Source organism: Dromiciops gliroides, chromosome 6, assembly GCF_019393635.1.
Source record: "Dromiciops gliroides isolate mDroGli1 chromosome 6, mDroGli1.pri, whole genome shotgun sequence".
NCBI classification, from domain to species: Eukaryota; Metazoa; Chordata; class Mammalia; order Microbiotheria; family Microbiotheriidae; genus Dromiciops; species Dromiciops gliroides.
Window position 1 is genome coordinate 171,257,704 of NC_057866.1, and position 129,207 is coordinate 171,386,910.

General features: G+C 36.4%; 1 protein-coding gene across 1 annotated transcript; it reads left to right on the forward strand.

The window, feature by feature from the left end:
• Nucleotides 1-15,981: 15,981 nt before the first annotated feature.
• On the forward strand, nucleotides 15,982-107,115 carry GUCY1A1 (guanylate cyclase 1 soluble subunit alpha 1). Its single transcript, XM_043973383.1, is given in 10 exon segments — nucleotides 15,982-16,486; nucleotides 54,773-55,069; nucleotides 55,071-55,146; nucleotides 66,585-66,646; nucleotides 73,180-73,238; nucleotides 74,348-75,057; nucleotides 84,033-84,518; nucleotides 88,504-88,647; nucleotides 92,010-92,164; nucleotides 104,674-107,115. Coding segments are annotated over 9 exon segments (2,070 nt in total). The 5' UTR covers nucleotides 15,982-16,486; nucleotides 54,773-54,893; the 3' UTR covers nucleotides 104,876-107,115.
• Nucleotides 107,116-129,207: the final 22,092 nt, after the last annotated feature.

A 129,207-nucleotide genomic window follows, 5' to 3' on the forward strand; every position in this document is an offset into this window, starting at 1 on the left:
CAGATCTAAAAGTGAATTAGTCTCTCTGATCTTGCAGCTAGATTGGCCCCTGACATTTTTGTGGACAAATTTGGGAGGAGAGAATTAGAGAACTGTGCAAGAGACACCCCTATATTATAAGAGAATGTCTTTCCAATCAGGTCAAAAAGAATTTCTTGAGTCAATAAGCATTTATTAAGCACTTCCCATGTGCCAAGAACTTGCTAAATATTGTGGATATAAACAAAGAGAACAAAAACAGTTCCAGTCCCTAGGCAGCTCACAATCTAGGGAGGCAATATGCAAACAATTGTGTACGCAAAAGATACATACAAAATGACTTGTAGGCGATCTCAAAGGGAAGGCACTAACATTTAGGGAGACCAGGAAAATATGTTAACATAAGGGAAGATTTTCACTGTGACTTGGGGGAAGCCAGACAAGCCAGGAATCAGAGATTAGAAGAGAAAGAATTCCAGGCATGAGGGATAGCAAGTGAAAATGAATGGAGATAGGAGAAGCAGTGTATTGTGCAGGGAACAAAAATAATGCCAATGTCACTGGATTGCAGGTGAGGGAAGTACAGTATAAGAAGACTGGAAAAGTAAGGAAGGGCAAAGTTATAAAGACATTGAAAGAGAATTTTGTATTTGATTTTGGAATGTAATAGGATAGCAGTGGTTTTTATTAGAGTGTGTGTATATGTGTGTATATGTGGTGTATGACAGAGAGAGACAGAGAGATGAAGAGAGGGAAGGAGTGAGGGAAAGAGAGAAAGAGAGAGAGACAGAGAGAGAGAGACAGAGAGAGAGACAGAGAGAGAGACAGAGAGAGAGACAGAGAGAGAGACAGAGAGAGAGACAGAGAGAGACAGAGAGAGAGAGAGAGACAGAGAGAGAGAGAGAGAGAGAGAGAGAGAGAGAGAGAGAGAGAGAGTCAGATTTTGCACTTTAGGGTGATCTATGTGGTGGCAGAATGGAAGATAGAATATAGTGAAGAGAGACTTGAGGAAGGAGACCAATCAGAAGGCTATTGCAATGGTACAGTTTTGATATCATAAGGGACTATACCAGGATACTGGCTTTGTCAGAAGAGAGAAGGGATGTATATGAAATATATTAAGATAAAAATCAACATGACTTAGAAACATTGCTTATGGGGGAGAGGTGATGAGGGAGTAATTGAAGATAAGATCCAGGTTTTAAGCCTTGTTGGCTAGGGAAAAGATGACACCCTTCACAATTATACGGAAATTTGTAAGATGGGATGGTTTTGAGTGGAAGATAATGAGTTTAATTTTGAATATGTGGAGTTTAAGATGTTTATGTTATATCCAATTTAAGATGTCCAATTAGGCAGTTGAAGATATGTGGCTAGAGATAAAGATAGAAGTTAAGGTGGGATAAGTTGATCTGAAAATCATCTCCAAATAGATGATAATTTAATATGTGGGAACTCAAGACATAACCAAGGGAAACAATATAGAAGGAGAAGAAAATAGGACTCAGGACAATACCTTGGAGAACAAGTATTTTGGTTAGCAGGCATGACCTGGATAAAGATTCCCTGAAAGAGTCTGAGATGGAATGGTAAAAAAAGGTGTGGGGAAAAGTGGAAGAGAACAGTATCAATAAACCCTAGGGAGAAGATAGTATCAAGGAAAGGATGAAGGTGAGGTAGTAGCAGTGATAGAGGGGGCAATCCAGTGTAGATGCCAGGATGGAATGGGATCATTTGTTCATACAGAGGGATTTGCTTTGGTAGGGAGAAGTGTCACCTCCTCATGTGAGACATGAATGAAGGAGAAGATAATGAAAGAAGGAATCTTAGTGATGTAAGATGAAGAGAAAGGAGAAAAGGGAAATCTCAGTACATGTCCTCATTTTTTTAGTGAAATATGAGTTAAAACTCTTATTTGAGAGGATGGGAGGAGAGGTAGCTATAGGAGGTTTGTGGAGGGATAAAAATGTTTGCATAAGTTAGTTGCAGGAAGGGCTTGCTACAGTAAAGGCCCAGTTAATCTTAGGTAACATAAATTTATAGGGTAACTAGTAAGCACGAGTTCATAAATTTCTATAGTTTAAACCTGAAGCAATAAGTAGAAGAAAAAACAATAATTTATGAGAATAATCCAAGGCCATGGTTTGGCAGGGCAGTATTGGCAAGAAGATAAAGAGGCAAGGGACACAAGAGAAGAGGATAGTATAAAGTTCAATCATTTTAGCAAGGTATCACAATAGGGAAATAAGAACGGCTTGAGTATTACTCTCCTAAAACATTACAGTTGTCCCTTCCAATATCATGGCTTTCCCCATCACAATTTTGATATATCATGGGTTGTCATAAGAAATTAAATGGGAAATTTGCAGAAGCCACAGATGACATACAAAAGCCATCAGATGACACAAAAGGTTAGAAACTCACAAATGCAAAAAATCTATATATAGTGTTGTATAACATCAACATACATTATCTTTTAATACCATAATAATGCAGAATTCTTCTCTAGTACAAAGAGAGGGCCAACAATTTTTATGTGAATTTTCCAGATTGTGGAGATGCCATGCCCTTTACCTCCATGATATGAAAGGGATAACTGTATATCATTTTTTTTTAATTTGGGCTTCCTCTCAGTAGTTCATAGATATAAAGCTAAAAGAGACCTTAAGAGATCCTCTAATCCAATGCCCTCATTTTACAATTGAGAAAAGTGAAACCAAGTTGCAGGGTCTGGATTTGAACTCAGATATTATCACTCATTCCTTTTCACTGCACTCCAATGTACCCTGCAGATCATCAGATTTTCTAGGAATTCCAGTCTTTTTGACGGACCTGGACTCATAAAAAGTAAAGCATGTTGCCCATGGTCACACAGCTTAAATATGCCAGAGTCAGTATTTGAATCCAAGTCTCCCAGACTCCATGTTTGACCTTTTTTCCACCATGTCAGTCTGTCTCTCATTGGGATGGGTTTAAAAACCATTTTTATAATGGAAGTACATAGAACTATGAATAATCATTCACAAGGTCTTTGGGGAGGGTTAAAGGTTTACCTTACATGTGTTTTCTTATTTTATTTTTTTCCTCTGGCTTATATATTTAAATACTTCTACTTGTTAGTGGATGTTAAAATAACAGTTATCTTAAATTAATGAATAGGTGACTATCTAGAGGTGAAATCAATGAAAATATATAACAACATTCATCTGATACATACAAATGATATGCATTATAGTTACTTTGTGTAGGGGTCAAATTTAATATGGGAAGAGTTAATTGGGTAGCTCCCCATAATATTGGGGTTCAGAAAAATAATGAGGGACCTCAAGATCCAAAGTTTCCTCCCTTCCAAACTGCCTTTTTTAATTATTTCTCCTAGGCCAATAAGAAAGAAGATTAACAGCCTCTTTTCCACAAACAAATCAGGTTTTATTAATGGGAATAAAATACACAGCAAAGGTGAAATTAATTAAGCCAATGACAAGGGAATACGGAAAGAGAAAAATGGATAAGCAAAGACTGACACAATCTGCAAACTTGCTTCCAGCTCAGCTAATTCGAAGAGCTGGACTCATTTTTATTAACTCATCAGCTGGGGTCTGTAGTTTCAATAGGAAACAGCTGTGTAGTCCCTCTGCTGTCCACTCTCAGAAGCTCACCAACAGGAAAGAAAAGCTCCCCTCAGTGAGCATTCCCTTTTCTACTTTTACTCTTCCTCCCCCAAAAGGGAGGTCCTTCAAGCTGAATGTCAGAGAGTAGTTTCCCTGCTGACATCAGCAGCATATGTCCCTCAGTGCAGGACAGATGTGGCCCATATCCAATCATCCCAAGTAGGTACCTAGCCGGTTTCCCAAACAATACTAGTTCATTCAGGTGGGACCCCTGGACGTCTGCCAAATTCCATTATTTTATCACATTTGCCTCATGGGCCAGAAAAGTAAGAGACAATAAAAGGTATTTCTCTGACATTTAACTGGCTGTGAGACTATAAGACTATAAGAAAGTGACTTAACTTATCTTCCTTAATTTTTCCATTTATAAAATGGACATGATATTTACAGCACCTATCTCCCAGAGTATTGTGAAGAAAATGCTCTGTATATTTTAAAGAAATATATTATTATTAGTGACAGTAATATACAAAAGATAAATCTTTCCTATAAATGACTCTAATTACTATGACTCTTATATAACCTGAATTAATTTGTAGGTTCACATTTCTTTTTTCTCAGTGCCTTGGTGTCTAGAAACTTTGAGTAGAGTACAGAAGTTTCACATGGACAACATAAATGGCTTGACCAATAAAGAATTAAGATACCTGGCAAAATTACCCTAGGATGCTACAATGTCAGTGCCCTAGTATCTATAAGCAACAGGCAGCTAGGTGGTTCAGTGGATAAGAATGCTGGGCCTGGAGTTAGGAAGACCTGAGTCCAAATTCAGTCTCAGATACTTACTAGTTGTGTGACCCTGAGCAAATTACTTAATTTCTTGTTTGCTTTTGTGTCCTTATCTGTAAAACAGGGATCTACTAGCATCTATCTCCCAAGGTTGTTATGAGACAAAATAAGATAATAATTGTAAAGCCCGGTGCTTGGCTATATATAGTAAGCTATACAAATGTTAGTTGTTGTCAGTAATAGTGATAGTGTTAGCATTAGAAGATTTTTTTCATACTGGAGATTTAGGAAGATCCTGTGCAAACACATGGCACTTCTTGTATGTTTCCTAGAAATTACTATTAATTGCTCCCCAGGGTAATGGAGAAAGCAAAAGAAAATCATCTTTTTTTTCCCTTTCTGCTCTCATAATAATAAGAAAAGGAACCAAAAAGAGAAGTCCCAAAGAGAGAGCCAGCTGTGTTGGTCTCACAGCTCACTTGATGTAGATAATGTAGGGAGGTATGCTTTTCCAACAAGGGTCTCTTTTTAACTTTCAAACAACAATTATCTTGGAGACAGCTCTAGTTCCTGAAGTCTAATCAGAGGAGTTCTGACGGCAAGGTGCCATTTCCTCAATCTACTCTCCAGGGGAAGGTGGCCTGCAGATTGATCCAAATATAAGATGATACCCAGTAATCTCATCAAGTTAACTGGGTAACATATTAAATTGGCCTGTAGTTTCCCTGTTCAAATGCCTTTCATAGACAATAAGTGCATTAGAAAGCTACTCTCACACATATATACTCCCACCCACCAAAAACAAACAAACAATAAAAGGATTAAGTATAGTCAGATGTGGAATGTTGGTGGCAACAGGGACAGGGCAACTAGCTAGGTGGCTCAGTGGATAGAATGATGGGTCTGAAATCAGGAAGACCCAAATCTGACCTTAGACACTTACTAGCTGTGTGACCCTGGGCAAATCATTTAACCCAGTTTGTCTTAGTTCCTCATCTGTAAAATGAACTGGAGAAGGAAATGGCAAAATGACTTCAGTAGTTTTGCCAAGAACATCCCAAATGGTATCATGAAGAGTTGGACATAACTGAATGGCAACAGGAAATATTAGGAAAGATTTCTTGGAGAAATAATTATTTGAACTGGGCTTTTAAAAGGACAAAAGTTTATGGATAAACTTGGATAATGGATAAAAGAAGCAACAAAGGCTACACTCAGCAAAGGGAACAACTTTAATCATTCTGAGAACAATTAGATGTTCAGAGGGCAGAGAGTGGAAGATTTTGGCTGGAGAACAGAATTTCCAGTGGAGAGTAATGTGAAATAATGCTGAAAGGATAAGGAGGCAACAGATTGTTGACAGTCTTGAATTCCAGGCAAAAGAGTATGTACTTTCCTTGGGAAACTGTGACTAGTTTGTTAACAGGTCTTGGAGGCCTGGATTATAGTTATAAGTGATGTATTCATTATAACAGAATTACAAACAATTTTAAGATCCTAAGTATACTGGATTCCATCTCTATGTTTACTGTGTTTCTTATTTAGAGGACACACTTCTGAGGAATGTAGGTGTCAAGTGCTGGAGGTTGCTTATTAGCATTTGATGAATTATTCTAAGATAAGGGTAAAGACTAAACTTGTGGTTTCATTGGTTTAAGTAACTCCTGATTGAGGAGACCCTCTCTACCAATGTAGGTTGGAACTTTTTCTTCAACTTAAGTCTTAGAGACTTGCCTTGAGCATAGAAAAGTTAAATGACAGTCCGGGGTCATGCAGCTAGTTAGTGTCAGAAGCAACATTTGTACCTAGGTATTCCTAAGCTTTAAGACAAGCTCTCTAACCACTATTTCCCACTTTCTCTTATTTATAAGAGATTACTTATTATACTTATAGGATATAATTATACCATACTATCATTTTATAGATATGGTGCTGTGTTTTTTTGGACACATTTTCTTTTTCTACTTTTTTTATTCCTACGATTTAAATGTTACGTCTTTCTATAATGTTTCTCTTCTTTCATTGTTGGTATTGTGTGATGGGTTTTTATTTCTATAAGAATTTTGCATTTCTACCTGTTACATGTTCTTTATCCAATTGAAAGGGTAATTGAAAAAATCTTCTTAACAACATTAATTGTAATAACATAAAATAACCTTGATGCCCACTGACTAAAGAATGGTTAAGCAAATTGTGGCTTATGAATGTAATGAAATTATTGAATGGTAAGAAATAATTAAGATGACAAATTTAAAGAAACATGAGGATAACTGGCAGGTATGATTTTTTTTTTTTGCAATGCAGTCAGGATCAAGTGACTAGCCTATAATCACACAGATAGTAAGTGTCAAGTGTCTGAAGCTGGATTTGAAACCAAGTCCTTTTGGTTCAGAACCAGTGGTCAGTCCACTGTGCCACCTAACTGCCTCTGGCAGATGTGATTTCTGAGCAAATATCAGAGCTATCTGAACCATCATGGACTACCTCATATCCCTCATATAAACAAAAATGACAAAAGCAGAAAGTGACAAACGTCAGAGAAGCTATTCGAAGCTAGACATACTAGTACCCTTCAGGAGGCAATGTCTGGGCTCATCCTGTGTCTCCTTTCTTGGGATACTGATTATTATTCTAGGATGTCAGGGTCAGCTCAGGCTGAGGAGCTACAAGCTATTAGTGGTTATGATCCAAGGCAAAGTCTGATTGCTGCACCCCTAATCTGAGCTCAAAAAGTTCCTGGTCTGGATGGATTTTAGTCTGAGCAACATGCCTATGAACTTCCCGTTTAATTTCTGTAGACTGTTATTAGAATTAATCACTATTAGCCACCTGGAATGCTCTGTTGGTTCAGAGGGAAAGAATTGTAGACATCCTTTTGCTCTGGGTTTCCTGCTTTGGTCATTCCTCTTCAAGCATCAAACTCGATTAGAACTTAGAATTGAGACCATGCTCTATTACTGGGGTCTGAGTGGATTGGTTCTATCTGATTCTAGACTTGCTCCTTGCTCATAACTTAGGGCTCACTATTGCTCCTTATTCTGGGACATGATACTTAGATACGTGTATCCTCAGTCCACTCTGGCCCTTGTCTCCCAGAAGTGTGTAGTGAGCAATAGAGCTGTCAATTAGCATCTGTTCCTACACTCTGCACCAAATTAGGCCCCTCAGGTATTGTATTGGGCCCCCCTTTTTTGTCCTGGGCTACAGCCTTTCCTTGTGCTGGAATGCTAGTACCAAAATGTTCATGGCCAGACCCATCCCCACTGTCTGCATATCTCTATGTCTATATCTTGGTGCCAATTTGGGCTAAAAATTTTTTTTCTTCCCAACCAGTAGTTGTCTAGTTCTCTTTCTATATCTGTTTAGAGGACTGTTTGTGGGTAGAAGAATGGGGATGGAGATATTTGCTTCTTTCTGCTACTCCACTATCTTGGCTCCCCCTCAAGTTTAATTAAATGTTTTTGTTTTGGGGTTTTTTTGGCAGGGCAATTGGGGTTGAGTGACTTGCCCAGGGCCACACAGCTAGTAAGTGTTAAGTATCTGAGGCCAGATTTGAACTCAGGTACTCCTCAATCCAGGGCTGTTGCTCTATCCACTGCGCCACCTAGCTGCCCAAGTTTAATTAAATGTTAATGCCAGTGCCTGGGACACAGAATAGAATGCTTATCAAGGCCTATATGTGAGCTCTGTAAAAGAGGTCAGCTGGAATTATCTGAAGAAATATTATGTATTGTTCTTTGGAGAAAGCACATATAAGGATTTGATACTCAATTTTTTTAGGCTGAAAATAAAAAGATCTCAGAAAATGGGAAAGTTACCATAAGATTACAGGCTAAAATCATTACCTTTTTTCCTGTTTATCTCTTTTTGTGGGGCAATGAGGGTTAAGTGACTTGCCTAGGGTCACACAGCTAGTAAAGTATCAAGTGTCTGAGGCTGCATTTGAACTCAGGTTCTCCTGACTCCAGGGCTGATTCTCTATCCACTGTGCTACCTAGCTGCCCCCATTCCTCTACTTCTGAAAAAAAAACAACTGTAAATAGAACAATTTGGAGACAGAAAACCTAGGGACAAATCACTTTGGCCTCCCTGGGTCTAAGTTTCCTTATCTGGAAAATTAGGGTTTGGGAATGTTGGTGGCAATGGGAGTAGATATCTTTTGAATCTCCTTTCAGCTCTAGATCTATGATATTATAAGTAAAAATAAATTCTCTGCTTTCCGTAAAAACAACAATGCTGGTTGAATTAATTCATCCTTTACATGTCAGTAAGACTGTCAACACAGACAGGATAAGTTTCAACTTCTTCAGTGACTTTGATGATTGTGAGGAACCAGGTGAGATTATTGGAGTCCAGCAAATTTTTCGGTTTGCCAAATTATCCACATAATTTTGTAACGATTGGAATGACGCCACCTGCTGGAGACTTACTGTAGAAGAGTTCCACCGATGAAGCAAAGGTCTTTGAGGGCAAGACCAGGAGTCTTTTCTTTGGCGTCAGGAAGTGACGCGGGCTAGTGGGAGGAGGAAGGAAGAGACTGGCGCTCGGGCTCAGGCTCTTTCCTCGGGACTCTGGCAGAGAAGGGAGCTAAAAATGTACTCTCCCTTTAATAGATAGGAATCTAGGCCTCTCTCTCTCTCTCTTTATCAAATTCTTATTCTCCTTAATAAATGCTTAAAAGTCTAACTCTTGCTAAAGCTTATAATTTATTGGCGACCACTCATTAGATATTTTAGACAGTTTAGCTAGAATTTTAGCCCTGAACAATTTCTTTAATTATAAAGATATCGATGATTATATTTTCTTGAATTCTTTTTTCTTTGCAGACTTAATCCTCATTTCCTTAAATAGATTATGCAATTCAATCCACTTGTGCCCTCAGTTTTGTTATTTTCCACATATATTATAAATGGTACATGCAACATATATACATATATATATATATAATTTGGTATGGTACATTATATATGGTATTTAACATACTACATGTGATATTTATGGTATGATATATTATGGTATATATGGTACACATGTGTATATATACACAACACATGTATATATACAGTATATACAATAGTATACAGCTTCTATATGTCATACATATATGTATAAGTATATACTTATATCTGTATGTATGCATGGCCATATATACATACATATATTTAAAACATCCTTTGCATTTCATATATATGTGTATATGTATATGTGTATATATGTGTGTGTATTATGTATCTATATGTGCATGGTTTCAAGGAAACTTTTCCAGGCAAGACTCCTGATGTTACAACAAAATGTAAAGCTGGTGGCTTTGTCCAAATGTTCTTAACATACTGATCTCAGCTAACTTCTCATGTTTATATGACTAGTAGAATAAGATATAAATAACTAGTTCTCAAAATTCAGGTAGCTTTTTTTCTCCCTGTACATGTTTTGGAAAAAACCCACACCCAAACCTATATGTTATATTAAACATTCTGTTTAAAGTGAATATTACAAGCTACAAAGTACCTTGGGAATCTCTACACAGAAACTGGTTCCCATCAGGCATTTTCCCTTTGTGAACTTGAGTCACAAATCATAGCAAAATGCCATCAACTTGGATTTATTCACTTTCCCTTTTAAGGGGAATGAATAAAGGAATACAAATGCAAATATTGCCTTTCTATCAGACATACTGTGCCCATGGCACAAAGGACTTGGATTAATTAGGAAATGTGGATGGGTGGGTGAGTAGGTGGTTAATGTACTATTCCTTTTAACTTGAGCCCCAACCTGAAGTGTGGAGAAAATTCCTTGAATGACCCAGCACATAATATTGACACCCAGGACTACTTTATTTCCCATAATTCTTGGGACTGTGAAAACTTTATTCACTAGGAGAAATTTTCTAGTCTCTATTTTTCAGGGTGGGGATGGGAGGTTATGCATAATCACATAACAAGGGGATGTTAGCAAGTGAGGACTCTGATTATGGCAATGTGTGCTACAAGGCAGAAAGTTTAAAAAGTAGGGGTAGATGGAAAGGAAGCAAAGAAATACTGTTGCAGTATGGACAATAGAGGCAACAGGAGAAATATGGTCATAGCATCCCCAAATCCTATTATTATTTTTCCATGATGACTCCAGAATTGAAAACTATCAGCTGTTTTTCATTCTGACCATGGGATTCTTTTGTAAGACTCCAATGGGCAACTTAAAACATATTGCAGGAATTCCCCTTTGGGCCTCAGTGTTTCAAAGTGACTATATCTCTCCAAGGGAATCAGGGAGATTTTAGGTATCCCCTTATGGTGTAAGAGATTGTACCACTTTGAGTATGGGGAGGAAAAAGATGTTTTACTGCTAACATAGATGATCTCTCATGTCTGTCTTAGATCTTGATCTACGATTTTATAATCAACATCATTTCAAGCCTTAATGTTTTTACTATTGGATTTGTGTGTCTCTGATTCACTCTAGCAATTTAGTAATAGATCAGACTCAGGCCATGAGTTACAGAAATGATTGCCCTTAAGCAGCTCTACTGAACCTGGAAGTAGTAGGAGGCGCTTCATATATATGAAAGTATGCTGGTTACAAAATGACAGACACTTTATTAAAATAAGGAAAAAAGAGAAAATTTCAAATGAGTAACTCACAAAGATACCACAGAGAGAACCCTTCCTCACTTATCACAGTTCTGAGTACAAAGCTTCTTCTGGCTAAGGCTCTCCACAAGTCTTATCTTCCTTTACAGGCTGTTTCCTTACAACAGAGTCTTTTTTATACCTTCCTCATTAAAGCCAAAATTAGTACTTTTGGCACCTGATTAAAAGAGAGGAGAAGAAGCTGGTGCCTTTTTTTGTATTAGCCATCAGGGAGCCTATGAATATACTTTGTAGGTATACTGGGGAAGTTTTGAATAAGTAGAGGTAAAACATATCTCAGGCTTTAGGAATAATTGCATTTTACCAAGAAAAAATATTTTCCACAAGGAAATAATTTCAATTTCCAGAACAAAGATTGAAAAAGAAATAAAGCATCAAGATAAATTTTAAAGGTTTTTTTGGAGATGACTACTCTCATAAAATCAAATTTGAATAAGTATATTCTTTTTTAAGAAGATATCAATCTATCAGGAAGCATTGTTAATCAAGCATCTAATATATACAAGACTCTGGAAATAAAAGTACACAGAATGAAGAGGTTCATTCTCCCAAGTAGCTTACATTCAAATGGGGAGCCAACAAGGACACGAGCATATACATCATAACTATAAAGTGAATAAATACAAATATTTTCAAAGTAGTTTGAGAGGGAGAACACTAGTAGTTGGGAGAGATCCAAGAAAGACTTTCTTCATAAAATGGTGCTTGAGCTTAGACTTAAAGGAACAGAAGAACTCCGAGGTAGAGTTAAAGAGGAGGGCATCCCAGTCATTCAGTATGTCCAGAGCAAAGACAGAGACAGAGTGCATTGTGGGAAGAACAGAAAGAAGGCCAGTTTGGTCAGGTGATAGAGTGTGGGAGTAAGGTCCAGTGTGGCTGGAAAGACAGATTGGGGTCAGACTGTGATTGGCTTTAAAAAGTAAACAGAGGAGTTTATATTTTATCATTGAGGCAAAAAGAAGTGACTGAATTTGTTGGGTAGGGTCAAATCTGCACTTAAGGAAAATTACTTTGACAGCAGGGTGTAAGATCGGGTAGAGTAGGGGAGAGACTTGACCAGTATTCTCCCCATTTCCAAGCAGGGAAACTTTAAAAGTTTCCTCAGACAAGACTTGAACATCAAATTGTCTTTAATGGCCATCCAGGATTGGAGACCTTGTACTTGACAGTCTTCTACTATTTTCATATCTGAATTCCAGAACTTAATCCACTGCATTTTAGTTTTGTTGAAGACTAGTCCAGAAGATAGACTTGCTGGCAGAGGAATCAGCTTCATTAGCCTTCCTTTTGACCAGTGTATAATATGGATCAACCAACAAGCATTTATTAAGCTCCAACTATGTTCCAGGCACTGTGCTAGATGCTAGCGATACAAAGATAAAAGTAAAACAAATTCTGCCCTCAAGGAGCTTATATTCTAAGGAAGATTAATGGGGCAGTATTCACATATATGGGTGTATGTACAAAATATACACAAGGTAACCTGGGGGCGGGGGTAAGACTATCACAGATATGTGAGGGGAGGGCAGGAAAGACCTTATGCAAAATATAGCATTTAATCTGATTCTTGAAGGAGCCCAGGGATTCAAAAAACAATATTACTATGGGTTGCTGTTCCTTAATTTACTTTTCTTTTTTTTGTGTGTGCTTTGGTGTCAGCTTCTTTGCTTTGGAAAACTTTAAAGTGTTATATAAATGATGTGGTTACTATTATTAATTGTTACAATAAAACTCATGAAGATCTGTTTGAAGATTGACCAGAGGCTTTGCAGAACAGGTTGGAACAATGGGATATCAGCATTCCTCCTAGTGAGTATTCATTCAAACACAAGCCTGGTCCTGTTTTGAATGTCTGTAAAGTCCTCAGAGCCAGGGTGCATTTTGTCTTAATCTAATTGTAAGTGGGGTTCTGATATTCCTGTCCAATCTGTAGAAGTTGTCCCCCCAGTCCTATAATGCCCTGCAAGCCTTGGAACAGTCATAAATATCTTATAAAACAAAACAAAAAACCCATCACAGTTCTGAAGTTAATAGCATTTAGGGAGGAGTGGTTTAGGATTGGAATGTTGTAAATACCTCTTCCATTTGTCCATTTAAAAAACCCACTCCTTTGAAGCATCATTTTAAGATAATCACCTCTTTTTAGCAAAGGAAAATGGGACAACACTCCCATCATCATCAGAATCTGAATTCCAAACTTCTCTATGAAGTGCCTGAATAAACAGAGAATGTTTACCAGATTTAGAGAGAGATTCTCATACAGAAACCTTAAATTATTCTTGTTTGTCCCAAATGAAACTTTGCATTCCAGAAGGAGAATTTCAGAGTGCCAGGCTAGCCATAATTATTTTAAGTGACCAATAAAAAAAATCCAATAAAATTTATTTAAATTAAGCTAAAAATAAAGAAGACCCTTTTAAAGGAGAAAAGAAAAACAAAGGAGTAGAAATGGCATGACAAGAGAAAAGAAAGGCATCAAAGAGAGCAAAAAAAAAAGTTGTAAAATACCAACAACCAAATAGTTTATTTGGAATTTCCTGTTATTAAGATCACATTTTTTCTTGCTCCTCCACCTAATATACTAGTGCAAATAAATAAAAAATAGAAATAATACCATAAGTTAACAAAAGCTAAGCACAAGCACTGGTCAAAGGTATTAGAATTCTCTAGTACTGTGTACCTCATCCCATAGAATTTTAGAGCTCCGAGGTTCCTTATATGTTATCTAGCTAGCTAGCTAGCTATAGACATTGGTCTTATTTTACAAAGAAGGAAAATGGAGGTGAGAGATTGAAGTGACTTGTCCAAAGTCACATTGCTAGGATTATAGAACATAAGATCTATAAATATACTCAAAGCAATTTTAGGTGTCATCTAGTCTCTCATTTTACAGATGGAGAAACTAAGACTTTTCATGCTTAAGTCACCTGCTCTAAATCACACAAGTGGTAGAATAGGTTACAGAACATATGTTCTGTGATCCCATTTCTAATATCACTTGCACTGGGCCCTATAGTTATTTAGATGAATGGCTAGAAATTGGATTTCTTAAGTCTTCATCAGGAATTTTTCAAGACATAATAAGAGATCAAAGCATCATGGGTTTAGAACTAGAGGTCATCTTATCCAATGAGCTCATTTCACAGTTGAGAAAACTGAGGACATAATAATAAAGTGACATGATGCAACTAAGCTTATACAAGTGGCAGAAAGGAAGATTCAATCTCATGTCCTCTAGCTCTTAGTCCTGCGTTCTTTTTACCCTTTTTGCCTATGTGAACCTAATAGACTAATAGCCTAAGAGCTTTTCTTTTATCCAGGAATATTGAGTTCATGGCATGAGTATGGAGATAACAGACTTGGGCTTAAATCTTTGCTCTGCCACTTTACTGTGCCCTCTTGGGTAACTCTCTTAACCTCTGTATGCCTCGGTTTCCCAATATATAGAACGTGGAAATTGAACTACATACTTAGAGAACAAATGATAAAGTTATTCCTTCCAGCTTGGGAGATTTAGGGAAGACTTCATGAAGGAAGAGGTGTTTAGCTAGGGCTTGAAGGATAGAGGAGATATCAGCAGGCAGAAGAAAAGGTAATGTGGTATGGTGGCAAGGTAAATTTGAAGAGAGAAAATTTGGGTGCAAATTCCCATTCTTCCATTTGCCTGTGAGACCTTGGGCAAATATCTTAACTTGTTTCTTGAGGGCAGAGAGGAATAGATGATCTCTTAAATTTTCTATCTCTAAATCCTATGATGGGAGTGGGGGAAAGAAGAGGGGAGGAACTATGTAAGGAAAGACCTTCTTACAGAGAAATAGTAGAAATATTAAGTAGTCCAGCCTTAGCAGAGTAATAAGTACAGAAACTCAGTGTGAAATGAAACTAAATTTTGATGGGAAGAAGATGGTGGAGGGCTTTGAATGGCAATTTTGAATTGGCATTCAAATCTCCAATGAGATTTCTCTTCATTTAGCAGTGAACCATTGAGATTTCTAAGCAGGGGAGTGCTGAGAACATCCCTTTACATCAGAAAAATGTATTTGGCAGCAGTATGAAAGATGGATAGGAATCTGTTAAGACTGGAGACAGAGAGATCTACTAGGAGATAATTAAAGCTTTCTGGAAAAGATGACTCCCAGGTCAGTGCTCTTTCCATTATAACATACTACCTGTCCATTATTTCTTAATGCTAAAATTAAAAGGCAGGCAACGTTTTAGAACATTCTGGAAACATAGTGGATATAGGAAGCAGCACAAGGAATGGAGAAGGCCTAGGATTATACACTTTTTATGCTCTCATATTTTTTCAGCCATTAATAATCTGTGCCTGAAATGATCTAACTTTGCCTCTCTATAATCTCTACATTTTTGGAACAACAGCGATTTGGAAACCAAAAGAACTTAATGTACTTTGGAAATTCATACAGACAGAGCACTAACAAAGGGACAGATGATAATATACATTTGAGGAAGAGGCTGGTGACCATATTTAGCAAGTTAAATGATAGGATCAGTGTTTTCCTGAGTGGTTATAAGAATGGTGACAAAATGGCTTGACAGAAGTGAAACTTGAAGGTGTTTGTTTTAAGAGAGAAAGTTGTCTCATAGCCAACTGGGAAGTGACACTCAGTTTTGTGTATTCCACCTAATGCATTCTTCAAACAGTGTTATGATGCATATCAGAGAAGCAGCACAGAATCAAAATGAGTGGAAAAGGCCCAAAGCTTTCATAGCGTTCAATGTCTTCCATTGCTCGGTGGGGGGAGTTTTTCTATTTTTTGTTTGACAAAAAATATATACATAGTAACCTCATGGTGTGCACATTGAATCTGATTTCAAGTAAAGTTGGGACACGGAGGGGAGAGATGACAGCACTAAGAAGCAAAGGTAAGTCTTTCAGGGACTCCACATGTGCTCTGGGAGATGAGATTCTGAGGCCGTACCTGGAATTCCTGGCCAAGTAAAAGACAGAGGAACTAAGCAATTGCATAATCCAATTGCTAAAGAGCTATTGCCCTTTAAATCAGTTAGGTAGAGCTTTTCAGAACCACTATCAGATAAAGGAGGCATATTGAAGTATATTGGCGCTGGCTTCTGGTTTCCCTCCACTCTCTTCCCTCTCTTTGTCCCTTTGGTTTTCATCTCTTCGGAAAGGTCGCTGAGATGGTTGATCTGGCAGCCCAGGACAGTTGGGTTTGCCTTTTCCTAGCTGAGGCTGGTGGGTGGAGCATAGAACACAGAGCCGGTAGCCCAAAATACAAGTTTCTGAAATGAGTTAGGAGATTGGGAGAGAAACAGTGGGAACCGAGGGGAGGAAAAACAGCAAGGAACAACTCTTTCCACCAAGGGAGCAGCCTCAGTAGAAGGAAAGCTGTGGTGGGGTGGACGACCAGAAGAAGAGGCGGTCAGATAGATACGGTTGGACAAACAGCCGGCAAGGAAGAAGGCGAGTGCAGTATGGTGAGTGGCATTCCCCTGGTCTACGTCTAAGCCTAAAGTATTACTTTCATTTCTCTGTGCTTGGAGAGAAGGGAGGGTTGAAAGCTTATAGCGTGCAACAGGACAAAGAGAAGGCTGTGAAGTGCTTGTGTGTATGTGTCACTTACACACACACGCGCACACACACACTCACAGTGAGATAGAAGCAGAGAAGGCAGGTTTCGGAAGAGCTGGCAATCTGATTGCTAGAGTTCTCTGTTCCTCGCCCGTCCATGAGCTGTTTAACAGGTAGGGTGGGTGACTTTAGTGCAAAGCCCCCGGGGGACCATGCACACGAGTGCACCGTGCACCAGAGACTAGGGAAGGTATCCTAGAGTCCTCATTCTCCCTCATCTTCCCCTGCCGCCCCTCTCCGTCCAGGGCTTGCAGTCAGGCTAGGATCGCGTCCTAGAGCCGCCAGTGATCCGGAATTCCGGCTCAAGGTCTGGAAAGATACAAAGTAAGTGATCGCTGCTCAGCCTAGTTTAGGGTGGCCTCCTGACGTTAGGCTTCTGGGGTTCCGGAGTAGCGCTCCTTCGCCCTGTGCCTTCTCTACTCTCGCCTCGGTTCGAGCTCGGGTTTCAGCTCCTGCCTTCTCCCCTGGGAAACCTCCTGCCCCGCTCCCCGCTGCGGGCTTCAGCCTGGCTCGGCCCCTAAGCGGCCCCTGTGCGGCCCTAAGCAGTGTCTGGTTCCCACGCTTGAGAGGAGGAATGAAGGAAAGAAGGCAGTGCCGAGCCACCTTGGGTCAAGGCTGGGGGGGAGGATGAAAGAGGAAGGGGAGTCTTGGGCCCTAGGGAGATGAGGAAGGGGACCTGGGAGGCTCTCGGCGTCCTTGCCATCCCGGCTGACCCACGCTAGGTGACTGCGCTCAGGGCTTGGCCGTGGGAAAGTGCTGCCCACGCCCGGGTTGTGGCTCCAAAGCCGCTCCGGACTCTCTACTCCCAGAGCGTAACAAAAGGACAGACCCATGGTCGGTTCCCTGAGGTTGAGCCCAGCTTTCCTGCGTGGGGAAGCATGCGAAAATAAGACCCTTAAAAGGCTTCGCGACGTTCTTTGCACCTATGGGCAAGGGATTTATGAAGCCTTCTCCTGCCTTTAGTTAGCCTGCCAAGGAATGAGCTGCTTGCAACTTCAGATTTTCGACCATCTGCAGACTTCTGTAAGGGAACCAGCCTCCCTTCTCAAAAATGTAAAGCTTAACCTGCTTAAACCTGCGTTCTCAGCTAGCCAACTTCCAGCGGGTTGCAAGAAGGGCACGGGGCAGAGGGATTAAATAGCTTTTAAGTGATGGCCTGGCAAAAGTGAAATTTGGGTTTGCGTTCTAACTCAGAGCTTTGGGAATGAGCAGGGTGGACCCTTGCATGGGTAGGTCACAGTTTAGTGATAACGCCGAAAAACGGGTCTTGTTTGAATGTTTGTACAGCTAGGGTCTGCGGACTTGGAAACCTGGTTGTAATTCTGCTAACTTCACGCACTTTTCTATTGCTTTTTCTTTTGAACATTGTTTTTTCCTTTTCCCTTTTTCCAGTATTTGAAACACATAAATAAAACCAAACTAGAGGTACTATTCTTTGTGCCCCATTGGGTATATTGGGCATTATCATTTTCCAACTCGTTGAAAATTCTTGACGTTTTGAATGGTACAGGCTGTTTCAGAATTTCACGTTTCAGGGATAAGACTTCTGCCCAGTTGGGCCAGGGACTACCTGTTTCTATCCTTGGAAGAAAAAAACAACAACACTTTCTGACAACTTCACCCGTGTTACTGGCATCAGTGATCAACATTTATTGATAGAAACAGCTTTTTATAGTTTCTTCACATATTGAGCTAATCTGTTGCTTTCAGATTTATTTATTTATTTAAACGACTGGTTAGAGTGAAACTGAATTCCAATGTTCCCTGGAGTTATAAATCAAAACACCCACAATTCCCCGCCCCAGACCTCTAGTTCAAAATCTGCAGTTACAGAGTTGCATACATCTGAAGGCCAAGCTAACTTAATGTGTTTTAAGAGTATTGGAGCCCTTTTGTCATGCTGGACTTTTCTGAACCGGAGTTTTCATTGGGAAATAAGTAGTCCAATGCACTTGCAAAAGGTCTTCAAGACTAAGAACACGCTTATGATTCTTAAAATAATGAATTATCATTGTACTATCATGAAGTGAAAGCATTTTCCATGAAACCTATTGTTTGTGAGTTTTTTTTTCTTACAAAGAAAAGGGATTACAATTGGGTTACTTACAATGTGAAAAGTTTATGTTGCACTCTAAATACAGAAGGGTAGAAAAACAAACAACAAAACCAAGTTCTTGTGCAATTCCAAGAAAATAAAAACGCTGCTGTTGTATAAGAGAAGTTTTAAAAATCTGATATCATGCAAAGAATTACAGCCCTTCTACTTGATTGGAGTGTTATATAATTATGGCAAAACCTCAATGGCCTCTGATTTCTTAGATGCTGGAACTGCCACTATCTTGGGAGATCCAGAGCCAACTATAACTAACTGAGAGTCTTAACGACTTGCTGGAGGGTCAGGAAAATTAAATCCATGGGCATGCTACATACACACACACACACACACACACACAGGTGGGGGGGAGACAGGAAGGGAGGGAGGGAGGGAGAGAGAGAGATATTGTAGATTGTAAATTTGTATGGGGCATCTATGGATCTGTGTATGTGGGGTTGGAGGGAGGGAGGAATATTTGAACCCAAGTCTTCCTGGGTCCCAATCCTTAACTTCTGTCCACAAGTAGTAGATAAACCTTGCTTCCTTTTGATTGTAATAGTAATGCAGGAGGAAATGAGATCTGATTCAATTTAGGCACATCAATATTTATTAAACACCCACTGTATGTAAAACATTTGGGGGGGGTGACTGGGAAAACTAAAAGTTTAGAATAAAAACTATCTCTGTCTTTCACTAGGGAATGGAGATATATATATGCATACCTGGAATATAAGATAATATGTATTTGTATTATAGAGATGTCATTAAAGAGCTCTGAATTTTGGAAAGAAAGTTAATTACTTACTGAAACAATTAATAAAGGCTATCTGGAGGAGGTGGGATTTTAAATGGGTTTTAAAAGCGGAGACTGTACAGTTAATGTAGCCAGATAAGCTTTGTGATGTCTGAGTGTCAGTGGTCACTACTAAGAATTCTTTTTCTTCTCTCTTTTTGGCATAACACTAATATGAATTTAATGGAAGTATTTATTTTATTTTGGTATTAATAACTCCTATTCATATAGTGTTTTGAATGTCATTGAGTCCAGTCCCTCATTTTACAGATGAGGAAACTGAGATGCAGAGAAGGAAACTGACTTTACAAAGTGTTTTCCCCAAACAACCTTATGATAAAGGAAGTGGAAGAATTATCTTAATTTTACAAAGGAAGATACTGAGGATCAGAGAAGCCAAGCAATATACCCAGTACACATATGCACACATAGAATACCTGCTGGGATTTGAACTCAAATCCCTTGACTCCAAAATCAGTCTCTCTGTTACCCTGCCAATAATGACAGGAGAAAGAGATTGAAATTGTTTCATGGGTCCTTATTTCTGCTCTATTACTTAAGAGCTGGTTTGAAAGTCTGTTTCAAACTATGTCACAGTAGACTCTAAACTTGAGTAACAGGCAATAAAACATTAATGTGAGCAGTTTAAGTGACTAACAAAAATTGTATAAGCAAGTACAACATGACTTGACACAATCACTTGACATTGTATTTTAGTTTTGTCACAGATATTTCCAAAACAAACAAAATAGTGTGGTGGCAAGAATATGAGATCCGAGGGTCAGAAGACACTGGTCCAATTTCCAACTCTACTGCTTAACTACCTATGCTAAATAGAGCAAGTAATTTGGTTTCCTTGTTGGCTTCGGTTTTGTCCTCTTCGAAATGAGGGCAATAATCTGTAAAGTCCTTCTCAATGCTAAATTTTCTATTTAGTTGATAAAGTGTGCTCTCCTATAATACTGAAAACATACACAGATTATCTAGTGAAATTAAGTCCTTTAATTTTCTTTCTCAATGGCAATTGAAAATTATTTGCAATGACAATTGAAAATAATTATGAGAAAAGAATTCTGATTTTTTCAAATACAAGTCATTTTGAAATAACCAATTAACATACTTCAGATGACCTCTACCAAAAACAAACATAGGATTTAAAGCTGTAAGGGCTCTTAGAGATCACCTAATCCAGTTGTCATGTCCAGATTAAGTGTACACTATAGCCAACTCCAAAAATACTAAGAAATAACTCAGATTCAGAGCTGGAAAGATCCAAAGCACTGGGTTTGGAATCAGAGACACTGTAACATAATCTCAAATCTGCTTCTTCCTATGTGACTTTATTAAGCTGCACCATCTCTACAAGCTTTAGTCTCCTTGCCTATAAAATAAGAGGGTTGGATCTGATCAGCTCTAAGATCTCTTTGCAGATATAAATACTATGAACTCTCCTTGTTTTACATATGAAGAAACTCAGGGCCAGAAAGGTTAAATGATGTGGACACTGATTAGGGTAAAATTAAATTCTTGTTACATGTCCCTGTTTCTCTAGCTAACCCACTTATACAGACTTTATGAAATGAGATATATAGTTTATGCATTCCCCAAGATTTGTGGTGATATGGAATTATATGTTCCAAAAGTATACATTCTTAGAGATTATTTCTTTCTTTGTATTTGTATCACAATAGCATAGTACAATGCCTAGTATGCAGTAAGTATTTAAAAAGTCCTTGTTGATTGGTCAGTTGTTTGATTTATGAAGAGTCCTTGGAATTCCTCCAGTGCAACCTTTATCCAAAGCTTTACCATTGGCTAGTCACAATTATTCATCAATGATATTCAAGTATTAAACATCTTCTGCATATAAAGTACCATACTATATACTGGAGATCCAAGTATGGAAAATAACATGATCTCTTCACTCAAAGAGCATGTAGTATAATGGAAGAGAAGAGTAATTGTACATGTAATCAAACAAGTAATATATGAGGTAGTAGCAAGTAGCAAGTAGCGAGTAGAGCCAAAATAAAGCCAGGTGAATACCAGAAGTGGGGCGAGTGGTGGAATTTTAGGAGAGAACATTTTTACCTTGGAGGAAATGGTCCAGTTATGCCTCTAGAGTCTTGGGGCTTTGCCTAAAAAAGAGGGACTTCTACAGCATGAGATGGCAGGGGATTCTATTCTAAGTAGCCTGCTACACTGAATACCAGATGATATTAGCATGCCCTTTATCATACTAACTTTAATAATAATATTTAAAATAGCATGTCTATAGTACTTTAAGGTTTGTAAACTCATTTACACATATATATGTATATGTATATATATATATATATGTATATGTATATATATATATATATATATATATATATATATATATATATATATATATATATATATATATATATATATATATATAAACTTACTTGATCCTCGAAACAACCCTGGGAGATAGGTGTTATGAAATTCTCACTTTACAGATGGGGAAACTGAGGTAAACAGAGGTTAAGTGATTTGCCTAGGATCATCTAGCTAGCCAGTGTCTGAGGTCAAATTTGAACTCGGGTCTTCTTGACTCCACACCTAGCATTTTCTCCACTGAGACACTTATCTGCCTAGTACCTATTCCTTAAAGTTCTTTGGAGGTTCTTATTTTTAATATCTTATTTTCTATTGGAAATGATTGCTCTAGGCCAAAGCTTCTTAAACTGTGGGTCACAACTCCATATAGGGTTATGTGACTAAATGTGGAGGTTACAAAAAAAGGGCAACTTTTTGCCTGGAATTGTCATGAAGTTTGGGAATGATTTACCTCTTTTACTTTGTGGTAACAACAAATTGGCAACAGTAAAAGGTTATGTATACCTATTTTATATACCTTAAATGCCTAGGGTCACAAAAAAATTTCTCTGGTGAAAGGGGGTCACAAGTGGGAAAAGTCTAACATGCCCTGCTCTAAGCCATATTGTAGCAACCAACATGATGATTAGAAAAACAAAACAAAACAAACAAACAAACAAAACAAACAAAACCCCAACAACACTGGTGCTGGAGTCAGAGGACTTGGATTTAAATCTTGGCTTTCCCAATACCACCTGTATGACCTTTTTCAAATCATTTTACTTTTATGGGATTTCATTTCTAATTGGAAAATTGGGAAGTGAACTCAAAGGATAAGTTCATGTTCAGTCATTTTTCAGTCATGTCTGAGGTGTTGTGAACCTGTTTTGGGGTTTTCTCGGCAAAAATATTGGAATGATTTGCCAGTTCTTCATTCTACAGATGAGCAAACTGATGCAAAGTTAATAAGTGGCTTGTCCAGGGTCATATAGCTAGTAAGTGTTTGAGTCCAGATTTGAACTCAGGTCTTCCTGACTCCAGGTCTGTTGCTCTATCTCCTGCAGCACTTAGATGCCCTTCTAAAGTTCCTATTATTTCTATATCTCATACATTTTTCTAAGGTTGCTTTAGCAAGTCTTTTCCCCCCTTCTTTGAAGCTCATGGGAAGAGGGTGAGTGTCATTATTAGTGGTTTTCTTTCTTAGAGGGAAGAGCAAGGAGAAGAACTAGGAGTCTCAAAACACATAAGTATATAAAGTGTGAGGAACCTAAACAGCCCCACAGATCCGTTAGGTAGAGGTCGAGTTGACAACAAGGTGGAACAAACATTTCTCTAATTCTCAGACTTTTAGATGTTCAGGTCACTCTGGGCATTAGGAGAGAATAATGATTGAGAGAGGCTATCTCTGAACTCTAAAGAGAGTGCACTAGTGTTTTGTGATTTGAAGGTGTGCCTTATGAATTGAAAGGTTACCATATAGATTCCCAAACCCAAAATTATCAAATTTCTTGGAGTTCCATCTTTATTTTTCCCCAATACTGAAGAGTTTCTTTTTATTCCTAGACCTCGTTAAAATGCAGATCCTCCTGGGATGGGTGGTACCATCATTTCTTACTGAAATAATACTCCAGTTAACCTCCAAATCTGGATTGGCAGATTTGAGGAACATGATAGACACCTTGTGAGGATGAAGGAGTTATAGAGGAGGGGAAATGATGAAAAAAGAGGCTGCTAATATAGGAGGTGGGGAGAAAACTCATGAATAATAAAAAGATGATGATGATGATTCATAAACAGATAGATTTCCATGTCAAAAAGTATAGATCTATCTTTACATGTACTGGGAAAAAATAAAATACTTTATTAATTAAAAAAAGTATAGATCCCAAGTCATCCTTAAGAATTCAACAAATAGGGGGCAGCTAAATGGTGAAGTGGATAGAGCAACGGTCCTGGATTCAGGAGGACCTGAGTTCAAATGTGACCTCAGACCCTTGATGCTTACTAGCTATGTGACCCTGGGCAAGTCACTTAACCCCAATTGTCCTGCAAAAAAAAAGAAAAAAAGAATTCAACAAATAGGGGCAGCTAGGTGGTGCAGTGGATAGAGCACTGGCCCTGGAGTCAGGAGGATCTGAGTTCAAATCTGGGCTCAGACACTTAACACTTACTAGCTGTGTGACCCTGGGCAAGTCACTTAACCCCAAATGCCTCACCAAAAAAAGGAAGAAAAAATAATTCAACAAATAAAATATATTCCAATACAATTAAAACATTATTACCACCCTTGCCCAGATATAAAAATTATCCATAAAAATTAAAGATTAACCTTTTTGATAGATGTTTCCGTGCCAAATTCAAAATTTCCTAACTGTGTAGGATGAAAAGCATATCTAATGGATGTGGTCAAAGCTATGTTGAGACATGTAATACAGTGAAACAAGATACAGATCCCCGTTGTTATCTCCACTACTAGAGTTTTCAGGAAGATGCTTTTAGTAAATCTATAGAAGAAAAGCTTACATATCACTACTTTTATATCCCTATTCATTTACAAAACAGTCAGGTAGTCAATGAACATTTATTAAGCATTTAATATGTGCCAGCCAATAAACTAAACCCTAGGGACACAAAAAAAGACAGAAGTATTCTTTGTACCAAGAAGCTCACATTCAAATGAGGAAGACAATTAGGTAAATTACTAGGAAGATGCCAGATATATACAAAATAGATGAAAGGTAATCTCAGAGGGAAAGGTACTAGCAGCTAAAAGGGCTTCTGTAGAAGGTAACATTTGATCTGAGCCCTAAATGAAGCCAGGAAAGCCAAGTCAGAAAAAGAAGGAGGGAGAGAATTTGAGGCCTGGGGGAGATAGAGTGTGTTGTGTGTGAAAAAGAACAAATAAGCTGATATAGCTGGATTGTAGATTTCATAAGGGGAAGTCAAGTATAAAAAGACTAAAAAGGTCATAGGGACCAGGTTATGGAGGTCATTAACGTCAAAGAGAGATGACATTTTGGTTCTAGAGGTAATAAGGAATCACTGAAATTTATTGAGTAAAGGAGTGACACAATCAGATCTATACTTTAGGAAAAAATAACTCTGGCAGCTTATTAAATTGGAAAGGGGATAGCATTGAGGTAGTTTGCTCAAGTAGACTACTATAGCAATTCAACAGGTGAGAGGTGATGAGGGCCCCAAATTAAGGTAGTGGCTATGTGAGTAGAGAGAATAGGATGTAAATGAAAGAAGGGAGAAAAGGTGATTGTATCTAATGGTAGCCATCTTTAGTGGGAGGGAGGGTTAGGGAAGAAAAAAAACATACATGATAATTGTGTTGTATATTTGAAAGGAATAGCAAGTTATGCATAGTGGATTTGCAGTTTCGTGTACAATAATCTTTTTATAGTACAATGCTATGGAAATGCTTGCTTTATTCCATAATTAAAAATAAAATAAAAAAGCTATGGAAATGCATCATCGTTTATTAAAATTGTTTCAGGTAATTTTAACATTTGTAATAATAACGGTGGACATAAAGGTTTGGTTCTTCAAGGGCAAAAAAAAGATATATGGAGTGAGTGAGAGTGGGATATGGAGTTTGACATCTAGGTTGTGAGCCTGGGTGATTAGAAGAATGGTGGTGTTCTCTACAGCAAGTTGGGAAGAGGGGAGAATTTGGGGGGAGGGGGAAATAATGAATTCGACTTTGGACATGTTGACTTTGAGATGTTTATAGGACATCCAATTTGAAATGTCTAAAAGGCAGTTGATATTATGGGACAATAGCTCACGAGAAAGGCAAAGGCTGGATATATGGTCTACAAATTATCTGCATAGATGCAATAATTGAACATGTGGGAGCTGAGATCACCAAGTAAGATAGTTTAAGGTAAAAAGAGAAGAGAGCCTAGGACAGGACCCAGAACCTCCAGGCAAGCCCTGTGTGTGTGTGTGTGTGTGTGTGTGTGTGTGTGTGTGTGTGTGTGTGTGTGAGAGAGAGAGAGAGAGAGAGAGAGAGGTAAATAATTAACAAAGGAGTTTCCAGAAAGAGCAAATAGGATGAAACCCAGGAATAGGGCGTGTCACAAAAACCCTGAGAGGACATAGTATACTAGGAAAGTAGGGGGTCAACAGTGCTAAAGTCAGCAAAGAGGTAAAAAAAATAAAGACTGAGTAAAGAGATTTGGCGAATAAGAGATCATTAGTGACTTTCAAGTTGACTTCAGCTGAATGCAAAGTAACAGTCATTTTATCTCCTTGTGCAATTGTATACAGAACATTAAATGTTTAAAAAGATGAGACTAGAATAGCGAATTGTGCTAGGACCATTTCTAGCTGAACTCCACCAAAAACAAAAAAAGAGATGAAAAAGTGATATTGAAAACTTTAACATTCACTAAGCATAATATCTCATTTGTGCATCACAATAGCTCTGGGAGGTAGCTACTATGGGCATTACTATCAATTTATAGTAGGGAAAATGTCTCAGATGAGTGAAGTGACTACCCCATAGAGGAACTGCTTCACAGGTTTTCTGAGGACTAGACTCTCCTCCCAACACCCATCACCATGACAGTTTTCATCCCATGGTGCCATGCTTCAATCTTACCTCATACAAGAACAATATGTAAAACACAATGTTGAAAATTCATAATCCTCACCATTTTAGAATCTGTAATAAAATGGTTGTTGTGTATATTATCCTGCAATAGAATCCAATTCCTCTGTTGAATGACACTTTTAGGGAATTTTATCTGCCTCATTGCTGATGTCATATCACCAGAGAGTTTGGTTATCAGTTTTCAGTTAAGATACTTCATTGAATCCTCATAAAATTTCTTTGGCTTTTCTCTATCTTTTTTTCTCAGAAAAGTTATTTGGAGACATTTATGGATATTTAAATATTTAGCTAGGTTGATTGTTCCCACTGGGTTGTTAAAGATTGTGTAAATTACAAACCAATCTGATATAACATATTCAGAGACCAAAAGGAATGTTTTTAAAAGAAAGGTTTAGGTCATGACTGTGTTCAGTGCAAGGCCAGACATCTATTTTATAAGGGCAATCCTGTTTTATTCTCTGATAGAATGCTAATTCTGTTCTGGAAATGTACTCTGTTTGGGATTTTGGTTTTAAACTAGGGAAAATCTCTTGGATTCATCTTAGGACTAAATATGAACTACAGAGAACTAGACTCGTTCTTCAATAGCTTCCTCATTTTTCTGTTATAAGTTCTTGCCAAGTTGTATACTTGCTATTAGCTTAGTTTGAGCTCCTTAGTTGTGGATTTGACTGACAATGCTGTTGGCAACCTAACCATCTAGAATCTGCCAATCCATGTTACAGGTGTAGAATACTAAGACCTAGGAATGGTAGTTCCCTCCTTTAACCACCTGCCCTTAGTTTAGTTATGCTCATGAGATTCCTCACCCTATAACTAGCAACCATGAACCTGGGGAAGTTATCCTTTCCACTTCTCCTTCCTGCTTCCCAACAAGATAGACTTCACTACCTAAATACCAGGATAATTTCAGTTTTAGATGCCAAGCCTTTCATCTTCTTATCCTCCTTACCCTGTCAAAGATCTGTCCTACTCTGAACTTGCTTTCTGGTGTTGACTCATCCTTTCTAGTCCTAATTGGTGTATCTGAAGTTGGATTAACTTGGCTAGCTCTGCCCTTGGTGCTGAAATTACTTCTTCCATAAATGGCCTACCTAGACTATCAGTGTACCTTTTCACAACAAAAAATATTTCAACAAGCATTTTTTTAATCATTTCTAATACATTCCACGACCTGTACTAAGAGTTGGGAATGTAAAGATAAAATGAAACAGCCTTTGCCCTTAAGGAACTTCTTACATTTTGGGACCATTAGACCATTAGAGTAATACTCTTTAGCTAATCTCTTTGAGCCTTAGTTCCCTTTTATTTACACATGTTGTAATGTCAACATGCATTTCTATCCAAGGATGGCCATTCTTCTTTACTCTGTGTCTGCTGGTGATTATGAACTAACTCCCTACTAAAATATGGGAATGTATAGGCATACCTTAGTGAACATGAAGCCTGGAAACTTTTTCGCCAATGTCAGATATTGACCCCAACCTCTTCTCTTTTTTAAGGTGTTGAGTAATGGCACAATGCTGGGCTTTAATATGTGAAGGAGTAGTGGGAAATAAGGTTAGGGAACTCAATTTGGGCCAAGTTATGAACATACTAAGGAGTTTGGATTTGATGCAGCGAGGATCGAGTCATTCCTTACAAAAGGTTCATATAAAAGTCCAGTGGCAAGACAAAAATCAAGAAGACTGTTAATGGTCCAGGATGCAATGGATGACCTTGTCCTTTCTAAATTAAGGTCTTTACTAGGTCTCAGTTTGTCTGAGGCCATGCCCATTCAATGTTGGCACAAGTTAAGTTGGGGTACTTGAAGAAAATGAGGTTGTATGGGTAAGATAAGCCATATGGAAAAATTATTATGGGGTCCATGTTAGAGTTTTAAATATGTTGGAGAAGTCATAATAACAACAGTTTCAGGAAGGAGGTAGATCTTCTACCTGGAAGATAAATGAGAAAAGCTTCATTGAGGAGATGAGGCTTTAAAGAATGAGAAGGTTTTCAAAACTGGCAGAGGTGAGAGAGGAGTCATTGTCAGCATACCTCATGCATTGAGTCAGTATAGACATCATTGGGTTTGGAGGATGTCAACTTACAATGACATTGGCATATTGGGTCCAATGGAAAAATTTCTTCTATTCTGGGTTCTAGGGATAACTCTGTGGGTGGCAATTCTAATATTGCAGCTCATGAGACTTTACCAGTGAGCTTCTCCTGAACCAATTAGATAGTAGATGTAATTTTAAATGAAAAAGCCTTTATTTAAATGACATGGCAAAAAGTAGTTACAAAGCATTTCCCCAAAAGACCTTAGGTGGACTCTTCCACAAATACACATATTCTATAGGAGGAAGAGCAGGCATAAGCTTGTAGTTAAATGGTAGTGAGGCACATATGAAGGGAGCCAATAGGATCAAAGCAACTGCCAACATGGGATTTGTAAAGTCCTGATGTTCTTTCTTTCTCTAAAATTCCCTCTTAAAATTTGCTGCAGGTTAAGAAATCAGTGATGGGGGTGATACAGTTCACAACTAGGCAAAGCTAGATCCTGATAGGATAAAAGTGTTTCAGCCTGATAGATCAATCCACTGCTGGGCTGGATCAAGTAGGTCCCTTAGTTAGAAAGTTGGGTCTACACAAGGTCTTGTAGGACTAGGCATCTTGCTTAGTCACTGGGATGCAGCTGCTCCAGCTGGGCTAGCATATTGCTCAGTCACTTGGCTTATACAAGGTGAAGCTTCATTGCTGGAGTTAATCCAGTGGATTCCTTAGGCTCCCATTTGAATTGGGAGCTACAGAATTCACTATACTCAGTGTTCTCTCATGAACAAACCACAAGGTGAGTTCCCAGCTCAAGGTACCTCACTGGGAAAGTAAGATCAGATTTATTGGATAGACACAAGCAGTTCTGGCTCAGCAGCCAAACAAAAGAATGTTCTTCACAACTTCTCTTTTGTAGTCTCCACAAATTTTGCAATGGAAAGCTCCACCACTCCATTCCATGTCATCATAACCTTATAGAAGCAGATTCTCCAAATGTGCACACTCAGGGACTTGACTTTAATTGGCCAACACTTCCATTACTTTTGTAAACCCAGCATTTACTATTGTGACCTCTGTCCCAATGACATGAGACTTTCCTTAATAGTGGAAATAAATGTCCTGCTTTGCATCAGGGTTGGGGTGGAGTTGCCAAGTACAAGAGAGTCCATGCCTTCTTCAATCTTCATTGAGCTTTGAATTGCTTTGTGTGCTTTTGGCTTCCATTCTCCATAGGAAGGATGGAATAAGCCAACTCTAATTCAGGTTGCTGAAGGAAAAGATTTTAAGCAGACATGAATGGAACTGGAAGTCTCCATCATGTCCTTATCCCTAGCTTACCACACTAGAAACTACAAGGAGTTTCCCCTTAGGTAAGATCTAGAACTTTCTCTTAGTTAAACTGAGTAATCTTGCTCTCAATTGGAGAGCTCCTTTACTCTGTATTGTCTAGCATATATTCTCCTATGTATAGCTTCTCTTATTTCTGTTTTGTTCAAAGCTGGATAAATGGGGTTCATTGCTATTCAGCATGTATGCTCATTGTGGAATTGCTCTTAGGTGAGAAGGGGTCAAGGCTTGGATAGAGAGTTTGGAGTCCTGCTTCTTTCTAATAATGAAACAATAAAAAAAATTAGATTGAACCTCAACACATCCCTCAATTAATAATATTTAAGGGGGCAAATGGATATGATACTAGCCTGGCACCACCTTTCCCTGAGGAAAAGAGAGTGGCTTCCAGTGCCATCTTCCTGCTTTCCCTTCTGGCAGGAATTAAAGTATCCCTTAAAGAAGGGTAGGGGGAGAAGAGGCTAGAGATGTTTTTCTGTCTTCCCACATAGTGTGACCTCAAGCTACACAGTGACACCCTTTTGCTACATTTTTGGGGGGGCAATTCTTCCCATACATGGGGCTTCTCTACACATGTTGTTTGTTCTACACTACAATACCTGGAACACAATAATCACTTAACAAATGCTTATTGATTGACTGATGAGACCCCTTTTTACCACTGTTACTTAAGTAGAAATGTTTAAAAAGAACAATGCTCGTGGAAAGTAACAATTATGTCAATTCATACTTCAGAGCATAAAAATTTCACTTTATTGCTTCCCAAAGCCAAAATAACACATTGTCACATATTCCTTTCAAAATATAAGGATGTCTTTGAATATTTCCTTGGACAATCATTCAGCTTTATCAGTGTCACAAAAAATCTCACACTTTTGCCCCTTAAGATAGGAAATTCTTCATTGGTTTACATCTTAGAGTTATTCTCTTTTTATTTCCTAGAAGTACAGAGCATTATTTTACTTTATTTTATTTTATTTTTTGCAAGGCAATAAGGGTTAAGTGACTTGCCCAGGGTCACACAGCCAGTAAGTGTCAAGTGTCTGAGGCCAGGCTTGAACTCAGGTCCTCCTGAATCCAGGGCCAGTGTTCTATCCACTGCGCCACCTACCTGCCCCCACCCCCACCCCCAGAGCACTGTTTTACAAAATTGTAAGTAGTTCTGAGATCTTTAGAATTCTGAAACTTTGAGGTGACTGTCAGGGTTGGCAGGGGTAGTGGGGTGGCAGGGAAGAAGTAGTTTTGAGACAAAATGCAGTGAAGTCTGAAAAATTTTATCATTATTTTCCCCATTCCTTTATACCTCACTGTGTTAGAATTGTTTGTCCGCTCAAGGCTCAGCTATCTCTATCTCTACTGGTATATCCAATCCCAATCCCTAGGGCTGTTAGTGTTCCCTCCCTTTGCAGATTATTTTGTAATTATTACTTTTGTTTATTAGTTGTATCCCCTATTAGAATGTAAACTCTGAAATGGCTGCAACTATTTGTGCTTTTTTTCCTTGTATATACAAGACTCTAATTTAGAGTTTTGAACTGTAGTAGATACATATTAAATTGTTGTGAATAGCAACATGTTTCCTTAAACAATAAGCCATTTTATTCACAAACAGTCCCATCATTGCCCTACATCAGCCACTTTAGAGGGGTTTTTTTTCTAATTGTCTATGTCATATTTGGAGACCTGACATGGGTGGTTATTTATCAGGCCTTATAGAATAATAAGAAAATTAAGTAACATGGCATATCAGTGATGAAATAAGTATTTTTAGGTTATCTTTCTGAGCCTCCTGCCATACATACTTCTAGTTCTTTCCTTTTTTGAAAATTTATTTTATTTTTTTCCACATTTATTTTTTATTTTTTTTGTTTGTTTTTTTGTTGTTTTTTTTAGTGAGGCAATGGGGGTTAAGTGACTTGCCCAGGGTCACACAGCTAGTAAGTGTTAAGTGTCTGAGGCTGGATTTGAACCCAGGTATTCCTGACTCCAGGGCTGGTGCTCCATCCACTGTGCCATCTAGCTGCCCCCCACATTTATTTTTATAAGATTTCTAGTTCCAAATTTTTCTCCCTCCCTCCCCTTCCCCTCCCCAGGGCAGAAAGCAATCTGATATAGGTTATAAATGTACAATCATATTAAACATATTTCTGCATTAGTCATATTGTGAAAGAAGAATTAGAACAAAAGGGAAAACCTCAAAAAAGGAAAACAAAAAAAGTAGAAACAGTATGGTTCATCTGCATCCAGATTCCACAGTCCTTTTTTCTGGATGTGGAGAGAATTTTCTATCAAGAGCCCTTTGGAATTAAATCATTTTATTGCTGAGAAGAGTTAAATCTATCACAGTTAATCATCAAACAATGTTGTTGATACTGTGCATAATGTTCTCCTGGTTCTGCTCATTTCACTCAGTTGCAATTCATGTAATTCTTTCTAGGTGTTTCCGAAATCTGCCTGCTTACTCTTTCTTACAGCACCATAATATTCTTTTACATTAATATAACCACAACTTATTTAGCCATTCCTCAATTGATGGACATTCCCTCAATTTTCAATTCTTTGCCACCAGAAAAAAGAGCACCTATAAATATTTTTGTACATGTAGGTCCTTTTCCCCCTTCTATTATCTCTCTGGGATACGGACCTAATAGTAGAATTGCTGGATGAAAGGGTATGGACAGTTTTATAGCCCTTTGGGCATAGTTTCAGGTTGCTCTCCAGAGTGGTTGGATCAGTTCACAACTCCACCAACAATGCATTGGTGTTCCAAATTTTGCACAGGTTCTCCAACATTTATTGTTTTCCTTTTTTGTCATATTAGTCAATCTGATAGATGTGAGGTGCTACCTCAGAGTTGTTTTAATTTTCATTTCTTGAAATAATAGTGATTTAGAGCCATTTTTTTCATATGGCAAGAGATAGCTTTGATTCTTTATCTGAAAACTGCCTGTTCATATCCTTTGACCATTTCTCAATTGGGGAAATGATTTCATTATTGTAAATTTTATTTAGTTCCCTATATATTTTAGAAAGGAGGCCCTTTATCAGAAACACTGGCTGTAAAATTGTTTTCCAGCTTTCTGCTTCCTTTCTAATTTTGGCTGCATTGCTACTGTTTGTACAAAGCTTTTTAATTTAATGTAATCAAAATCATCCATTTTGCATTTTATAATATTCTCAATTTCTTGTTTGGTCATAAATTCTTCTCTATTCCATATATCTGAGAGGTAAACTATCCTTCCTCTCCTAATTTACCTATGGTATCACCCTTTATGTCTAAATCATGTACCCATTTTGACCTTATTTTGGTATATGGTGTAAGATATTGGTCTATACCTAGTGTCTGCCATACTATCTTCCAGTTTTCCCCAGTAGCTTTGTCAAATAGTGAGCTTTTATCTCAGAAGCTGGAGTCTTTGGGTTTATCAAACAGTATATTACTATAAACTATTACTACTCTGTCTCCTGTGCCTAACACATTCCATTGATCCACCACTCTATTTCTTAGCCACTACCAAATAGTTTTGATGACTGCCACTTTATAGTATAGCTTAGATTTTGTATGGCTAGCTTACCTTCCTTGTGCATTTTTTTCATTAGTTCCCTTGATATTCTCGGACTTTTTGTTCTTCCAGGTTAATTTTATTATTTTTTTTTCTAGCTCTAAAAATAATTTTAGGTAGTTTGATTGGTATGACACTGAATAAGTAAATTAATTTGGGTAGAATTGCCATGTTTATTATATTAGCTTGGCCTATCCTTGAGCAATTGATATTTTTTCAGTTATTTAGATCTGATTTTATTTGCATGAAAGTGCTTTGTAATTGTGTTCATAGAGTTCCTGGGTTTTCCTTGGCAGGTAGATTCTCAAATATTTTATATTGTCTACAGTTATTTTAAATGGAATTTCTCTTTCTATCTCTTGCTGCTGAGCTTTGTTGAGTCATGTATAGAAATGCTGTCCTGTGGGCAGCTAGGTGGCACAGTGGGGGGCAGCTAGGTGGCACAGTGGAAAAAGCACCAGCCCTGGATTCAGGAGTACCTGAGTTCAAATCCTGGCCTCAGACACTTAACACTTACTAGCTGTGTGACCCTGGGCAAGTTACTTAACCCCATTACCTGCCCAAAAAAGAAAAGAAAAGAAAGAAAAGAAAGTAAAAGAAAAGAAAAGAAAAGAAAAGAAAAGAAAAAGAAAAGCAAAGAAAAGCACAGAAAGCAAAGAAAAGAAAAGCAAAGAAAAGAGAAAAGAAAAGAAAAGAAAAGAAAAGAAAAAGAAAAGAAGGGAAAAGAAAAGAAAAGAAATTCTGTTCATTATATGGATTTATTTTATATCCTACCAACTTCCCTTCCCCTTTCAGTATTTTCTTAGTTGGATTCTCTGGGACTCCTCTAAGTATACCATCATATCTTCTGCAAAGAGTGATAGGTATGTTTCCTCTTTGCTATTCTAATTCCTTCAACTTCCTTTTCCTTCTCTTATTGCTAAAGTCAAAATTTCTAGTACAATATTGAATATAGAGGTGATAATGGACCTCCTGTTTCATCCCTGTTTGTATTGGGAATGCCTCTAACTTATCCCCATTACATAATAATGTTTGCTGATGTTTTAGTAGATATTGCTTGTCCTTTCTTTCCTTTTAAAGTATAAAATGCACAGAACTTTAAGGCCAAACCAACTAATCTAATTCACCTCATGTTTTGGGTCTTGATCTGTTAGAATTGCTTTGGTTGTCCTGTATATTCTATTAATATTCCAGGAATGCACATTTTCAATCTTCTTGTCAGTCAAACATTCACTGAATGTGTACAAGGTGCATTGAGACATAAATTCCTTTTGTCTCAGTATCTGCTAATTCCCCTTTAAGTCTATTTGTCCTTGGAGGCCATGGTGAAGTTTTCTACTGTCTTTGTTTAAAATGGTCATCACCTGGCCTCACCATAACAGATTTTCTTTCTAGTTTTGAAACAATATGACTGCAGATTGTACAGTGGTTTTGCAGTGCACTAAGGGGGGAAAAGAAGATCTACTTTGAACAGTTCTATCTTTCTGATATGGTTTCCAGGAGTCTATTGCAAGGAAAAGTAGGTATTACCTATAAATAGCATTTCCTATTCTCATTAATAATGAGCGGATTTAAGCCGAGTTCCCAAATCTTAACTTTTAGTGCTTGACACTATAGAAAATGATGATCTGCATTTAAAGGAATAAATAATACCACAAATTACTTTAAAATAGTAATAAAATTATATTTTCTATACTATCATTTGGAAATACCATAATACTTTTCTATGTCACATTTCCTTCCTCATTATTATTCATTTGGGATGACACAGAGATCTTGATTTCTTTGAATAGTTAAAAAACTAAGGTGTCACAAGTCAATCTTTGGAAAACCTGCATAAATTGGGAAAGTTACTAACTATCCTCTGGGACCTCATTTTTTTCCATATGTAAAGTATTGGCACTGTGATAGGGAACCTCTAATATTCCTTAAAAATGTAAAGTTTATAATGATTTTCTTTATGGATTTATTCTTAAATTGGAGATTTGGACTCTATTCCCAATAAAAAGAATATCTTATTAAAGATTGTTCTGGTCATATGGCTTTGAAAGGTAAGTTGTCATACCCTGTGTACTATAATGATAGTGGCAAAGCAGAGGAGGAGAAGGAATATGAATGTTTCTTTTCATACACTGTCTTTGCTCTAGACAACAGGGTATACTGTCCCTGAAGCATGAGTCATGCTAGGGAGAAATTTACATAGGCTGAAAAATTAACTGTAGACATACTATAGTTCAAACAAGTTGACATGTAGATAAGCTGAGAATTGAATGTCATCCATTCCTTAATGTATGTTATTGGTTTTGACAAAGATCATTGCTGCTAATTAAATGATTTATAAAAATATGAGTAACAGTACTGAAGAACTCATATTCTTTGTTTTGCTTGACTCTACAAATTTCTAAATGATTTGATTTTTCTTGCTTTTCCTAATGGTAGGAGAATCAAGAAATGAGAGCATTTAGAATTGAAAATAAACTAAAATTTTAAAAAATAAATACATTCTTTAGGTACAAAGAAACTCAAGTTACTATTCAACTTCTTGTAATCAAAAGTAATTTTTTAGTATTCCATATTTAATATTTTATAGGAAAAAAGAAGCATTTGGTAGTGGTAATGAAGGTTCCCCTGCATCTGCTACTTGGCCATTAGAACCTGCCTACTATCATAGGATAGTTTGAGTGAAGACTTTAAAAAGTTGAAGTTAATAAAAAACAAAAACAATAGTCCTTTGCATCATATATGTTAAACATATTTATAATAACACATTCCTATAATTCTAGTTACTGGGGAGGTTGAAATTAATAGATCTTTAGTTTAGGAGTTCTAAACTGTAGTGGGCTATTCTGATAGGGTTCTGTATTAAGGTATTAGGGCAGCTAACTGGCACAATGGATAGAGGCCATGGAGTCAGGAAGACTCATCTTTTTTAGTTGAAATTTGGCCTTTAGCATTTTCTAGCTCTGTGACTCTGGGAAATCACTTAAAGCTGTTTCCCTCAGTTTTCCCATTTGTGAAATGAGCAGGAGAAGGAAATGGCAAACCACTCCAGTATCTTTGCCAAGAATACCCTAAATAGGGTCATGCAATGGACATGACTGAAAATGACTGAACATAAAAAATTGAGGCATTATTATGATGAGCTCCCAGTAGGACTCTCATAATAATGCCTGAATGACCACCATGTTGCCTAAGGTGGTGCCAACCCAACGAGGTCAGAAATGGATGGTTCAAAACTCCCTTAATGATCAATAATAGGTTTGGACTTTTGAGTAGCCTCTGCGCTTCCAACCTGTGCAAGATATGGAGACCCAGTCTTTAAAACCAACTATTAGGTTAACATTTGAAAAAAAAAAGGTAATTGATTTTACAAACATCATTTCTCATAGGGTTTTTTGTTGGTTTTTTTTTCAGGGCAATGAGGGTTAAGTGACTTGCCCAGGGTCACACAGCTAGTAAGCATCAAGTGTCTGAGACCAGATTTGAACTCAGGTCCTCCTGAATCCAGGGCCAGTGCTTTATGCACTGTACCACCAAGATGCCCTCTCATAGATTTTTCTTTATGGTGAGGCAATTTGGGGGCTAAGTGACTTGCCCCGGGTCACACAGCTAGTGTCATGAGTCTGAGGCCAGATTTGAACTCAGTTCCTCCTGAATCCAGGGCCAGTGTTCTATCCACTGTGCCACCTAGCTGCCCCTCTTGTAGATTTTTAAAAATCAAATTGTACTAGATTAATAGTTCTAGATTATGTTGGTTTTTGATGAAATAAAGTTAAATCAATTTTGTCTTTTATATAATGCCACACCAGGTTTTATGTGGCATTTGGAAAACTGGCTATGAAGGGCCAGGATAAAATGAGATCACAGATCCTTCAAGATCCAAAAAAATTAGGATTTCAGCCATTAGACTATAAGCTTGTTGAAGTCAAGGACTACTGTTTGCCTACATTTTTATTCCAAATTTATCCCCATTACTTAGCACAGTGTCTGGCACATAATAGGCACTTAATAAGTGTTTATCTATTGATTAATATATTGGATGCCATAGTTCAAGGTAGGCAAAAGATCAAATCCAAAGAATGCATGCAAGGGAAATGTTTAGATTAGTCCTTTAGGTTTGGAATAGAATTACATAATGTTAGAGGTAAAGATAATCTAATCTAGCCCATTCATTTTCCAGATGTGAAAGCTGAACCCAGAATGGTCCTGTGAATTGCCCAATGTCACTCAGCTAATTAGTGGCATTATGATGTCAAGAACCCAAGTCTCTTGACCATGGCTCTTCAACGAGTAGCTAGGATTCACATTCCAGGAAATCAGAGTCATAGAAAAGAGCATTAGTAAATGAAGTATGCTTGTTCTCTGCTGTTTTACATTGTATACCTTAGGGTTATATTTGCTCGTTGTGATCAGGTTATCAGAAACATCTATTACTATACCTGTGTTTGGGTTAGAGATAGAACCATATATTTAAACCCATAATTAAGCTACCACTTTTCAAATAGGCCAGGTCTTATTGTACACTTGTAGGCACGTTGAAATGTAGAAAGAACTAGCAGATGAGGAAAGTGAGAGTAAGAGACAGGTATTTGGCACACAAATCTATTGCCTTTTCCACAATGCCTGATAAACTCCATAACTCTATGTAGCTATCAATATAAAATTACATAAGTAAGAAAATAAATAATTTGGTGTTTTGAAGAGCCTGCAATCTCATCAATATGGGTATTCTCCCTTCAGTGATGGAGACCATAACCTATCCATGCCCTCTCCCATTGAGTAATTCTTGTTCTGTCCTCCCATAAATCCCTCATAGACAGTTCACTCAACAACTGGGGATAATTCCCCTTAAGTGTCTGACATTGTATAGATGCCATTGGTGCATGGAGGCAGTCCAGATATTTCCCTTTATTCTCACTACATGATCACCTGATCTACTTTTCAAATGATAACTACTCTGATAACATCCTTTACACCGCTTATCCTGCACAAGTTCATGGTTGGTAATATGTTGCAGCCTACTCCTGTTTACCATGTAGCTCTCTTTTGCTCTTTGAATGACTCTCAATATCGAATTCTTTGGAGACTCTGATATTCAGTGACTTACGGCATTCAATTAAATACTCATTACCAGAAGAATATTCTTGAAACATGATAGGCCTTTGTTTGAGGAGAAGCTAGGTTCATTAAAAGGGCTATGCAATTTTCCAAAGACAATGCAGCCTGTTCTATTTCTGTTTAATTTGGGCCCTTCTTATTGTCCATTTGCAGTGCTGTCCATGATATACATATTGATTAATGGGTCAGTTCCTATGATCTAAAATAAAATATTGTGATTAATTTTAAATACTATTTCTAAAAATTAAATATATTCTAAGATTATAAGGTTTCTACAACCATGCAAATACATATAATTATATGTGTGTGTATATATACATGTTAGCTATATCTCAGCTATCAAAAACACACAGAAAGGGAAAATTATGAGAATTTAATAGAAATTAATTATATATATATATCTAGAAAAAACTTTATTTACTTAATTTTCTCACTCTTCTTAAATTATGATAATATTCAGATACCTTGCCATCTTTAAGATATTGTCTGATTTTACAACAGTTCCATTGATTCCAAATTATTAACTTTGTTTTCAAATGCAATTGTCTGGGCCATGGAAGGTGTAGTAGGTAGAAAAGGATAAATTTGAGTAAAATACAATTACAGAACTACAAATACTATAATTTCACCATGAAAAAGACAGAATAGAGCTTAGGTGGGGGGAGGAGCAAGATGGCAGAGTAAAGAAAGCACTCAGCTGAGCTCTCACATTCTCCTTCAAGCAACTTTTTTTATTGGTGGGGCAATGAGGGTTAAGTGACTTGCCCATGGTCACACAGCTAGTAAGTGTCAAGTGCCTGAGCCCAGATTGAATTCAGGTCCTCCTGAATCCAAGGCTGATGCTTTATCCACTGTGCCACCTAGCTGCTCCCCGCCCCCCCCCCCCGCCCAAGCAACTTTAAAATAACACCTCAAATCAAATTCTGGAGTGGAAGAGCTAACAAAAGTCAGAATGAGAATTCTTTCAGCCCAAGACAAATCAGGAGATCTAAAAGAAAGATGTGTGATATGGGGGTGGAGACTGGCATGGAGCCCACATGGCTTAAATTCCAGTGGTGGAAATATATGATAGTGACAGAAGCAGCAGCAGCTCAAGGCAGAAATAGTAAAGAAACCTGGCAACTTGTCATAAAGAAGTTCCAGGGGGCCAGCTATGTAGTGCAAGTGGATAAAGCACTGACCCCGGATTCAGGAGGACTGAGTTCAAATCGGGCCTCAGACACTTGACACATACTAGATTTGTGACCCTGGGCAAGTCACTCAACTCATAGCCCTGGGGATAAAAGGAATTACGGGGACTCCTCTACTAGCACTGGAACAGGAAAAGTTGCTGTTTGGCAAATCCATTACCTATATCTATTTCTAGGGTATAATGTAAGGGCTGAGAAGAACAGGTTTCAGTCAAGAGGGAATGAGAGTCATGAGAATAGTATCACTTTTGGTCAAATGGATCAGGAACCTTGAGAAAGTGCATTGTTTCCAGTTCCAAGGGAGCAGTGATTCTGAGGAGTAGTATCAATTAGAATCACAAAGGTCAAATACCCTTTCTGAGCAAGGACCAGAATACAGATCAGAGAGCAGTGAACCACACTTCTGCCCAGATCACATCACCATGGATCAACAAAAACTTCCAACCCCCCAGGACTATCTGTGAAAACAGCATTGTGAAAAAAAGCCTGAAGCTTGAGAAGGTGCACTTATGCTCCCCACCATGCTGGAAACAGAACCCAACTTTAAAATAAAGTTCAAAATCAAGAACAGAGTGGAAAATGAGCAAATGGGACAGAGATTAATCAAACTCAGAAGACAAGGCAGTCAAAATAGCTGCAAGCAAAAACTCCAAGAAAAAAAATCTGAACTAGACACTACCCAATAAGAATGCCTGGAAAAAATTAAAAATTACTTTCAAATCAAATAAGAGTGGAAAAGGAAAATTAGGTAAAGAGGACAAAGGAAGAAAATTAGGAAAACACAGTTGACAATTTGGTAAAAGAAAAACAAAATATACAAGACAATAATACCTTAAAAACAGAATTGGCCAGAAGGAAGAAGAGCTACAAAACTTCACTGATAAAAATAGCTCTTTAAGTGGCAGAATGCACCAAATGGATAAATAAAGAGGTACAAAAGCTCACTGAAGAAAATCATTCTTAAAACACTTAAAAACAGAGAGACACACACGGAATAAAAATAAAGGATGTAGCATAATATATTATGCTTCAGCTGAAGTAAAAAAGGCAAAAACAGCAATCATGATTTTAGACCAAAGCAAAGGCAAATACAGATGCAATTAAAAAGGATAAGAAGGGAAAGTACATCTTACTAAAAGATACTATATACAATGAAGTAATATCAATACCAAGCTATATGCACCAAATAGCACAGCATTCAATTTCTTAGAGGAATAGTTAAATGAATCTCAGGAGGGAACAAACAGTAAAACTATACTAACTGAGGACCTCAACTTTCACCCTCTCAGATCCAGATAAATATATCCATAAATAAAATAAGAAAGAAGTCAAGGAGAATGAATAAAATCTTAGAAAAGTTAGATATGATACGCCTCCAGAAAAAAAAAATTGAATAGGATAGAAAGGAATATACCTTTTTTCTCAGCTGTCATGTCACCTTAACAAAAATTTATATGTAACATACTAATAATATAATAAATATAATAAAATGTAATATCCTCACAGCAAAATGCAGAAAAGAGAAATATTAAATGTACATTTTTCAGATAATAATGCAATAAAAGTTACATCCAATAAAAGGCCATCAAAGCAGAACTAAGAATTAATGGAAACCAAATAATCTCATCCTACAGGTCAATGAAAAAAATCATAAAACAATGAGTAATTTAATTAAAGAGAATAAAATGAAAAAAAATTCAAAATTTGTCAGGTGCAGTAAATAGTACTTAAGGGAAATCATATATTTGAAATGTTTATATCAATAAAATAGAAACGACAGATCAAGAGATTGGGTATACTAAAAAAGCTAGAAAAAAACAATTTTAAATCCCCCCAAAACACCAATAAAAATGACAATTCTATCTATTAGTTAGTTTACCATATCAATCAAATTACCAAAGAATTATTTTATAGAGCTAGAAAGAATACAAACTTATATGGAAGAATCAAAGGGTCAAGAATATCAAGGGAATCAATGAGAAAGAATATTAAGGTTCCCTAGCACTATCAGATTTCCAAAGTAAATTAGAAAGTAATCATCAAAACAATCTGATAATGGCTTATAAATAGAATGGTGAATCAGCAGAATACATTAGGTACACAATACATAGTATTAAGTGACCATTGTAATCTAATGTGTGATAAAACCAAAGATCTGAGCTTTGGGGGTAAAAACTCATAATTTGACAAAATTTCTGGAAAAACTGGAAAGGAGTTTAGAAAGAAAGTAGGCATAGAGCAACATCTCAGTCTATGAATATAAGGTAAAATTGGATAAATGATTTAGACATAAGGGGTAATATCATAATTTAATTATGGAAGTATGGTGAAATGTATCTGTCTGATCTATGGATAAGGAAAGTCACTCTTTATGTTAAGAGTAACTTTTAGATTACAATGCTCACTTAAGTAAAGAGTTGACTTTCCTTATCCATAGATCAGACAGGTTCATTTTCCCATCCTCCTCTAGTTGACAAAGCAAGAGACAGAGAGGATCACAGGAAGTAAAATAGATGGTTTTGAAATGAAATAAAAAAGCTTTTGCACAAACAAATCTAATGCAGACAAAAATTAGAAGGAAAACAGGAAAGTGGGAAAATTTACAGTGTTTCTCTGATTAAACCCTCATTTCTCAGATATATATATATATATATATATATATATATATATATATATATATATATAGTTCATTAAATCAAATTTATAAAAATAGGAGCCATTCCTCAGTTGATAAATGATCAAAGGTTATGAACAGGTAGTTTTTAGAAGAAGAAATCAAAGCTACCATTAGTCACATGAGAAAAATGCTCCATACCACTACTGATTAGACAAATGAAAATTAAAACAACTCTGAAGCATGAGTTCACATCTATCTGATTGGCTATCATGACAGAAAAGGAAAACACAAATGGTGGAAGGATGTGTAAAAATTACGGCATTATACACTGTTGGTGGAGTTGTGAACTAGTCCAACCCACTTTAAAGAACAAATTAGAACTACTCACAAAGATCTATAAAACTGTGCATACCCTTTGACCCTGATAATATCAGGTACTGGGTCTGTATCCAAAGAGATCAAAGAAAAGGGAGAGAACCTACTTGTACAAAATAATTATAACAGCCCTTTTTGTGTTGGCAAAGAATAAGAGATCAAGAGGATGTCCCATCAGCTGGGGAATGGCTATACAAGTTGTGGCATATGTTTGTAGTGGGAAATGATAAGCAAGGATGGTTTCAGAAAAACCTGGGAAGACTTTAATGAAATGAGGCAAAGTGAATGAGCAAGAACCAGGAGAACACTGTACACAGTAAAAACTAATGTAAGGATGATCAACCATGAAATATTACCTACTATAATCAAGACAATGATCCACCCACAATTTCCAAAAGACCCATGATGAAAAATGCTTGTCCACATCCAGAGAGATAACTGATGAATGGTGAATGTAGATTGAAGCATAATTTTTAAAAACTTTCTTTGCTTTTCTTGGGATTTTTTTTGGTCTGTTTTCTTTGCAACATGGCCAGTATATAAATAGGTTTTGTGTGACTTCACATATATAATCAATACCAATTTGTGTGCCTTCTTGAGCCAGGAGGAGAATGAAAGGGAGAAGAGATTTTAGAAGTCAAATTTTAAAAATGTTGAATATTTTACATGTCATTTAGGAAATATTAATAAAATAAATAAAACTATATTTAAGGGGGGTAGCTAGATGGCACAGTGGAATAAAGCACTGGCCCTGGATTGAGGAGGACCTGAATTCAAATCTGGCCTCAGACACTTGACACTTGCTAACTATGTAACCTTGGGCAGGCCACGTAACCCCCATTGCCCAGCATATATATATGTATGTATGTATGTATGTATGTATATATATGTATGTAGTATGTATGTATGTATTATAGTAGCTCAAGAGCTCTGTTTCTAATGGGCACCAGAAGGAAGTGTTCATTAGTATATTATGCATCATATGCCATAACTTGTCTAGCCATTCCCAATTGTGGGTATCCTTCTTACTTTCAACATTCTTGCAACACAATACGGATTTTATGCTACAAATTTTATACATATGTGTCATTTTCCTCTCTTTTATCTCTTTGTTTATTTAGACCTAATAGTGGTATTTCTGGGTCAAGGGGTATGCACAGTTTAATAGCTTTTTGGGCAAAGTTCCTAATTGCTTTCCCACAATGGTCAAGTAGTCATAGCCCTGAAGTAATTTTAATTACAGAACAGTACCTATAAAAAATGCATATGACACATGACTAAAAATTTAATAATGTAATTCAGATTAATATTATCTCTAAAAAATTAAAGACATGGCATAGACTTTATGTAGCCATTCACTCTGCTATTGTACTTTGTATTTAATATATTGTTTTACCATTTGCCTATATAATATGTAGTGTATATGAATGATAGATAATATAATAGTATTGATATGTTTTATCATCACCTTTATTAGCTGACTTTTATTAAAAGATCAATGATGCATAATATACTAATGAACCATTTCCTTCTGGTGCCCATTAGAAACAGAAACATGGTCTTTGTTTTTAAAATTTTTCATTATACAATGAGAGGTTTGGAAAGAAAGAATTATGTGACCATATGAGACATGGTTCATTACTACCCTTAGGTAGGGTTCTTTTAAAAAAAAAAATTGCTAGCATTCAGTGGCACTGTCGATTGAAATCCAAATATATTTTTCAGTTCTTCCTTTCACCAGCAAGTTTAATGTAAAATATACTTTAGTAGAGGAGAGTGCCAAGATTGACTCTTTCTGAAAGAGTTTAACACACAAAAGGGTACATTAAATTATTGGAAAGAAATATCTATTTAGGCTATTCTCTGTTCCAAGTTTCAGATGGGAAATTTAGTCATTTTTTGGTAATGGAAAAGAAGGCTAATGCATCTGTTGTCTTCTCTGCTTACCTCAAATTTTCTCAAACAGTCAGAGAATGCTATTGACTTGCAACATGTCTGAACCTCCCAACTAAGGAGGATAAAGCTGAAAAGAATTAAAGTGAAAAAGTGAGAGAAAATTAGCAGGTAATGGAAGAGAGGAGATTAGGCCTTCTCTTTTTTCAGCAAGAAAAAACTGGGAGTAAGAGAGAAGGAGGAGTTTGGGCAATCTTAACTCTTTTCTTCCCTTCTCACTCCCTCACCTCAGCCAGTGAGAAGCAATTGACTGCATCATTAATTCATCTATTAACGGAAAGATAGTGGCCCTCAAAGTGAGGAAGTCTCTCCTCTGACACATACTGGCTATGTGTGTGATCATGAGCAAGTCAACTAACCTCCTAGCATGGCAAACAACTTTAAGTTTCAGAGAATCAGTAGATGGAGTTTCTTTGAATGGGATTTCCCCACACCAATGAAATCACAAGTCTAGGACACTGCCTACCATTGCTGCTTCTGCTGCCACTGCTGCTGGCAATAGATTTCTGTAACACCTTTACTTGTATATTCCTAACAATAGTAGTGTGAAGTGACAGTCATTTAATAAATGACAAAATGTAGCTCATATGAGTGAAATGACCTTGCCCAAGGCGAATGCATCCCACCAAATTGCAAATCTTCTATTCTTTCCACTACAAATGTAGTTTTTTGTATACCCTGGCAAAATAAAGTACTAGCTTTATTTTGTACCTTTTCATAAAGTGCAGCTATTGTTACAACAGAGAAATGAAAATAAAGCAGCAGTGGAGAAACACACTCGGAAAACTGCCACTTTAAAAAAATATGTTCACAAGAAGAAAAGAGGAAAGTAACAATGGGAGTATCATAAAATACTTTAGTAGTGAAATTGAATATTAAACTTGCCTAGACACTTTATACTCTCTGTACTACTAAAATACATTCTTTATTAAGGAACTTAGCAGAAATAACTCCCTTAGTGCTTAAAACATACTGAACAGATTCCTAAGGAAGACCTAAGAAAAGAAAAAAACGTGATAAGACGTGAAGAGGAACAGGGTGAAAAAATTTAGTGATTCATTTGGAGTCAAGGCAATTTGGATAGCATGGACTAATGTCAATAAAGTTGAAGGAAGATAGTTGACAACCAAGGATGATTAGAAAGGAATATACTGGATCAAGAGGAAATATTGTAGCTAGGTCTCAATATTAAAAATAATGAATTCTAAGGGCAGCTAGGGTGGTACAGTGGATAAAAACACCAGCCCTGGATTCAGGAGGAACTGAGTTCAAATCTGGCCTCAGACACTTAACACTTAACTAGCTGTGTGACCCTGGGCAAGTCACCCTCATTGCCCCCAGAAAAAAAATGAATTCCTTAAGTTGTTACATTATCCATTTCTCACTGTGTATTTCCATTGGTCTGGAACCAATTTCTTATTTTGCATAATTATAAATTTAAATAGTACTTATTCAAATACATATAAGCATTTCAGTGGCTTATTTGCACTAATATGGACCTAGCTGAAATCACACATATTGCAGGCAGACAAAACAATTGGGTAGCATGCATTAGCATTAATAGAGTTGAAGGCAGCAAGTTGGCCGAAGAGAATGTGATGGAGTAGATTGAATCAAGAGAAAACAACATTGCCTGAGCAGTCCCCATAGAGTTGATTTAAATGAAGTAAAAATAAACTTTTCTTCTTCCATTATTCCCCCAAAGAAAGCCAATAGAAAACCATAAAGAATAAAAATTAAAGCAAGGTATATTTTTAAACCCTAAGAGGACTTCGATATCATCTAACCCAATGTCAGCAATCATTTAAAACAGGAGACCAATTTTTATACATTATTTTAAAATAACATTTTACTAATTTTCTCCCCACTAAGCTATGTCTTTAATGCCCCATGGTTATATGATACCAATTCTGGGTTCTTGACAATTATGCCTATACAACATAAGTTTTATCAAATCTTCCATAAAACTAGAAATATTTTGAGTAAAAGTTTGGCAAGTTATTGTACATATATTGTCTGAGGAAGAGTCTTGCTAAATGTGATGTGTTCATTACTAGAATGACTGCGTAAAAATCCATTATTTGATCCTAGCAACCCTCATGGATGAACAACAGAGTTATAGAGGGGTTGCAATCTATTTTGGCAAAGGGGGTAGCCATATTAATGAAATTTCAGGTACTTGGTGTATTAGAAGAGAATATTCCCTAAGATACATCATGACATGATATAATATAAAATGATACAATATACATAATGAAATATAATATGATATGTAATATACACTATATATGATGATAAAATATGATGATATAATTTATTTTTTTTAATTCATGCTATATTTTTTCAATTGAAGCTCAAAAAATCTTACACCAAAATCATTTACGTGATTGATGCTTTCGTGTTAAATTTTTATATCACATAAGATTGTAGGTAGATTTTATATTTTTATACATTACAATGAAAATAATTTATTCTTGATAAAACACTTGTTATAATAATATATATGTGTGACTTAGGATTCACGAGGGAGAGACTTGAGAAGATCATATAGCCATGTACCATTAGCACATTCCTATAATTCACCTTGGAACATAGGAAAAGCATTACTTGAGGTATTCAACAGGTGGAAACAGGGGTAAAAGAATTAGGGAAACATAGGAACAGCAAGCCCTGAGGAAAGGAGGGTGTGCCGAGTGGGGTATGATAGGAGAATAGGCTTAAATGAGGGCAGACACACTGGAGCCTAAGTACTTTGGATAGCATGATAGATGGTAGAAAGGGGGAAGGAAAAAGGGAATATGAGAGCTGTAGATGTAAGCTCCCCCTTACCTTTAAGGCTAGTTACTAATCATCGTTAATTGGTGTGTTCAGGGCCCATCAGACAGATATGAATTCATTCATATGTTTTGACAAAGAGAGCTACAATCAGCTTTCTAATTTCAGATTGATTTCAGATATTATGGATGAGGAAGCTGAGGCTCAAAGAAGTTAGTGATTTCCCCATGATGAAAGACTAGGGAACCAGAACATAACATATATCAAGGCTTTGTCCAGTATCAAGTACCTTATACATGATACACCAAATATTTTGACCCTATTTGTGAGGTCCTTTATATTAACAATGTAAAGAAAGTAAGAGAAAGGAGTTAAAACTGATGAGCAATTCACTTTATTTGGGTATTTGTTGATAGTGCTTACTGTTCCCTTTTCTACTTAGAGAGAAGATATTTTACATTATAAAGAACAAACCCAGGGGCAGCTAGGTGGTGCAGTGGATAGAGCATGGGCCCTGGATTCAGGAGGACCTGAGTTCAAATCCAGCCTCAGACACGTTTACACTTACTAGCTGTGTGACCCTGGGCAAGTCCACTTAACCCCAATTGCGCAGCCCCCTCAAAAAAAAATTAAAATAAAGAACAAACTCTAATGTGGCATATTGGATGTCATTTACATGATTTTGGAGGTGTGAAGAAACTTCAGTGACCAACTAGTTCAACCTCTTCCCAAAAGGAATTCCCAAGAAGTGGTTGTCCAGCTCTGCCTGCTAACCTCCAACAAGGGGAACACACCCACCTGTCCAGACAATCTATTTCACTTTGGTACGGCTCTAATTATTTTTCAAAGATGTTTTGTCCCCTGAAATTAATCCTAAGTGCTCTTTTGCATTTTTTACCTATTATACTTGATTCTGCTGCTGGAAGCAAAATGAATTCATTACATTCCTTTTAATGTATCACAGCCCTGTAGATTATGAAAAGAGTTCTCATGTCCTCCAACAGTCTTCTTTTCTCCAGGCTAACCATCCTCAATTACTTAAACTAAACCACATGTAACTGAGAACTAAAACATTCTTCTTTCTTAGTTGTCCTCCTTCAGATAATCTCCAGGTCATGTGTGCACCAAAAAGGAGGTAGGGCAGTCACATAATGAGAGTGCAAAATAACCAATGGATATCTGTTATGTGACACTGGTACCTATGAATGTTATAGAGACCTGGAAGAAGGTTTACAGTCCAGTAATGATTCTTTCTTTGGAGGATTTATGGAAGAACATGGAGTTAGAATTACACAGAATGAGAAGATATGGATGGGTTGTGATTTGCATCATTGGAGAAATTATCCACAGAGACAAGATGATAGCTCCATGGCAGTACTGTACATCAGTATTCACAATGTCTGTCATTCAGTTCTAAAGTCTGATCCTTTAAGTTTGTAATTTTGAGCTATCTTATTATTATATTCTTTTGAAATTATCTACCAATTCCAAATATACTGATTTGTAAGAAAATGTTAGGCGCATAGCAGTATAAGACTTTCTTACTTTGTATAAACATGGATTTCATTTTGTGAATAGAAAGGGGCTTAAGTATCAGCTTAGTGTAAGTAACTAAGCTTTCCGGATATTATTTTAATAATGGAATTTGTTTTGCCCAATATGTATTAGTGGATGGAATTAAATAAGATGAAATTTTAAAATGAGTCTCTACTTTGTGCTGTATGATCATTCTATTTTTATAAAACAAGAAAGTGATATCTATTGACATAGTATCATTTCCTTAATAAGCAATGATTTTTACAAAGTAGCCTTCAGGGTTTTTTCCTGCATTCCAGTTATCTTAAGCTATATCAAAATTACTTTAGTGAGAAGCTGGGGAAGGCCATAGAAACTTTCTGTATCAGAAAGCACAATTACCCATAGTCATATGTGGGACCTTTGAGAGAATATGTAAAAATAAATTTATTAAAAAGTTTTTGAGTTATGACTATGAGCATGGCCATTTAGAAGCTCTAATGAAGATATTTTTGCATGCCTCTTTAGAGACAGACTCCAAAAGGATTAACACACAAAAATATATCCCTCCAGAATAACAAAAAGAGGGAAATCACTGGTATCCTCCGGTTAGTGTTGTTTAAAATTCTACAGAAACCTAGCAAAATCACCTTGAACATTGTCTTCCATATGGAAACTTTCATCTTTTGGCCAAAAGCAACTGATCAAGGTTTATTGTATTTTCTCATACAGTACATGGCTTATGTAATTTCTTCTCAGAAATTAAAAGGTTCATCAAAGCAATAAAAGTTGAGATTCTATAGTACTTTAAAGTTTCAGTGTTTTACATTTTTTTTCCTGGTGCATGAAACAACCCAGTGAGGTGAGAGTTACAGGTATGAATATATTCATTGAACTAATACAGAAACTGAGGCTCAAAGAGGGCAGGCAACTTGTCTTTGGTCACACTATCAAGTGGATGAGGATTTGAACTCATGTACACCTGATATTAACTCTAGTATTCTAGTTACTTTTTTATACCAAATTGACTCCCAGAAAAAAGGTGAAACCTTCTGAAATTCATTTCCACTCTAGAATTCTAAGTGGCTTTTAGAGTTGAGGAGAAGCAATAAGAGATGGGAAATGTTCTGATCAAATACAGAAAAGAAAATCAGAAATTGGAAAACATACATTGAATGACACCCAAGTTCACCTAAACATATCAGTTTGATAATCTGATCAGCAATTTCATATATTTATACATACATATGTATATATTCATTTCCCACTATGACATTGCTGCTGCTTTTTTGCTATAGTCATAAAATTACTTTTATTAGATTCCAAGTATAAAAATGACCTAAAGTAAACAGTTTATAAAGGCTTGTTGACTGACTAAAATGCTATGTAAAGTCAGCTATTGTTGTAGTGGTGGTGGTTTATTATATTCTCGTGAACCTATGTGATTTTTACTGTTTTTGATAAATCATGTCTTTTTTACCCCATACCTTTATCTACGGTTCCATTGAGTCTGTGATATTAATGATATGGGTAGCTCTTCCAGTGGTGTAGATTGTGACCCTTAATGCCTGCCTGGTCTCCATGACTTCCATCAAACATCTTCTCATAACTTTACCATATAGGATCCACCCAACGTATTTGAGGGATGGTCTCCTAGTCTCTTTGTATTACATGAGTACTGATGGAGTATGTGATCAGTTTCATGCCTCTTAAGGAGGAGAGAGAACATGTAGATGGAGACATCTGTAATGATTTATAAATATCCATGAGTACATTTTCTGAAAATTAAGGGATTTTATCAACCTCTGCATTTAGTTTTATTGAATTATTGGATATATATTCAAAAGTGCATGAGATCTGCTTCTCCTAAGGTTGGTACATTTGTATGAGAATCCAGGTCCCTTTGGTCTACTGCCCACACAGCCCCTAAACTGTCAAGGGCCATCTGGAGGTTAGGCTATTTTTAGGGAGAACAGTATCATGTCTGTCTTCATTTCCCCTATATTAGACAGAGGCAGGGACCTAGCAATTGGCATTGAGACATTGCACATGTATCTTTCCTGAATTAATAGTTATACTGACTAGTAGTTTACTTGCTTTCAATAAACTCAGTAAGTTTGGAATCTTCATATTTGTTAACCAAAATATTGGCTCTAATTAGAAAAATAATCATGTTGCTTACTTGATAGTGAGTAATAAAAGACTTTACATGAATGCTATTTAATGTTGATACCTGAATTAGATTTAGAGTGCAGTGTTCCTTGGATAGTTTAAAATGTCCTGTCACTGGGCAGATGCAACCCAAAACTATTTTTCTGATGCATATTCTTTATTAATTTATCCATGGCTACATTATATTAAAAAATTTCTATGAAGGTCTGATAGAACTGTTAATTGGTTTTTACAACAATGATAAAATTGATTCCTAGTTTTCATTTAGAAGTGAAAGTTTTTAGATAAGAATTTTATATGGGACTATAATTTCCTGAAAAAAGGAAGCAGTAGGATAAGCTATTTAATAATCAACTTTTGACCTTTGCATGCTCCCTTGAAACTTTCCTAATATTTATTCATCTTTTTGTTCACCTCCTGTCATGTTATGTTTTATATTTTTAAATTTCACTTATTAGTTGTTTTTTAGTATTTAATAATTTCCACAATCTGACATAATCAGCTTCTAAATCCCCCACTAAAATTAAATATACTTTTATGTTTGATATTGATTTTTTTTTTAGTGAGGCAATTGGGGTTAAGTGACTTGCCCAGTGTCACACAGCTAGTAAGTGTTAAGTGTCTGAGGCCGGATTTGAATCTCAGGTACTACTGATTCCAGGGCCGATGCTCTATCCACTGTGCCACCTAGCTGCCCGATATTGAATTTTTAATTAGCTTAATGCAAGGAGTTTAATTAGTGCACAATCCAGTCCAACAGCAAGCACAAAAATATAATGTTTTAGGGAGTCTAAAGAATATCATACATCTCCCTTTTATGGTATTCATTCATCTGCTGAACTAACTTTTTAAGGGAATAGGCACATTTTTTTTTTCCTCCAAATTCTGGAATAAGGCACATCTTAACACGTGCCATACTGTTTCCCTTTGTGGCCATGTCTGTTTTCCACATACATCTACATGTACTACTGCGTAATTTATGTTAAAATCTTTTGCATCCAAATGCCTTATATGTTCAGCTTATAAAGAGTAACTCAGGTTTGAAGCAAGTAAATAAATAATGATATGCTATAATGAGCTAAATGTAGGATACATGCTTATAGAATGTAAATGGATAACAATAAGAACTGTCCATCTTGGAAAGAGATAATGGTTGAACGAGACATTAGAGATTAGGAAAGGGGACAATGTAGAGAGCATAAGAGGGTTCTTAGATGTGGCTCTTTAAGAGTAGGAGCTTTCTGCTGGGTGAAATGAGGGAAGTTCATTTGGTATATAGTACACTCTTTCTGACTGTAAGTGCTCTGACGTCATTCCAGTGGTCTACTTGGGATAATTCTTTTTCTTTGTTTCAAGTATTTCCTCCTCTGTCAAATGGACAAAATAGTACTTTACATATCCTCAATGGGTTATTGTAAGGAAAAGCCTTATAAACATTACAACAATAGAATTATGCATAATGATGCAAAGTTACAAATTGTGAAACTCATTTTTGCCCTTCCAAAATATGCAGTCTTCCTTACTTCTATTATTTCCTTTCTGCCTCATTGTATCTCATATCATATACAATTGGACCTATTATTATCACATGTTTACATTTATGATTATACTTCCCCATAGCTCTGGAAGGAAATGAAATAGCCATAATTTTGGATTACATTTAGATTCTGAGAAGATAATCAGCTCATCAATGTTAAATTATGGGAGCGAAATATCAAAGAGATCAATTTTGAGAGAATTTTAAGTCCTTTGAGTTGGAGGATTAATAATGGAATTAATATATATTTGAACTATAATTTTTAAGACTAAGTGCAAAGTTAGGTATGACTGGAAGGAGTTTTAGGTGAGATGAATAAGTTTCTTTCTTTCTTTTTTCTTCTTTTTGGTGAGGAAATTGGGTTAAGTGACTTTGCCCAGGGTCACACAACTAGTAAGTATTAAGTCTGAGGCCAGATTTGAACTCAGATCATCCTGAATCCAAGGCACGTGCTTGATCCACTGCACCACCTAGCTGCCCCCCCCGAATAAATTTTATTTCAATGCATATATCATTATTCAACAAGATCATAGAATATTACATGTAAGGTATTTCTTTAATCTGGTCACGTAGCAATGTCAAAGTAGCATAAATAATTACTGCTTGTTGAATGGACTGTGATAAAGGGGTGATGACAGATGTCATTGCTGCACAACAAAGAGTAGAGCATTGATTCCATTTTGCTTCACTATCTTCTACATCTTCATCCTCATCTCACTTTCTTTTTTCTAGGAGAGTAGCCTATATAGTGTAAAGCATACTAGATTATGAACCAAAATACATGAGTTCTCATTCTAGCATAACCTTGACTAGGCCCATGTGATCTAGAATAAATTCCTTTGATTTTAAACTTCATTTGTAAAAAAATATGAATGATAGTGATATCTGCATTGTCTATTTCACTGGATTGTTGTGAGGATCAAGTGTATGGATAAAATGGGAAATAGTGTAACACTTTATGGTAAGGATTTCAAGTTAGATAAAAAACATCGAGGAGCCCAGGGTGGGGACCATTGTAGACAGGCTCAATAGAGCAGATAATATATGTACTACTGTTTTAGGACTATCCTACAAACTACCTATACAGAAGAATGAAGTAGATAAGAGTTCAGTGTTTTGGAGAAGTAGATCACAAATGTGACATAGAGATATGATATAGTATTGGTAGGGGACTTCACTTCTGTGCTGGAGCATTCTCAGTATCTCTCTGTGTCTACATCTATCTGTTTTCTTGATAAACATCTTTAAAAGATCTTTTAAGAGGGCAGCTAGGTGGTGCAGTGGATAAAGCATTGGCCCTGGATTAAGGAGGACCTGAGTTCAAATCCAGCCTCAGACACTTTACACTTACTAGTTGTGTGACCCTGAGCAAGTCACTTAACCCTCATTGCCTGGCAAAAAAAAATCTTTTAAAAGGACTAGGACTGTGGGCAGCTAGGTGGCACAGTGGATAGAGCACCGGCCCTGGAGTCAGGAGGACCTGAGTTCAAATCCAGCCTCAGACACTTAACACTTACTAGCTGTGTGACCCTGGGGCAAGTCACTTAATCCCAATTGCCTCACGAAATCCAAAAATAAACAAATTTTAAAAAAAGGGACTAGGACCAAAGAAATTTCAGAAAAATTGGGGGGGGAAATAATTTGGCACAAAAATTTTACTATTTTATTTTAAATAATTATGGGAAATAAATCTTGTAACTATCAGAATATTTTTCTCTAGTAGAATATTATGATATCATGCAAACAACAACCACCAAAAATAATTTTAACCTCATAGGAATTCTTTGGTTCTTTACCAAATCAAGTCCTTTCATTTCATAAAAAGTACACTAAAGGGGGCAGCTAGGTGGCACAGTGGATAGAGCACTGGCCCTGGATTCAAGGAGTACCTGAGTTCAAATGCGGCCTCAGACACTTAATAGCTATGTGACCCTGGGGCACAGTCACTTAACCCCAATTGCCTCACTTAAAAAAAAAAATAGTACACTAAATAGTGTAGCTGAAAGTGTCATTTTTTTCCCTTTATGACAAGCTTCTAAAATAGTTGTCTCTGTTCTACTTTCTTTTGCAAATAGACATTGAAGCCTCTGGATTCATCAGTCTGTTGGTGTCTCTGAATTTCCAGTTAACAAGTTAGAAGATCACAAGCACAGCCAAGGAGGAGGGCACTCAGTAGCCTCAAAATTTGCCCAGAGGATGTTCTGCACCAAGCTGAAAGATCTTAAGATTACTGGAGAGTGTCCTTTCTCTTTACTGACTCAAGGCCATGTCTCAGAAGAACATGAAGAGGAAGGTGCAGACAGAGCTGATGGTTGTAAGGCAGCCCTACCTGTCTGCAAGGAAGTTACTGAGAAAGATGTCCGTGCAATCTTCCTCAAGAAAGACCAGCCGAAGCCGAGTGTATCTGCACACTTTAGCAGAGAGCATTTGCAAACTGATCTTCCCTGAGGTAAATAGGGACACTTTGGTAGTATTTATCCCTTTAATTTCTGCCTCTTGAAGTTGACCGGGAAGATTGTGAATTCATTTAAAATCAATCCATAACCTTCATTTAAAAAACAAACCAAAAAAACCCAAAAACATGGGCAGCTAGGTGGTACAGTGGATAAAGCATCGGCCCTGGATTCAGGAGTACCTGAGTTCAAATCTGGCCTCAGACACTTGACACTTACTAGCTGTGTGACCCTGGGCAAGTCACTTAACCCCCATGGCCCTGCAAAACAAAAGAGAAAAAAACATGAAACTCCTTATTTTTTTTCTTTTTTTTTTTAAGCTTCCTTCTTCCAGGAGCTCCAAGTAGCAAAACGTGAGCCTACGGGGGCTGAGGAGTTTCAAAAACAGCTTCTCCACCCTCTCTGATTATATATTTGGTTTTATTGGAGATTGCCTGATATGGAGTCAGTTACTCTAGTCACTAACCCATAATAGCTGCTGGCTCTTGTCACTTCCTTGATTATAAAAAGGAGAGTGCACTTCATAGTGACATATTGAGGTTTTAGTAACTGTCACATCTTCATTTTGGTGGAATGCCTGTAAATCCAAAATTCTCCTGAGACCCTTAAGTATCTCAATAGCCAAGTGGAAATAGAGAGAGTGTTTCTGCTTACTCCAGGGAATACAGTGCATGAAGGGGGTAAGGGAGGGGTGTGACCGAAAAAGAAACCATAGGTCTCATAGGACACCAGCATCTTAAACTGTGGGTCATGATCCCATGTGGCATCACGTAACTGAATACGGGGTTGTGCAAAATTTGGCAACAGTAAAACCTTATGTACATCTATTTATATACCTATATATCCAGAGTTGCATAAAAATTTATTGGCAAAAAGGGTTCATGAGTGGAAAAAGTTTAAGAAGCCCTGTCAGAGACCATTTAGTACAACCTTTTCATCTTATATAAGAAGGAAACTGAAGCCTAGACAGGTTAAATAACTTGCCCAAATTCATACAAATTATATCAGCAGTGTGATTGAAACATAGATATTCTGACTCCAGAGCCAATACTTTTCCAACACTTAATATTTTCTCTCCTTATCGAAATTCACATGGTATTTCCCTTCACAGGCTTATACAAAGTATTGACAAAGCTTAATCTCTAACCAATGGGACAAAAAGATCTGGTGGATACATTCATATGGATTGTTATTCCTTTATTCACCCAATTTTTGTGATCAGATTCAAATACTCAAATGGATTGTGATCTCATCCATCTGAATATTCCCTCCAATGATGTAGATCTCATTTCACCTCTACCTACCCATCTTGTGGTGGTGATGGTGATGGTGGTGGTGGTGTGGTGGTGATAATAGTTATTTATACAGCACCCACCATGTGCTGGTACTATGCTAAATTCTCTACAAATATTATCTAATTTGATCTTCACAACAATCCTGGGAAGTAGGTGTTGTTATTATCGCCATTTTACAGTTGAGGCAAACAGAGGTTATGTGACTTGCTCAGAGCCACAAAGATAGTGTTTGAGGCTGGATTAGAAACTCATGTCTTACTGATTCCAGGCCCACTGCTTTATCTACACTGCAGCCTTGTCCTATGCGGCTCTTCTTCATGTTTTCTCAAAAGTTCATGCCAGGAGATTTACCCAACTTGTGGGTACCTTGTCACTTTCTTTGACATTGGAGTGAACATAGAGGAGCACACAGGCTGCACCACCTTACCCTGTGAATCATGCAGTTCTTTGATGATATATTTACTCTGATGCTTCTTCATGTTACCTTCTGAGTCTTCTTCTTCATATCTCCCTTTTGTTATGGATTGTATCCTGTGTATGTCCATGATATATTAGAATAGTACCTCAGGAAAAAAAATAGCACTGGAAGGGACATCAGAGATCATCCAATCTAAATTCTTCATTTGGAAGCAAAAGAAACAGAATTTCTGAACAGGTCCAGTCTGTGCAAAATCACACATCTTGTTCCTACAAGGATGAGATCAATCTAATCATCGTGGTCAATATTACAAAAAAAAAAAAAAAAGGAAAAAAGGAAAGTATTATGATGTAGCCCTGCCTCTAAACCTCTTAGTTGAGAAAAAGTAAATAAAATATTTACATAATAATATAATACCTAGTATTCAAAGTGCATTACTGTTTGAAAAGTGCCTCATTGATCCTCACCATGACTATGTGAAGTATGATACTATGATTATCCTCATTCTACAATTGAGAGAACTGACAATGAGGAAGTTAAGGAAATTGACAAGGATCACATAGCCAGTAAGTTTCTGAGGCAGGATTTGAATTCAAGTTTTCCTGATTTTAAGTCTAGTACTCTAACCACCTTGCCACTATATGGCACCTTATGACAGTTCCAAAATCAGTGGTACAGACAATGGATGTTATAGGAACTCAAAGAGGTCCAGAGAAAGATATGTGGAGGGGTCAGCTAGGTGTGCAGTGGGATAAAAGCACAACCCCTGGGGATTCAGGAGGATCTGAGTTCAAAGCCAGTATCAAACACCTGACACTTACTAGCTGCATGACCCTGAGAAAGGCACTTAACTCATTGCCCCACAAAACAAACAAAAAAACCCACAATAACAAAAAGAAAGATAGGTGGAATAACAATTATGATGATACAACTGGCATTTATATAGCACTTTAAAGTTCATATTGCTTTGTTTTCCTTATTTCCTTTGAACCTCACAACAACCCCTAGGTAGTAAAAGTAGGTAGTAAAAGTGTTAGCATCCAAGGAAACTTTGGCTTCCTTACTTGCCCTATGGGTCACATAGCTGATAAGTGTCAGAGGCTTAACTTGAATCTAATTCTTCCTGACTCGCTAGTCTACTCTCTGTGCTCTGCTTTCTGTTGCCTCTCATAAGAAAGTGCACTGGAGCTTGGGAGGGAAAGATTTGGATATCAACAACCTCACATTTAGATCTCTTGCTTTAGCTTTTAGACTGCTTTTCCCCAACCAAGCTGTGAGGGTGATAGATAGTGTACATATCATTATCTCCATTTTAGATGTGAAGAGAACTAAGGTTCAGAGAATTCAAATAACTCACATAGTTATCCAGTTGATAAAACCCTGTAGCCAGGATTAGAAAAACAGCTCACTCTGAATTACAGGTACATTGCTTTTTATGTGCCACATCATGCTGAGAAGATAGGCTCCTTTAATTCTCCTAGGAAGAGAATGAGAGAAGGCCCAGGAAAATTATATGAATATGAACAACTCTTTAAGTTAAGGAAAGAGACTGTTAGTGTTCACATGTTGCTTAGTCCTATCCTTTAGTACTCAGTGATTTATTTTTTCATTGGTGTACAAATCATAATCCCTCCATGACTTAATAGACAACCCTCTTGAGTTTTATGCCTGAAAAATTCAACTACTGGTCCACTTTCTGGGGACCAACCCTTTTAAACCTCCTTGGCAGATTATTCCTTAGACAACAAACATACAGTGGAGTTGGACCTTTACTCTATGTCTTTTTATCATGCTAGATCAGATGGAGCTCATACTCTGCTAGCATGACATTGGAGGTCCCAAGGTCACCTTCATGCCATGAGGAAGTATGGGCATAGGACTTTGGTAGAGATATTTTTATTAAGTATAAGAAAAAATGCATTGGAACAGATAGTTGTTTTGTTTTCTAGGCAGTCAGAATTTGTTCGCAGTGGAAATTTTCTTGCTGGCACTTGTATTTTCTTAGAACAAATGGACAGTCTCTTTTTCTTCAGATTCCCATTTTCTTTTTTTCCTTAATGGTCATTATTGCATAATCTAAAACAGAAAAGACTTTTCTATTCTGTTCTGCTTGGTTCTAAGATAGTGACTTTATAGGACTTTGCATCCTGCCTCAGGTACTTACAAGTTGTGTAATCCTAGACATGTCACTTTAGCCCTATGAGCCTATGTCTTCATTTGTAAAATGGAAGTAGAAATAACTTTTGCACCTACCTCATAAGGCTGCTGTGATGAGTGAACAATATAAGGATATGCAAAATGCTTATATAAATATTGGTATTGAGCCAAGATGGCAGAGAGGAAGCAGCAAGTTGCCTGAGCTCTCCTTCTGTTCCCTCAAACAAACATTAAATCAAGCCTCTGGATGGATTCTGAAACTACAGAACCTGCAAAGAGACAGAGAGACACAGTCCTCCAACCAGAGATAATTTAGAAGACTTCAGGAAAAGGTCGGTCTGACTCGGGTAAAAGGGAGGCCCAGCGCAGGGCAGCAACCCCAGCGCCAAGGGGGTCGGGGCAAGTCAAGCAGAACTGCGGGCCACAGCTGAACAACTGAGGCCCCTGGAACCTGGTTCAAAAATCTGGTGGCCAAGAAGGACAGTGGAAAAACCTACCTGCACCAGCCAAGAGGGCCACGAACGGGTCAGGCGGGATCAGACGCCGGGGTCTGGCACCTGGCTGGCTGAGAGCACAATCAGGCAGGAAGTGCAGGGCGGGGATCTCCACACATCATAAAGGTCTCAGAGTAAAAACCCGGTCACACAGCAGCTATACCCTGCACAAGAAGCCCAAAACAGGACCCTGGTGCCCCCAGAGCAGACCTCAACTTAAAAATAAATAAATAAGCTGCAATAATGAGTAAGAAGCAAAAAAGAGCCCTCTCCATTGAGAGCTTCTGTATCATAGGGAAGAAGCCAACACAAACTCAGATGAGGATAATAGCCTCAAATTGCCTACATCTGAAGCCTCACGAGGGAAGGTGAATTGGTCTCAAGAACAAAAAACCTTCCTGGAAGAGCCTCAGAAAGGATTTTAAAAATCAATTATGAGAGGTAGAAGAAAAAATGGGGAGAGAAATGAAAGCAAAACAAGAAAAACTATGAAAAAAGAATCAGCAGCTTGGAAAAGGAAGCACATAATTCACTGAAGAAAACAAAGCCTTAAAAAATTCATTTTGGCCAAATGGAAAAAAGGTGCATATCTCACTGAAGAAAACAATACCTTAAAAAATTCATCTGGCCAAATGGAAAAAAAGGTGCATAATCTCATTGAAGAAAACACTGCCTTAAAAAATTCACTTGGCCAAATGGAAAAAAAGGTGCATTATCTCACTGAAGAAAAACAATGCCTTAAAAATTAAAGTGGGACAGTTGGAAGATAAGGAATCCATGAGACACCAGGAATCAGTCAAACAGAATCAAAAAATGAAAAAATTAGAAGAAAATGTGAAATACCTCCTTGGAAAGACAACTGATCTGGAAACAGATCGAGGAGAGACAATTTGAGAATCATTGGACTGCCTGAAAGCCATGGCCAGAAAAGAATCTAGATATCATATTCCAGGAAATTATTAAAGGAGAACTGCCCTGATATCATAGAATCAGAGGATAAAATCATCATTGAAAGAATCCACCGAAAGAGACCCCACAAGGAAAACTCCAAGAATATGTAGCCAAATTCCAGAATTATCAGGTGAAGGAGAAAATACTCCAAGCAGCCAGAAAGAAGCAATTTAAATATCATGGAGCCACAGTCAGGATTGCTCAGGACCTGGCAGCTTCAACATTTAAAGGACCGCAAGGCTTGGAATATGATATTCCGGAAGGCAAAGGAGATTGGATTGCAGCCGAGAATCTATTACCCAGCAAAAATTGTGCATTTTCTTTCGGGGGAAAAAGATGGACATTTAATGACTTGGGGACTTTCAATCTTTCCTGGTGAAAAGACCAGAACTGAATAGGAAAATTTGATCTCAACATACAAGACTCAAGAGAAGTTTAAAAAGGTAACACAGAGGGGAAAAAAAGTTACCCTATTAGGTTAAACTGTTTATATCCCTACACAGGAAGATAATACTCATAACTCTTAGAACTGTAATGTTTTGGCAGAGAGAAGGACTTATATAGAGGGTATAAATATAAATTGTCTTAGATGTGATGATACAAAAGAATTAAGGGGATAAAAAGGAGTCTATGGGGAGGAGAGGAAGGGGAGGTGGAATGGGATGAATTATATCATATGAAGAGGTGGAAAAAAAACCTATTATAATAGAGGGAAAGAAAGGAGGGGGGAACATGGTTTCAACCCTATTCTCATTAGATTTGACTCAAAGAGGGAATAACATATACGTTCATTGGGATAAAGAAACTTAACTCATTCTTTAGGGAAACAAAAGGGGAAGGGAAAGGGGGGGACTGATAGAAGGGAGGACAAAAGCAAGGGAGAAAAGGGTAAAGAAAAGAGAGGGGGGTGATAAAACGGGAGGGCAGATCGGGGGAGGCAGGGGTAAGAAGTAAAACGTCAGTGAGGAGGAATAGGGTGAAAGAAGGGGGGAAAAGTACAAAGGGGGTAAATAGAATGGAGGGGAATAGACAGTCAGTAATAATAACTGTGAATGTGAATGGTATGAACTCTGCTATAAAACGGAAGCGAATTGCAGAGTGGATTAAAAACCAGAATCCTACAATATGCTGTTTACAAGAAACACATTTGAAGCAGAGAGATACACAAAGAGTAAAGGTAAAAGGCTGGAGCAGAATATATTATGCCTTGGCTAAAGTAAAAAAGGCAGGGGTAGCAATCCTTATCTCAGACAAAGTGCAGGCAAAAACAGATCTCATTAAAAGAGATAAGGAAGGAAATTACATCTTACTTAAGGTACTATAGATAATGAAGTAATATCAATATTAAATATGTATGTGCCAAGTGGTATAGCATCCAAGTTCTTAGAGAAGAAGTTAAATGATGATAATGAGACAACATACCAAAATCTATGGGATGCAGCCAAAGCAGTACTTAGGGGAAAATTTATAGCTCTAAATGCTACATGAATAAAAAAGAGAAAGAGGAGATTAATGAATTGGGCATGCAACCTTAAAAAGCTAGAAAAAGAACAAATTAGAAATCCCCAATTAGACACTAAATTAGAGATCCTGAAAAATAAAGGATAGAAATTAATAAGATTGAAAGCAAAATAAACTATAGAATTAATCAATAAAACTAAGAGCTGGTTTTATGAAAAAACAAACCATAAAATAGCTAAAATATTGGTTAATTTGATTAAAAAAAGAAGAAGAAAACCAAATTACCAGTATCAAAAATGAAAAGGATGATGTTACCACAATGAAGTGGAAATTAAAGCAATAATTAGGAAATATTTTTGCCCAACTGTATGCCAATAAATTTGACAATCTAAATGAAATGGATGAATATTTACAAAAATACAAACTGCCCAGGTTAACGGAAGAAGAAATAAAATCCTTAAATAAACCCATATTAGAAAAGAAATTGAACAAGCCATTAATGAACTCCCTAAGAAAAAATCCCCAGGGCCAGATGGGTTTATGGGTGAATTTTACCAAACATTTAAAGAACAATTAATTCCAATAGTATACAAATTATTTGGAAAAATAGGTGAAGGAGTTCTACCAATCGTTTTATGACACAAATATGGTGGTGATACCAAAACCAGGCAAAGCAAAAACAGAGAAAGAAAAATATAGACCAATTTCCCTAATGAATATTGATGCTAAAATCTTAAATAAGATATTAGCAAGGAGATTATAGCAAGTGATCACCAGGATAATACACTATGACCAGGTGGGATTTATACCAGGAATGCAGGGCTGGTTCAACATTAGGAAAACTATTAACATAATCAACCACATCAATAAGAAAACTAACTAAAATCATATAATTATCTCATAGATGCAGAGAAAGCTTTTGACAAAGTACAAACACCCATTCCTAATAAAAACACTAGAGAGTTTAGGAATAGGTGGACCTTTCCTTAGAATAATAAACAGTATCTACCTAAAGCCATCAGCAAGTATTATATGCAATGGAGATAAATTAGAGGCCTTCCCAATAAGATCAGGGGTGAAACAGGGATGTCCATTATCACCCCTATTATTTAATATTGTCCTAGAAATGTTTAGCTTTAGCAATCAGAGAAGAGAAAGGAATTAAGGAATTAGAATAGGCAAGGAGGGAAACAAAACTATCACTCTTTGCAGATGATATGATGGTATACTTAAAGAATCCTAGAGAATCAACTCAAAAATTACTTGAAACAATTAACAACTTTAGCAAAGTAGCAGGATATAAAATAAATCCACAGAAATCATCAGCATTTCTATACATGACCAACAAAGTCCAGCAGCAAGAGATAGAAAGTGAAATTCCATTTAAAGTAATGGTAGATAATATAAAATTACTGGGAGTCTACTTGCCAAGACAAACCCAGGAACTTTATGAACACAACTACCAAACACTCTTCACACAAATCAAATCAGATCTAAATAATTGGGAAAGATATCAATTGCTCATGGATAGGCAGAGCTAATATAGTAAAAATGACAATACTGCCTAATTAATTTACTTATTCAGTGCCATACCAATCAGACTATCTAAAAATTATTTTATACAGCTAGAAAAAATAATAACAAAATTCATCTGGGAAAAACAAAAAATCAAGAATATCCAGGGAAATAATGAAAAAAAAATTCACAGGAAGGTGGGTTAGCGGTACCAAACCTGGAGCTTTACTATGAAGCGGCAGTCATCAAAACTATCTGGTACTGGCTAAAAAATAGAGTGGTAGATCAATGGAATAGGTTAGGCTCAGGAAATACAGTAGTAAATGACACTAGTAATGAAGTGTTTGATAAACCCAAAGACTCCAGCTTCTGGGATAGGAACTCAGTATTTGACAAAAACTGCTGGGAAAACTGGAAGATAGTATGGCAGAAATTAGGCATAGACCAACATCTTACACCTTATACTAAAATAAGGTCAAAATGGATACATGATTTAGACATAAGAGATGATACCATAGGTAAATTAGGAGAGAAAGGAATAGTGTAACCTATCAGATCTTGGAAAGGAAAACAGTTTTTGACCAAACAAGAGATAGAGTATATTATGAAATGCAAAATGGATGATTTTGATTATATTAAATTAAAAAATTTTTGTACAAACAGAAGCAATGCATCCAAAATTAGAAGGGAGGCAGAAAGCTGGGAAACAATTTTTGAGGCCAGTACTTCTGATAAAGGCCTCATCTCTAAAATATATAGGGAATTAAATCAAATTTATAAGAATCCAAGTCATTCCCCAATTGAGAAATGGTCAAGGATATGAACAGGCAGTTTTCTGATGAAGAAACCAAAGCTATCTATTCCCATATGAAAAAATGCTCTAAATCTCTAATGATTAGAGAGATGCAAATTAAAACAACTCTAAGGTACCACCTGACACCTATTAGAGTGGCTAAAATGACAAAAAAGGAAGATAATAAATGTTGGAGAAGCTGTGGGAAAATTGGAACACTAATGCATTGTTGGTGGAGCTGTGAACTGATCCAACCATTCTGGAGAGCAATTTGGAATTATGCCCAAAGGGTGATAAAGCTGTGCATACCCTTTGACCCAGCAATTCCACTTTTAGGTCTTTTTCCAAAGAAATCATGGAAGGGGGAAAGGGACCCACATGTACAAAAATATTTATAGCTGTTCTTTACATGGTAGCAAGGAATTGGAAGTTGAGGGGGTGCCCATCAATTGGGGAATGGCTGGACAAGTTGTGGTATATGAATACAATGGAATACTATTGGTGCTATAAGAAATGATGAGCAGGAGGAGTTCAGAGAAACCTGGAGGGTCTTACGTGAGCTGATGATGAGTGAGATGAGCAGAACCAGAAGAACATTGTACACAGTATCATCAACATTGAGTGTTGACCTACTGTAATGGACTATATTCTTCTCACCAATGAAATGGTACAGAAGAGTTCCAGGGAACTCATGATAGAAGAGGATCTCCAAATCCAAGGAAAAAAAAAAAGAACTTTGGATTGAACCATACTATTTCTTTTGTTTTGGGTGCTGTTGTTTTTTTTTTTTTCTATTTTGAGGTTTGCATCACTGCTCTGATTTTTTCTCTTGTAACAGGATTAATGCAGAAATAGGATTAATGTTATTATGTGTGTTATATTATATATGTGTATATAGATATATCTATATGTATATAGAAATATAGATATAACCTATATCAGATTACCTGCTGTCTAGGGGAGGGGGGGAGGGAGGGGAGGGAGGGAGAAAAATCTGAAATTGTAAAGCTTGTATAAACAAAAGTTGAGAACTATCTTTACATGTAATGGAAAAAATAAAATACCTTATATGTAAAAAAAATATTGGTATTATTATTATTATTAATGCATTTAACCATTTGGAACTTTAAGTATAAATAACCAGAAAACAACCTTCTCTTTTCTCAGTGCAAGTGAAAAAGAATCATAGTTGACTGTGAGGAATCTAAGAATTATGTTGGCATTTATTTACATTTACCTTAATCTCTCCATTTCTATCTTTCAATTCTTAAGCCCTTATTATGTGGATAGCATTTTCCAACACATTATTGGGATTATATAAAGGAAGGATCTGGTCATTTCCATAAGGAATTCACAGTCCAGATGGGGGAGAAAAGCCCAGCATATGTAAAATAGTTAGTTAGCAGTACAAAATTATAAAGAGCTAAGTGTTGCCAACCATAAATTTAGTAGTATCTCATAGATTCTAAGAATTGAAAGAGACTTGAGGGGCCATGTTTTTCAACCATACCTGACTAAGTATTACCTTTTTACAAATGGTCATTCAGCCTGTCCTTGAAGTATTCTCACTACTCACTACTTTGCTAAGGCCTCCCATTTCACTTTGGGATAAATCTAATTCTTATGAAGTTCTTCCATACATTAGCAATTTGAGAGAGAGAGAGAGAGAGTGAGAGAGAGAGTGAGTGAGAGAGAGCGAGAGCAAGAGCAAGAGAGAGAGAGAGTGCAAAGGAGTGAGGGAGAATCCAAGACTGATTTTTAAGGAAGAATTTGACAGAATTTGGCCATAGAATGGATTAAGAGGATAAAGAATTTGGAAGAACCCAAGATGATTACCATGTTTCTATCATGCAGACTGGAATAATGGCAGCAATTTTATAGCTGGGAAGTGGTATCAGTTTAGTATAAGTTTTCAAGGGGTGATTCAAGAGTTGGTTTGGGCCATGTCAATTTGGATAGGACATCCTTGTTGATGTGAAGATAATGATTCAGGGAAATAACATTAAATGATACCCCAGGCCCTAGGTTTGAAATGACCATACCAGAAATCTATATTTTCACTTTGGGAGGGGAGGCAGAAGGGGAAGGATGATGGAGCCATTCATAAGAATAAAGTTTGTAGGATATGATATGTATCTATGTCTTATTGGTCTTTCATGAGGTTAACCAAAACAAAACAAAACAGAAAATGAGTACCAGCTTCTGTAGTAGAAATTGATTCCATTTGTCACTACTATTTGTACTTCATCTTATAAGAATGGCATGGTTCAATCATTTTGATTTATACCCTCAATTTGAATTGACATTAGAAAGGATTTTTAAACTTTTCTTTTTTTTTTTCTATTTATAGTATGAAAGGCTGTATCTTGCACTTCAGCGAACATTGACAAAGCATAAAATACAAGAGAAGAGGTAAGTTTAAAACATTTTAACATGCAGAAACAAAAATGAATAAATAGCATTTTAGTTGGTGGAAATCAAGCTTGTAACTCATGGAAAAGAATTCCAATAACATTGTTAGAACTTTTACTGAGGTCATTGTGTTCTATGCATTAAAAAGCAAATGAAGATGAGAGAATAATAAAACATACTGAGGAAAAATACTGGTAATACCTTCTCAAACACATCGTCGGGATAATTATTCTGTATATTTGCATATTTTGGATAGCAGAATAAAGCTTTAAGGGTTGTGCCTTTTCTCTTCATTTTAGTGGAAATCTTTTTAAAAAGATAATGTCCTTACTCTTCTATCTTTAATAGAGCATATTAACCATAATCATAATCACATACTGAAATATTCTATAGTTGTAACTCCACTACTTTTATTGCCTTTATTTATATTATAATAATTATGTAGGTAGCTGTTTTTCACCTCACCCCCCCACCCTTGCATACAGAATAAATATACCCTAATCATAATTCAGTGGTATAGAGTATGTGACAATACAATTTGATGAGTTGGGTAGAATGCCACTATTCCTATCTTCATTTTCAAAAGAGAAAACAAGACTAAGCAAAATAAGGAAACTTGCTTCTTTTTACTTGGATAATGAGTGACACAGCCAGGATTCAAATTGAGTTTCTTGACTCCAGGTCCAGTGCTTGTTCCACCAGACCATACATTGAGGCATTTTGCAAGCAATTGACTCTCCTTCCTGCCAAGATTGTAGTTATTTAATCTTCTTTCCATCCCTAATTTTCTCTATATTGTCAGTAGCTGCATCTTTTTGTACCCATTGTTACTTATAACTACCACCCTACAACTGATCTCTATCACTCTTTCTCTTTCTGATTTTTTTATATGAAAAAAAAGGTTTATGGATACCTTTTGTTTTTACATGACAAACATTTTCCAATACATTGTTTCTTTTCAATATCTTGCTGTGTCTTCCAAGTTTTTCAGCATTTGTGAATAAAATTGTCAATGCTGAATCAAACCAAAACTAAAAACATGACCAGAACCTGAACCAGCACCAAAAATGTAGGAACCAATGAGAATATATTGAGTTCACCAGTAAGTGAGGCCTACCTGCACTGGTGGAGACTCCCCAAAGAAACAAAAGGGCAAAGCATATATAGCTTTTAATTAGGTGGAAGGCAAATTAGGTAAGGGGCACCTTATGATTGGGCAAGCCTTATTAAAGGGGTTTTACAGATAAGATTGGGGGGGGGATGTATCAGGAAAGGCTCTTGTTTGAGTTAGCTGTTTCTCATAGCCTTGCCTTAATAGATAGGACTATTGTAGATACTTGCTGCTTCAGTAATAAGGAAGGTTACAAGCAAGGGCAGGGGTTGCAACACAAACAGGATCAGAGACAAAATAAAGGAACTACAGACAAAATGGAGTAGCTTCAATTTTCTCTTCTACATACACTTACACAAGAAAAAGCCTGGTCATTTTTAGACATTACTAGTTCATCAAATGCATTCTATGTGAATAACGACCAATTTTTGTTTCTTGTTTTGGTTCATAATGTCTTTAGTATCATTGAAATTCCCTACTCACATTTTACTATGGCTGGATCTAAAATTATGTGGAAAACCTAAGAATTGAAGAGGGCTTAATTTTGGAAATAGGAAGTTTTACTCTAAATGCAATCAGCTCTCCAGTAGCCATTAGTACAGTATATATTTTGTGAATTATCCATGACCACTTTCCTACCTTTGACAAGTTGCCAGTCCAAATCATGGATGAGAATCAGAATTGCAGGCCATCCAAAGACAATGAAGAGAAACTTGGAGGCAGGCATATGATTAATGAAAAATTCCACATAAGCAGTACCTTTAAAGATATGACTAGAAATGTGTGGCTGGATAAAAAGGAAGTGAGCCAGTTCTGTAGCAAGAGAAAAGGATAAGCAAAGGATAGCCTACATACTGTTTCATACTGTACTCCTACTATAAAGACATCTAAGGAAAGTTCCCAGCATGTTGAATTGCATCCTTTGGAGAAAGTATGGGAGAAAATACATGAGAATCATACAGAACAATAAGCCATGGGTAGGTTGCAATAAAAACTATTTGTGGGTGTACTCAAATTAATGAGATCATGGATCCATGTTAATTTGTCTACTTCTTTTATAAAATACATAGTTTTTTGATTTCAAAATGATGTTATTTGAAGAGAGTAGCCTTAACTAATGCAGCCAAAACTAGAAGGAAAAATGGAAATGGCGGGGGGATATACAGCAAGTTGCTGTGATAAAGGTCTTATTTCTTTTATACATAGGAAACTGAGACAAATTTATACAAATAATAATCAATTGATAAATGGTCAAAGGATACGGACAGGTAGTTTTCCGAAGAAGAAATCAAAGCTATCAATAGTTATATAAAATGTTCTAAATAACTAATAATTAGAGAAATGAAAACTAAAACTCTGAAGTACAATCTCACAACTATAAGATTGGCCAACATGACAGAAAAGGAAAATGACAAATGGCAGAGGAGATGTGGAAAGATAGGCACATTAATGAACTATTGGTAGAACTGAACTGTGAACCGGTCTAGCCATTTTGGAGAACAACTGGACCCTTCCTTGCCCAAAGGGCTGTAAAACTGTGCATACTCTTTGATACAAAAATACCACTAATAGTTCCACACCTCAAAGAGATCAGTATAAAAGGAAAAGGATCCATATGTATAAAAATAGTTATAGTATCTTTTTATAGTGACAAAGAATTGAAAATTTAGGTACTACTGATCAATTGGGAAATGTCTGAATAAGTAGTGTTATAAAATTGTGATGGAATACAATTGTGCTTTAAGAAATCATGAAGGGGATGGTTTTACAAAAACCTAGGAAGACTTATATGAACTGATACAAAGTGAGCAGAACCAAAGAACAATGTAGAAAGTAACAGCAATATTGAATCAATAATCAATTGTGAAAGACTTAGCAACTCTGATCAATACAATGATCCATGATAATTCCAAAGGACTTACAATGAAAATTGCTATCCTCCTCTCGGGAGAGAACTGATTGACTGATAACAATGTAAAGCAATTTTTCTTTGTTTTTCTTTCTTTTGTAATGAAGCTAATGTGGAAATGTGTTTTGCATGACTTCATATGTATAATGGGTATTATATTTCTTGCCTTCTCAATTGGTGAAGGAGGAAGGAAAGAATTTGGAACTAAAAATAAAATGAAAAAAAATGAAGAGTACAAACTCTATTTGGACACAGCCTATATTTAGACTCCAGTTTTCCTCTTTATTCAAAGCCAGCATTATGAAAAAACAATTACTATATTGTGCTGTATAACTCACCACCCCTCAGAAGCTAGTGAGCATATATAAGTATATTTTTATTTGTACATTTTTTTTTGAATTTTTTTTTTTGGTGAGGCAATTGGGGTTAAGTGACTTGCCCAAGGTCACACAGCTAGTAAGTGTTAAGTGTCTGAGGCCGGATTTGAACTCAGGTCCTCCTGACTCCAGGGCCGGTGCTCTATCCACTGCGCCATCTAGCTGCCCCCAGTATATTTTTACTAATGCTAAATGGCCCCAAGTTGTTGTGCTATTTTTGAGTTTTTGTGAATACTTCTTATGGTCTTTCTCTCTTTACCATAAGTAAAAATTAAAAAAACCACATATTTATTAAGCACCTACTATATGCCAGACTGTGCTAAGTGCTAGGGACACAAAGAAATGAGAGGAAAGTTGCTATTTTCAAGGAGATAACATGCAAACACCTATGTAAAAACAAGATATACACAGGTCAAATTGGATATAATCTCAGAGAAAATACACCAAGAATGGGGATGAGTAGGAAATGCCTCTTGCAGAAGGTGAGACTTTAGCTGAGACTTGAAGGAAGCCTGGAAAATCAGGAGACTGAGATGAGTGCAGTGTTTTAAGCATGAGCAGCAGCCAGTGAAAATTCCTGGAGTATAATAATAGAAGCATTTATATAGTAGTTTAAGATTTATTAGTTCTTTGGAAGTGATCCAGCAAGGTCCTTGAGAGAAAAGATTTTTGTGTGTGTGCGTCTTTCTCTGTATCTTCAGCACTTAGTTCATTGCCTGGCACATAGTAGTAATAAATGCTGATTATCTGACTGATTATATAAATATTATCTCATTTGATCTTCACAATAATCCTGAAAGGTAGGTACTATTATATCTTCATTTTATACATCATGAAAGTGAGACAGTCAGAGACAAGGCAACTTCCATATATAGTAAGTCCCAACTACAGCTCCAGAGCTTTATCCATTGCACCACTTAGATGTACTCCATTTGGCTATTTAAGGATGCAATGATATTGTGGAAACTGGAGAATTCAAGAAAAAGGGATTCTGGAAACATAAGATTTTATTATAAATGAACTCAATGCTTACTAGCCATGAGTGGGATAAGAATTTTGTGAAGAGTCCATAACCACTGACCAAGTGGATCCCAGGCTGCCAGTAAAAGGCCTAAATAACTTCTTGCTATTGTCAAAGCTACTTCTTTTAGAAACTGTCCTCAGTCCTGTCTCCTAATCAGTTGTGGGTTGAGAAAACAAGTAAGGTATGATGTAATGCCTGAAAATCTCTCATGGGAGAAAAGTTTATGGACTTCTTAGTGCATGGACTTTATGACATCTGTCTGCACTGCTTAAAGACATGTTTGGCTCACTTTGGTTCTGGTCAGGAATGTGTTCTGACTTGAGTTTGCCAGATAAATGACCCCTCAATACAAAGGGTGTTGCTGTGAGTACAGGAGTAACACAAATACAGCATGTATGAAAGAAAAAAAAAACTAGAGGGACTGTTTTGTTTTCTGTTATGTTTGCAATTTTCAATGCCTCTGATATAGGTATTGAGAGTTTAATGGGACTTATGATTTTTTTCACACACATACTTTCATTCTATAAAAGAAATAGATTCTGCTTCAATGACAAAGGAAGCATGCATAAGAACTCATCATCATAGAGAATTGAAACCTCTGGCTTATGGTACATAGGCATAATTCAGAGATTAAACTGCTTGGACAAGTCATTGTGGGTATGGGTACATGCTTTACATCTTGTAAATGTTATGGGAAAAATGTCCTTGATGTTTCAACATCATGTGTCAAGGAATTTTTCTCATGAGGCATTTATGTCTAATATCTCTACCCATATATGAATTGTCATTGAAATTAATTCAAAGTTACTAAAAAATACCTATTTGAAATTTTGTAGCAGTTTGCTTAAAATGGTCAACTCAAATGCAATAAGGATTTAGAATATAATTTAAAATTCTTTCCACGACATTTGGTCGAAATGAGTGAACATGTTAGCTAACCTTGAAACACAGAGAGTCAAACATGAAATGTCAAGAAGGAAAGTGCAAACAGATCAATACTTCTACCTTTATATAACAAAGTGTAGGGGGCAGCTAGGTGGTGCAGTGGATAGAGCAATGGCCCTGGAGTCAGGAGTACCTGAGTTCAAATCCGTCCTCAGGCATTTGACACTTACTAGCTGTGTGACCCTGGGCAAGTCACTTAACCCTAATTGCCTTTAAAAAAAAGAAATTAAAAAGAAAAATAAAAGTGTGAGACAAGACCTTGCATGAGTCACTGAATAGCTCTTTGCCTCAGTTTCCTCATCTGTAAAATGATTATGATACCGATACTTGTACTACCTACTCTTCAGGGTTATTTTGGGAAAATCTTTGTGCACATTTTAAAGTGTTATTAACTGCTATAATGACAATTATTTGTAGTCATTAATATTTAATAAAATGCAAACCTTCAGACAGACCTTAGTAGAAACAGAGATCAGAAAACATCACACTGAGTCTCTCAAACCTGAAAAAGAATAATATTATGGATTCTATCAAGGAAAATAACAAAATTAGGAAAAATCAAAATAATCTACAGAATGATACAGCAGAAAAAATTCCAAATTTGGAGTCAAAGGACATGAATTCTGGACAGCACTGTCGCATACACTATTGTGACCTTAAGGCAGTCATTGCCTCTGGGATTCATGTTACTTATCTCTAAAATGAAGAGTTGAACTAGATGCAATTTGAAGTACCTTTCTACCTAAAATTCTCTGATTCTATATTTAGATTATGTCTCTTCATTTAGTTAAACTTTTAAGTTCTAGATAGGTTTTTTCTTGTCATCTGCTATTCTTTGGGAAAACCATGCTTCTAAGTATTCAGGGTGTATGAAACTGATTTTAATATTAGCTTAAGAAAAAACACATTAACATAAATTTGTTTCAAAAAAAACAGTACAAAGCATGCTATAGACAAGTCTTTGTTGTTATTGTTATATGTTGCTCTGAGAATCTATGCTACTGTACTATTCCTTTTCGCCAATCTGGATAATCATTGAGTGACCCTATGCAAAAAGAAACTTTATATTTTTTCTTCTCTTTGATCATTTCTTTGTAAAATAATAAATAATATAATAATAATACAATAATATAAGATTCTCATTTATATTGTTCTGATCTTTTTCAGGAAATCTTTGGAAAAAGAGGATTTTGAAAAATTCATTATTGATCAAGCAAATGCAGCAGGTAATAGAATTATATGAAAATTTCCATTAAATGACTAGCAAGTATAATTATTAAATCATCAAATCTGAGAGCTGGAAAATATTGTAATCATCAAGAACTAGTATATTCTAATAAATTAGACTAGATCTATATAAAGCAAGAGTTTCCAATCTCCACTGTACTGTTAGGCTCAAAATATTTTCTTAATTTCTGTTATTTATTTTTCAGAAGCTAGAAAAATGCTTTCTAAGAAGCAAAGCCAGTGAAAGATAATCACAGACTTTGATCTGGGAAGCTGACCAGGGGCAATTAATTTGCTGATAGAAAATTAAGGTTTAAACAAAGAAAACTCTCTGCAATTAGGAAGAGGGGAAAAAGGAGTTTGCTATGAAGCAAAATTAAGATTTAAAGTAAAATGAAAAAATGGGTAAAACTATATATGTATATAGATTGATAGGCATATGTATACATGTGTGTATGTCTGCAAATGGATACATAGGCACATATATGCCCATATATGATGTGTGTATATACTATGTGTGTTCCATGTATATTTGCATACATATACATGTGTGTTGTGTACACATATGTGTATGCATATGCATATATGTAATCTGTAATTTTACTGGCATAGGGAACTTTTCATGAAGAAATTCTACTTACTAATGTAGATCTGCAGCTACTCTGAAAATTAGTCAGACAGTTGCCTAGGACACTAAAAGGCATCTTTATGTATTAGCAGACATAAAATATAGGTGTCTATGGTCATGAAACATGACATGATGATATGACTTGGTACAATATATTCAATGCAAATATTGGAGCAAGAAGTGAAGGTCATTAGAAAAGGAAGAAAACTTTTGAGCTGTAAGATTTCTCACAAAGCATGTCCTAGTTTGGGAATCCCTAAAGCCATTGTGCTCCTTATAGCTTCCTAAGTCATTCTTTGCACCTATTGGTGCCAAGACTATATGTATTTGAATTAACGAGTGTCTGTGAGTTGGAGCAAAAACTGAGATTTTAGTTGTGCAAATAACTTTGCATATAAATTGAAAATGGCATGCAGTTTTGAGCCTGATACCACTACTATAAAAGAGGTGACTGAAAAAAAAAATCCCATACCATTCCAGGTGTTCCAGAAGATATTATCAAAGAATCTCTGGGTGAAGAACTCTTCAGAATATGCTATGAGGAAGATGAGCACATCCTAGGTGTGGTTGGAGGGACTCTCAAGGATTTCTTGAACAGTTTCAGCACCCTTCTGAAGCAAAGCAGCCATTGCCAAGGAGCTGAAAAGAAGGCTCGACTTGAGGAGGTCTCCATACTCTGCTTGGAGAAAGACCCTGATGTCTTAAATGTTTACTATTTCTTCCCTAAGAAGACAACTACTTTAATTCTTCCAGGCATCATTAAGGCTGCTGCTCATGTACTATATGAAACTGAAGTGGATGTGACCCTGGTGCCTCCCTGCTTCCGTAATGATTGTAATGAGTTTGTGAATCAGCCCTACTTGTTATATTCTGTCCAAGTGAAAAGCAGCAAACCTTCACTATCTCCTTGCAAACCTCAGTCCTCCTTGGTGATTCCAACCTCTCTCTTCTGTAAAACTTTTCCTTTTCATTTCATGTTTGACAAAGACATGGCCATTCTACAGTTTGGCAATGGCATCCGGAGGCTGCTGAACAGGAGGGACATTCAAGGAAAACCTAACTTTGAAGAATATTTTGAAATCCTTACCCCCAAAATCAACTACACATTTAGTGGTATCATGACCATGTTGAACATGCAATTTGTCATAAGAGTGAGAAGAGGAGACAACTCTATCAAGAAATCTTCAGGGGTAAGGATGTAGATATATGAAAGATGGAAGGGGAAGGAAGGGAGGAAGGAAGGAGGGAAGGAGGGAAGCAAGCAAGGAAGGAAGGAAGCAAGGAAAATGTATTTGCTATTTGGTATTTGCCAAACTCTGAGATAAATATTGGAAATACATATACAAAAATAAGACAATCCCTTCTCCAAAGAAGCTTATGTTTTAATATAATGAGACAATTAGTAAGTGGTAGCCAAAGAACAAAGGTTAGATCTGAAAAGTCTTGGAAACAGTAAGTTTTTGCACAGGGCAGTCAGTTTGTTCGCCCTTTCAAAAATCAATGATAGAATTCATTTGATGATTGTGTTCAGAGAAAGAGGTGTAAAGGGGGGTATCCATAGGGAGGGTTGTGTAAATGATGTCAGGGATGGTGGACAATGTAGATGGCAGGCTGGGGTGTGATGTATAGCCTGTGGCCAGCTAGAGATAATAGTAAGAAAGATAAGAAGCTTTTATTAAATGACTACAATATGCCAGGCAAAGTGGTAAATGCTTTACAAGTATTATCTTATTTGATCCTCACAGCAACCCTTGGAAGTAGGAGATATTATTACAATTGAGGAAACTGAGGTAGACAGAGGTCAAGTGACATGTCCAGGATCACATAGCTATCAACTATTTGAGACTGCATTTGAACTCAGGTATCCCTGAGTGCAGGCACCATACTCTATTTACTGTGCAACTAAGCAGCCTCTAAAAAACCAAGTGAGTGCACAATGGTGCACCAACAATTGGCACTGGATTGCAGTATCAATAGACAGAAAAGACTAGGGTAGGTAACTGAATAGGAAGCTTGCATGGTCTGGGACTTTAAAGCATGAATAATATTATATTAGTTGATCATTTAAAATATGGAAAAATCTGAATAAGGACATCCGAAGCATTCATCACATCAGTCCTTTTAGCAAAACTTGTGGGAAAATTATTTGGTTCAATTCATCAATATTTATTAAATTCCCATTATGTTCCAGGAACTGGGATAGGTGCTGGGGATACAAAACCAAAAACAAATAAGTCCCTATCCCCAAAGAGTTTATATCTTCCTGGTAACTGTGAAAAATGTTGGGTTTTTTTGTTTGTTTTTGTTTTGTTTTGTTGTTGTTTTTTGGTGAGGCAATTGGTGTTAAGTGACTTACTCAGGGTCACACAGCTAGTAAGTATCAAGTGTCTGAGGTCGAATTTGAACTCAGGTCCTTCTGAATCCAGTGCTGGTGCTTTATCCACTATGCCACCTAGCTGCCCCTGTGAAAAATGTTTTTAAGAATTGTTTTTTAATCTCTAAAACTTGTCCAAAATTCCAGTGAAAGGCTTCTTTCGGGAAAATATTTTATGGATATAGTGCATATTTAAGTCAGTATTGTACAAATCTTATGGATATTGCCAAAAACATGAATTAATTTGAAATATTAGGAAATCTGGATTAGAACAAAATCATTTTATAAAATACCGCAAAATGGACTTTCCCATCTCTATTGCTTTATGTGGCAGTCTACATTTATGTAGAACTTTAAATTTCACAAAGTATTTTACTTGTATTATCCCATATAAGCCACCCAACAACCTTGTAAGGTAGTTACTATTATACATATTTTATCAATCAGGAAACTCAGTCTTAGAGAATTGAAATGACTTACCATGGTCACATGGCTAGTCAGTATTGGTGGTGAAATTTGAAACCAGATGTAACAATTGGAATTACGCCACCTGCTGGAGACTTACTGTAGGAAAGCTCCGACATGAAGTGAAGGTCTTTGAGGGCAAGACCAGGAGTCTTTTCTTTGGCGTCAGGAAGTGACATTTGCTTGTGGGAGGAAGAAGGGGGGAGCCTGGCGCTCTATCTGGCTTTTTCCTGGGGACTCTGGCGGAGAGGGGAGCTAGAAATGTGCTCTTCCTTTAATAGATAGATGAATGTAGGCCTTTCTCTCTCTCATTACCAAAATCTTATTCTCCTTAATAATTGCTTAAAAGCCTAACTCTTGCTAAAGCTTATAATTTATTGGCGACCACTCATTAGACATTTTAGACAGTCAAGCTATAATTTTAGCCTTTAACACAGACCTCCTTAACTCCATATCCAACACTTGATCCAATATGCCAACCCTGCCTCTAGCATCTGCTTCTAGAACGCTGAGTCAGTCTCAGAGTAGAAAACCCCCTCAAAAGATGTGGTCTTTGCCCTCATTAATAATGACAGGCAACAAATTTGCATTTGCTTTGAAAATCTCAGCATTACACAATGTGAAAATCAGGAAAGATGATCGGTGCTCAGATGACAAAGAACTTTTGGTGATTTTGTGTTAAGAAGGCATGCTTGTAAATCCAAGCTTGCTTGGATTGCTGTAGGCCTGCATTCAGCTTGTAATGGATATTTGTGCCTGTCCCACAAAACTATCTAGAGATTCCAGGCACAATCATGGCCAAGCTCCTTAATAACTTTCTAAAGACTTTTTTAGAAGGAAGAAGAATTTAGTGCTGCTATTTGTTGTTAAAATGCCTTAATCTCCCTGGTGGTTCTCAATGCCATCTAATGCCACTAGTCTTATTAGTCCACAGACTAGGTCTCCTGTTTCTCTCAAGTTTCTTAGGTCAGTTCTGTACCTCTGTTCTCACATTAGGATTGTCACAAAACTAGATCTAGAAGATCTATCATCTTATAAATGAGTAACAGAACCAAGTTCAAGACAGTTTTGCACCCTACAGAAAGTTAAAAGCTAGTTCCTCCACTCCATATAATGCCCACCAGATTATCTTTGAGCCTTCACTAAAAACACATGCAATTTATCATAAAGCCATGAAGAGCAGATATTTTCTGGCATTAAAAATATGTGCTTATAAAAAGACATATTTTTGTCATATCTTTGTCCCTTCACCACTGATTTAACCCTTGGTTGTTACCCTAATTTGGGGATAATCCCCAAATATCATCTATGATGTGATTCTCTATTCACTGTTGAATGCTTGCCATAGCTTCCAAGAGCTAGGCGGTGTGGCATATGTAATGGGCACCACATGTATAGCCAGAGGACATCATTTCTATTCTTGGTTCTGCCATTTAGTACCTTTGTTACCTTGGGAAAGTCATATTATGTCTTTGGGCATTGGTTTCCTCATTCTAAAAAATTCAAAGTTATTTAGTATTTATTGTTGACTTATAAATTGCTCTCCATTCATTTTTCTCTTCCCTGAAGGGAGTGTTTTGAGGGTGGAGATAGGGATAGCCTAACAATATGTCCTGTATTTGTTTATTTTTTTCCTATTAATAACTCTGAATTTTTTAATTGAGGAAACTGGTTGCCTAAAGCCTCAGTGTGTTTCCTAAATTCATGAAAGTAGAAAATGACAGAGCCAAGATTAGCACTGACACCCTCTGGCTATAGATGCAGTCCACATTACCCTATAGCACACACTGACTGAAGATGATGAACATTCCTCTTGACTGCAGTGTAGTTGGTGGGTGTTAAGATGGCATTAGAAACTAAGCTGAAAAAACTCCATTTGATTATTTGAGAGGGGGTAGTGTAACAAAAGTAGATACAGAGCTAAAATTGGAGTCAAGACAACCTGGGTGTGAATCCAGGTGGAGACACTGGTGATGTCACCATGAATCTGGTACTTTGAGATTCTAGATACTCTTTAAGACTAAGTTATAAAGGAACTGAGATCTAAATTACTAGAGGGAGATACAATACCAAGGAAGTTTATTTGATAAATATTTCAATCACTTTATTTGAAGCCTAAATCAGGGCATCTTGACCTTTATTGTGTCATGGATTCCTATGACTGTTTGGCAACATCTGGATCCCTTCTCAGAATAATGTTTTTAAATAAATAAAGCACAAAGGATTACAAAAGAAACCAATGTTGAAATGGTGTTATCAAATTTTAAAAGTCATGGGTTTCAGATTTTAAAACCTGTGCTTTAAACAGATGGTTAGAAACGGGCTCATTTCCCAAATGCTAAAGATGAGTTCACTAATATTTAGCAAAAATCCTAAATCTAATGAACATAAACATTGTAACCTTGATTTCTTAAAAATGTTTAGCACTATGACAGATAATCTAGAGACCAATGTTATTCAGATTTCCAGGCAAATCTCATATTCTTTATGTTTCCAATTTTTCTCCATTTTTATTTTAATGTTTATTTTCCCAAGTTACATGGAAAAACAATTTTAACCTTTTATTTTTCAAATTTTGAACTCTGAATTCTCTCCCTCTCTCTCTTACCCCATCATTTAGAAGGCAAGCAATTTGACATAGGTTATACATGTGCAGTCATGCAAAACATTTCCATCTCCTATACATTACTTAGAAAACAACAATAAAAATAAAATGGAAATGTGACCAAAATGAAAAGGGAAAGATAGGAGAACCTGAAGAGAAGCCGTAGAACTAGAATTATGGTTGCTATAGATACCATAGCAGAAAGCTCTTAAATCCAAAACTTTTGAGCTGCTTGCCCATTTAAAATTTATTGTGGCATTCGTGTCGTATGTTTAACAAATTTTTATGATTCATTTAATAATCTTTTGCAAAATGTCTGCTCTATGTTGTTTCTATTAGGTATTTGTAGAAGACAGGAAAGCTGCTTCCTTCATAGCTTGCACTCAAATATAATGCCTATACAAATTCTTATTTACACAATCATACACTCTTACACAATCTTATTTACACAATCATACACTCTTACTTACACAATCATACACTCTTAGATTTGAAACGGACCTCAGATGCTATCTAGTCTGACTCAGCAAAACAATAATCCCTTCAACAACGTACCTGGTGAGTGGTCATCCAGTTTCTGCTTGAAGACCTGCAGTAAAGGGAACCCACCACCTCCCAAAGTAGTCTATGCTACTTTGGGTTAGCTTTAATTGCTAAGGATTTTTTTTAACCTCAAACCCAAATTTGCTTCTTCATAGCTTATGCTGATTGCCTCTTATCAGAACAAGTCAAATACCCTTCCATAAGGCAGCACTTTAAATACTTGAAGACAGCTATTCTGTCATCCCTGGATCTTCATTTCACCAGGCCAAATTAACTTTAAGATTAATTTGTGAGCAAGACATAAACTCCGCTATTCCCTTGGACTGCAGAAAAATAGACCAAAACTTTATATGTAAACATAACAGAAATGATCATTCTCAGTTGTCATAGCCTTGGGTTCTTTGATTATTACTCAAGAAAAGCAGACAAAACAGATAACTTATGACTCAATTGTTCCCATGATTCTGTGCTGTGACTCTTTCTGAACAGTAGTATACTAATCATTGATCAGGTTTGGTCTTCTCAACATTCTTTTTATAAATGCATTCGGTTCAAGTTTTGATATGCTCACTTGCAGCTTTTGAGCCCAATGACACCCTGCATCATGAACGTGATTTGAATGGAAGCGTGGTACTTGTCAGTAGAATGAGGCACCTAACTACAAGCTAAAGGATGAAAAACAGGCTCAATAGCTCCTTTTATATCAGCCCTTTAGTGTTAATTTGGGAAGGCATTGGTATAAATCCACAGGGTTGAAAAGAACTACACACTGAGTTCTTATAGAAGGGGCTTTACAACAATCAGCTCTTCTTTTGACCATAGCCACTGTAAAGTAACTCTGTAGTCCTGAGCCTATCAAAACATATTAGGATACTAAGTGCCCAGATAATCGGGACAAATACTTGTTCATACTACTAGGTCCTCTATAGATATTTGTCTAATCAAATTGCACTGAGTTGAATTGGGATTTATCACTGGACAGTTTACACTTAGCTTCACTTCTTTTACAGATCCCTCCTGCTCCTCCCCTCATCATTGTTTGTTTGTTTTTTTCTCTTGGGGGCAATGAGGGTTAAGTAACTTGCCCAAGGTCACATAGCTAGTAAGTGTCAAGTGTCTGAGGTCAGATTTGAATTCAGGTACTCCTGAATCCAGGACTGGTGCTTTATCCACTGCACCACCTAGCCGCCCCTCCTCCCCTCATCTTAAAAACAAGGTGCTGTCTGTGTTTTCAGGGGAATAGGTTCTTGACATTCGTTATAATATATGTGCCCATAGTAAAGACCTCCAAAGGCCATTAAGATGACGCTTGGCAAGAAGCCTAGGCAAGGCTAATTATAAAAAATTAACTTTTATCCTGGGAAACTGCTTCTAAAGTCTGTAATGAAGCCAGCATGTCACAATGATCATGATAACAGTAAAAGGATTCTTTGTTCCGTCCCCATTTCTGTCTGTCTTCTGAGAAAAGGTTCATAATAGAGTAAACATCAGGAAGAGTGAAGGAGCTTTGGTGGGATTAGTGAGTTATTAGAGAAGAAAAGACTAGGTTTATTTTTTTTGGCTTGCAGAAGATGATGCTAGGGTGGGTTTATTAAAGAATAGATCATATTTCTGTGATACAGAGAAAAAACAGCTAAAAAATTTCACCCATTTATAATATTTAAACAGAAATTGATGGGAACTAGAACCTGGTTGAAGAGGAGAGTAGAAAGGAAGGAAGGAGAAAGCTGAAGCTTCAGGTCACGATACTAATTTATCTATCTATCTATCTATCTATCTATCTATCTATCTATCTATCTATCTATCTATCTGTTTGTTTATGCATTCATTCATTCATTTATTTATTTTTATGGGGCAGTGAGGGTTAAGTGACTTGCCCAAGGTCACACAGCTAGTAAGTATTAAGTATCTGAGCCTGGACTTGAACTCAGGTACTCCTGAATCCAGGGCTGGTTCTTTATCCACTGCACCATCTAGCTTCCCCCTACCCGATTTATTTTTATCAGCACTGGGAACTGAACCTGTGATGGTATTAGTTTAGGGGACACTTTCTACCTATTAGTGTCAGAATCATCATTATAACTTCCATTCTTAGAGTGTCACCCAGGCGTTGAGACATTATCTGTTCAGGGTGATGTACACTTGAATACAGGTATTTCTTATTTTAATGTTACTTTTCTATTGCCTATGCCACCTTGCCTCTATCTTTATGGAGAGAATAATACTATAATATGAGAGGCAGCCTGGGCTAATGGACAGAGAGCCTTTCTCAAGATCAGGAGGACCTGTGCCAAGGTGCCACCTCTCACACAAATAGGCTGTGTGACCCTGTATAGATCACTTAACTTCTTTGTGCCTCAGGCAAATCAAAGATTAGTAAAGAACAGTTGTTCAACATTGAGAGTGGAAGTTTTTAATTGCTGAACATTCTTTATAATAGTGGTCTCTAAGATAAGGGATGGGCTCCTGGGGGTTAGCATAGGAATTAATTCTAAGAAGTATATGGTTAGCTAATCAGAAGCTTGAGCTTGCTTCCAACATGCTTACTTTTTACCCATTACAGCCCCACATTTGCCCTCTTGCCTTTCCCTACAACCCAATGTATAAGATCTCAACTTTTTTCATTTCAAGCTAGATATTGGATTGCCAGGGCACAAATACCATCAGCTACAGCTCTAAGTTCCATTAAAGAAGTCCTCCAGAAATTTTCAACCCAGCATACCCTCTATGAAAATTCTTTTTTTTTTTTTTTGCTTCTGATGTGATCACAAAAGTTTGAAGACTATCCAATCCATTACTTTATACCAATTAATTCAGGTAGATAGGTGACCTGAGCATGATGCCTGGAGCCAAAAAGACCTGAGTTCAAATATAGCCTCAGACTTACTAGCTGCATGACCTAGGGCAAGTCACATAACCTCTGTTTGCTCCAGTTCTCTCATCTACCAAATGGATATGATAATAGCACATACATTTCAGGGTTGTTATGAGGATCAAATGAGATAATAATTGTAATGTGCTCAGCACAGTGCCCAGCATATAGTAGGTGCTATAAAAATGTTAGCTATTTATTATTATTATTATTATTATTATTATTATTATTATTATTATTATTATTATTATTACTATTATAAATCACAGATCCAGTAAAAAATTGATTACAGAGTGATAAATTGCAGGAAAAATAATAATCTGGAAGGATAGCAGTGGAACCCACATTCATAAAAACCACAGATCCTACAAGAGTTGGAAGATAGAAGACAAGTCATTTAATATAGTTCAGTAGTGTTCCAAATATCCACAAAACGTGAGCACATGATATGAAAACCTAATCCTGATGCTTAGAGAAGGGGACCTCAGTCAAAATGTATTGGAATCCCACAACTTCAGTGCTGAATTCTATGAGATTCTATTGCTACTTTCTGGTCATCACCCTCATTTTGTCTTGAAATAGCATCATCCATTTCAGAGCCCATAGTGGTTTGATGGTAGAACTAAGTTTAATGCTATTCATTTTCTTTTCTTTTTTTTTTTTTGCGAGGCAATGGGGGTTAAGTGACTTGCCCAGGGTCACACAGCTAGTGTCAAGTGTCCAAGGCCAGATTTGAACTCAGGTACTCCTGAATCCAGGGCCAGTGCTCGATCCATATTCATTTTCGTATGTAAAAAGAAAACCCATGAAAGGATAAAAGGATTATCACATCATCTTTAGGGATGGTTTCTTCTCTAGGGTGAAAATTAATTTAGAAGAAAACTAACCTCTAAGTAATAGTTATGGCCATTTGGGGTTATGGACAACAAATAATGAAATATATCTGCCACATATCTGCAGATAACCTTACTTCACTTGATTTTGGTTTCTTCATCTGTAAAAAATGAGAGGTTGCTTTGGACTAAATCAGCTCTGAGTTCTCATCTTACTTTAGATCTATGATCCTCTCAGCAGAAAAATGTTAGCTTGGTGGGCATGTTGGGGAAGGGAGGGCATAGTCTTGCAGCCACAATCATTTTATGGATTATTTTTGTTGAACTGCTTTTTCCCCTTTATTTTGAGGAAAAGTTTGGTTCTGACATGGTGGTAGTATTGTGTTTGTGGGGAGGTACAGTGCCAGTAATATCTAAAATATGAGAGGGGGAAGAAAATGAAAGTTGACAGGATCTTCTCCTTTGCTTCCCAGGTTATGGATCTCAAAGGTCAAATGATTTACATCATTGAATCTAGCGCCATCTTGTTCTTGGGGTCACCCTGTGTGGATCGGTTAGAGGATTTTACAGGCCGTGGGCTCTACCTCTCAGATATCCCAATCCATAATGCCCTGAGGGATGTGGTCCTGATAGGGGAACAAGCTCGAGCCCAAGATGGGCTGAAGAAGAGGTTAGGCAAACTCAAAGCCACTCTGGAGCAAGCACACCAAGCCCTTGAGGAGGAAAAGAAGAAGACAGTTGATCTCTTGTGTTCCATCTTTCCAGGTGAAGTTGCTCAGCAACTGTGGCAGGGACAGGTTGTACAAGCCAAGAAATTCACCCATGTCACCATGCTTTTCTCTGACATTGTTGGATTTACAGCCATCTGTTCCCAGTGCTCCCCAATGCAGGTCATCACCACGCTCAATGAACTCTACACTCGCTTTGACTACCAGTGTGGAGAGCTGGATGTCTACAAGGTAGGAGTGAGGAGTGGGGAAGGAAACTCTAGGGGCAGCAGATGGTTCTTTGAGACACAGAAGTACCTAAAAAAAGATTTTGCTATACACTTGAATTTGATTCATCTTAATCATGAAATGAAAATAACCCATAGAACTGTCCAGTAAAAAAACTGGAGGCAAGCACCCCCAAATGTTCAGTGTGAATTTTCACTGTACCAGAAATAGTAGTCTTACAAAAAAAAAAGAAAAGAAATCAGAGAAGTCATTATTCTCTTAGAGGATTGCTATAATTCTGTACCAGAATGTAAATAAAGACATGACAGCCTAAGAGGAAGAGGACAGTTGGGGCATGGGAGAGTTAAGTTTGGCTGGAGATAATTGAATAAGACCCTGATTTTCAGTAAGCATCAGGTTAGTAGATGCAGATATAGTTATCATCTTTTATGCTGCTTTATAATGGGTTGGTCATTCTGTTCTGTGGCTCAACAGAGCAAGGCTTAGTTTTCAGAAACAGGACTTCCTATTTCTAATAATAAGAAACCCCTATACTATGCCATATACAATATAAACCAAAAAAGAGATATGGTTATTTTAAAAAACAGTTGTAATAATGTACATTGATTAGCCTGTGACTTTCATTAGGACTAATGAGACTTATGTGGAAGCTAAATGTCCATACACTCTGCTAAATGTTTACAACTCCCTTAGATGACCAGAAATATAAACTGGCCTGGGATTTCTGTCTGGTCTGAAAATAAATATATACAATTAAATAACAAGTTATTTCTGTGGATAATAGAATAGAGGCAACAGGCATAGTGGAAAGAATGCTAGTCTTGGTGTCAAGAAGACTTAGGCTTAAATCTTACCTTGGACACTTGCTAGCTATGTGACCCTGGGCAAAACCACTAACTTCTTTGGGCCTCAGTTTCTTCATCTATACAGTGAAGGGGTTGAATTTGATGGCCTCTCAAGGTAGCACATTAGATATATTTCTAGGCCTGGAATGAGGAAAAGTCCTCTTCCTGAGTTGAAATCTGGCTTCAGACCTTTATTAGCTGTGTGATCCTGGGCAAGTCACTTAACCCTATTTGCCTCAGTTCTTCAATCTTTAAAATGAGATGGAGAAGGAAATGGCAAACCATTCCAGTATCTTTGCCAAAGGAACCCCAAATGGGATCATGGAGAATTGGACATGACTGAAAAACAACTGAACAACAAAACAAGAATAGATCCCTTTTAGCCACAAATCTATAATGTCATGATGCTTTAAGTGGATACATACTATGGTAATATGTTTTGCATGATTGAACATGTATAACTCATATCAAATTGCTTACCATATTAGAGAGGGGAGTGAGGGGGAGGGAGGGAGAAAATTTAGAACTCAACTTTTTTTTTAAATGAAAGTTTAAAATTGTCTTTACATGTAAATATTATTTAAGTTAATACATAAATATCTAAGGGCTGTTGCCATTAGTTTTTAGTGCAGTTGGCTGATTCACACTTTAGTTCTAAAGAGGAAATAATAACAAAACAAAACAAAGCCAGCAATAATATGTTTAGGTTCAAGCATGCAAAAGAAAAATAATTCTAGTGTCCTGTCATTTTCATTGAACTTTAAATATAAATTGGTACAACTGCAAACCAAAACAAACAAATAAACAAACAAACAAAAAACACTGACCCTGGAGTCTATGACTTACATTCAGACTCTGCCTCTGACACTAGCTAGTAGTATGACCTTGGGCAAGTCACTTAAACACCGCTGATTTCAGTTTCTTCTATAAAATAAGAGGAAGTTGAAATACATGAGCTCTGAGATCCCTTCCAGCTCTGCATCTAAAATTGTTTAATGCTGTATTCCTATATACAGTATAGATATTTGAATTGCTGAGAGACCTTGGCATTTAATAATGAATTTCTATCAACCTTGAATTGAGAAAAACTGAACTTGACCTCTAACCCATAATTTCTGTTTGACCCTCGCTAAGTCACTTACCTTGTTTCAGTGACCCTAGCAACTCTATAACATTTTAAATTACAGGCTAGGTGCTCATTTGTTTCAATTGAAGGAATTCCCATTCCTGTGAAGTCACATTTACAATTTGAATTGTTATCCATTGCTAAACTGTTGATTTTCCCCCAGATATTGGCATTAAAAACAACTAGCCAGTAAATAGTTCCGCAGTTTACATATTTCTCCTCCTCAATTCTCTCTCCTCAAACAGCTCTCCTCTGTAATAAATTATCTTATTGCTAGTGTCCTTTTTCTATATTCATAGTTCTTGACCTCTCTTTCTTGTTTTTTTTTTTATTCTTCCTTTTGATTCTAGATACTAGTTCCACTCTGCTCCTCACCTTCTTTCTGCCTTCTAAGATTGTATGCAGAACACTATGCTGGGTTCTGAGGGAACTATAAAATTAAGATAAAACAGCATCCCCATACTTACGGAGTTCATGGTCAAGTAGATAGGACCACACCTATCTATCTAGTCTACACAGATCTGCTGCTTCTCCCCCTAACCCTACCAACCTATTAGATTCACATAGCATAACTGTTTAGAACACATGAAAATAGTTTCAGATTGCTCTATCTATTTTTATCAAAACGCAATTTACAGAAGGAGAAATGAAGCACAAAAAGATTGTGACTTGACGTTGGTCATACTGTGCATATTTAGGAGCAAGAATTAGAGGAGAATCGTGATTTCTCAGGTCCGTTTTACTCTGTGTTGCTCTAATTTTATAAGAATAGTTTTGCTCTAGCATAATCTACTGTTTTAGCTTTCTGTCCTGAAAGAATTATTTTACCTGAGGGGGGAGGGAAGGGAGGGAGGGAGAAAAATATGAAATTGTAAAGCTTGTATAAACAAAAGTTGAGAACTATCTTTACATGTAACGGAAAAAAAATAAAATACTTTATTAATTAAAAAAAAAAGAATTATTTTACCTTTGTTGGTTCATGTTCCCTCTCCTTCTACATATTAACTCTGTGACTTAGATAAATTCAAGTCATTGGGGAATGTGTCACGATAATAGAATATGGTAGATAAGGGGATTTAGCAGATACTCAAAGGCCCACCTGGAGATTAATCTAAACTAATTGAATTAAGTGAGAATTATTGACTGATGATTAGTTAACTAGATTGTAAGCACATCTGGCTAGCCCTTAAGAAGGTATTGTTCTCAGAAGCTAAAAACTTTGAACTTAACTTGAGACCACCTTCAAGTCCAGTGAACCAGTGGATTTGAATGGTGCTAGCCAATCAGCTTGTAGAACGTCCCATTTCTGGGAGGAGAATATGAAGGAGGAAGTGGACACTGGGCAGAGAACTTCTTCCTCTTTGGTTTTGAGACATCGGTTTGGTGGCAGGACTTCATGTGGGAAATTAGGAAGGCTAGGATTTCCATGCTAAAAGAAATCTGTTCTCATTCTTTATCTCTCTTTACTAACTTATATCTTTTAATAAACCCTTAAAAGCCTAAACTCTTAGTGAATTTATCAGTGATTTTAGCCCACATTTAGAATTTTATAATACACAGTTTGGTGACCATGAAGGGACTGCTAACCCCTCAACACCAGGCTGGAACTCTAGGCTAGACAGGCCTTTTCTTAACTTTCTGAACTCCATGTGAACACCTGGTATGCTTTAATAAATGCTCAATGCCCAAAGACTGGTGCTAAAGCTTCTAATTTAAGGCAACCACAATTTAGATTTTAAACATCACAGGAAGAATTTTATGTGCCATATTTTCTGTATCTGAAAATGATGAACTCCAATTACATGGTCTCTAAGATCTATTCTAATGCAAAAATCACATTATCCAAGATCCTATATATCTATAATCATATAACATCATTTTCAAGAGTAATTCATTTAGTTTGGGTCATCATAGGACCTGGGTCATTGTATACTTCCTTTATGATTTTAAATGTATGTTGTCTTCTGTTGCATTTGCCTTAACGTATTTATTTTGAGAAATCCATTTGTATGCTTAGGTGGAGACAATTGGAGATGCATATTGTGTAGCTGGAGGCTTGCACAAAGAAAGTGAAACACATGCTGTCCAAATTGCCCTTATGTCCTTGAAGATGATGGAGCTATCAGATGAAGTCATGTCTCCACATGGAGAACCTATCAAGGTCAGGTGGCTGTGTCTGATATCTGTGGGATGTATTTGATTCCTGTGGGGTGTTGAGGGAAAAATGCTCATTGGGGATGTCAAAAATGGTATCCAAGACAGATATAAAAAGAATGCATTGAAGAAGCTGAATCCTAGATGATTGAATAAAACTCTGATTTTCAGTAAGCATCAGTTTAGTAGATACAGATATGATAGTTATTATCTTCTGTGCTACTTTAAATGGGTTGATTATTCCCTTCTGTGAACCCAAAAGATCAAGTTTTGGTCTTCAGAAAGAGGATTTCCTGTTTGCAATAACAAGAAACCCTTATATTATGCCATATACCACATAAACCAAAAATGATATGTGATTGAAAAAAAAAGTTGTAAAAATATACAATGATTTAGCTTGTAACTTTCATTAGTTCTAATGAAATTCATGTGTCTAAACCTCCATACACTCTGCAGAAGGTTTACAACTCACTGAGACACCCAGGAATCTAAGAATTATGATAAAATCCCTGGCTGGCTACCATCCCAAGCTTAATCCTGTAATTCCCATTCAATTGAATGATCATTCATTTCTCTGTTTTTATTTACAGTATAGCAAAGACTGACCAAAAAACAGCCTTAAAATTTGGTCAAAATGATAATTGCCAAATTCTGAGAACTTTTTGCATGTTATGATGGCATGATTTTTAAGATATGGAGAACTGTGTATGTTTAATTTTAGTAATGATAAGTATATTTTAGAGTCATTTTGACAGCTGGATACCAAAATAAAAATATTTTTGAGTATTAAAGTCTACTTAAAGAACTCAAAAGGAATAATTGAATTGCAACACATGAAAATTCCTAAGTTAGGCAGGCATAGAAATGGAAGCACTTGCAGGTTGCCCATGGCTGACAGCAACCAAGGGTCAAAAAATAAGTAAATACAGGTTGTAGATCAAAATTGAGCTCAGGAAAAGATCATATTAAAATATTCCTTTCCTCTGAGTCCCTGTGTATTGTTTTCCTCCTACTTCACTTCCACCATCACTTACTTATTCTCATTCATTTACCCACAAACATGTAGGGAATATTGACTAAGAATAGGTAGGAGAGAAGAGAAAAGAGAAGTGAGAGGTTTTCAAATGAGGGACAGTATGTGGAGGCTGAGGTAGGGAACACAGTTGTGGAACCAGCTTTTTTCCCAATCCCACATGAATCATGAGATATAATGATTGGGCTCTCTAAGGAGATTCCATAAACAGAAATTGGATTCCCACTGCTTTTCTTGGGTGAATTGTTGCTGCTGCAGCTGCTGCTGCTACCATGCTATTATGAAGCCTTCTTTTCCAAGTAATGTGTGCCCCTGAGTCTCAGTTAGGTCTCTCTCTTTTTTCCAACATTGTTCCTCTTCATGTCTCCAGGGCAGGACATTACACTGGTATCTTGCTCAAGTGCATCACAGTGTGGTTTCTTTCTTTCTTTGTTTTTGCTAAAATGTCAATGAACAGCGTATACTCTATAGATGCTTGAGCTAAGTTATATAGACATAATCCTGTGTTTCTCAAAGCACTTGGCACAGTTCTAAAGCATTAAGCAATCTTTTCTAGGCACTGCCAGCTTTTACCATCTAGTTTTTCTCATTGACCCTATTTGAACCCTCAGTCCCAGCCTGAGTAATCTCTCAGTACTTGTGATGAATTAAAGTCCTTTTTTCTGTCTTAGTTATTAATTTTCCTCAAGTCAAAACAACTCTGTATAGCCACCTGAAGCATTGACTCAGCTGGTGTCCCTTGGGTTCTGTCCACAGATAATTCCCAATTTGTGTTTCCTTGTGTTTGAGGGCAAGTAGCATCTTACTCAGTTTCTCTGACTGAGTCTCCCATCTTAATGAGCACTTATTGAAGGTCTCCTCAGCTCACTCTCCTTTCCTATGCCTTTGCTTTTTAAAATGATATTCTAGGGAGCAGGTTATGCCAGCTCAAATTAAATGACATTTGTAAAGCACTTAGCACAATGCTTAGCATGTATTAGGTGTTTAATAAATGTGCATGCCCTTTTCCTAGGTTTTTCTTCTATTCAGGTCCATTTATCTATACAGTGGAAGGAATTGGACTGGATGGTTTTTGGACATCACTTCCAGTTCTGAATGCCTCATCTTGAGGCTATGTTCCCTTTGTCTCAGGCTGTTTTTTTTCCCTCTTTACATACTTGACTATGGAGACAGGAAAGCTAATTTCCAGCTTCCGCTTCCAAGATCTTTTCCTAAGGAAGAGAAAAAGATGGACATGTTCAAGAAATGATGGCTAGGAAAATTGTCAAATTGCATTTGTATGACTAATATACCCAATATCAATAATTGTTTTTTTTAAACTTTCAGTTATGACTTGGAAGAAGGTCACAATAAGATCTTTGGAGTTTTGTTAAATTTCTGTTATGTATATTTCAACTGGCAGAATGGATAGTGCCAGTCTAGTTGGTGAGGAGCATGTTGATAGATGCAGGTAGATTGTGCAATAGTCTAGCCAGGAGACTAGATATAAAACAGGGAGGGTGAAAAACCAGGGTCACCATCCTAGCATGCATGGTTGCTGGGAATGTGATTTTTAAACCATGCAAATTGTGATGTTTAAACATTCTTATCCCTATTTCACACAGGAGGACATTGAAGCTTGTAAACTTGTTAAGGGATATAACTAATAAATATTAGAGTCTCCATGATTGCAAGTGAAGTTATCTTTCCAGGATATCAGACTTTTAATTTTGTTTAAATGTCAGTGGGGAGTAAGATGGAAAGTGATCATTATAGCTAACATTTATATAGTGTTTTAAGGTTTACAAAGCACTTTAGAGATATTATCCCATTTGATCCTCCCTACAATCATGTGAAGTAGGTGCTCTTATTCTCCACCTTTTAAAAATCAAGAAAATTAAAATCAGAGTTTAAGTGACAGAGCTTATGAAGAAAAGGGTTATGATCAAAGTAGTTCATGAGAAAAGTATTATTGGTGGTAAACACATAAGTATCCAGGAAGAAACACTAGAATGATATGCGGTATTTTTCTAGTGACAGGAGTGAGATCTTTTCAATTCACTTAATTCAACAAATACATATTTAAAGGGTTTGCTATATACAAGACACATGATAAGTGCTGGTGACACAAAACTGAAAACTGTCTTTGCCCCTCAAATGCATTCATTTCTACTGGAATGATAAATATGTACACTTATAGGTAAAATTAATCATATGCAAAATTATATAAAGAGTTTAACTAGAGAGATTACCCTTTCTGGGCTGGGATAGGGTATCAGAAAAGTCCTCTTGTAGGAGTTAGGACCTGAGCTATGTTTTGAAGGATGATAGAAATTCATCTTGTCATTTTCTTCCAGATGCGTATTGGCTTACATTCTGGTTCTGTCTTTGCTGGAGTTGTTGGAGTGAAAATGCCCCGTTACTGCCTCTTTGGAAACAACGTCACCCTGGCAAACAAATTTGAGTCCTGCAGTGTTCCACGGAAGATCAATGTCAGTCCAACAACTTACAGGTACTTATTGGGTTAGACAACTAAAATTTGTTTCTATTATTGTGTTTGGGTCTATTGTACTTTTTTAATTAAATGGGCTTTCACTTTCTTAGGCAGTAAGGCAATCAACAGCATTCATGTCATGATGTCATATTTATTTGTTTGCTTGTTTTCATTTCCATTGCATTGTATCCCTTTGAATTACCTATTATTTGTTCCCTAGGGTATTTGCTCCCAAGTTGAAGGGCTTTGTTGTTGTTCTTGTGTTTTGTTTTACATATAATATCTCTTATGAATTCTTCAAAACAATTTTTTAATCATTTACTTGAAAAGCTTAGTTTTTTAGGGGAAAATTCTTTTGGGGAGAGTGGGGGACAAGCAGCTAGTTATCCATTATTTTGGGAAATTCATAGATTGCAATGGGTAGATCCTAATAGAGAGACCACATGTAACTGATAAAGAGCAGAGCAAAGACAGATACTCCAGAAACCCCTTAAATGCCAGCAACCAGAGAATCACTAAATTCTGTCATTATAACAGCATGCCAACAAATTATTCCTATTCAAATAAGGAAATAATCAAAATCCAGAAAAGAGAGTCCCATGTGGCATAGATTAAATCACATGGGGAAAAAGAATCTTGATAATAAAAATCCTTGTTCAACAAAAAGCTTTCCAACTCTTCCTGGTAGTTATCCTTTTTTTCCAGCATGTGATGCACTTTAAAAGCTCTGTCTACACCAGTGCCTTCTTTTGGCTTGAAGGTGATTCTGGAATCTTAAAGACAAAGGGAGTTGGTCAGAAGCCTTATCCCAGAAAGATGAGGATTGTCTTGGAACAGAAAATAACTACTTTCTGAGGACATTTCCCCCTAATTACAGAGAACCTCATCAGGTGGTAAACAACTTGGTGATGAATTCTTCAGTATGAAACAAAAGCAGTTATAAAATAGACCTTAGACCAATGTGGCCTCTTTCTTTTTCTACAGTGTTGGTAGAAGAGTAATAGAAAAGAGGATAGAGGGTGTTGAGAAGCACAAAGATTTATGTCATCTCCATATAAATGTAATTGTTGACATCCTAAATGTGAGATCTGAACAAATGGAGGAAAGAATATTAGATTGATTGTATTGAAGCCTTCAAGAGGATATCAATAACTCCTGATCTGTAGTTTCACTTTAATATTTCTATGGGAAAAATAATCTATATTTCAAGCAGTGATAAAGGGGAATGGGCAAGCTTTCCTAATTGACATTCTGCAATAAAATACACATTCACAGTCACAGAACTGACTGAAATGTACATAGAATTCAAGATTCCATTGAGTTATTTGTTTATAAAAAGAATTTACTTTAGTAGAGCAAAAATTCAACCTTAAGAGTCCTCTATAAAAAGTGTCATTCATTCCTACATTAAAATCATGCAAATTTCTTTGAACAATGCAACCATAGACATAATTTTATTCATGTGGGACATAAAATGGAAAATATGCTTGCCAAAGGGGATGGTCCCTGTCACAGAGTATGTCCAGTACAGAACCCAGACAGAAATTGACTCCAGGAAAAAAACAAACTAGTGGATGAACTATATTGTATTCTTTTTGTCATTCCTCAGTAAAAAGCTTGATTTTCATTTTCTTATCAACAGTATTAACCTTTGATCCATTTATTCCATAGTGTGCAGTACATTCAATACTACTATCTAATTGAAAGCATTTTTATAGTCTGCACACAGCACATGAAAATGCGATATTCTCAACATTGGTTTTGAGGTTTCCACATTGCATATATGCAATATATAGTTGAAATACAGGACTACAAATGTGAATGACCTTGTATACCATGTCCAAAATATTGGTTCAATTTTAAGCTTATTAAGGCTTCATTTAATCTATTTATTTATTTTAATAAGGTTATTTAGGATTCTTAAAGTATAAAACTGCACTGAGACTTTTGGGACAATCATTAAAGTTGTAAAAATTTATTAACATAAAGGGTAGGCTAAATGGATAGGGTGCTGGGCCTGGAGTCAGAAAAGACCTGAATTCAAATCCAGGTGCAGACACTTACTATCTGTGTGATCCCAAGCAAATCACTTAATCTCTATTCACTTTAATCCCCTGGAGAAGGAAATGTATCTTTGCTAAGAAAATCCCATGGATAGCGTGGTCCAAAGGGTCATAAAGAGTCAGACATGACTAAAAGCCTGAACAGAATATACAGGGTGTTACAAAATCTAAATGCAGTTGTAAGCTTTAATGTTTAAACAAGTTTGTTAAAATAAATTAAATAATAATTTAACTAGTTGAAATAGATTAACAAAGTTTTAAAAAGCTTAAAGCTATATTCAAACTTTTGGGACACCCTGTATATTTCTATTTTTAGAAAGAGTTTTTACATGCCAAGGAGGAAATGGGGCTTGAATATATTTCCCTGTTTCTTTTGTTTGGATTTACTACAACTAGTCTATTATCAGGATTTGAAATATAATCCTCTTTCTTCCACTTCTTTAACTATTAGAGAATCTCAAGATGTTCCAACTACATCACAATTCTTCACCTAGAGTCTGTGATCTTGTTTTTAAAAATATTTTTAACTATATTTTGATATAATTGGTTTCCTTTGTTATCAAATTTTTCAAATTTTATGCATTTGAAAATGTTATTCTGGGGCAGCTAGATGGCACAGTGGTTAAAGCGTTGGCCCTGGATTCAGGAGTACCTGAGTTCAAATCCGACCTCAGACACTTAACACTAACTAGCTGTGTGACCCTGGGCAAGTCTCTTAACTCCCATTGCCTCACTAAAAAAAGAAACAAACAAACAAAAAAACAAAAAACAAAACAAAAAAACCTTAAAAAAAAAGAAAATGTTATTCTGAAAAAGGATCCAAAGGTTTCACCAGACTATCAAAGAGATTTATTTCCTGCCCCCCTCCAAAAAAAAAGTTAACTAACCTTGGGTTAAATATTGACCCTGTGGGTTGATAAACCAATCAACTAGCAACAAATATATGTTTAACACTTACTACATGTCAGACACTATGCTGGGTACTAGAATACAAAGACAAAAATAATATACTCCCTGACCTCAGGAAGTTTGCATTTTCTTGGGGTGGTGTATTGTGTGTATAAATTAGTATATACAGAACATACATAAAATAAATAAAAGAAAACACTAGGATCTGGGAGGGTCTGGAAAGGTTTTATTTAGAAAACATTGTTTGAATTAAATCTTGAATGAAACAAGGGGCAGAGGTGACCAGGTAGAGCATCCCAGGCATGTGGAACAAACAATTCAATAGTGTGGAGATGAGAGATATATAATGTCATTGTGTGAGGATTAGCAAAAATTAAGTTTGGTAAGATTAGCAAGAACCAGGTTGGAAATGTGGATTAGGAATGGGTTGTCAAAGATGGGAGAAAGCATGGGCCCTGGATTCAGGAGGAACCCAGTTCAAATCTGGTCTCAGACACTTGACACTTACTATCTGTGTGCCCCTGGGCAAGTCACTGAACCCTCATTGCCCCGCCCTCCCCCCCCCCAAAAAAAAAAAGAAAAGAAAAGAAAGAAAGATGGGAGATAGGAGATGAACAGGAGTGCATGTGTTGTTGTCCAACTGTTACAGTTTTGTTTGGTGTTGCTTGGCAAAGATGGTGCAGTGGTTTGCTATTCCTTCTTCAGCTCATTTTACAGATGAGGAAACTGAGTTAGAGTTAAGTGACTTGTCCAGCGTCACACAGCCAGTAACTGTCTAAGACCAGATTTGAATTTGGTTCTTCTTGACCCAAAGCCTGGCACTCTATCCACACTGTACCACCTAGCTGCCCATGTGTGAAGAACAAAAAGGGGGGGGCAATTTGATTGGCTCTTAGAATGAGGAAAGGGATGTGATACATAATATGGCTAGAAAGGTAGAGTGAGACCAGTTTATGAAAGGCTTTAAATTCATAATAGAAAAGTTTATATTTGATCCTTGAGGAAATAAAGAACCATTGGAATGTATTAGGCATGTGGAGGGAGTGGGGGTGAGGGTGTTACCTAATCAGACCTGGACTTTAGAAAAATCACTTTTGTAAGTGTGGGAGGATGAATTAGAGAGATGAGAAACTTAAGGCAGGAGGATGCATTAGGGAGAGCCACTGAAATAGTCCAGGGGCTAAGATACTGAAAGTAATGGGGCTTGTGGTATTCAAAGAATCACAGAGTTTCAGATTTTCAAGAGCTATCAGAGATCAGAAAGAAATATAGGGTAGTATGTTGAGAACAAATGATAGCACCCAAGAAGACTTTGAGGAGGAGATAGAAGATTAGCGGTGTAGACCTAAGATTTAATCAGCCCAGAGAACTCCTAGTGTGAAAATTAGCTCTATTGATACAGATCAGCAAACTCATGTGTAATGTATAATCTTAGCTGCCTAGAAAACCGAAAGGTGAAGCATTTTCTAAGGACCCTACAATTACTTACCTGAGTCCTAAAGGCAATGAGGCAAACTTAAACCCAAGTCTTCTTCACTTTGAGGTCAACCCCTCTCTCTACTTGGCCCAGCTACATCTTCAGAAGTCAGTAGTGTTATTTTAAAGGATTTCTTCTAGAAGAGCGTTATTTTCCATGTTGTAGGAAGCTTCGGGAGGAAAGGGACAATTCAACATTTCAATCCGACATCTGTGCTTTGTAAATATATAATTAATAATTGACTTAAAAACACAGGCAGACAGTTGGGGTTTAAATCTAATTGCAGTCTAAGTGGTTGCCACAAATGGACTTTTGTGTAAAATAAGCAAGAAACCCTATTTGTCATGAAGTGTAAATATTTCTCTTGACAGGCTCTTTGGTAGCACATTCGTTGAAAGCTGAACTCTGGAAGAAGGTTCCTCTCAGAATAAAATTCATTGTCTAGTGTCAAGGATCCTTTTGATATATTTATGGCAAACATGATGTGAATTCAGGACATGGAGTACATGCCACATGAAAAAAAATACCTTTTGTGGATAACAAATAAAAGAATGGCCTCATGCTGAAATACTCATTATTTCCAGATTTTGACCAATAAACCAAAGATATGTTATTCTTAATGGCAATTTTATGACCATCTTTCCTAAAGGCTCTTAAAGATTTTATGTCACCATTCTAAAGGCTGATGATTTTCCATTTAAGACCAGATTCACTTTATTATAGTAGCAAATACAACCTTAGTTTTATTGATTAATAGGAGGTGGGTGATGCCACTGAGGTTTCAAGGTGTTTGCCATGAATAATTTAAAAGTGATAGAGGGGTGGTGTTGATAGGAATGAGTTCAACAAGGGCTGAAATAAGACAGGGCCATTTTGTATGAGAAGGGCCCTTGCATTCAAGATTATGTGTGGGAGTAGATGGTATAGTGGCTATATCATTGGGCTTGGAGTAAAAGAGGACCTGAATTCAAATCCTGCCTCTAAAATTCACTAGCTTTGGGAGCATAGGTAAATCACTTAATCTCTCTCAGTCTCAGTCTCCTCATCGGCAAAATGGTGATAATAGTAGGACCTTCCTTCTCTCCCCAAAGGTGGCCTTCGGCTTTTGGTGAGTTTTATACTGATCTAATATCCAATTTTAAATCTCACACTTCCAAGTTCTTTGTGAGGATTAAATGAGATGGTATATGTAGTTTGAGGATCGTAAAGTGTTACATGAACATTAGATATTATTGTTGTTAATAATAATAATAACATATTATTATTATTACTACTTAACCATCTTAGACATTAGGAGGAAGGTCTAGTAGTATAGCAGTAGAAAAAGGATTGCAGATTATGAAAGCAAAAAATCCCAAATTCTGGCAAGGAAAATACACACAAAAAAAAATGGAAAAAAGGAATGGAGGAAATAGTATCCAATAGATACCAAGGGGGAAAATATGAGGAAATAAAGAGAAATGCTGGGGCGGCTAGGTGGCGCAGTGGATAGAGCACCGGCCCTGGAGTCAGGAGTACCTGAGTTCAAATCCGGCCTCAGACACTTAACACTTACTAGCTGTGTGACCCTGGGCAAGTCACTTAACCCCAATTGCCTCACTAAAAAAAAAAAAAAAAAAAAAAGAGAAATGCTGGTATTAGGTGGGGAAAGGGGCATAAACATTGATATAGCACCTAGTATGTGATAGGCACTGTGTTAAATGCTTTACAAATATTCTTATTTGATCCTCACAATAGCCCTGTGAGTTAGGAACTATTATTATAACCATTTTAGAGTTGAGGAAATTGAGGCAAAGGATCACACAGCTAGTAATAGGATGTCTGAAATAGGATTCGAACCCAGGTCTTCCTGACTGAACACCCAGTATTCTTTCCACTGTGCCACTTAGTTTCCCCAAGTACTAAAGAAGAACATACATTCCAAACATATTGTCTTTTCTGTTCTAAAGTATCTGTCATGAATTCTGACTCATTTCTAAAATAAAGCAAAAGAGCATTCTTAATTACATGATATTTGAGATGAAATCATTTTGGCCATCTTCACCTTCTCCATGGGAAAGATTAGTATTTCACAGATAAAAGACTGTTGAGGCCATTCTTGAAAATATCTAAGGGTTTGAGTGTATTGCACATTCAATATGTTTCTAACATGCTAGAGCAGTTTTAAAAAGTGATATTAAGTTGAGTTAAAGAGGGCATAATGACAGACCAACAGGAAGAAGTCTTGGGAAACCCTTCCCCTCTTTTACTCCAAATCCCCTTGCCCAATTCCTATAAGGTACTTGGGTGCTACTCTTGGCTTGGGTAGTACTCTTGGCTGGACCCCTCACCTCCATTTATATTTAAGGTAACCTCTCTCCACTAAAACCCATGAGCCCATTCTCCCTTTCTAACCATCAATGGTTAGGAGACATCTGCTCCATCATTGCTTCCAAAGGTCTCCTGGCCCTTGCCATCTGTCCTGCTGTTTTTCCCATAGGAGCTTAAGTACCATTTCACTTTTCCATCTGCCATAAAGCTGATTCATTGTTTATGAATTGTCTCCCTGATTAGCATAGTGCTTGCTATTTCACTCATAATGTCCAGAATGTCTGAAGTATTGCTTTTAGTTCCAGGCACCACATTTTAGGGAGGATGTTGAAAAGCCTGAACATGTTCATCCAGCATGGTGAAGGGTCTTGAATTGAAGGCCCCTGAAGGCAGACAACACACTGTGCTAAGTGTTGGATGTACAAATAGAGATAAAAAAGAAATATGGCAGTCAAGAACCTTACACATAATGGGGGGAAACAACAGGTAAAAAGAAGTTGAAAAGTAGGAGCAAGAGAGGGAGGTAGGAGATGGTACCCAAGGAGGGTCATGGTGGCAAACACTGGAGACTCAGAATCATGACACAAAGGAGAATGAAGCATGATTTGCCTTGGCTCATTCACAAGATGTAAGCCCCTAGAAGGAACTCAATATATGAGAATCCATTGAAGGAAAAAAGTATTTTAGAAATCTTACTAGGAGATATAATTAGTTTTTTGAATTATTTGAAGGGCTATCCCATGAAAGAGTGAATAAGCAACAGAGGGCAAAACTAGTAGTAATGGGTGTGAGTTACAAAGGAAAATTTAGGATTGAGGTAAGGAAAAAATTCCCTAACAATTAAAGTGATCCAAAAGTATAAGAAGCTGATTCAGGAGGTAAAAGGCTTCCCTTCAATGGAGGTCATCAAGGAAAAAAGATGGATGTCCACTTAGGGATGTAGTATGGAGGAATCTTGTACAAATATAGGTGAGATTGATGGTTTCTGATATATTTTTTTTAACTGAGATTCTCTCTCTTTAAATATTAGAAGGATTGTTATGTGAAAGAGGGCATAGAATTGCTTCTTTTACATTGAACTAGAATCAATTCAGCAAATAGTAGCAATTCAACATCAACACCTACTACAAGCCAGTCGCTGTTCCAGGTATTGCATACATACATGCTTTTGGGTGGCATACTTCCTTTTCTGATAAAGCTTCTATTAGGTAGACTAGTAGGACTATGATATGAAGAGAATTGTCTTGGTTCTTCTTCAACGTTTGCTTGACTCATACTCACCACTAAATCATTAGGGCCCAGGTAGGTTAAAAATATTGTAGCACATAGAGTCCTACTGAGGTTATGCCCAGGAAGAGTGGTCAAAGCATATCACAGAACCAAAAGTTCTTACTAAAATCACTTCACCCCTTCAGTGTGGACACAGAATCATGACACTGATTATTAATGGGTCATTGTTTACTTGGGAGACACAAAGAGTTGTTTTTCACAGAGTTTGGTCCAGAGCCCAGAGCTATTCAACATTTTCATTAGTGACCTGAATAATAGAATAGAGAGAATATTCATCAAGTTTGAAGAAGACATAAAGTTGGAGAAGGGGAAAGGAAGAGCAGCCAAAGAATTTGGAAGGATAGGATGAGAATTCAAAATGGCCTTTGAAATTTGGAGAAGTGGTTCAAAAGAAAAAATGAAACCTGTGGTAACCAGGGAGAAATTTTAGGGAGAAAAACAATTGCAAAAAAAATAAAAGATGGGTTATATACAAATACGGAAAAAAAACCCCACATACACAACTATCTTAGGTATTAGTCATTTGAGAGATCCATTATCATTTCCAAGAGATAGCTTAGTAGAAGAATTCTATAGTAGAAAGAATACTGGATTTGAAGAAAGAGGCCTTGGATTCTGATCCTGGTTCTTGTACTACTATCTACCATTATGAACTTGGGCCATTCACTTTTTCTCTCTGGGCCCAAGCTCTATCATCTCTAAAGAAATAGAGTTGATCATACAGATCCTTCCTAGGTAAAAAAAAAATCTATCATCATAAGTTTATATTTTTATTGTTTATTTTAAAAGGACAAACTAAGAAAGTAAGGATTTTTTAAAAAAGATTTTTAAGAAAGAATGTTTACCTGACTTAAAATGATTAACTATTTTTACCAATAATTAAACCAATTCTATAAGATGAATAGGGACTCAAGCTGTGATATAATTGGTATAGGGAACTGCCAGATGAGGGAACTCCCTCTATCAATGAAGGTTAGTACCTTCTCTGCAATGTTTAGTCCTGAAAAGCTACCTACAACTCTGAGGGGTTGTGACTTCTATAGGTTTACACAACAAGTCTTTATTAGAAGTCATACTAGAACCTAAGTATTCCTGACTTCAGGGTCAACTTTCTAACCACTATGCCAGAAATCAATTGATTGATTAATCAGCAAATATTTAAGTGCCTACTATGTGCCTACCACTGTAATAGGCTCTGGGGATACATGCATAAATAATGAAATAATTCCTATTTGCCTTAAGCTTATATTCTAATTGGGGAGACATAAACTATATTGGGGTGATATATATATATATATATATATATATATATATATGAAAAGCATATAAATATATAAGATGAATACAAATAATTATATTCAAAATTTTTCAGTATAAGATATAAAAGGGATGGCATTAGCATTTGGGGGAAACAGGAAAGGCTTCATGTAGAAGATGGTGTCTCAGCTATATCTTTATAAGGCAGAGATAAGGTGGTCTAGTCATAGAAAACAGACAGTAAAGAAATGTTAATAGGAACTGTAGTATCATATGTGAGGAATTGAGATAGAGCCAGTTTGGTTAGATGGTAAAGAAACAGGAGTACTGTCCAAAGAGTTTGAAAAGATACGTTAAGGTCAGATGGTATTGGACTTAAAAAGTCCTACACTAATTGAAGGAGTTTGAATTTTTTTCTATATGTATTAGAAACCACTGGATTTGGTTGAATAAGGCAATCACATGAATGGACCTGCATTTAATGAAAATAGCTTTGGTAGTGGTGTATGAGACAGAATAGATTAGGGATGAACTTGAGGCAAAGAGAACAATTGGGAGACTATTACAATCATCAGTCATATGCTGGCTATTATCTAGACCATAAATGTTAAAGTTCTTGCCTGTTAATTGAATCAAGATCAATGGATTCCATTCAAAAATGTCCAATTCTGTGGCTCATGATGACATGTTGATATCTGTGGGCTCTAAGAGGCTATGCCAGCAGCTCTTAAAAACCATACTGGAGGGGAAGCTAGGTGGTGCAGTGGATAGCTGTGAGACCCTGGGCAAGTCACTTTTTTTTTTGCAGGGCATTGGGGGTTAAGTGACTTGCCCAGGGTCTCACAGCTAGTAAGTGTCAAGTGTCTGAAGTCAGATTTGAACTCAGGTACTCTTGAATCCAGAGCCAGTGGTTTATCCACTGTGCCACCTAGCTGCCCCCAGGGCAAGTCACTTAACCCTCATTGCCCCACAAAAACAAACAAACAAACAAAAAACCATACTGGGCTAACAAAGTTTTGTGTGTGGACCTATAGGGTTCCAATATTTTTCCTTTGAAGATCAAGTTGACTACATATAGACATGGTCATCCTCAGGAGGCTGCTTACTAGATGATTAACTATTTGTCCAGGACACCAAGAAAAATATGTGGAAACTAATGCATTGATAATGCCCAAGTTGGAAAAAAAGAAAGCATGGAGTGCTAAGAATCATGCAATTTTAGACAGTCTATAATATGGGTCAGTCCATACCTGTAACTCCTTCCTTACTTCTGCCTCTGCTTCCCAGCTTCCTTAGTTTCCCTCAAGTCTTAGCTAAAATCTGTCCTTCTATGAGAAGCCTTTTCTGATCTCCCTTCATGACAGTGCCTTCCCTTTGAGCTTTCTACAGAACCCCCACATAGGGAATGTGGGGAAAAAATGAGACATTAATGAACTGTTGCTAAAGTTCTGAACTGATTCAACCATTCTGCAGAATAATTTGGAACTATGCCCAAAGGGTTATAAACCCCTACATACTCTTTGACCTAGCAATGCCACTATGAGGTCTATATCCAAAAAGAGATAAAAACAAAAAGGAAAAGAAACTGTAGGTTAAAAACATTTATAGCAGCTCTTTTCTGGTGGCAAAGAATTGGAAATTGAGGGGATGCCCATCAATTGGGGAATGGCTGAACAAATTCTGGCATGTGATTATGATAGAATACTATTGTTCTATAAGAAATGACGAGCTAGATGCTCTCAGAAAAACCCAGAAAGACTTATATGATCTGATGCAAGGTGAAATGTACTGTGCACAAAGTATCAGCAATATTTTAAAATGATCAGCTCTGAATGACTTCGCTATTCCCAGAAATACAATGATCCAAGACAACTCTGAAGGACTTATGAAAATGCTATTGATCCCCAGAGGGGGGGAAAAAACTGATGGTGTCTGAATACAGATGGAGCATAATTTTTACTTTAATTTTCTTGAGGATTTTGTCTGTTTTCTTTCACAACATGACTAATATGGAAATGTTTTGCACAACTACACATTTATAACCTTTATCAAATTGTTTGCCTTCTCAAAGGGGAGGGAGGGAGAGAATTTGGAACTCAAAGTTTCAAAATGGTTAAAAATTGATTTTATGTATAATTGAGGGAAAATAAAATACCAACTAAAAATAAAAAAAATCCACACATCACACACTCACAACCAAATTTTAAGAGAAACTAAGTTATTGTCAATTCAATGTTTAATGTTTATCATAGTTGGCATATTGCATTTAAGGCAAATTTATATACTATAGATATACTAAATTTATTGGACCTAGAGAAAATTTTGAAATTTTGTTTTCAATCATTTTTAATTATCTCTGTTTCATGCTATATTATTATAGACATAACTATGATTTATTTGATATTGGTTACTTGGTCTCAAGCAATCATTGCATTTTGACTGCTTTCTATTGGTTCTCCTCCCTACTCATCAGACTATGGTCAAATGTATTATTGTCAGGATTATCCTAGAAACAGAAAGAGAAAGTCAGAAGTCTGTTGTGATGAATAAGACCAAATAGGGCCAAAGAGTGGTAGTGTCATTGAGGGATATGGTCAGATAAATCTACTAAAAATAGATTATATTATTACAATTGATTTCATTCTCTATTTCTCACTCTCGTTCACTCCACAAGTCTGATCAGTTGTGAAATTATGTCACTTCTTTCTCTACAATATCTCTCCCATATATTGTATTTTTCTCTGCTCACAAGACTAGGGCTCCCCTCTCTTTAGACCCTCATGACCCTTTGTCTGAGTCATTGTAATAGCCCCTAATTGTTCTCCCTCTTCAAGTCATAACCCACTTTGGTACATTCCCCCACATAGCTACAAAGTTATTTTCCAATTTCAGGAGGAGATCCACTCTATTATTCATAACAATACACTCCTTGTCCAAGGATGGCCCATGTGAAGGCCCCAACATGAAAGATGGAATGGCAAGTAGGGAAAACAGCAAGTAGACCTGTTTAGCTGGAACTTCAGAGTGCCCAAAGGAGGGAAAAAATCAAGTTCTTTCTACTGGCCAAGGTTAAAGTTTCTACCTTAATTGATAATCTTAAGAATATTTTGGATATTCCTCATTTACTCAATTGTGCCCTTTGTCTGGTGTCTTCTTCCTTCCTGAACTTTTGCTTCTTTCATTTAAATAATTTTAATAACTCTCTTTTGACTGTCTTTCAGATTACTCAAGGGATGCCCTGGGTTTGTGTTTACTCCTCGTTCAAGAGAAGAGCTGCCTCCCAACTTCCCCAAGGAAATTCCTGGAATTTGTCACTTCCTGGATGCTTACATACAAGGATCAAATCCAAAGGCATACTGCCCAAAAAGAGATATTGAAGATAGCAATGCTAACTTTCTGGGCAAAGCATCAGGCATAGATTAAATTATATCTTCACCAGTTCTATCAATATTTGGGAGTTTGAATCCAATGAGGATGTATGAAGCGTCAGAAAGCACTTTAGGATTACTGATGCCTGAAAGCCAGTATTGCTGATTCAGGAGCTAGGTCCCCTAAGACTTGTTATTTGTCTTTTAAATGGCAGATTCTATTTACCAAAATAATATTTCAACTCTTCTCTTTTAATATTATATCTCTTGAGGTACCTTTTCTTTTCTGTGACAGATCATGTTATATAAGTCACTTCAAATCAATCTGTACTAAGAAGTCCAGACCCACTGTACATAACATCAGAAAAGTTGAATGTATTGTACCAAGAGACAGATTTGCCTGCAGTACTGTTTCTTGCTTGAGTACCAATCCTGTTTAAAATGCAATATTCACATTGTTTGTTGCTAAGAACAAAGTGACAAAAAGTTGTTGTCCCAATTATTAGTTTTTAAAACTCACTGCATGTTATTATCTAAACTCTGACACTACCTGTGTGTTACTTGACCTCCTAAGGTTGTTGTGAGGTCAAAATTTGATATTTGTAAAGCACTTCAGGAAATGTATTACATGTTTTCATTGTGACTGCCAATATATAGCAAAATAGGCCAAGTGTTTTTCTGTCAAGTCCTCCTATTTTAAGAAAATAAGAAAGTATGGGTCACATATTATATAATCACAAACTAGATTCAAAGTAACACTGAAATACTATTTTTAGTTCATGAAGCTTTTTTAAAAAAAACATTTTTTCATAGTAGCATGTATCATAGCAATAAATGTTATCTTCTTTTCATGTATTCTTCTTCATGATAAAAACTTTCCATGACATAGACATATGAACAAAGTGTTCAGGTGAACACAGGATATAAATTTACATTTATTAGGGATTGTATTTTTTTTGGTAATGTAATACTCTTTATTTGATCACTATAGTTTAAGCAGAAATAAAATAGGATTGAAGGGAGATAGAAACTTGATCTGTTATTTCATTGATATGGAGAATCCTCAGAAGAGAAGCTCCCTACTAGTAAAGATTAGTGTCTTGTTTCCTACTTACATTCTTAGAGAGTTTCCCAGAATACTAAGTTAAGCAACTGGTCCAGAGTTACATAGCCAGTACATGTCAGAGGCCTAACTTGACCCCAGGTCTTTCTGGGTCTAATGACAGCTCTCCATCTACTATACCATTTAATATACCATACTGCCACTTGGGGTTAAATGGAACACCCAAAAAAGGGAACCCCCTATGCAGTTATACAAGAGAGCAGTGCAACTTGGTCCTGAGCAAGTAGAAACTATCCATTGGCTTTTTAAATGAATAAGTATACCTGTAGGGAAAAGCTAATCTATATGAGTAGGAGATGTTGGATTTGTTTCTTTTATTCTGTTTTTTGTTTTTAAAGAGAACATATTGACCAATTTATGGACATGTACAAGTATTAAGAAAAGCATGAATTTGCTATGCTCTTCAGTGCTTGGGCAGATATGGTAGATGGTACCAAAGAAAATGATCAACTATGTAAATATCTTAGCTTTTTAGAGATGGCAAGTTCTTTGAGTCCAATTCCTTCATTTTACAGATGAGGATATTCAATTTTCTTTTTTAAGAAAGGAAGTTTGTCCAAAATTACCTAGCTAACAAGAAGCAGAGCCAAGACTTGAACCTAGGTCTATTTGACTCCTTGTCTATCATGTGGCATGTGACACCTGACTTCACCACTCTGATTTTTTTAATTTCAATGTTGGCGTTTCAAATAACCATCCTTGTTGCTACTTTGAAAACCTGACAGTGTGATCATCATTTTAAAAAGAACAACACTCAAGCAAGAGCATAATGCAAAGGATGAATTTTAAATCAAGTGACTTTTAACAGAAGGTTCTAAACTGGTTGGGACCCAGTCAAAATAGTTCCATGTGCAAGTTTTTAAATAATTCCATATTGACAGGAAGATGAAAAAGTTACTCTTGATTGGCCTGGTTTGTCTTCATGGTATCATTTACTACTTTACTATGACTTATTCTTTTAGGTCATGAACAGTACTGCCAGACACCTACTCTCTTACTTGGAAGTGCCTTTGGCACTAGAGGGGGAGGGGGCTTCATTCTGTTGCAATTTTGATATCATATATTTTTATTTTCTTATTTTTAGTTTTCTTTCTCTTTTTAAACCATAAAAGTATATTATTATTTTCCAGTTACATGTAAAGATAGTTTTCAACATTTGTTTTCATATTTTTAGTTCCAAATTTTTCTCCCTCCCTCCCTTCCCTCCTCCCTCCCCAAGAAAGAAAGCGATCTGATATAGGTTACATGAGTTTAATCACATTAAACATATTTCTGCATTAGTTATGTTGTGAAAGAAGAATAAGAACAAAAGGGAAAACTTCAAAAAAGAAAAAAACTAAAACTAAAGTAGAAGCAGTATGATTCAATCTGCATTCAGAATCCACAGTTCTTTTTTGTTCTGGATGTGGAGAACATTTTCCATCATGAGTTCTTTGGAATTATCTTGGATCATTGTATTGCTGAGAAGAGCTAAGTCTGAAATAATATTAATAAACTATATAGCACTGGCCCTGGAGTCAGGAGAACTTGAGTTCAAATGCAGCCTCAGACGGTTACTAATTATGTAACCCTTGGCTAGTCACTTAACACCAATTGACTCAAAGCAAACAAACAAACAAAAACTATATGTGTATTGTAGTATAAGTGAAGGATTGAAGACCATTTTCTTTCTGGCTCTGAGCCCTTATTATAATGGAGAGAGGAGAAACAGAAAAGAAAGAAGAGAAATACATAAAAGAAAAATGTTTTCATTCCCACAAAGACATCTTACTTCCAATCCACATTTAAATCCCATGTACTTATATTCTTCATTAATCTGGAAGTGTTGAGATCTTTTCTGGAGCAAAAAGACTTAGAATTCTAAATAAGGAAGGCAGAAAAAAAGTCCTTGCTCTTGAGGAGCTCACAGTCCAAAGAGGAAGACAAGGTGCAAACAACTATGTACAAACATGGCAAAGACAGAATCTATGGTAGTGGTCTCAGAAGGAAACCAATAAGATTTGGGAGACCTGGGGAAAGGCTTCTTGCTGTAGGTTAGACTTGAAGGAAGCCAGGAAAGGTAACACTTTAAAATTAGGTATATTTTGTCCTCACAATCATACTGGGAAGCAGGTTATTCCAAGATCATTATTCCCCTTTTACAGGTGAGCAAGCTGAGGCTAGGAGATGATACAAGTTGTCCAGGTTCACAAAGTAAATATTCAAGCCAGGATTCAAATCTAAGTCCTCCCAAATTTATGTTCAAGGTGCACCATACTGCATTTCTAGTATTAATGTTAGAGGAGCTCTCTCCCTGGTGTACCTGTCAGCATTGCTTATGGGATTCTTACTTTTTCATCAAAGCCATGATATTAAAAGTGTGTTCTCTTGGTATTTTTCCACCAATGAAGAATTATTCTTTCAAAAATGAAAAAAAGTGAAATTTTCCTAAGGACTGAAATAGAAAAAACTCTGATATAAACATGATCAGAGAAGACCCCCTTTTGTAGAGAAAACTCAAGTTCCAGAAAAAGATTTCCTGAAAAAAAACAAGTGGTATAATTTCTTTATTACACAATGAAAAATTCTGAATAAAGGAACATTGACTTTATGAAGAATACTACTGAAACCAAAGCATCTATTCCTCATTCTATTTAGAGATAATTTTTACTCAAGAAAAATAACATTGCTCTTTGTGACTTCTGTCTACGAAGAAAGGAAATTCCATGTCCCCAAAACCTATAAGAAATATGGCATGTGGTCTAAAACCTATTAGTGTCACTTTGTTCACATCAGCTTCATTTCAGATGCATTATAATTTTAATGCATGTTTTTGCCTTTGTTTTTTACTTCATATTTCATCAGTTAGTGAGAACAATGTATTTTTGTATGAATAAGATACACTTTCTATTAGGAACTTGACACACAATGCTTATTTTTGGGCTGTCTTTCTCATTTCAAAATTCTTCCATCACTCTCAATATTTTGCTAATCTAAGGAAACTCCTTTGGCCATATTCTTCATATAGCAATACCATTTTCTCCAGTTCTGCATCCCTATCATGGTACTTACATAAATTGATTAATTAGAAACTCTGTGAAATAAGCAGAGATAGGAAGTCAATATGCATGACTGCAGTGTCAGAGGAAAGAATAGAACGGTAAAACTAAAAGCCATACAATTATAATGACCAAGGTTGGTCCTGGAGAAGAGCTGCGAAAATGACTCTTCCTCCTTTCTTTGTAGAAGTAAAGGACTATAGGTGTGGGCTATTTATATATGCCATCAGATATTATTGGTGTGTTGTTTGGTTTTTCTGAACTGCATTTTGGTCTTTTCTTTTTCATCATTATTAAGAAGGCATGGCTTGCTGGGTCATAGAAGTGGGAAAGGACAAATTTGTAAATGAATGTAATGTAAAAATCAAAAGATATTAATAAAAAATAACCTAAAATGTATATAAACTCTTACCACCCTAACTATATATAGTATGCATGTGTGTGTGTGTGTGTGTGAGTGTGTGTGAGACCCTATCTAAGCAATAGGGCAGCTAGATGGTTCAGTGGTTATAGCACTGGCTCTGGAGTCAAGAGGACCTGAGTTCAAATCTCACCTCAGACACTTACTAGTTGTTTCACCCTGGGCAAGTCACTTAACCTCAATTGCCTCAAACATCTGGGACCATCTCTGGTAGTCTCTGGAGGAAAGAGTGACAGGGCTTGCTCAGCTCTACCTCACTTAAATCCAATTCCTTGCAAGTCATGACATCACCCCGATGTCATGGTCCTCTTTGAGAATGAAGGACAAACAACAAGAATTACAACTGACCTAAGCAATGAAGGCCCTAAGTATACTCAGAATGACTTATCACCAGAGTTGGACATCAGGTGATTGTCCTTTTTTTTTTTTTTTGCCCTGACAAAACAAGCACACCACCACAAGGTTGAGCTAGGTATAACTTAGGACTTTCACATTTCCCAGGTGTGGTTTGCTGCCTGCTATCTGCAGAAATTCATGACAGAAGCTCTCTCCCAGCAGGCATAAAGCCACATCCTTTGATATGCTGGGGATGTAAAGGAAAAAAGAGAGGGAAAGGAAGGAAAGGCAGAAGAATTCTAAACTCTGGAGAGTGGGGTTGGATATCTTTCTGTCTCAGAATATTCCTTTGTTGCCAACTTAAATTTTATTTCTTATTATGAAGAATATTGTACCATGAGTTTAAAAAAAAAAAGCTTTGAGAACCATTGCTGAAAGTTATACAGATAAGCAATCTGACTCAGATGAGGGAGAACAACTACCCATCAATTCACAGCTCCTTGAAGTATGAAAACAGCTATTTCCATGAAAAAACAAGACAGTATATTTTTGAAGATCATCAATTTCTTTCATGGTGAGTCTAGATTTTAATCTATGGATATCCTCATTTGTCTACTTGAGAAAAAAACTAATTCAGCTATAACAACAATAAAAAAAAAGATCTGGGAAGTTAAATTCATATTTTCTGTCTGAGGGTTAAAAATGAGACCCTGCTGTCATTAGACATTTTAAATTTTACACACACACACACACACACACACACACACACACACACACACACACACACACGACATAAATTTGTGACAAGAATAGATTTTCTACCCAATCTGAAGTTTATTTAGAATGAAATGACATGAGAAGAATCTTGCAAATAGTTGTATGGAGAACTGAACCCAGATAAATCCAATCTATTGGTACTTTTTGTTTGGTTGGGTTTTGCTCCATACCTGTGGTTGCATTGGCATTATATACTCTCTAAATTTGTAGTTGCCTAATTTTGATTTTTGAGGCAGAAAGAGACTTTCTCTTCAGCCCTTCTGTGTAAAGTAATACATGGAGATTCATATGCCAAATCTCGAGTTTTTATTTATAGCAAATACTTCCCTCTTACATAGCCTATGTAGTTGATGTTTCTTACTGCAGGTGGTGTGTTATTTTTGATGTAACAGTTTTTCTAAACTTTAATTAATTGAAAAAGGAAAACAAATGTTAGACTTTACATTGAAAAGTTGCATGATGTTTATTTTGATGACATACGAACAGAAAATAGGAATTATTTTTGCTGTTACCTTCAGCAAATTGTTTATACCTGATTTTTGCTTCTGGTAAACTGCAAAGCCTAAGAAAATGTTACCCAAGATGCTTAAGAACTTCCTTGATATGTTGCCATATAAATAATGTAATGGAATTATTTAAAAGTATTAAAACAAATATACACATATATATACATAAAAACAAAAATGTATTATATATAGTAAAATATATTTAAGAAAATATATTATATGTAATATATAATTATATAATATATATAAGAAAATATATCTCATATGTATGTAAGAAAATGATTCTTTTTGTTCCAAAAAGAACATCTGATTCGATATTGTTCCAAATTACTTAATTGTGTCAGTTCTTCTCTCTTCTAGAACATTTTTAAACAACATGAAATTCTTTAAGATATGTAGGGGCCAATTTTAATATGTGGGGAGTTAATTGGGTGGCTCACTGTAATATTGGGGTTCAGAAAACAATGATGGACCTCTAGGTCCAAAACTTCCTCCCCTCTGAACTGCCTTTTTTGTTATTTCTCCCAGGCCAATAAGAAAGGAGCTTAACAGTCTCTTTTCCACAAATGAATCAGGTTTTATTAATGGGAATAAAATACACAGCAAAGGTGAAATTAATAAAGTTAAGGACAAGGGAATAGGTAAAGAAGAAAATGGATAATCTCCCAAACTCTAACAAATACCTATACAATTCCCAAACTAGTTTCCAGCTCAGCTAATTCAAAGGGCTGGATTTAACTCACCACCAGGGGTCCATATTTTCTGTGGGAGTCATCAGCCAGTCTCTAGTCAGCTCCGAAGCCAGAGGGAGAGAAAGTGTGTGAGAGAGTGTGTGAGAGAGTGTGTGAGAGAGTGTGTGAGAGAGTGTATGAGTGAGTGTGTGAGAGAGTGTATGAGTGAATGTGTGAAAGAGTGTATGAGTGTGTGTCTCTTACTTCCTGTTGGGGTCCTCTTTTCTACCTTTTCTCCCTCCCCCAAAGGGGAGGTCCTTCAAGTAGTTGTGGCTAAGACTGGTTCTCTGTTGATGACACAGTCCACAGCTTCTGAGGACACTCCTTCTCAGGGTTGGCTAAATTTAGACTAAGGTCTGACAGGGCAGGCCAGGTGTGGCTGAAGATCTAATCACCTTAAGTGGGTACTTAGCAGTTTCTCATTCACACCCAATTCAAACACTACTAAGACCCTTGGGCATCTACCAAATTCCATTATTTTAACACAGATAGCAATGGAGAAGATCACCATTTACAAGAGCATTCAGTATAATATCTGGCACATTTAACAAATGCTTGACTTGGCTTTGGAACTATATAGGTATATTTCAAGATCTGTAATTTTGCCCATGCCTGGCATATCTAATAGCATTTAATGAGAAATAATAATATTGCCTCCTTAGTGATATGTGATAGAGGGACCATTTCCCTTTTATAACCCCCCCCCCAACTTCAGAGCAGGTATACATATCTTCTGATTGCTTTTTATTGGCCAGGAAGACCCTTTTAATTGACTACTGAGCTGGAATTCCATGGATATACTAAAACCTGCAGAGCTCAGTCACCTTTTACTTTAAGGTCAGCAGGAAAATTCAAGAGATGGCTATCCTGGGCCCTCTCTTAAATGGAGGATATGGATCTCTCCCCTATCCACATTCACCTTTTCCAACCAGAAGGAGGGAGGTGCCTGAGGGTCAAGAAGTACTAGGAGGTGCCTGAGGGTCAAGAAGTACTAGGAGGTACCTAAGCTTACTAAAGAGAGATTCAGTCTTGATGTGATCTTGCAGGATGATGAGATTCCAGAGAGAGGACATGATGATGAAGTCCAGGAGTATAGTGAGTTGGGAAACGATGAAGATGAAGAGGAGAGGAGAGAAAGGGAGGGAAAGGGAGAGGAGGGGAGGGGAGGGGAGAAGAGAGGAGGAGAGGGAAAGAGGGAAAGAGGGACAGGGGGAGGGGGAGAGGGAGAGAGGGGAAGAGGACAGAAAGGGAGGGAGATAGGAAGAGTGAGAGAGGGGAAAGGAGAGAGAGAGAAAGAGAATTCATTTGATGCTTACTAAGTACCAGGCACTATGCTGAGAGCTGAGGATAGAAATGTAAGCCTACAAGAGAGTTCTTATATTCTTTTTTTTTTATTTTTTTTTTTTTATGGAGCAATAGGGGTTAAGTGACTTGCCCAGGGTCACACAGCTAATAAGTGTCAAGTGTCTGAGGCCGCATTTGAACTCAGGTACTCCTGAATCCAGGGCTGGTGCTCTATCCACTGCGCCACCTAGCTGCCCCTGAGAGTTCTCATATTCTACTCAGGGAAGACAAAACATAAAGGGGAGCCATCAAGGGCTGGTTCCAGTCAAATAAATAAGGGTCAAGCTCACCCAGCAGAGCCTTTTCTTTCTAGCAGATTCCAAGGTCGAAGTGGGTAGAGAAGAGAGCTGAAGATGATGTGGAGTACAGACAGAAGGAGGGTAGTGAGTGGATAGGACTAGATGGCTTCTAAAGGTCCCTTCCAATTCTCAATCTATGATCCTGCTATTTTAGCTAGTCCTCTTCCCAGTAGAGGAGCAATGGAAGCTGTGCAGCTTGCATTTGCTGTGAAATGACTTTTCTAAATTAAGATGTATTCCTTCCTAAATAGCTGCTGATGCCAAACAACAATATAACTACAGATTAGAAAAGGTTGAAGATGCAAGGCTTGAGTGAAGTCATGCTGTAATACACCCACACAAACCAATACAAAAGAGTCAATGAGCACTTATAACATGTGAGAGGCAATGTGGAATTGAGGAAAGAGAAGTGATGTGCTGGTAAACAAAGGGCTCTCTGGGGAGGAAAAATGTACATATGATATACTTTTAAATTTAATCTCTAGATTAATATTTTCTCCACTTTCTTAAGTGTAGGAAATCAACAAAATGAAAGATTAAGCCTGGTTTGTCACATTTTCTGATTTCTAAGATATAAAGGCCTACACTGGAAATTTTACAATCAATTGTTGAAGTTTGGGGACAGCCAGGTGATGCATTGGGTGAAGCACCGGCTCTGTATTCAAGAGGAACTGAATTCAAATACGGCCTGAGACACTTGCCACTTACTAGCTGTGTGACCCTGGGCAAGTCACTTAACCCTCATCATCCAGGCTTAAAAAAAATTGTAGAAGTTTGAGCTGGCTCCATCAGAGCCCTAGGAGAGAATGCTGGATCCTTCTGACAGACTTACTGTTTGTGTAACCATGAAAAAATCTTTAACCTATCAGACTTTCAGTTTTCTTATCTATAAAATGGCCACCATATATACCCTTTGACCCAGCAATACCACTACTAGGTCTATATCCCAAAGAGATTATAAAAAGAGGGAAAGGACCCACATGTACACACATATTTATAGCTGCTCTTTTTGTGGTGGCAAAGAATTGGAAATTGAGGGAATACCCATCACTTAGGGAATGGCTGAACAAGTTGTGGTATATGAATGTAATAGAATACTATTGTGCAGTAAGAAATGATGAGCAGGAAGACTTCAGAAAAACCTGGAAAAACTTTCATGAATTAATGTTGAATGAAATAATCAGAACCAAGACAACCTTGTACACAATATCAGCAATTTTGTGAGATGAGCAAACATGATAGACTTAGCTCTTCTCAGCAATGCAATGCATCCAAGACAATACCAAAGGACTCATGATATAAAATGCTCTCCATATACAGAAAAAAGAACTATGGAGTCTGAATGCAGATTAAAGCACACTATTTTCACTTTTGTTGTTGTGTTTTTTTTTCTTTCCTGTTTTTTCCCTCTTTTGTTCTATTCTACTCTCATAACATGACTAATGTAGAAATATGTTTAACATGATTGTAATGTATAACATATATCAGATTGCTTGCTGGGATGAGGTAGGAAAAGGAGGATGGGAGAAAAATTTGGAACTCAAAATCTTACAAAAATGAATGTTGAAAACTATCTTTATGTATAATTAGAAAAAATAAAATAAATTACTATTAAAAAAAAACAAAAACAAATGGGCACGATAATACTTCCCAGTGCTTAAGTCACAGCAATATTATGAGTTAAGTGCTTTATGAAACATAACAAAGTATTACAGAAATTAAGATTTATAATTTGTATTTCTCTAATCCAATTCCTTTTCAGGTTATAGACTTCAGGGATTCTTAACATGGGGTACATACACTTTTGATATATTTGTATTTATATATATATATATATCATTATATAATTGATTTTCTTTGTAATATTATTTATTTTATTCTAAGTATCTTAAAACATTCTGAGAAAGGGTGTATAAGCTTTATTAGACTGCCAAAGAGGTGCCTCTCTCTCTCTCTCTCTCTCTCTCTCTCTCTCTCTCTCTCTCTCTCTCTCTCTCACACACACACACACACACACACACACACACAAACACACTCACAAATAAACAAATAAACATTTGTGTTCTCAATTAAGAATCCCTACTATGTGTCATCAGATTCTAAGGGACCCAAATCCATGTTGAGAAATATTGCCTCAGATAAGCTTATTTCCAGAGCTAGTTTAAACTAAATAATTATCAAACTGCTTTTAGTTAAAAAATATGATTGTGATAGGCTTTCACATTCTTTCCCTTCTTTAAAGAACTTAGAAAGAAAAGTCTCTACTCAAATATAGATATTCACTTTCTAAATATGCATTTCCCCTATTTTCAAGGTAACATATGGAGATTTGGGTGTTAGGTAACTAATCCTTCCTCAAAAAACTCAAAGCTGGATTTTCCATAATAATGAAAATCCCAGCTCACTTCTGTCTCTTGGAGTCTCTAGCTCTTTTAACACTCAGTTCAGATGTCATATCCTACCTAAAGCCTTTTTACATCCCCCTGGGAGTGAGTACTCTCCCAAATTCTTTTTATACTCCCAACTATAGTAGAATGATAAATCTTTGAAGGCAGAAATTATTTAATTTTTGTCTTTCAATTTTTAGTTCCTGGGTCATTCATTCATTCATTCAACATTTATTAAATACCAACTGTATACCAGGCATAATGGGAAGCACTGGGGTGACAAAGAGAAAAATGAAATTATTCCTGCCCCTAAGGAGTTTACATTGTATTTGGAAGATGGAATTGGGAGTGGGGGATGAGAATGTGCATAGAAAAAAAGTGGGTACAAATGTGTGTTTGTGTGTGTGTGTGTGTGTATTAAATGCATGTATATATGTAAGTATGCAATATATATATAGGATAATATATGTTTGCATTTGTATATATACACATATCCATATAACTATGTATAAACATATTATATATCATATATACATGTATTATGTATGCTTTATATATATTAAATACATACAGATACAAACCTATATGTGTGTGTGTGTGTGTGTGTGTGTGTGTGTGTGTGTGTGTGTGTGTGTGTACATGTCTCTGATATGGGGAATTTCAAAGATCAGGGGCATGAGCCATGGGAATTTAGGACTCAAAATCCAAGTGTAAGGGCTAAAATTCTAGCTAAACTATCGAAAATCTAATGAGTGGTCGCCAATAAATTATAAGCTTTAGCAAGAGTATTTAAATGTTTAAGTATTTATTAAAGAGCATTAGGATCAGAGAGAAAGGTAAAAATCTAACTATTTCTAAGAGACCCTATCATCTGACCCACCATGGGGAGGTCAGGAACCAAAAAGAGACAGAACCCCTCCACCAGCCTATACTTCCTACTTCATGTCCTCCTCCCAGAAATGGAAGGCTCCTCAAGTTGGATTGGCTGGTAGCCTTGATAGACAGTACCCACGAGCAAATGTCACTTCCTGACGCTAAGGACCTTGACCACATGGCTTGCCCTCAGAGGCCTTCACCTCATGGAGGTGCTTTGCTACAGTAAGTCTCCAGCAGGTGGCATCATTCCAATTGTTACAAAAGCCAAGTCTTGTGGAGTTTGCAACCAGTATAGCATTGATGCCCTAAGGACCATAAAGTAAATCTTTGGGAGTGATTTTTGAAACCCCAGCTGACTAGAAGACCTCATCTAGTAGTGATGCCACCTTTGGACATAAACTTGGTAGGATCAGTGATATTTAGAAGCTGAATTATGAGCTTACTCCCTAAAATCCCAGAGGCTAAGGTGGGCTAGGAAATGTGTTGTTTTCAAGGTGCTGGGGAAAGCTTTATATATTTTTTATTATACAGTTCCACATAGCACTGGGTGTGTAGGTGTATCTTTCATTTGTACAAGTGATAGCTTTACCCCTTCCATGATAAATAACAGCATTGCATTTTCTTTATGGGCTTATTGCTTGGTTATACTCTTTTCCCTAGAGCTTGATTCTTACTGACTCTTTCCTCCCAGGTCACCAGCTTCTTTATCTTTTCCCTTATAGTCATGCTGATTTCAATACTGGCTTCTTCCTAAACCCCAAACTGATCTTCTAATGTGAATCACCTCCCCTCTCCCCCCCCCCCAGCCCCACATACGTTCCTGATCTAAGTGTTCAGTTTTGAAGAAAGAAAAGAGGAATCCATTAAAATGTCAGTTAGGCTCTTTAGTGATGGTGGCTACATGGGGGATTTCCAGTTGTGAAAAGGCAGGAAAAAAATATCACCAGACAGTGTTCGCTTCCCATAACTAGGAAGGTCAAAAGAGACCTTTCTTAATTCTTAAATTTATTCACTAACTACTTAACAATGTTCTCTCCTTGTAAAAGTCACACTGATGGACTCCACACTTGTCACATGATGAGTACAAAATAATGTGGTCAGTGACTCAACATTACTGACCAAATTCAACCCCTAAGTTTCTTCACTAGTCATAAATGGAATTTTAGAAATAACTTGTGGTTTGTGTTTTGCTGTTTCTATATTTGTCTTATTTAATAGAAAGTTCCTGAAGGCAAAAGGAAAAGAGGATGGCAGAGGATGAGACAGATAGATAGTGTCATAGAAACGATGAACATAAGCTTAGAGATAAGTAAGAGATAGTAGAGGATAGAAGGGTCTGGTGTGTTATGATTCATGGGATCAAGAAGAGTTGGATGTGACTGAACAACTGAATAGCAACAAAAAAAAAGCTGTGTAGGGTTATGATCTGTATGTTATACTTAGTCATCTATAACATTTTTACTAATTAGAGTAATTAATGTATATTGTTGAATTTTATTTAGTGTGTATTCATATACATATATATTTCATCAGAGAAATATAGGACCAGAAAAATATCTATAGAGAGGTCATAGATAATGGTTAAAGCATAGTCTATGATTAAAACATAGTCTATGTGTTCCATTGGGCTTTGTGCAATGAGAAAAGTATGAGAAAAACTCACACACCCCTGCCCTCTGTATGGTGGATGGACCATAAGTGTTGGATTTATGCGAGGGTAGGAATGAGAATTACTTAAGATAGTTATAGCTAGATTTAATCAGCAGACTTGAAGAGTTTACATAATGGATCAAATCACAAATACAATGGAATGTTGAAACATTAAATACATATAAATAATTGTTCTCTATAAAAGTATAATGAATATTGTCTTATTTATGATTAATTGCTATGTGCTATGGATACTATATACTCCTGAACTATGCCTATGCTCTATCCTGCAAATAACTACAGCATATTGTCTCTGAAGAACCCTGTTGGGTGATGCTATGTATATTGAATATACTGTTAATATTCATTCTTTTGTTTTGTTTTCAGTGGTGCTGTTGATTATTTATCCAGGATGGCAAGAAAGTCACCCTTGTCAATTAAAGTGGTGATGTTTGTGGTTATGTTGTATAGATACAAGGTTTAATCTTACTCCAGCTGATTTTTACAAGAAATTGCAAAAATGTTTCAGTCCAGAGGAGAAATGTAGCCCCACCTTCAACTAGGTAGGCTCAAAACAGTTTCCTGAAAGATGGCACTGTGCTACATAGATAAGAGATGTGAATCTTGATTGAATGAGAGAATTCTAAGTATGTTGCTGCACAGCTCTATAAGAGCCTTACCTCAGTTGGCTCTGGAGACCCTTGGGAGAGACCCATGAAGAAAGGTCCTGCTGGGAGGCTGATGCTGTTTCTGCTACTTATAAATGACTTGGTGAAACTAGATGAGCTCTAAAGTCACTTTCAGTTTTAACTCATATAATCATTCTTTTAACAGTGGAAACCATTTTTAAGATGTGAAGAAAACAAAACACAAACCATATTTGAGTCAGTATACATGCTTCATTTGCTTCTCAAGGTATTTAAATTAGATCTACCCAGATTCTCACTAAAATAGTTTTTCCTAGGTCAATGATATTATATTATTAATGTGATTTATTCTCAAAGCATCATGGGGTTGCCAAAGTATTGCTCAAGGAAGGGATATGTCCTACTGTGTAAATAGATTCATGAGACATTTGCCTCTTTCTTATTACTCTTGAATATAATTTATTTGTTAGCAACTTCACCATCTCAATGCATCTTCTGGTTTGTCTAGAAAAGCTGTAAATCCATGTAAATGGGAATGATTTCAACAACAAAAGCATTAAGAACAGCCAGTCATTTGGTGACTACTAACCTTTTCTGTTTTTTTTTTCCTGGCATAGACATTTTAAAAAGAAGAAAAAGAAATTAAAGTTGGGAAATAGGAGAAGCAGGGGGTAGAAGAATTCCTAGCTTGCCAAGTTAAGGACCAGTAGATAAGTTATGGGAAGATTACTTAATAGCCCCCAATAAAACATAAAGGATTTTCATTACAACAACATTGTAAATAGATATTATAGGTATTGTGATGGCCATTTTGATAAGGAATCTAAACATTAAAAATGTAAAGTCACTTGCCCAAATTAATACTGTAAGTAAAAGAGCTGAAACTTGAACTCAGATCTGCTGGCTCTAAGACCAAGTTCCTTCTGTGTGATATTTGCCCACTAAAGAGTTTCCCTAGGAATTCTGAAAGTGAGCAATGATTGAGTTGACATGACTAAAAACGTTGCCAACAACAGGGAAATATCAGAATTTAAAATCACTTTAATGATGGATTAAATGCTATATGATCAAAGCTTCCTTTAGTTCTTTCTTTCCTAATTCTATCATCAAGAAAATAATAGTTGATATAATGCCTACATCAAAAAGGTAGGACTCTAGTTGAAACCCATCTTCCTTTACATAGAGGTTTAAACTCCTTCCACTTGTTACTCCTTTTCACTTGAGAAATTTTTACACAACCCCAGTTTTATAGGTATATAATATAGGTTGCCACATTTTTCAAAACCCTCATATTCAGTTACATGACCCAACATGGGGTCATGACCCACAGTTTAACAAGTTTTGCTTTAGACCAGTAATAGTCACAGTCAATTCAATTCAGCAGAGCTATTTATCAAATAATTATTAAGTACATAGTATGTATAAAGCAAGACTAGGCATTGGGAGGAAGTACAAAATTTGAATAAAACATGAGGGTCTTTTGAAATTAATATAGAGTGATTAGGTGGGGAAAATGAACATAATTGTACAGAAAACATCAATCTCTCAGAGGCCTATGAGCTCCAGGCCTTTATAAGAATCATTGTTCCAGTTGGGCCCAGGGACCTGTAACTAGATAGAGTAGCTTAGAAGTTAAATACTATCCAGTTTGGGACCAGATATTGTCTTTGATATGGGCTTCTGATGACACTTCCTGGTTTTCATTTTGAAACTTTTATGGTCATCATTTTCCTTGTAAATAACCCCCCCAACATGAACTCTTGTAGTCTAGAGTTTGTGGCAGAAAAGGATAAAAATGAAAAATGAAGGAGATGCCAGCATTGGAATCTACTTATTAAACTTTCAGAGGAGAGGGGTCAGGGAATTAAAAATTAATTACATACGGAGGAGCTCTGAACACAGGCAGTCAAGGAAATTCAGAGATTTAGAAATCAATGAAGTATTATAAAGCAGTGAAAGGTAAAGGCTCTATGACAAATCTAAAATAAAAGATAGAAACATTTTCTAAATTCATAGATTCTTTTAAAAAGGAGATACAGAGGACAAGAATGTAAAAGTTCAGGAGCAGAAGGAAAAAATAATAGAACTGTTTTTAAGTTTGAAAGAACATATGAAAGTTCAACACAACAAATATTTTGTAGCAAATCTCTCTAGTCTCACTCAATGACTTTCATTGGCACTTGAGCCCTTAGAAGTGGCTGACCACTTTCCCCCCAGGGTTGCTACCCTAAGTGATTTGAAGTTTCTGGTCCTATTGTTCCTAAATTCTCATCCAGTGTACACCCTTCACTCCATATTATTAACCAGTTGGTATCAATTAGCATTTATAGAGGTATATATACCAAGAAGGTATAGCAGGATCCCCCAAAATGGGGATGTATTCTCTGCAATGCATAGACTCAGTTTCCATGGGTGAGCTGGCTCTTCCTTAAAGCACAAAGTTAAATAGCTACATGTATAGGGAGCACATGGGACACCTCCTGGTCCTTGGTATCCATTTCTCCTTTTGCCAAATCCCCATTAAGTTTGGTTCTGGGTGTAGAGTAGTCAGTGGATGAATCACTTCTTGGCTGGGTCAAGAAGGTTATGCTCAGGGCTTATTCCTCACCAAAATTAACTAATATTGCTATCAGATCCAGTGGTCTCTGCTCCCTATTCCCAGTTTCTAAGGGGACTTCTGATGTCTCTTTAGATCTTGCAAAGCTCACAAAGCTATAACCTGGTCCATTTATTTCAAGATATTCATTCTTCTAAAGTCAGGAAAGAAAAAACACAACAGAACCTGGTGCTCATAACAGTTCTTATTTCACTTGCATCTAGGAAGGAAAAGCAGGAAAATGGCAAGGAATGCTTCATTGATCTTTTTCTATTCAATCTCAGTTCTGAGTCCATCATCAGTCTTTCCATCTCTGAAAGCACTAGAAAACTCATCACCACACAAGAGCAGACCTTTAGCCAGTCACAATAGGAAGAAGACTCTTCTCAAATTTTACCAAATCCCCACTGTTCAGTTGACATCAGGCATGGAATAATGAATATACTGTTACCAGGAAGTAGAAATTAGTACATGCTCTAATATCTAGGCCATCATTGACAGTTACCTGATTATATAAAATTATTGAACTTGAAGATAGCTATAAATAGGTACTGAAAAGATTATAGGTTTAGGAAAGACTTACATGAACTGATGCTGAGTGAAGTGAGTAGAAACAGGAGAACATTGGACACAATAATAACAACATTGTGCAATGATCAACTATGATGAATTTAGCTCTTCTCAGCACTAAAATGATCCAAGACAATTCCAAAATACTCATAATGGAAAATACTATTCACATCCAGAGAAAGAACTATGGAGTCTGAATGAAGACTAAAGCATACTATTTTAACTCGTTGTTTTGTTTCTTCATAGTTGTTCCCTTCTGTTCTTTTTCTTCATTTATAATATGACTAATGTAGAAATATGTTGCACATGTATAACCTATATCAGAGTGTTTGCCATCTTGGGGAGCAGAGAGAGGAAGAAACATTTGGAACTCAAAATCTTATAAAAATAAATGTTGATATCTATCTTTACATGTTATTGGAAAAAAGTAAAATTCTTTTTTAAAAAGATTATAGGGGGGCAGCTAGGTGGCGCAGTGATTAGAGCACTGGCCCTGGAGTCAGGAGTACCTGGGTTCAAATCCAGTCTCAGACACTTAACACTTACTAGCTGTGTGACCCTGGGCAAGTCACACCCCCAATTGCCTCACTAAAAAAAAAAAAAAAAGATTATAGGGTTAGTGAAAAATAAGAAATCCTGAAAAAGGAAACTTAAAAACCATACTTACCAAAAAATCAGATAGAAGCCTGTCTAGAAATTTTCGAACTAGATAGGAAAGTACAGGTTTTTTAAATCCACAGAATAGCCTCAGAAAGAAAAAAAAATCCCTGAGAAATATTGTGGTCAAATTCCAGAGCTAGATCATCAATGAGTTGATTATTTTTTTCAGAAAGCAAAAGGAAAAACATTCTGATTCCAGGGAAAACTAATCCTAATAGCACAAGATATTTCCATGTTGGAAGAAAATAAAAGGAAAACAATGAATAACATTCTGAAGGGGAAAGGAGATTGATTAGCATTAAAAATAATTTGCCAAGCGAAATAAATCATCAAAAAACCTAAACAATAAATAATTCTTCAATTATTTTGGTCTATCTTTCTCCGTGTAAAGAAGTTGTATTCATAAACATATACCTCATGGTAGGTAGGCTACTAATTATTTTGTATATTCTGTGGTTATTTTAAATGGAATTTCTCTATTTTTTCTCTCTCTCTGGTGGTTTTCTTGGTAATATACAAAAATAGTGGTGATTTATGTGTGTTGATTTTATATCCTTCAACTTTGCTGAAGTTATTGTTTTAGCTGATTTTAGTCGAATCCCTAGTGTATCATCGATAAATAATAAAAAGGCAGCAATTTTATTTCCTCTTTCCTTATACTTACAACCTCAATTTGTTTTTCTTATCTTGTTGCTAGAGCTAGCATTTCAAGTCCCAAACCAAATAATATTGTGGATAATGAGCATCTTTGTTTTGCCCCTGATTTTATTGGAAATGTCTCTAGTTCATCCAATTATGTACAATCCTAGCTTTTCATTTTAGGTAGATACCATTTACCATACTAAGGAAGAAAACATTCATTTATTACTTTGTCTTAAGTGTGTTTAACAAAAATAGATGTATTTTTTCAAATGCTATTTTCTGGATTTATTGATATGAATATAAGGTTTTAGTTATTGTTATTACTATGATCTATTATGTTTATGCTTTCCTTCATATTGAACTAATTCTATATTCTTGGAGTATATCCAACTAGGTAAACATATGTAATCCTTTTGATATAATGCTATATAGCTTTTTGTTTTATTTATACTTCTTTTTCATAGATATCTATTAAGGATATTATCCAACATTTTCCTTTCTCTGTTTTGATTCTCCCATGTTAATATATAAAGATTATATTTGTATCATAGAAGAAATTTCATAGGGTGCATATTTTCCTAATTTTGCAAAAAATTACATAATATTAGAACTAATTTTTATTTGAATATTTTATAGAATTTCCTTTTAAATATACTTGGTCCATGGTTATACCCTCTTCCTTTGGAATTTTATTTTTTATGGTTCAATTTATTTTTTAAAATGAGTTTAGATTACTTAATCTCTGAATTGTTCTTTTAATCTAGGTATTTTATGTTTTAAAATTATAAGCCTGTTTCATTTATGAGTTTTATTTACATATAGTTAGGCAAAATAGTTTCTAATAATTTCTTTTCTTTCTTTCTTCTTTATTGTTAATTTTTGGCTAAGTTCTTTTTTAAAATGAGGTGAATTGTAAGACATCTATAGTAATACAATAATTATAATATACACTATAAATATATGTGATATAATATATAATAAATATAATAATAGGAGACTTTATTACTTCTCTTTTAAAACTAGATAAAGCTATAGGAAAGATAATATAAGCAAGAACTAATATAAAAAAGAGAATACAAATTACTATAGTTGAACAAATTGTTTAAAACATTAGATTTGTCTATCATGTTTTGGTTTCTAAATGAGAATATTAAAGAATATGTATCCACTATCCTTTAATGCATTCACAAAAAATTATCATATGATAGGACATAAAAGCATTTTAAAGAAGTGTTAAAAAGCTAATATGATAAACAAATTCTTTTTTTTTTTCAGGCCAGTAAGGATTAAGTGATGTGCCTAGGGTCATACAGCTAGTTAAGTGTCAAGTGTCTGAGATCCGATTTGAACTCAGGTCCTCCTGAATCCAGGGCTGGTGCTTTATGCATTGAGCCACCTAGCTGCCCCTATAGATACATTCTTTATAGATGATATCCTAACAAAATTTATAATGAAGAATGGAAAAGAGAAGTAAAAAATACATACCTAAATGAAGATAAACCAATGCATCCTGAATGATGACTAAATAAAATTCATTCATAGAATAAATAATTATGAAAATAATTATGATTAATCAGAATCAAAATTTATGGGACACAACTATAGTATTCCTCAGAGAAAAACAATCATACCTCTGAAAACATGTTAGTAGAAAAAGAGAGGGTTAATAATATAAGAACTCAATTTACAAGGGTAGAAAATGTATAAATTAGCAACTTTGAAATATGTGCAAAAGAAAAAAATCTTGAAAAAAAAAAAAGAAGATGGTGGCAGTTAGGTGGCGCAGTGGATAAAGCACCAGCCCTGGATTCAGGAGTACCTGAGTTCAAATGTGACCTCAGACACTTGACACTTAACTAGCTGTGTGACCCTAGGCAAGTCACTTAACCCTCATTGCCCCCCTCCCCAAAGAAAAGACAGATTATAAAATGTATTAATCCTATAAAATTGAAAGATGATTTGAACAATGGACTAATAAAGTTGATGAACCAAATTAACAAAAAATAAAAAATAACATCAAATTTCTAAAATAAAAGTGAGATAGTTGAATTCAAAATAAATAGGAAGTTTAAAAAATAATTATCAGAAAGTACAATATATGTGACTTCTGTCAGTAAAATTGAGAATGAATAGGAAAGGAATATTTGCAAAAATATTAAATATTCAATTAACAAAACCAGAAATAAAGGTCTTAATTCAGTCTCAGAAAAAGATATTCAGCAATCTATGAAAAAAAATTACCAAAAGAGAAAAAAACCATCCCTAGTCTATGTGCACTTACAAATGAATTCTAACATATATTTAAATAAAAATACTCATTGTAGAAGAATATTATTAAGATAGAGATAGAAGACACCATCAAAATTCTTTTATAAAGAAGGTATTGTGATATTCAAAATGGGGCAAAATAAAGCATATAAAGTGAACAATATATCAATCTAATTAATAAACGTCAAAGCAAAAATAGAAACATTTTGCACAGGAGACTACCACAACATGTTTAGGGAATAATTCTCTATGACCAAACTGAATTCATAATGGAAATATAAAAACATTTCAATAATAGAGAAACTGTTAGACTAGATAATCATTATAACAAGGAATAAAATAAATAGATTTCTTCTTTAGATGTCCCAAAAGGCTTTGACAAAATGAATCAACCATTTTAATTAAAATAATAATTTTTTAAATCCCTCAGAATGAAAGGATCCTTCTTTAATATAATCAAAAACATATTTCAAATAAAAAACTAGCCCCCCCCCATTTTTTGCAATGAAGAATTACTAGAATCTTTCTTAGTACACATAGGGATAAAGGAAGGATGTACACTTTCCCTACTATTATTTAACATAGTTTTAGAAATGCTAGCCATAACAATAAAACAAGAGAACAAAATTAAATGCATAAACATTGGCAATGTGGAAATAAAATTGTGCCTTTTGCAGATGACAGTGTATGTAGAATGCTCTAGAGAAACAGTGAAGAAAAAAATTGAGATGTTAATAGCTTTTGCAGGGTAATAAGATGGAAAAATAAATCCACAAAAATCATTAGTATTTTTTACAGTATTTAAAACATCAGAAAGTAACAATACTAAGATAAATCCCATTCAAAGTAATTGAATATGTATATAATATCTAGGAGTCAATATACCAAGACCCCTAATATTTCTGTAAATACAACTACAAAACATTTGGCAGAAATGAGACAAATAACTAGAGTGATAATGATTGACCCATACCAATATAATAAAATGACCTATTGTGTAATTTATAGAATCAGAAAATACTAACCAAATTAATTTAAAAGATTAAAAGTTCTAGAATTTCCAGGGAAACGAGGAGGAAAAGTACAATAAAAAAAAGACAAAATGTTAATAGACATTCAACTATTTTATAAAGCAGTAGTCATCAAAACTATTTGGTTCTGGTTTAAAAAAAGTATCAAAAAACAGAAGCAAAACAAACAACAACAACAAAAAAGTAATACCAAGTGTTTGATAAACGCAAGAGCATAAATTACATTGAGGGGGAAAAATCTGTCTTTTAGACAAGAGGTTCTGGGTGAAATGGAGAGCTGTTTGTTTACACCAACAACTTTTACCCTATACTGGAGTAAGCATACTGTTTTTAGAAATGTGTTTTTAATCTATAAAACAGTCCCATGAGGTAAACAGGATAGGTATTATTATTTCTGTTTTCCTGATGGGAAAACTAAGTTTCAAAGAGATTGACTAATGTCTTTTGTCTTTATATCACAATCATTTTATCTTCTCCCTTGGACGGAGAAAAAGGTAAGATAAAATAAGTGATATCTGAACAAATTTGATAATCTTTTTTAGCCTCTCTGCTTTGAAAGGGTATATATTTTTCATCATTTTTTTTTCTGAATAGAATTTTATTTTCCAAAATATATGTAAAAACAAAATTTTAACAAAAATTGTTAAAAAAACTTTGTGTTCCAACTTCTCTTCATCATTTTTTTTTAAACCTGTTATTAAAAAAATACTCAGGGGGCGGTGAGGTGATACAGTGGGAAGAGCAACAGGGCCTGAAGTCAGGAGGACTGGAGTTCAAATTTGACCTCAGACACTTACTAGCTGTGTGACCCTGGGCAAGTCATTTAACCCGATTGCTCCCATCTGTCAGCCTAATTATTTTTGCCTAGAATGGAAAGCGAGGACAACTGAAATAGTTCAAGACTAATCTTATTAAACTATGGAGAGTGTCGGGAGACAGTGGAGCAGTGGAAAGCCTACAGCACTTGGTAACAGGAAGCTGTTTGAATCCTGCCTTTTTTACCTTATACCTGACAAATTCCACTAATCTTTCTGTGTCTTAGTTTCTTTATCTATAAAAGAAAGGAGTTGGAAAAGATGACCTCTGAGACTCTTAATTCAGTCCTACTTCAGCATCTATGAGAAATAGTTATAGGATTTTTTAAAAGCAAAGAAATTCATTTTCTAACCATAGTCTTCTCATGATGAGACAGGAGCAAGATCGTATACTTCCCTGGGAAGACTACATTTTATTTGTTTGCATACACTACCAACCATCATAGCTACAAGTTACCTCGTAACCATTAAGTTGTGTCTGTTGCTGAGTCACTTAAAATAATGGTTACAAACGTCAGAGGCAGAGATTTTTCACATTTTTCCTTATTTTTCCTCACTCCGTAGCTGGACATGAAGATCTGAGCCAAATGCCCAATAATGAGATAACTGGAGATGGCTGAGCCAAGAGCTAGCTCCAACTTTTGTGCTGGAATCTTTCCAGCACATCAACAGTCACTTGAGAAGGCAATAACAGATTCAGGAACCAGTCTTTACTTGAGGATTAAAAACCACCTGGAGCAATGGCCTTGGCCATCTTCCCTGGGTCTTCCAGCCTACCACCCTTTGTCTTCCAAACTCAGCAGATTCCCCAGGAGTCTAGCATAGATGAAGGCTTTGCCTGTTTAAATAAACATACTCTTTTGTGCATAGAAGTTCTGTGAAGCGGCCTAGGCAATTTGGATACAGTGATCTTACAGAAGATTAATCGTGTAGTTTTTTGGGGGAAAAAGAGTAACACAGATAACCTCTTTTCTAATGGTATGGGTTTTTTGTTTGTTCTGGTGAGGCAATTGGGGTTAAGTGACTTCCCCAGGGTCACACAGCTAGTAAGTGTCAAGTGTCTGAGGTCGAATTTGAACTCAGGTCCTCCCGAATCCAGGGCCAATGCTCTATACACTGGGCCACCTAGCTTCCCTTTTCTAATGGTACGTTGCAGAATACACTGTCTCTGTAACCTTAAGCATGTCACTTACCCTTCCTAGGACTCTCTCAATTTCTTTTTCTGTAAATGACAGGCAAGAGGAGGGTGAGGGAGAGAGGAAATGGGGTTGGAGTGGATGGCCTCTGATGTACTTCCAGCTTTAGATCTATGATCCTGTTTAGATCATAGATATGGAGCTCTAAGGGGACCTTCCTTCATTTTAGATTTGAGGAAATGTAGGCCCAAGCTTGTTAAGTGACTTGCCCAAGGTTATGAAGGTAGTTCATACCAGAAGTGGATTTGGAACCCAGAGGGGTTAAATGATATGCTCAATACACATAGACTAAGACTCCAGAGAATAAACTTCGGAACCTGATGAGAGAGGCTCTTCAAATAACGGAGGTGACAATATATAATCACATCCATAGTTGGGTTACTGGCTGGCTGCAGCCCTCGTATTTATGCTTGACAATTGGCTCCTAGCAAAGTATCCCTCCCTGACTGCAGGAACTAGCCGCACAACTAGGTT